Raw genomic sequence first — 143,259 nt, 5'->3', positions numbered from 1 at the left:
AATAACCACATGCGGTTATTACATTACCCAAAACAAATGCTCAATGATTCATATTCTTTGGATTCGCTAAACATCTTATTTTGTCATTTCTCATCCTCTAACCTCCTTTTACTGTGAGTTTTCAGCTGATAATTTGGTTTTTGTACTGAACAGTAAAACCCATGTCTCCAGACTACAATTTTTTTTTAGACTATGTAGACATTTTTTGTAAATTCTAGTGTGTAGCTTCCTTTAAAATATGGGCTTCTTGTAGATAGTTGGCCTTCAAATTTAGCCTTTTTCTTTGCATGAATGTGCCCCCCAGTTTCTCTCTCAGTATCTGCATTCGTCTTGGTCTTTTTATATGAGACAGCACCTCTCTGGTGCCGCTGGCCCTTGTGTGGCAGCCGTTGGCACTACTGGGCTGTCACATCACACCCTCGCCCCTCTGGTGCATGTCCCCCACCTCCTCCTCCCTATTTCCTTTTCCCTGTCTTCTGCATCCCGTCTTCCACTCTCCATGTGTCTTGTCAGTTGTGTTTGGCAATGGTGTCATTATTGGGCAGCCCATATCACACTTCTCCAATGAGCTGTCTGTCTGCTCCTTCTCTGTTTCTCGCTATACTTATACTCTCTTTCAATGCCCCCCGCCTGTGACTAACCCATGGTGGATGTGTGTCACCTTTTTACCCTGTCCCTCATAGACGTTACCCACAATGCCTAGCACAACTGCCACTTAATCTTCATCCACTGTGGCTTGTCCCCATCTCTAATTAAACTATGTAAAAAGAGTAAGTGTTTACATCATATCATACAAAACAAAAATACAAATCAGAAGGGTTTTAGAAAAAAAATTTCTTGAGAGAATTTTCCTCTTTTTCCCCTCAGTCCTTGTTGACCTTGTCTTAGCTTTAGTGAGATTAACGAAGGTTCATGATGGTTCATATTATGTTTCTGCATGTGCTGCTGTGTATATAACAGCCTCACACACATGCTAACATGTTGTTACCATGGAAGTTTACTGTAACACAAACATTGCATTTCTTCTCTGTTTTGATTTGTTGATTCAAAAGTCGTTAAACACCGACAGCTTCACAGCAGAACTACCGTTCTACCCAAAGGCACATTCTTCAAACTTCTCTGATCAATAACTCGTTAGCAAAACATTGCTTAAACCCTACAAACACCTCTTTCCTACTTTAGGTAAGCAAACACAAGCTTCAGTCTTATTTTCATCAAATCAATTCATCCTGTGAAGTGAGCAGTTGACATTGGTTTCTGTGGAGTGCTGAAGAGAGCAGGAGTCTGTTTGGTTTGCCACATTATTAGAATATTTCAGTTCAATACTGGAAATCAGGAAAATTACTACTCTGTAATTTTTGTCTTTGTATTATCAAGCAAGGTACAGACTTTATTGCCATAAGTACAGTTTGTAACAAATAAAGCTCTATAATAAGTATCACTGATGCTCTAAACTGAAAATCAGAAACTTTAGGATCACCACTTAAATCATTTGGAAATTTGTCATGATTTGCATTGATTTACCAAATTAGGTTTGAACTGAACATTTACAGAAATTAACAATTTTTTGTTTTTCGTAACACAAAAAACAAATAAATAAATTCCTACTATATAATTTTTCTTTTAAATTAAAACAGCTCTTCTGTTTGCTAAATATGCTCATTATCAAAACCTGTATTAGTTATTCAGCCAAGATGCAAAAACGGTTTAAAAAAAGAATGTTTTGAATTACACATTGACTTAAATGAATTGTTTCTGAGTCAGATATTTGCTTATTACTAATACATGTGACCCATGAAGGCAGTGATTGGCTGATTCCACGTGGTCACATGTTCCTGCTGTTGTTGCAGTTTAGAGTTTAATATTAAGTCTGTGGTTGAGTCCTTTATAAGTATTTATTCAGGTACCTTCAGCTCCAGTTTTACCATGACCAGTACAACTGCTCTTAGTTCAGGAATGTTTTTGTTGCTACTAATGATGGCACCACCTGAACCTGTTTGACGGAAGATTACCAATCAAATAAAAGGAGGCGTCATCCACTCGCCACGCCCACAGCTTCTCAAAAAACACAATGTCAAACAAATGTATGATTAACTAAGATCATGTAGGAAGTGTAAGTGCGTTCTTATTGTAGCCAAGTGCTTGTAGAAACACATTTATGCACACAATGCAGGTGTGTTCATCCCTGCTGATGAAAACTGTTTTGTGTGCCTATTGTTCCTTGTGATGAAAGTTTTCCACTCTCAAACACTGTTCTACAGTCATATCACATTGTTTTCATGTTTGATGACTTTCTTTTTAGTTTTGAAACTAATTATGCCGTTTAATTTACACCCAGAGGAATTACAGACTTTTAAGTTAAGTATTTTTATTACATGATTGTTTTGAGACAGACATTTATCTGTCATTATAATGGATGGGCTTCCAAAACTTTTGTCCCAGTTGGAGCTTGGCAGGTAAAAAAATTCAGACCAGTAAACAACTTTTTATTCTTGATCTGTACCAGTGTGTCTAACCAGCACATGGAGCTTCAATCCTTAACAAAGGTCTATGTACCCCTCAACTCTGGATTCAACCAGACTTTGACCCCAGCCTCATTCAGGGTCATTACTCTGTGATTTCCTTTTCTATGTCTGTATGTGTGTGAGAGTGTGTGTTTGCTGTGGCCTTGTCGTTCAGCTGGGAGCTTCTGATTGTGTGACACTCGTGTGTGGCTGATGAGATGGCCTGTCACTCAGCTCTGGTCTGGCTGCCCTTTGAAGGCCAGGCCAGGGGGCGAAGAGGTGCCGCAAATGGCCTGTGAAGTTTACATACACTGCCCACTGCTAAACAGATTAGCTCTAATGAAGTGTCTAATGTCGGGGCCGCCGGCTGACATAATCCTGCCTGGCAGCTCGGCCCCTTGGCTGCCAGAAACGCCGCCCTCCCTCCAGCCCTCTCTTCCGCCCTCTCTTCCGCCCTCGCATGGCCTCTGCTGCCACCCAGGGCGACTCCACACGGGGAGGTGCCCACTGTTAATCATGCTGGACAGTGTGCGAGCTGACATGCAAATGTAGGTCATTGCATATGTAAATGTGTGATTACGAAGCTGAAATGCCAAGACACATTAGCAAGACTGTGCTCTCAGCAGGCGGTTGTCAGAGCGCTTTAGAGGCTCATGCTAACATTTGTCAAGCTACCACACAGCGAATGAAAGCAATGCCCTCTTGTCCTCTGTCTTGCTGTTGCTTTTTATCTTTTCTTTAAATGTATAAACCTTGATCTATCCATCTGCAAAAAGGGTTTCTTCGAATTATGAAAACAGACTGTATAGCCAAATATTGCTTCACTTTTTGGTGTGACACGCTTGTTGTAGATTTTAATTTTAAGCAATTTTAGTTAACAAATAACCTTCAGTGGAACAATTTGTTTTGATAAAGTATTTTGTAGTAACAATTAGTGAGGCATTATGATCGTTATGCAGATGTAACGTTGAGTCGAACAGGGTGTTGTGGAGCAGAGTCTGATGCTGGCTGTCAGTGATTCTTACACAGCTTCGGATGATGGTGGTGTCATGCTGAAAAATGCACACACCTCAGTGGTGTTAATTGGACGGGGCATCTGATTGGTTCACGCCTACTGCTTTGGCTGTCAACTTAAAAAAATAAAAAAACAAGTAAATGCTTGAACGTATGCCCCCTCCACCCCCTCCTCCAGTCTTCTAGACCAGGATGAACTATTCTGCCTCCTCTCACTGTCACTGTGTGCCTCTTTGCATATTTTACTCTAGTTATAGGCTTAAAAAAAGAAACTTTTAGTTTTGTCGATTTACAGAAAATAAAATGCTGTGCCTAGACGTTTTTAGTGTTAAAATAAAAGACTTTGCTGTCTTAAATATTTAGCAAACAATGATCCGATAGTTGACCACTAATCCAGAATTTTTAAATAATTGTTTTTCAAAAAGAAATAAGACCTTTGCTGGTCATAAATGACTTTGAGCTACAGTACATTATTTGTTGTGTAATTATTGTGTTTTTCCTCTAAACTAAAACCTAATTGCTGTGATGATAGTGTGCCAGTTAAGAGTTCAGTCTCTTCTTGTGGTAACTTTGTCAAAATGCGAAACACCAGTGATGAGAACCGATGTGGTGACACTTCTCTTGTACGTCTTTCTATGTAGGAGATTAATTTTTGACCTTCTTCCTTCTTCATCCTCACTTCTAAGTTTCCTGCCCCCCCCGAGCTGCTCCCACAGCCACGCTGGCAGAAGTACTGGTGACATGTGGCATTCTGATATCTGTCACCTTTTGTTTGCTTTCACCAACGCCTTTTACGAGTTAACCAGTAGGCTGGAAAGGTCACAAAGTCTGCTCTGTGAATTTTTCACACATCATGTCTACAGGGCTAATTCTAGTTTATTTTTGAGTGTATTTTTTTATTTATTACCGGCGGAAGGTGAGTGTCTCTGTGGAGCGAGGCAAATTAAGGAGTCTTGATCTGTGGACCAGGGCCAGATTTGTGGTGATATTTCTTGGCAGACAAAAGCAGTCAGCTGTGCGTGCATGTAAAAATAAAACCTTGTTTTTTATTATTTAAAGTCTAAATTTAAATATACAAAAAAAAATTCTCTGTTTCTTTGAAAACTAGGTGTTTCACCTTTGCTCCAGTGAATTAAATAGAAAACGGCACACATGAAAGCCAAGAAAAATGGATTAGCTTGCTTCTGCAAACTTTAAATTGATAAATAAAAAAAACAACATAAAATAAAGATTGTTAGTGCTGGAATTAAAAGTGAATGTCTGGTACCAGCAGAACAGTCACTGGTTAAATAAGTTTACCATTATACTTTACCTGTACAAAGTTAGATGTATTGACCGATAAAATAATCTGGCTTTAGTGTTATTCTGGAGTTAAGTGTATGCACATTCCTGAAACACATCAGCCTAATGGCAGTCAAATCAGCAGCAGCCTAAAGCAGCCTCTCAGCAAAACAGACCAGAGAAACCAGGCCTCAGCACTGTTTCACCCATATTCTCTAACCCTCATCCTTTTCTCTTTCAGAAATGTTCAGCTGCCTGCACTTTAAAACAAATCTATGGTTTTTTGCAAAATGTATGTAAATATTTTAACAGACTTTTCCTTGTGCAAAGATGGCGTACATGGATGCGCCTGTTTACTTTTTGACTGTAAAGATGCATGTGTTTGCATGTAAATGTTAAGAGTGGTTCTCGCCTTTCATTCAGAAACAGTTGCAGCCGGATATGGGCTATAATTCACTGGCTAACTTCCAGATCGAGAAGAAGATTGGACGTGGCCAGTTCAGTGAGGTGTACAGAGCACGGTACCTGTTAGACAACACGCCAGTGGCCTTGAAGAAAATTCAGGTAAGGTGCAATAAATAGTTTTATTTTCAGGCTGAGAGAATATATTTAGCCAAAGTTCAATTTGTCAAAAGGTCAGCATGAACTTATTGCTAATTTGCTCTGTCAACACCTGCACACAAGGCAACACACAGTAGCTTAGTGTATCGAATCCACTTGCTGCGATTATTTTAGCTTATAAAATTCTGTATATTAGCAATATTTGTAGTATTATGGTCAAGGCCGGATTTATTTTGTCAACATTCATTTTAAATTACAGAAAGCTGTGCATGTGAAGCACATAACGGTGTGAACTAATTTTACAGTAAGAGTCTGTAGTGAATTTGCAGTTACACACACAGATTCATGCACTTTCTTGCTTTGCTGTATGTGCTGACTTGTACATATACATGCTGACAAGAAAGTGTGCTGCTCTGATTGAGCTGGTATCCAGACACAAACCTCAAATACACCTTTTCACAGGGATATGTGTATGTTACTCAGACGTGAACACCTGTAGTCACTCCAGTGCCACCCTCCAGATAACAGCAACCATGTTCTGTTTTGTGTTTTTTCTCCCCTCTAGTTTCTCTGCTTCTCTCAATCTTACTTTTTTGTGAATATGTCAAAACACCCTTCTGTCCTCTCTTACTTTCTCCCCTTTTGATCTCTTGATAGATATTCGACTTGATGGATGCCAAAGCTCGGCAAGATTGCATCAAAGAGATAGATCTCCTTAAGGTAAAGAACCAGAGAAGAGGGAGACGGCGCCATGCGCTGTGCTCTGTTCTCTCAAGGTGCCTCAGCTGAGACCCACCACCACAGGAAAACAATTGATCTGCACCAGACGGCATGGATCTGTGTGTTCTGTGTGTTCAGTGTGTGTGTGCATTTTCTTAGATTGATACAAATGCACGGGGCTGTTGTGCACACAAATGAGAATATGAATGAGTATGCATGTGTGACTATACAGTGTGTGTGTATTTCTGCCTCTGTGTGTGTCTGTGTGTGAATACAGCAGTGTTACATCCCTCCAGGCTCCCATTGGCTCCTTTTAAATGCCTGAAGTATGGTTTCTTTTTTTCTCTCTCAAGTCTTTTTAAAATGTTTAAAACCAAGCAACAGTGCACCAGCATGGAAATTTAGAAGCATCTCTCGTGTGCCTCTTCCTTTCTTCATTCTTGCTTCGCTTTTTTCCTCCCATTGAAGTAGTTTTTTTTTGTTAAACTACATTTAACATGTGTCAACTAGGCTGCTTAAATGCTAATGAACAAACCAATGACAGTTTCAATATTTCTACCTGTCTGAAAGATCCTAGATTTATGTCAGAGCTCTGTGTTTGTTGTTCAGGTAGTATTCTTCTCCATGCAGCATTTCTGTGTGTGAGCGCGTGCACTGCAGCCACTTTGTGTGTATGTGCACACTCGCGCTTACACATTACAGGTAAAAAGAAAAACAAAACCAATTAGTGTGTGTCACTCAGACACTTCATTGGAGCTCCTGGGGTTCTGTGGACCAATCAAAGACAAAGATACTCTGACGATACCCTGTGGAGAGCGTTAATTTGAGCAGTCGATCACTGACGTGAAGACATGGAGCAGGAGGGTTGCCACGTCTGTGAATCTGACCTCCTGAAGGGGTTCAGGGCAGGGTTAAATGTCACTGCCAGTTTAGTGCTTTTCATTCCTGCTACATTTGTTTTATTCCCAGTCAGTATATGGATCTTTTTCCTTTTACCCCATTTTCTACAACTTCTTTTCCCCTTCTATTTCTATTTTCTCTCGGTATGCCTTTTTGGCTAGTTGCTATGTTTTTATATCATCTCTTCTCTGTCTTCAACCCTTTCCCTCATTTATCCTGTTCAGAGCTTTTCATTTCTTTTTTTTCCCCCTGCAAGCTGATTGCTAGTGAACATAGAAGCTATCCCTGGCACTGGGCTGCCCAGCCAGCCTGATAATAAACGACTGAACGTGAGAGAGACAGTCCTTCTGCCTTATCCGCCACTAGACAGGCCAACAGGAGACACAGCAAAATCAGAATAATGAGACGCACACTGGCATGGGACGACTGGAATGACACACATAGTCGTCTGTGATCAGAGACACACACACACAGGCATACTCAGTCATGGCCATTCAACAGTATGCCTATTTGTTTGTTTGTCTGCCTGTGTTTATGTCTGTTCATTCATCTGTATTTTCTTGCCTTGGCATGATGATTTCAAATTGAGAATTTCTCTTCTCACTTTCTCCTTTTGTCTAAATTCATGTTGATAGGGATGTTTCTTGCAGAAATGGCTTCCCACGTGCCAATCTGCCAAATTTCCCATTTTGAAATCCCACAGTATTCCTCTTACTTGTTTTTAATGCTGCCCGGATTGTTTTCTGACTAATGATTTCCCCTAATCAATAGTGAAAAGCCGTAATGATATTGTTTCTGTATGCTGTGTGATACGTGTGTGTGTGTTTGTGCATCTCTCTGTCTATGTTTACATGCATGTCTGGGTTTTGCAGCTGATTAGATTATAGCTGTGGTTTACTGGAAAGACAGAAAACTGACATTAACCAGCTTCATTTAACCTGATACACACGCAGCATATTCAGAGGCTTGATCTTTGTATGTACGAGGCATTCATTCTGTATTCAGATTTACAACACAGAATTGTTTTTGCTCCTAATTTCATTTGAAAAATATGTCACGCAGCACAAAGAATTAATTTCTGCAGGGCAGTGACTTTAAAGGCTGCGTTTTGCTTCATTCTTCTGACCTCACAGAATTCAGATTTTCACAGGAAATCTTTCCAACTATATTAGTTCTTACTTTTACTGGATGCTTTCATTTTGCCACAATAAACAGTGTGTAATTTCACTATACTTTAATTTTCTAGCATGCATAAGTTTGTGCCATCAGATTGCATGAGTCTGTGTCTTCTTCTGCTTTGAAACACATCACCAGCTAAACAAATGTATCACATAGTCTTGCATGATTAAGTAATTACACACGCTGTTGGGTCTCAGCCAGCATGTGTAATTACATAATCATGCAAGACTCTATGCAATATTTCCCTATGAATGATTGTTGTATTGCAGCAGGGACCCATCTATCATTTACATAAACATCTGCATGTTAACATATCTCTTCATTCCTCCGAATCTTTCGCCTAAGGTCTAAGTTGTGGAAGAGCAGTGGGTTGCGGCGAGGGGGGGGGGTACTTGTCATCACTCTTTGGCTGTGCTACCGTGTGGAGCTGTGCAGAACTGCCACTCTGAGCCAAAAATACATCTGGCAAGAAAGGACAAGGGAGGGAGAAGGAAAGATGGAGACATGAGGAAGATACACAGAGAGCGAATGAGGAAGAGGATTGCAGAAGGATGCAGACATGGAGTGGAGAGTGTAGTGTAGCGTAGTATACTCCACTGTGCTCTCCTTTCCCCCTCTTCTCGGCATCATCCAGAGCATGAACATTTCTTTAATCACAGCAGAGAAGGCATAGCAGTGCCGAGCGGAGGACGCGTGTCACACCCCTCCGTCTGCTCGCATCACGGCTCCAACTATCCACATATCACCATCTCTCCTCTTTCCCTTCCCCCTTTTCTAGCTCAGCTTACCTTATCCTTCTCCCGTTCTGTTTTCTATCCTCGCCTTTGTTCTCTTTCCCTACCTCCTTCACTTTGTCCTGTCTCCATTCCTTTTCCATGTCACTGTGTCATTTGTTTCTTTTCCTTCATAATTCCCCTCTCCCCCGTCTCTTCCTCTGGATGGAAAGAAACTTTTTGTTTACTACAAGGATCACTGTTCCTGCCTTATTGACCAACCAATAGGAAGGAATCTCCACTAGAGATGAGCCTGGAATGCTTGTTTTTTTGACTGCCAGCCATGTCAGCCTGTCACACGTGTGTGTGTGTGTGCGTGTGTGTGTGTGTGTCGCACACATGTGCTGTTGTCATCTCAGACAGGGATTTGTTGTGACATGTCACCCTTGAGGACAAAACCGTCTCATTAGGTCCACGTGTACCAAAATATATGTTGCATGTATGGTTTCAAACATTTTATTTTACTTGATGGTGAAATTACAGTTAATTGCACTTGACTTAAACTTCTGATTTTCTTGATAATAGTAAATCTGGGGAGTTTAACCAAGGATGTCCATATAACAAGTGTCACCTACATTTATTCTGTTTGCTGTATATTATTTTCCTTCAATGACATGCCTTTTTTCTTTTTAACAGCAACTGAACCACCCCAATGTGATAAAGTACCACGCATCTTTTATTGAGGACAACGAGCTCAACATAGTTCTAGAGTTGGCGGATGCCGGGGACCTCTCTCGTATGATCAAGGTAATGAATTCAGCCGAGTAGTTGCGCTTCTGTCTCACATGCTTGATGAAAAAACACAATAAACAAGCAAAAAACAAACAGCTGATTGGTGGTAAAATACTTTGAACACTCAGTCCAGATGCCTTAAAGGATTCAAAAGTGATTCAGACTATAACGAAGAATAAATGATTAAGAGTGATTGTGTTTTGGTATTAGGTTTTATTGTTTTAAATGCTGCTTCACTTTAATCTGGGATAAAAATATTAAAGGAATGTGTCATCAATTATCAAAGCAAGACATTTTTTTTTCATTTATAATGTATTTTCTCAAAGAATATGTTGTTTAAATACAACCCTAGGCCTCGGAGGCTTATATCACACAAAAATCTTAGCTAAATCAAGTCGTCATTAATTGTTGTTCAGTTGTTTTGGGCACACAAGCATCAAACTGCCAACAAGGCCTTCGAGACATTGAGCCATGGCTGCAGGAGGTCTGTGGTTTTTGGTTGTTATAGGCTTTCGACTACCTGGTCACTGAATCAGTCTTAATCATCCCTTTCATCCTGAAACCAAAAACCAACTATTGTCAGGCCTCCTGCACATTCCTTCAAGTATTATGTGTTTCTTTCTGCCAAGACTGGAAAAAAGACATTGTTAAAAATCATGATGTGATTAATGATCATAAAGTTCCAGCTTTTGTGGCGTGTAGTGGTATGTTTAAACCTGAAGTCATTTTAAAATGAGTATTTGCAACTAAGATATAAGTTGTGTGTTCTGCTGAAAAAGGTTGACATTTTTGTCCTTTTATTACGTATAGTGATGATATTTCCTCATTACTTATGACATAGTCAAAAACCGGCTGATACTTTGATTTTGACCAGGTCTTTCATTGGTTTTAAACCGCAAAATCAAATTAATGTAAAATGTAATCCAATGTTTAATATATAATGCATTGCTTTAAGCCACCTAGATGTGTCAAGTTGACCATTGCGTTTTTATTTCAGGAATTTTCCTCAATTTGGATCAAAAGAAGAAATCAAAGTTTTTAACAGCAGTAGCAGTTTTTACCCGTGGCTCACGCTGTTTTTCGTCTATTAGTTACACCGACACCCTACTTATTATAAAAAACCTGCCAGTATAGCAAATTAGGTGTGTGCATGTAAAAAGCCTGGTCTTCTCCCATGCATAAATGATGCCGCAGCAATGTATCAGCACAGCTCGACAAGCTGTTTGCAGTCATACTCAGCAGCTCCACATCTGCACAGTTCAACGCAGCAAATTAGGAGAGGCGAGGATTAGTGGTACAAGAGAGTGAACATGGCAGGCTTGGCACACACACACACATACACCTTACACATAGATATAGTGTACTGTGTAAGCAGAGAATGTGCAGACACAACCATTGAAACACACATTCAAGCAAATGTTCTGGGTTGCATTTTACAAAGATGTAACATGGCAGGTAACATGGAGGGAGGATAACAAACCACTGAGTGTCACTACTAACTTAGCTAAGTTAACAAACATGCTAGGAGTGTTCAGATTGGGTCATATTCTTAGAAATGCTGACACACACCTGTATACATGTTTCATCTTTTCACATTTGTTTTCTGCAGCATTGTAAATGGTATTTATCAGTACAATCAATGACAAACCAGGTGTTTGCCAGGATTCAATCACACATTTATGAGCTGTAGTTTGCTGTATATCCATTTGTACAGTTTATGCTTCTGTCTTAACATTTTTTATTCTTTTTGCTTTCTCATCCTCCGTACCCCGCCTTCTTCTACTCCCTCTCTTTTCCACACTTTTCTGTCCTGACCATTTCAGAATTCAGATGAAATCAGATGGTCCTTGATTTGCATGCACTTACAGAATATTGCATGTGCAGTGTTTGCTGTTAAAGGCATAGAAAAGAGGGTGTTGGTGGGTGTCTATGTGCTCCCCCATTGACATCAAACAGTCCTCTGATATGGAAATGGGAGGGCAAAGAAAGAATGGCTCCACACTGAGGCTTTGTTTGGATGTAGGCCAAGGTCTATTCCTCCTTTTCTTCATCTCTGTTTATCTCTATCCCTTTCTTTCTCTCACATGTTACTCCAGTTTTGGTATCTCTCACCCTCACCTTTTATAATTTCCTTTAGTGCTTCCACAGTTTCACTATTTGCTGTCTCTCCATCTGTCTGTCTTTTTCTGTTCTCTTGTTTTTGCACTCACTCATATTAAACACTGCTTGGCTAAGAAAAATGAAGTTATTTCTTGGGTTTATGTAAGCAGGGTTGCAATGAGACCTTTCTTAAGAAAATCAATAATTATAATGTTTATACTCAACCTTAACTAACGTAATGAGTAGCTTCACAGCCCATTTAACAAAGGATCTCAATTCCAGGATTTCTTGGGCTCAATTTGTGAGACATAGTTTTTCCACTTGGATTGGCAATCATAGTTTCCAGACCAAGAATATTTGGGATGTTCTAGAGAAATCTTTATGGAGCACTCTGACTCTCCCATCATCAATATGAAATAATGACAGAAGCTTTAATAAACTTCTGGATGGAAATAAATGTGATGTGGACTGTAGTTGGATTGAAACAATGCTTAAAGTGGTTTGATTTAATATTAGAATATGTAACCTTACATGACCAAGCACTGCATAAACCAGATATTTTTTTACCTTTAACCTCTCTGGAGATGACAGTTTTTTTGTTTGTTTGTTTTTATTTAAAAAATGTCTTACTACCTAGTGGATATTGATCTCAGTCATGTCTCAGGCTGTGATTGTTGCTTTGTCGACACTGATGGCAAAAACATCCTTGTGACTGCATTCTTATTTTGCTTATGTGAGGTTTGTGTTTGAGGCAGATGTCCTGCAATTTGGTAATTTGTAACTGATGCATCAGCTGCACATGCTGGTCCCCCCCCCCAATTCTCTAATCAATTCATACATTTGAACAGGTGTAATGCATATTATCTGTTTATGCAGTGCAAGCATAGTGTGTATCACAGTAATACACTGAATATATCACAAGTTGCTTTAGAAATAAATCTTCCCTTAATGCCAAGAAGAAAAAAAACTTAGAGAAGCAACTTTTCTGCCTGTGATTGATTATGGTGTGATATATTGTGCATGCATGCAGCCACCTTATATGGAGCCTTGATTTAGTGTATGGTGCATTCTACATTTCATTACAAATGCAAACTCTCACCAGCTATTGCATTATATATGACTTGGTGAGTTGGACATCATTGAACACTCAGGCAAAACCTGTGGTATAATTTTGTCTATAAAGCAATACTGAGTAAACTTCCAGCTTACCTCTATTTCCCTCCACTGTATCAGTGCTGATATTTACCAGTCACTCCTCTCCCAGTGGGTGCTTCTGTTAAATTTTCTTCAGATTTTAAATTATCTCTCTTTATGCCGTTTTTCCATACTATGCATCCAAATCATGTAATAGTTTTTAAGAAGGCCTTAAATTAGACACATTGATATATTTTAATTAATTTAGGGGGAGCAGCATTAATAATGGTGTTAGACACATTTATTTTCTAAAAGCTCATTAAGTTTTTAAATGTTTTTTTTATATGTTTTTTTGTACAGCATTCTGTTTCATTTGTTCAGTTTCTATGTTGTTAGTTTGTGATGCTGCAGCTTTAAGCCTTTGTTGTAAAAGACTTCCCTGTAAAGTGTCAGGAATGTTAAATAGTCAGACTGTAATTTTTTTATGTGCGCAGCTCTCATCCAACCTGGCTTTCATCCAGGCTTTTCTTCCCTGAAACTGGAGCCTGAAGGACACCCTATAAAAGTGTGTTGATAGCAGCACTTGATACATTTCCACAGTCCGCACTGCTGCTTGAGATGAAGTTTCTATCATCAGCTTTCATCACTTTTAATCGATAAACTTTTATCCCTAAATTGAAGCTTTGTCATCACTGTGGCCTTTTTTTTTGAAGAAGGCTCACAATTTGGATGATTAAGAACAACTCACTCAGCTCTCCAAATAATAATAATAAAAGTATTACTTTAAAATGTGGAACCACTGTGCCACTGTAAGCTGTATAACAAGAGTCCTGCGTGCCAGATGGGGAACTTTTAAAAGGACCACAAATTTTTTCTCTCTGTTCCTGAGAATGCATGTGCTTTCCATTGTCGGCAGTAGAGAAAATGAGACTGAACTTGGTTAGACGAGAGTGTGGGTCTGGGTTGCATTAGGAGTGTGGAGAAGAATCCTGTACAGACACGCATATACTGTATATACAGTAAAATCTTGTTTCTCTCATCCTAAAACTGTATACTTTGGGCTTTTCCCAGCTGTACTAAAATATTATATGTGTACATTCTTTCCGCTGCATTTTATAGCAACCAGGATTTCACAATTTGCTGTTTGTGTGTTTCTGTGTGTGCATCTGTATTTACTTACTGCAGCACTTTAAGAAGCAGAGGAGGCTTATCCCAGAGAGAACCGTGTGGAAGTACTTTGTCCAGCTCTGCAGTGCACTTGAACATATGCACTCCCGGAGAGTCATGCATAGAGGTAGGCTTACATGCATACTGTATACCTGCACACAAATTATTAATTAAATGATTGTAACTGTATGTAAATTATTCGGACTACAGGGATTCTTTAAAGATAGATGAGTAACAAGTAACTTGTGTATTAATTGGGCTTTATTACACATCAGGAGTATTTTTTTTAATTAAATAGACCATTTTAAAATCAGTGAGTTAGTTAATCTAAATATGTTAAAAATGTATATACAATATTTAGGGATTTTTTTATATGGTTCAGTTTATGAATCCTTAAAACAGAAAAGAATAAAACAAAACATAAAGCCCTTAAATTTTTTTTTGATTGTTATTATTTCTGATAGGAGGGTAAAATGTAGTCGTTAAACAATTCAAAGTCCAGAAAACTCGGTGTTTATGGGCCTTCATGCTTTCAATGGAGCCTTACCAATTAAAGTCCAGGATTTATTAGGTCAAACTGCTGCTTATTCAGAGACTCACTTTGCTACAGGTGATGTTCTTCTGCTTGTACAGACTTTGATTAGGATACAGGGACACTAATGAACCCGGTGCTCTGAGCTTTAACAACCACTTCAGAGAAAAGGCCCATTTAAAAGCCACTTACAATTATACAGGAACTGTAAATTTCAAAGAATTACACAGGTCACATTAGCATTACTTAAGGAAACAGCTTGCTGGAGTCCACATTAGCTGGAATTATATTTTAATGTATTTTGAGTAGTGACTAAAAACTAACCCTTTGCCAAATCAAATTGGGAGAATTCTTTGAGCAAGCTGTCCCTTTTTTCTTTTCCTTTCTCTTCTTTTTTTTAGATATAAAGCCAGCCAATGTATTCATCACAGCTACTGGAGTAGTGAAACTGGGAGACTTGGGCCTGGGACGATTCTTCAGCTCCAAAACAACTGCTGCTCACTCTCTAGGTAACTTATATCTATATGTCGATCTGACACAGCACCTCCTAGTAATCTTTACTTTAAATAGATGGATACTTTATTGATCCTTTGCAGGCAATTACAGTAGATTTAGTTGTTTGGTGGCCTCCTCATTCCTTATTGCAGACCACTTAACCACTTCTTAGCCTTGACCTTTGACCCTATCACAAATGAAGACTGACTGTGAAGTCACGCAGCTCTAAGTGTGACTGTATTTATCCCTTGAAGGAAATGAAATCATCTAGCACATTATTTTATTCAAACAAGTGAGAGATGTTGCAAAAAAATTGCCACATCAGTCCAAGACTTGACATTCTGTAAAAACCATCTGCTTTGAACCAAACACAAAAAATGGAACAAAGCTATAAAATGCATTCGCTAGTCAATTTATTTACTGAGAGTCTTGTGCAATTTTTAAACCAATTCTAAGAAGGGTGTGAAACTTTTTGTTTGATTTTGAAATAAATTTTCCATTATTTTAATCACACAAATAGATGACTTAGTTTTTTCCAGTGTTTTTACCTTCACAATCTTTCTATTTGTTAGTGTAATAGCATAAGCTAGGGGTGTTCCAGTATTCATGAATTAATGAAAACTGTTATACTCAGAAAAAGAAGAACATTGCAGTTGCTTTATTGGAATAATAAAAACAGCATTGGCAGATTCCAATAAAATTAGAACCAGTTTCTCAAGTTTATTGAAACATTCGAGTGTGCAGAGTTTTACAGTGAAATGTGGCAGATATCTGTTGAGATGCTTTTAGTTTGGCCCACTAAAGTGCATAAAGCTGTTAACCAACTCCACTATGGCCTTTTCAGCTTCACCATAGATTGGAAAATTTAGTAAAACTTTATCTGCAGACAAATGGAAACAACGCCGTTCACACTGTGTCTGTTCTTTATGTCAGGCTGTTATTACCACAAACTATTCTCAGCCTCCTGTGCAGCAGCAGCAGCTCAGACTCTCAGAAAGTGTTAGTCACATGATCAGCTCAACAGAAACCCTATCAGCTAAACATCCTGCAGCTCCAGCAGAGCAGAGAAAAGGTGTCTGTGATTGCTCATTAAAATCTGAGTCCACAGCACCCTCTTTAGGCTGAGGAAGGACAGGCAGCTCCACATACCTAATGGTCAACATAATCACAATCTGAATCAATCAAAATGTGGGATTTACAATTTAGTAGGTCAGTGCAGAGTCATGCACCATACTGTGTCAAAGTTGATGTTTTCTAAATCATTGCCATGGGTGCTAATATGTCCAGTAAACTGAAACACCATGCATTAAAGAAAAGCTATTTATTACATCAAAACTGGGTGGAACTGCACTTGTCCTTTAAATCTGCAGTTTAAAACAGTTATTCAGAAATATGTCTAGATTTGTTTTTATATAGAAGGATATTTTAAGTATCTTGGAGAACTTGCCACCATTGTTCAAAATCCTGTCAATTTATTTACCATATCCAGATAATTGTGACGGTTCCTTTACTTAAAAAGCAGATAATGTCTGTGGGTTATCATGACCTATGGAGACGTAGGACTTTGGGCACTTCATGCTTTCCCCCTCTCCCCCTGGGTTTCCCCTTGACATTTCTTGCTGTGTGTTTCAAATAGCAGATCTTCTGTCTTTCTCTGTCACCTCACCTTCTCTCCTGCTGCTGTTTCTGTGCCTTACTTGTTGTCACTTCTCCTTCCCGCTGTCCCTCCCTCTGGTGCTTTGACTTTTACTCGGGGAAAGATGACGGCGGAGGTGAAGGAGAGAGATGGAGAAGGTGCAAAAACAACTAGAATGGGAGAATGAAAGAGAGTGAAAAGAAAGAGTGAAGTGAGGAGGATAGGAGAAAGCAGTATGTCACAGAAAGAAAGGAGCATAAGAAGCAGAAGAATGGGTGACAAATTTACTGGGAGAGAAACGTGTAATGTCTAGGATGGAAGAAATGAGCATTAAAGAGGGGACAAAAAGGGGGAGAAAAAGATGGAAAGAATCACCTTAGTTGAAACAAAGTAAGATGAGACAATGACCGTGTCAAACAAATGGAGAAGACAAAGAAGGAATGTAAAACCTGGAGGGGGAGCAGTGAAAGTGTGTGTTTAAACATTTATCTGACCATGACTTTCTTTCTTCTCCTCCAATATTGAAAAGATTAGGACATATCATCTATTCGTTCTCCTATAAAACCTCTTCAAATTACTTTTTAATAGATCAGATTTGGTTTTAGTGTTAAGGTTAGAATAAATATTTAGGTAGAGGTAGACATTTTCCTCTGGTTTCAGATGAGGATCAGCAGCAATGACCTCACATAGTTAGACAATGGAAACAATGTGAGTAATGTGCTTGTGTGTGTGTGTGTGTTAATGCCTTTGCAATGCTTGGGTAAGTAATGAGCCCAGCCACCCAGCTGAACAGAGGAGTTGGGTGGTGGAGCTGAGATGGAGGTCCTGTCAGCTCCAAGGCTTTCAACTCAGCTACTCCACAGTCCACACACCAACACACACACAGCACACACTTGGAGAGATGATCCTTTTGTCTTATGTACAAATGCACCTTTGCACAGAGACTCAAATGGGTTTGAACGTGCACACAAAAGCATACTCGGATAGTTACTATTCATAAAAAACAACACAATGGAAAACTGCAGAATGTTAACATTGGTCGTGTTAAGGCAAGAACAAACCTAAAATTCATTACTGCCAATTAGCTGTAGTAAGTTATGTAATATATGTGCAATTAAAATATCTAATGTTGAGAACAATAATGATGTTTTATGCATAAATTGTAAGTTATAAAGAGCAAGTGATTTAGAAAAAAGAGGTGGGTAGAGAGGCAAATCTGAGGTAAGGGTTCAGATATCTTAAAAAACACAAGTATTGGGGTAAATACAGCAAACATCTAATGACTTTTTTACAGTTCATTCTGACTCTGGTACTTTCCTAGACTTCTGCATCAGTAGAGGTTTCTAAACTCCAGCTGTGGGTCTGAATAAGAAACCCAGTAATAGCCTTTGAGTGGTGTTCAAAGTAATGCAGTCTAAAATTGGTAATAGAGCACAGATGAGAGACTGTTTATTAATAAAACCTCCCTCTGAAACCTTTAAGTATTCCTGTAAGAGCTTTAGGTTTAAAGTTAGTAAGGAAGCTGCATCAAATCAATGAGCGTAGTTCAGACGAGACAAGGTTTTGTTCATTTTGCCGTACGCTCAGCAGGGGTTTAGTAGTGTTGAGTTCTTTATAGATGATGGCATCTCACCTCCCGTTCAACAACGCTTATGCCATTGTGCAGAGAAAACATTGTTGTCATTGCTATTCACAATAATGGAAATCAATCCCTACATGGCTTTCAATTTATTTGCATGAATAAATAATGTGCCCTTAATTCAGCTCACTAAAGGAGCTGTAGTCGAGCACTGCTGCCTTTTTATGCAACTATTAGCATAAGAGAGGCTGATTCTTTTAATCAACTAATAATGAATGTTAAGGGAGCCTGTTCAAACCGCACCATGAGACCTTGCATCGCTCTTACTCACACACACACACACACACACACACACACACACACACACATATATATATAAGATATACATACAGACAGACCTACTGACAGAGACAAGAATGCTCATAAACCACGACACCAGCCTCATAACCAATTAAAACAGCAATCCCAGCACCCTGCATTCTTCTACTTGCTCTTTTGCTTCCAGTGCTGATTATTTTTGGATGGCAGGTAATGCTTCATTATTCAAAATCACACATTTAAGTTAAAAGCATGTTTTCTTCAAACAAATTAGATTGTCACCCAAATTTTAAGCACTATAGCTTTAATTTCAGACCCAGTAATCTTCAAATCTAATATCCCCCACCCCTCCCTCTTAATTTTTATGAATGGCAGTTACAATATTTGTGCAGAATGGCTCTGGAGTTTGTCAGTGTGTGCACATGTCAGTACTGTGACTGTGCAGTTCTGGCTTTTCCCAAACGTTTTTCTACAAGCTGACTTTTCTCCAGAGTTCTTCCCACTTGAGATCTGTTCTCACATACCCAGCTCTCTTCTAGCTGTTTGTGCAAATTGTAAACTCAATGGAAACCAGTTACTGTTGCCCTGTTTTTCCTAATGCAAAATTTAAGTACTGTGCATTGAATAGACGTAACTGATTGGTAAAGTTTAATTTTTTTTTTATAAAAATCTTGTTAAAGTGGTGTCTTTTTATGAATAGGATATACTAGACAGGAAGTGAAGATTCTGCCTTTCAAATTAAGGTGCTATAAGCAAAACAAAGGGAACGTAAAAGTAATTAAGTAGCTCTGATAAAGGCTAAATGGTGATGCTTGATGGCTGGATTATAGCACATACACCACTGTGCCTCCTGCAGGATGTCCTCTATTTACAGTCTTCAGGACATATGCATGTAGGGACCAAAAGTTGGCCATGATTAAGTAAAAGAATAGTGACCTGAATTACTGAATGTGTCTGTGTTGATTATTGTGACTTTTCTTTTAGAAATGGAGGCAATAGCCTTCTAGAGTAGGATAAGGAACTCTGCCTCTCAGTGAAAAGTTTTAGAAATGAGGTTGAGGTGTTGACTTGATCTCTAAAATCTCCTCCAGATCTAAATCTAATCAACTATCTGAGAGATATGTTGGAAAGATGAGTCACAAATTACAGGTTGTTCTGGAGGTTGTTCTGGTGGCTTGGTGGTGGAGACTTTTAGAAGTCTTGTGAAGTCTATGGTTTGTCATGTCAGGGCTGCTTTGTCAGCAGAAGAAGAGGTAAAAGTGGTCATAATGTTGTGTCTAATCAATGTTTATGCTTGGAAGGAAAATTTTAATTACCAGAAGAGGATCCTAGCCTTTATTTTCTCCCCTTAATTGCACATTCAGTTGAATTTAGTTCATTTATATTGCATCATTTCCCAACAAAAGTCACCACAGAGCGCTGTACAGACTAAGTAAGAGGTTCAAATCAAATCCAATTACATACAGTTCAATTCATGCACTTCTGAAATGGGAGAAGGTCCTTGTAGCTTTTGCTAATAGTCAGTGGTGTCTATTTAAGATTTAGTTTTACCACATTTCACATTAGCACACAAGATGAGTTAATAACAGAAGAGGGTGTCATGTTTGATTAGACTAAAAGCCTGGAAACATTTTCATGTTGAGAAACTAAATTCTAGCTTAGAAAAAAAGCAGGTCACACTGCATTTCTACCAAACAGATATCAGACTTTAAGAAATAAATGGTGAAAAGTCAAACATATTTAGTGTATGTATGATGTGAGGGAAAGGGATGAAAGATGACTATTTTAATATCTGAAGCAGAAGCACTGTTCTGAGGTATGCACACAGTCCTTTCAGGGATGTTGCTGTGAAGTTGTTACCCTTTTACTTAAGTAAGCCTCCGCTCATATGGCTGCTTGAGAGGATATGGAATAAGTACAGTCAGAGAGCTTCTCTGCACAGGTTAGACTGCTGCTAAAATTTCCATCCTTTAACCATATGTGATCAATAAAAAGCCTCTGCTGGATTTGCTTGAAAGACTTTTACATGGAAAATCACAATAAACAGAAAGCAGATGATAAAAGCAGCCAGTCAAACTCAGCTAAGAAAACAACAGATCTCCCCAGCTTCCTGCAGTGTGTCATGAATGCAACGCTGAGCTGAGGCTCCTCTTTGCATCCAGTTGGGTGACGCTCTGATTTTCTGGAGCTCTGCCATTTGGCAGTTTTGGATTCTTGAGTTTCAAAACCAGAACCAGGAATGAACCAGGTTTTAAGGCTCCACTGCTGCTCCCTGGATATATTCCTTGACTACTGTTTCAGATCATTATGAAGCCACACTAATCAGAACTGATTTATGTGTATTTTGTGTGTGTGGAAATGATTTTTCTGTACATATGTATTTAACTTTGTAATGCTGGTGCAATTGCATGTGTGGTTTGGGTATGTATGATGATATCTAACTTAATCATGCATCATCTTATTTCAATTTATTTATAATTGATTAAGGTAATGCACTTTAAAGCACCCTTTCTCAAGCTATCCCACTAAATCATTGAAAATCTTCTATAAACATGCACCCTTTGTAGAGAAAATGGGAGAAATGTGAGTTTTTATTGCAAAATGTTAATCCTCTCTCTTTTTGTCCTTATTGCCTTTTCTGCTTCTATTTCTTTCTATTTGTTTCCCCTCCTTTCCCTCCTTCCTGCCTGCCTTTGTGTTCCAGTGGGTACTCCTTACTACATGTCACCAGAGAGGATACATGAAAACGGCTACAACTTCAAATCTGACATCTGGTCGCTAGGATGCCTCCTCTACGAGGTAAGCTTTCCGAATATCTGCACACTCTGTCACCTCGCACTTCAAGGTGGGAGTGACATGAGAACACGAGTGCAGACACACACAAACAAATAAGCCATTCTCAATCACACACATAATAGCTTCCTGTGAATATATACAATGAGATGTGGACTTCTCTGCATTTTTATTAATGTTTTTAACCAGAAATGATGCAAAGTGTTAAAAATGTACACTTTGATTGTTACTACATGTCCTGACGATCTTTGTAAATGATGTTCTGTCTGAGCTGAGGCCTGAAGACTCTTGGACTTAACGATGTTTAAACTGGGAACCTGTTAAGCATTGAAAAGCTGAGGAGTGAAGAGAACTGACATGGCCATGTGTTTTAGATAAGGCTGCCCTGTGACACTGACTAGTTTGATTAGTCAAGAGCAAAACACTGCAGGGCCCTTTGTAAACCCCAGTGAGTGGAGACCACACAGCAGAGGGAACAAAGAGGAAAGAAGCAGAACATTGATAGACACTGATGACAACCGTCACTCTTTTGTTGCTCCTTGTCAACTTTTACATTCCCTCAATGAAACACTCTGTCAGCTAAGGAAATGCCCACCTTTTCCTTTGATTATTTCTTACTTTTATGAGTTGCTGATCATTTGAGCTGCATTTCAATGCACCACTGGCTACACTTTCTCTACAGTGCTTCGGGCGTAGAGGTGGAGAAGAAGTTTGAGCTCAGCCTGCAGGTCATGGTCTGTCAGACACCACAGTCCTTCATGCTAGTTAGTTAACCACAATGCATTGCTGAAAATGGTGGATGATGTGGTTCGCTATTTGTTATGTGCATGGAATGAAAATTGTTACTTTTCACTGTATTTACTCGTGCAAATATCATCATTTAATAATTACAGCAGTCCTGACAGCTTTTGATTTATGATGAACTTATTTAAATATTTATCAGGTGGGTTCTGGTTTCAGGATTTTGATCAGTAGTGATATAAATTCAAACATCTGGACCCAATTTTTACTTTTTTCACATCTTATATAATAGTTGTGTTACACTTTATTTCACTGTGATTAAGGATTATGTTCCTCGTCATGTTTTCATTGACAGGTATTCAATTTGGACCTTCAATTTTTTTATAGTGCATCCCAATTTCACTTGGCGATCTTTTACATATTTTCTCATCACAGTCTGGACTAAGTGGTATGAAAGTAAAATGGAGACTAGAGGCAAGAGGGGAAAGTAGAGAAACAAAAGTGATAAAAATACATGAGAGTTGTTGCTCCCAGTGGAGGTCAAAGGCAAACAATAAAGATTCAGGGTGAACAGGTTTTGGAATCTATATAGAAAACTAGAAAAGGGTTACGGCATAAGGAGAACAAGTCACATGAGAGTGAAGTGAAGGGAAAGAAAAGGGCTGGAGAGGGGAAAGAGGGGGTAAAGCTGAAAGTGAGAATAACAAACAGCAAGAGTAAGGTTATAGTTTGCTGTAGCAAAGAGAAAGATGGGGGGTGTTCTTTCAGAGAAAGATTGTTACAGGTACAAGAGCAAAGACAGAACTCCAGCCATCAGGTCAAGGTGAGTCATGCAAGAAGCCTGTGGAGATAAAGATTTTACAACCATATTGTTACCAGAGCGATACTCGCCACACCCCATGCATATTCTCTTTGAAGAACACGCTCATGTTTTCCTCTCTTCTTGGTAAGAGGGCTCCATTGTACATTCAGTGTCAGAAAACCTTTTTCTTTCTCACAACTTTCTTCTCCATTCCTCTCTGTTCTACTCTGCTAACTTCTGCAATGTTCCCTTTTCTATATGCCTTCCTTTTCCTCGCTTAACCTTCAGGCAAATGGAATTCACATAGAAATCCACGTCTGATCCCTTTGTTTCGCATTGATTTCACTCCGAAAATACAGTAGGGGATGAGGATTGTGCTGGATTTTTTTTGTGGTGTGTTTTCTCATCTATGAGCGTGTACGTTTGTATCTCAGGGAGTTTCGTTCCTTATGTATGAAGCGGCTCCATTTGAGAGAGCCTGCATTTTTCATTCTTATGCCCGGGGGTTGAGTTAAGGTCCGAAGGGTCTGCCAGTCAATACCTGGTCATTGTATCTGCGTCCATCTTCATCTCCCATTCTGTTTGATCCCCTTTTCTTCATGTCCAACCTCATTACATTCCCTGACCCTGTGCTCTGCCCTTCACCCAAACCTACTATGGCGTGGTAAACAGGGATGCTGGCCGGGTTGTCTCCCATAGAGAGCAGGACAGAAAATCACAGGTTTGGTCACATGCCAGTGAGACTGCAGTCTCATAGTTCTCTCTCTCTCTCCCTCTGCTCACAATCAAAACCACCCTGTATTTGAATTTTACGCACAGCAATGTGTGTGTAAAATGCACACATCTTGTCTGCTTGTAGAGACATGTTGTGGTTGCTGTGTTTGGTATAAGCTTAGAGGAGGATTATATCGTGAATAGCTTTACGGGAACGTGTCTCCTTCCTGTATGGAGCCCAGCCATCCATACCTCTGACTGTGTTTATGCCTCCCGCCTAATTCCATTCATCCCGTCTTGTTTTTGCTCTTGGTTTTATGAGACCCCAAAAAGCTGGGTTCCCAGCATCTGGTGTTTGCATGTGATGAGCTGCCCCCTTGGCTATTTCTTTGTATAGTTCTTAAAGGATTTTTTTTTTTTTTACAACTTGCAGAATGAATAACTATTGTCGGTTTAATTTCTATCCAGCTATTAACATCTTTGGTATTCAGTGTTTCAAACCTTTTTGCAGTGATTTATACATCTGTCATATCTTAACATGCATTACTTTATTTATTAAAATACATTTTTATTTTTACACCTAAGTCAATATAAGTGCTGATCTGTTCTTTTGTTGAAGTCATAACCAGAGATTATAGGCTGTGTTAAAGTTTTCTTATTCTACAAAAAGTTCATTTCAAAAGATGTTTTTTTTTTCTCTAATTTTCAAACATTTCCTCTCAGCTGCAGTGAGATTGGCACATGAGAACATATTCTTAAAAAAAAAAAAAAATCTTCAAAGGTTCCTCCCACTAACAATTTGATGGTTTCAACTCACTCATCCATGTCTTTCTTCCTTTCTTTTTCTCTTTTTAGTGTGTTGAACTAAGGCAGTGATGACTCCACTGGGTGTAGGTTTATGTCTAATGACTGTCCCTTCATTGTGACTTATTACTTTGATTAATATATCATCATAAAGACTCATGAAGGACCAGTCGGCACATAAAAACCACACCGTCTACACTTGTACAATTGAATGTGTCTATGTATTTGTGGGAAAAGACACATATATAAATATATACTGTATCCATTTTGCATCTATTCATGTTAACATGTAGGTGTTTATTTTGATGTGTCATTAATTTAATATGTGTGTTTTTAAATGAGAAGTTGTGAGAAGCCCTTCAGTCCCAGGATGTAGAGGCTCCAGGGACGACGGGGGCTGGGGGGAGGATGGTTGCCTCTCGTAGCTCCTTCTAATTGGCGTACAGGGAGAGAAACCGGAGTCAGAAACTGGGATCAATGTTAATTAAAATGGAAGGCCCCATCCAGACATTTAAAACGTGCAGCAATGCTAGCTTTACATGCATGAGCTGGGGCGAGCTTGGCCAGTCAGACTAAGGGAAAAAAAAACAAGACAAGAGAGTGTCTTTTTATTTTTGTTTATGAGAAAAAGAAATAAAAACATTTTTGAAAGGTGAGGCAATTTTTTTAATGCTCACTTTTGGTCAGACCGAATGCATGTGCTGGGTTTTAAATTCGCCTTAAACATGCTTGCCATGTTTGTGTAGGCAAACCATAATTTCCTGGTGCACACAAACACTCACAAATGCACTTTCTGGATCAGCTTTACGTCAGTATTCCACTCAGTCTATTAGGTGGCGGTAATGCGCTGGTTTGGTAACCTTCTGTTCAAAAGAGAAGAAGAGGAAAAGAAGTTGGAGGGATTTTCCACCAGGAATTTAAAGCAGTTTTTATGTATTTGTGTCCCTGAGTGAATCACAAAAATCTGGACTGTACGTGCTCGCCTGCTGAGGGACGTTGTAGAGCCAGAAATGACGAAATTTATACAGGCTTTTAATGTGGAGGAAGCACAGAGTCATGTTTTTTGACCTAAATTATCCCTTACAAGTGACAAAGGCTGGTTTTTATAAGCTGTGTTTTTGGTGTTTGCTGTAATGTTGGTTGTTGCTTTCTGCCACAGCAAACACATGCAAACTTTTTGTGCAGAGCAGTATTGATTTTTCACACTGATTTTCATATTCTCTTGACAGTGAAACAGATCACTGTTTGCACTCTGATTTACTCCAACATCGGATCTTATTCTGTAAGCCGTAGTGATTACTGACATTGTTCTTCATCTGACTACATGGCCTGCTCATATGAGCTTCATTTTTGCTGCATTAAGGTGGTATTAATTTCATTTTACTGCAGTGGTAAAGATGAGCTCAGCTTTGTACAAATAACCTGTATTGGTATCTTGTTGCATGGCTGCTACAAGGAGGTTCTCTGAGGGTTCAGACTTGGTTTTAGGGCTCAGATTAGAGATACGTGTTCAGGTTTAGGTGATGGTTTATGGATTAGGTTTTAGTTGTGATGCATTAGATTAGTGAGGACCCTCAGAAGTGCAGGAGTGAAAACATGTCTGTGTGTGTGTGTGTGTGTGTGTGTGTGTGTGTGTTCTGCCACCAGCAGCTCACACCCCTCAGACAGACAGCAGGCATGCGTGTGCAGTGTGTGTCTCTCGAATATCAATGAACCATACACACACACTCACCAACAGAGAGGCGCGCACACACACACGCACACTCACACACTGAGGCCTCAGAGGTCAGAGAGTGAGTCAATCATCTAAACCGCTGCGACGACACAAGCTGAAGAAAGGAGCAAGTGTGTATTTTTCTGTATGTGTGTATTTGTGTGTGTGTGTGGATATGCATCTTTAAGCTTGTGTGTGTGTGTGTGTACACACTGAGAGCAGGGGGCCGGCAGCTGTCAGGGGCTAGGAGCAGCAGGCACTAATGAAGCAGATGAATAGTGCAAAAACTCGCAAATACAAACAGGACAGTTGACATTTTTCATCTGTCAAAAGCAGAAGATGCATGAAAATACGAGGGGGTCTTGTTTAACCCTTTGCCTCCTGGTGTCTGCAGTTGCCTGTGTTTTTTTTTTTTTCTTCTCTCTCTGTCTGTTTTTGTCTCACTCTTTCTTCCCCCCCTTATGGCTTCCTAAAAAAATTGGTGCTTTTCAGAGCACAGTCGCACTTAGACACCTCAAAACATACACGGTGTGTTGGTTTGTTACAAAGCAATTAGGAGCATTTTTCCACACGGTCCTCTCCAAGATGCTGAAACACACTTTTATAGCTATAAACCTTTTCTTCAAAGGAAGTGAGCTGAGGAAGAGTCCAATTGGTCGTCTGCTATTTTCTACATGTTAGAGCTGTCGTTGCGGTTGTTGGAAAGTGATATTATTCGGAAATAAAAGCACAAGATGTCTTTGTCTAATTACTCATGAGAAACACCTGAGCTTTCCATTTTTGCTGTGCTGGTTTACAGGCTGCAGTGAATGGCTCAATTACCCGACTAGTTAATTGCAGGAGATGCAGCATTGTTTCTGCTGCTACGTCTCCTATGAAAGGGATTGATACAAATATGCCAATGAAAAGGTTGTAAATGGATTTTGTTAATGAAGGTCAGTCATTATTTGTGATGTGACGGGTCGTTAACGTGAATCGAGAACAGCCTTCTTCTATCCTCATGAGGTATTGATGGCTTTAGAACTGAGTAATGTACATTGTGTGTGTCTTATGTTTGATAGAAAATGAATCTTGTGATTTATCAAAGCCCATTCCTTTTTTTTCTTTTAGTTTTTATATAAAAGCATTGAGTGGATCATTTGCACTCAGTTTAAAAATATCCATAATATACGAAACAATTATTTTTAGTTTCTGAAACAAATCAGCCTTTTTTTTTAAAAAACTTTGAAAATGTCAGAATCAATTATGAAATTAGGGCTTAATGTCATTTCACTCCCTCCCCTTACATTTTAGACTGACCCTTAAGTTCTGCACATTCACACCAGAGGGAGGATGTCTGTCCTTCTGTGATGTAAGGTAAAAAGGACTTTCTCACCCTGAAAATATAGATGTTTTTAGGAGTTTTCTTCAAAACAAAGGGGTATGAGCTAAACTTGCAAAAAAAACAACAACTCACAAATGTTAAAAATATATACAAAAGCATTAGAACGTCTAGTTTTGCTGCATTCGGATGCACTGAATTTGGTGTCATTGTCAGCTGCCTTAACAACCAAAGAAAAGCAACAAAGAAAAAGTTTAACTTTGGTAAAAGAAACTTTGTCTCAATCGCTTTAATGTCTAGTTGATTGTTTTCCAATATATTATGTTATAGCCAATATATTATATTTGGTTTTACTGTCATTCTTCTCCAGTAAATATAAAAAAATAACAGTTTGCCAAAGTCTGTTGCAGGATTGATAACTACTTTACATGCAACGTATGGATAAACTGACTTCAGATGTTTGTGGTAAAAGAATAGGTGAAAACTGATGACTTGTTGTTGAAGTGGAATATTTTACCCGCTACTCTTTGATTTTGAATTAACGGCCACGGGTTAGATGTATTTGGCCTGAGTGTAACGCTGCACGTGTCTAAAAATGACTGCAGTCAGTCAGTGTGCGTTTTGATTAATATGCAACGCTCCTGTTTTCAAGCATTACCGTAGTGAAAATGACCATATGTCATCTTAAACACTGCGGAGTCAGGTTTGATATCTGAGGCCACAGATATGATGCTTCTTGACTAATGTTTGTGTCAACAATAATACAATTACAGGAAATTCACATTTCCAAACATATCTCATCACTGTCAAACACCCACTGTTCCACCCTCAGTTGAGGGTAATTCATTTTCCTAATCTTGTTGTGTGTTCGTGAGGATGCAGAGCATTAATGTGTCTGTTTGATGCAGAGTATTGATGGAGACATGATGGTTAATTGTGTCCAGACGAGAGATGGCTCACTGAGATTCTGCTGTCGTCATCTTGACCTCCCGCTGGAACTTCTGACAGAGACTCTGTCACAATCTGCTCAATAGGAAAGAGTATTTTAGTCTCTGCAGCATCACTGTTTGACACATCCGTCGATGCAAAGTGAAATAATAAAGCTGCGTTCATATTAGTGATGTTGTGGAGACTTTAGGACGTGTCAGTAGATTGGCCTTGTAGATACTTCCAGCAAGGTGAAAAAGTTTACTCTCTGCATGATGAGTTTCATCTTACACTGGATCTAGATTGTCCAGGGAAGCTGATGAAGTGATCAGTTGGTACTCTGCATAAAAGTTGGAAAAAACATATTTTTAAAATGTAGACAACCATTTGGAAAGAATTAAAAATAATCCCAAATCCAGGTAAAAGCCTCAGATTCTCCATTTCGCAGCCAGATTATCTTATTGGTCCTACAATTGCATAAATATTTTCTCTTTACAGTTGAAATGGCAAAATGTGGCACTTATTTATCTAAGCTGCTTTATTTAAAAAATCCATTTGGATTCTTATGTGGAGACTTTGGTTTCGTCTGTTTTCACACTACCAATTAGCAGGTTGTCAAACACATGCTGTAGTCCCTCCAAAACAATACTGGGACAGCTGAAAAATAGTTGAGGAAATAATGTGTTAAACCTCATCTGCCCACTGATAAACCTGTGATTAGTTTTTTCTTATTATAGCTTCTCTTTCCAGTTTGTCGCCCCCTCAATTATCAAAACATCCAAAGTTCAGGAACACTCATCGAGATCAAATTGAAACTTGAATATTTTTTTTCAAAGTTTACATTTTAAAGAATTAGGAAAGCATAGTCAACCTGCAGATGAAAGTAGAGAAGCAAATAAAGAAAAGGTTATAACTTCTCCTAATTTTATTTTTTCACATTAAAGTTTGTTTCTGTTGTACAGAAGAAACCTTTGGCCCTGTGTTGTAAACCAGAGCAACACATGGACTTATGTGGATTTACATCTATACATTTGTAATTGTATAATAAAAACTGAAGAGATGCTGTGTTGTAATTGGTCCAAATTGGGTCTAAATGCTGTTAGTGAATAAAAGTCTCGGCCTCCTCTTCTTTGTTGATGAGTGAAACTACGTCCCTTTTTATGAGAAATAGATTTAGCAGCTCTGTGTGTCTTTGAGGACTTTTAATATTGTCTGTGATGATAACCAGTATTTATTCTGAAAGCACTGAATTTTAAAAAACACGAAAAATCTTAGTCTGCTGCATGTTTCCTTTTAAATTACTGTAACTAAATCAGAGAGAAGTCTTTAAAAGAAGTTATTCAGGTTTTCTATTTTTACAATCGCAGACAGGATCCTTGACCTGTTTTCACTCACAAGCAAACGTTGCTCACATTTTCCTCTTTTTTTTAATCTTTCCTTTTGTTCCCTTTGTTTTCTTTGCGTTTGCTGTCTGGAAAATAGTTGGTGTGCTGCTCCAGCAGGCCAAACCACCGCTGCTGTCCTTCACCCCTCTGATCTCACACTTTCTGTTTTCAGCTGTTATCCTGCTTTAATTTAGAGTTTTACAAACTAGGTTTGGAGAAAAGGAAAATTAATGGATTTTTTTTGTTTCGTTTTGATGCACCTGAAAGGTGATAGTGTACCAATATGCTTGTTGTGTTTCACACATCCTGCTTTTAGTCTTCCACCTCAGGAGCAGTTAGCTGAGCAGACACACACTGCAGCGTCTTCTGTGAACCACCTGTTGAGAGTTTGAGTGTTTTACTTCCTTGTTGTCTTTGTAGTCTCTCACCATCTCCTCTTGTCTTTATCCCCTTTCTCTCTATATGTCTCTGCCTTGTTTCTTTACATGTCTGCACTTCAGATGGCAGCCTTACAGAGTCCCTTCTATGGGGATAAGATGAACCTCTACTCCCTTTGCAAGAAGATAGAGCAGTGCGACTACCCCCCTCTTCCATCAGATCACTACTCAGAAGAGGTAAGTACTAGTTCTGATATCTGTTGCCGTTTGCTGCTGTGGCACAAAACAGTGGACTTGATTTGTGTTTGTAACAGAAGCCACCAGTATTGATTTCTGAACACTTTGAAACAAGCAGAAACTAACCGAACTGCTGTTAAAAGCGGAGAGACTTGGTTTCTCTTTCTTTATTCCATTTAGCTATTTTTTTTTTTCTTTTTTCGTCGTGATATCCACCCATCTGTCTGCCCTACAGTACTGTATGATTTTACCCTGATTAAAAGACTGGATATGATTTTCACCATTTGAAAATTAAAAGCACAAATCAAAAGCATGCGGTCATGCTTGTCAAGTGGGCTGGAGTGTCATGTTTCCCTCAATTAATCATCTCCAGTGATTCTGTGAAGACTTACCCTTACACAACAATGTAATTTAGTCAGAGTTTGGTTAAATATATTCTTATTGCTGATTAGCGGTGACATGTGTCTGAATGTGCGTGGCTTTGTGTTTGCATGCCGGCTTTGTGTGGGTGGCTTTTTTCTGTCTTTTTCTCCTAAATGTATTTAGAAAAGTGCCCGTGCACTAAAAACCTCTGACACTGATTAGACATTCACACAGATGTACTGCAGAGGTCTTTGCATGAATCCTGTCTCTTATTATAGGCACATTAAAGCCTTTTGAATCCTTGGATTTGTTTGATTGTTTGGTTTTCCTCAACAAACATTCATTTTTTCATTCCCAACTGAAACATGTAATACCTCTTTGCCCAAGCGATGACGTGTTTACCCAGGAAGAGTCTTTTTATGTCAGGAGATGTTGTTTTTTATTCTTTTATTCAATAACAAACATCATTATTAATAAATTTACTTTTTTACAAACCTGGCAAATATTTCTGCACCGATATCAATCAGTTCAAAATTAACTTTCTGTGAATTAACACGAAATTAGTTATAATTTTTTTGATTGTTTTTTGTAAAAAAAATATTAGTTTTTAATTGTTTTAGATAAAAAAATGTACAGAAGCTCACATTTTATCTTTCTACAAAACAATAATATAAAAACTTGGATGATTTCTGCATATTTTTTCCTTTTTAATAAGTCCTTTTAGAGGATTTATTTGTAGTTTATTTAAACCGGCTACATTTATAATTCTGCTTTAGATCCACCCAGGTTTTTTTGTGTATTTTATTTCTCTAGAAGTTCTGATCCATGCATTTAGTTTTATGTTGTTAACTTGCAGTGTTTCTTTGACATATTAACTCATAAATGAACTTTGTGTTCCTGTAAAGCCAAACTATGATCATGTTTAAATCAGGTCTGTGAACACAACAATCAGTTTTGTTTTTGTAGATTTAGGAAGTTTAGGTTTGTATGACTTCTGCATATCCAAAGGTCACGTTCTACCTTTGCAATAAATATTAGAGGAGAGGAAAATGTTCTTTATTTTCACAGAACAGTACGTTTAATTTACTATAGTTTGAAGCTTGACTTGCGAGCTGTCCAGGGTGTCCTCCGCCTCTCACACAGTGACGCTGGAGAAGGGTTAGGAGAAAGGAGAAACATGTTAGGAAAATGGAAGGCTGGATGGATGGGTATCTATAAGTTGTCGGGAATAAAACAAATAAGTATTTAGAACTTATAAAACAGTTTCTGTCTGTATTTTCATGGCCTCCACTCATCATACTAACTCCAGCTCACTGTGGCACTTGCTGTGCTTATTCATGTTCCTGTTGTTCTAAAGTAAATCCTGCAGAGAAAGGCTTTCGTTATACCATGGGCTGTACTTCATTAGGCTGAAGGAGGCTAATTCTGAGGCCCTTCAAGACTCTGTGGTGTCTAGATGAGTGCTTTGGTGCTTGCAAGAGAAATTGTGCAAGTGTATATTTGTAACATGGGCTCTATTTCCATACACACGCACACACACACACACACACACACACCACGCTGAGCTTCAGCGTTACCCCACATGTCACCCCCATCCTGGAGAAAGGAAGACAAAGCGAAGAGAGCAGGAATGATAGAGCGAGAGACAGGGCGATGGAGAGATGGAGATGAGGGGGGTGCCTGCAGCGCCTGTCTGGATGTAAACAATGCTCCTGAAGGATCGGCAGCAAACTGTCAGCTGCTCATCTTTGTTGTGTCATTTAACCATCTCCGTCTATGCACCCCCTCCCCGCCCCTCCACTTTCCTTCGCTAGCTCCCACCCTCCTCCACCTGACACTCCCCCCACCCCACTCGCCATGCAAAGAAGCGCATGAATATTTTACATATCTGCATCTCTGCACGCCCTCCGTCTCCATTCTGTGCGACTAATTCTCAGACCGTCTGAATTTGCATCTTTCTCTCACTTTCTTTCTCACTCGCGCACGCACATATGCACATCTACACGCAACGGCAGCCAGGAAGTCAGCAGACGGTTACCATGGTAACCTCGTATAGATGTTTTTTTTTCTTCTTCTTTCCTTTCCATCTTTTATAATCTTTCTTTTTTTTTTTTTTAATGAAGGCAGTGGCTGTTCGCCTGCATGCCTATCTGTCTGCTCCAATCAGCCGCTCTGCTTGGCTTCAGGTGTAAGTGATGCCTCTGGATGGCTGTGGAGAGGCAGGGAGTGCGTTCACATGTGTGGGCTCAGTACACGAATAAGTGATTAGTCCATCCTGATTACCTCTTGTTGTGTTTGTATGAGGTCACTTACGTTCATTTATCAGAAGCTGCTCACAGGTCATTGTCGTTAACAGTGTTATTTCTCTGTTCCCGTCTCGATCATCACTTTGAGCAGCTGAGGAACCTGGTAGACATGTGCATCAACCCCGACCCAGAGAAGAGGCCGGACATCACCTATGTGTATGGCGTGGCCAAACACATGCAGAACGTGACACAGGGCTGATTAAAAAAACGCAGAGTTCCTCACGCTAGCCCCTGCGGAACGCCTCCTCACCTCCCCTTCCTGCTTCCCATGCTGGACTCAAAACACAGTTTTCACCTTTTCCATAAAAACATATTCAGAGTTTCGCTCCTTGTGATAACTGGTACATGATACAGATGTTTACTGTCGAGGGAAAGTCTATGAAATGACTGACACTCGAGTTCAGCTATCCAAATATTTCTTTTTGTTGGGCAGGTTTTCAGTTTTAGCATTTAGCATTAGCTTTTTTAAAAAGAGTAAATTTTGACAGCATCTCAGACTTCTCAGACCCATTTTAACATGATTTATTTAAACAACTGGTGACTTTTTAAACTCAGCAGTATTGTACCATAAAATCAAAGTAATGTTCTCCTACATGGGCGATACTTCTGACTAAATTTTTGCATCATAGAAAAATTGTTTGAGGAAAAACCTGACTGTATCACAAATCCCCGATCCTTTAACTTTAATAATGACCTTCCTCTGAATATTGCTGTATTCTAGCTCACTAATGTGTTGCTGTGGCTTTAAGACATGTTTAAGACGTGTTTTCCTCACCAGCTGACACTCCCAGAAGCTATTTAAAGCACATATACTGCTTTACGGGGTGCCTATCAATTCAAAAATCAATAAACAGAAATGTTGGGGAATTTTTGCCCTGATGGCTTTTCTCGCATCAAAAGTTGGCAAAAAAAGAAAGAGAACTTTTAGCTAAAATTTAAATGGAAATTTTATTCATTGTCAACAACAAATCTGAGACAAAACAGAGTAATTGATGGTTGAAATGTTGTCATGTTGCAGGTTTTTTTTTCCCTGGTACTAGAAGCCTGGCAGGGTTATGTCAAATGAATGTTTTAGAACAGGAAAGATCATTTAAGAGATAGACTGGAGACATGCTCAAGGGGAACATGGGCAAATGTCTCCATAACTCTTTGAATGTTAGTCAAGTTGACACCTTTGTGTTGTCTGAAAACTTCAGAATGTCTGTTTTGACAGCCTCGTAGTTGCTGATGCTGTAACAAAAGCAGTTTTACGTTCCTGTTTACCCTACTTATGACTCCATATTTCCCTCCTCACTCAGCTCAAGCAAGGTAATCCACTTCAACAAAGTGGAAGGTTTCACAGGGTCTGTAAAGTCACAAAGTAGGCGTTAAAAACAAAATTATTGCTGTTTCTCTTTTAAATAACAAATGAGGGATGATAAATGTTTGCCGTCCACATCCGGAGTTCACCACAGTGTCTCCCTGATGTCCTCCGTCAAGAGCAGATAAGAGAAAGTCACTCACTTTCAGCAGTATATATATACAGTATCTATGTAAGACTATATTTTATGAGAAGTATATAAAGACTTGTGAAAATGAAAATAAAGCATCAATGGGATTCTTCCTCTTTTACTGTAAATGACAAACATCCCACGGGATAAAACTTCGGTTCGTTGGGATGGATTGCTTCACGAATGAGCAGCACTGACTCTCCAGTTTGTTCTGATAAAGACATTTTATTGAAGGCAGTAACACTATTTAAGTGTCCTTATCTCTTTTAACATCAAATAGCCTGTTAACCCTTCATGAATCTTTACATTTGCTGACTTGTTTTTCTTTTGTTTCTGGTAACGTCTGATCGTATAAACATGTAAAAAGATTCAAAAATAATTGAGCAAAAAATGTAAACTCTTGTCTAACAGAATGTTTTGAATATGTGTTGATAGTTGCAGATATAAAAGGGTTTACAGATGATGCAGTGTTTGCTGTTTTTGTTTGCAAGTATATACATTTCCCATGATTTTGTCCCGTTTTTAATGTTTTTTTCTTTTTTCTCATGAAGCTAAAACATCCTGGTGTAATTCATCTTCTCAGCTCCCATCTTCAGGGACAGTCCTGATCATGTTCTGTTAATGTTCTTGAAACAAACCAAAGAAAACATCTGGATGACACCAAAACATTTCAGTATTCTGTAGTATTTGTCTGGGAGCCGTAGATTTTAAAGCACTTTTTAGAGCTTTTTAGTTTTGGTGTTTAGATTTCCCCTCATTGGTACAGCCGTCCTGACGGCTTCAGGACGCAGCCGCTAATTATTTTCTTTTAGCGTATTTACCAGAAGCACCAGAGGCATTTATAACCAAAGCAAAACATTATAAGAAAAAATGTATCTGTGCTGAAATAATTTGTTTACATACAAAAATGGAGTTGAAATTTTTCTTTTCCTATTTTATCCTTACAGATGGGATATTAATCCACACAGAGCTAAGTCACTTTAAGGATTTTGGCTATAACTTGATGTTTTTTGTCTGCATGTAATGTGTGACGTTGCTTCTTTGAGCTTTACTCGGTTTACTTCTGCATGCCCACTGAAGTTGGTAATGAGTCCAGAAAGGAAAAGAATTTTGACAATATTTATTGTCTTGGTAGTTTTACTTGCTTTTTGAACCTTTCATGTCAAATGAAATGTCCATATTACAAATGCTATGTATGCAAACTGAATTTAATAAAGCTTTAAACTTTAATGTTTTTTTCTGCTCTTTACCGGGTTTATAGTGTCTCTTCTTTAACTCATTACGAATCTTAACAGGTTTAGTCTCCTCTAACCCCTTCAAAAATATTTTAATAAGAAACAATCGGGTGCAAAAAAATGTATCCTTTGAGATTATTGTTCATCTACAGATCTATGCTTCCTGTCCAGTTCAGGAGGTTCTGAATCCTCCAAACTATTATTAGAAAAGGTGCATATCTTTCCATCTAAATTAAATTATAATGGATACTACCAGCACAGTGGTAAGTATAGTTTGCTCAAAGCTGAGAAAAATTCTTGGCCAAATTATGTCCATAATTCAGTTTTAGCTGCTAAGTTATCTTTTTTTTGTCTAATGTCCAATACTTTTGCAGCAAGTTTTGTTGACTTTGACTGCACTTTTTCTTGTTATTAATCCTTGAATTAAAGTCCCATTATGAGGAAAGTAGAAATCCACAAACCGTTCCTTTGTGCTGTACTTTTATGCAATGTTTATGTACCTAATATGGAGGATTCTTCTTCTCACTTCTGACATCCGGTTTCATGTTAAAGTGCTGAGCATGAAGCTAAAAATGCAATCATGATCGTCTTAACAGGAACTGGTTTAAACCTCATGTTAGATGTTATCACTCTGTGCATGTAGGCACTCATTCCTCCGTCACTGTTTTTGGACGTTTCCATCCATCTTCAGCATTTAGTCTGGGGTCAAATGGAGACTAGAAATGCTCCAGGTTCTGAAAGTTTAGGTTTTTTTTGTGAATATCAAATTTAGAAAATCTCCCTCTGATCATGGGACATATTAGTGACATTATCATTTAGAAGAATCAAGACTTCCTGTAACAATTTGGTTTTCAGAGGCGTGACTGCAGACATTTCGACAGACTTTGATCCAGCACCACTTCTGTATTCATGAATTAGCTTTTATTTTTATAAGAATGAAACACTTCAAAGCAAAAATTCAGCTTCTAGCACACATCAAACTGTTGACGAAATAACTAAATTACAAAAAGGTAAATGCAAACAGAGTTATTTAAATGAAACATATTGCAGCTATAAGCTCAAAAACACATTCATTTAATTTCATTTGTTCTTATAAGCTCTGGACTGCAGCTCCATCAGGCCTTTTTTCCATCAACAAATCACTTCATGATGTTATTTAGCAGGTTGTGTCTCAGCATTAACTACAACAATAAACAGGAAATATCTCATCAGAGAAACAGTATTTAATGAATATTAACTGTTGAAGTCACTAATAAATGGTAACTATTTAGACATGAATGATTTCTGATTTGATAAGAAGTTTACTCACTTGAGTCAAGCAGGGTTTCTTCATTTTCAGCACTGTGGACAAAAAACAAGATCAGCTTAGGAAAATGTCCCGGAATCAAATAAAAAGGTTTAAATTCATTCAGCAGAAAAGCTGCACAGGTTTTACTTTCAGATTTGTTTGAGCTTTCTGTTGAGGATGCAGATGGCCACACCGGGCAGCACGGCGGAGAAGGGGACGACAATCAGCCTGACGTAATAGCTGATGTGGTCTGGAAATGATGGTTAAAACAGAGTTAAATTTAGATTTAAGTTACACAGCAATGACGAGGAGGAGGAAGATCTTAAAGCCACTAAGGGCTTCGGCACTGTCTGTGAAAGATGGTTAGGACAAACATAGATAGTTGAAGATGTTTATGGTTCATGTGAACAGTACATACAGCTGGTTTTAAACTTTCTTATGGTGGGCTCGCTCTGTAAGACTCCGTTGTCAGCAACCACCTATAAAAACAGACCGCCTCTTTTTTAGAAATCAGACGTAAAAAAAAACAAAAAAAAAAACAAGCAAAGGATAAATTTAATTTTTTCTAGTGAAAACAAAACAAAACTAAACGTACAAACCTTCACTTCGTAGGCTGTTAGGTAGTCCAGGTCATTGAAATAAAAATCACATGATGTGTTGTTTACTCGTTCTGTTTTGTTGTGACTATTAAGACTTGCTCTGAAGATCTTCTCAGGTCCTTTAAAATTAAAATTAACTTCGCTTGGCTCACAGTAGACCATGATCTCATTGCTTTCAGGAGCAACAAGCCCCAGATATTCAATCTTATCCGGTACTGCATGAAGAAAAGAGAAGAGGCCATTTTAAAACACATGCAGATTAAATTCAGCTTTATTTGCTGCTTGGACTGTGGGTCTTAGAGGACAACATTTAAAGCATCTTCTGGATTTAAACTGAAATATTAAGCAGAGATTCTTCATATTGTTTTTATTTATTTACTTTGATATAGACTTTATAAAAACAGAACTAACTGGAAAATCTGAGGATTATTTTAATGTTTAGTTTTATTTAACTAAAGGTAATAAATTGTTCTTTGTTAAACATCCTTTTCTTAAACAGCTGCTCTAAAAGGCGTCACTCTTTGGATTAATAAGTTCAGTAAGACAAATAACTGGGTCGGAACTGATGGTCATTTTAAACCAAAGTGACAAAATAACACAGAATTTACATTTATAGTTTGTAGAACTGATTTAAAAGTTACTAAAGAATTTAAACCAAGTGAGTAAATCTGGTTCAAATAATGAAAAGTTTAAATGTTGTGAAGTTTTAGGTGTTTATGAACGTAAACCTTCCTGTTACTGAAATTATACACTTGTACAAATATAACACACACACTATCAAATAAATCTGCATTTTAATCATTTATATTGGTGGTATTTATACAATCAGTTTCCTTAAAGGATAGTTTTGGTCTCTTACCTCCAGGTTTTGTCTTCAGTTGAATCGTTTTTTTACCAGAAACCTTAAAGTTCTTGTAGGTCGGTTGGACTTCACAGGTGTAATCAGTGAACGGTTCAAGTTTATCAAATTTACATGATCCTTCATCTGGAGATGGATTGTTGCTTTCCTTTGGGTGTTTTAGATCTGTTTTAATGATAATAATAATAAGAACAGGTGAAGATACAGACTTTAAATGACTGAATCTAAAAGTAAAGCAGCAGAAATGTTCATCAGGAGTTTGGTTTGTTGCTCAGATTTTACATTAAATCAGGAAAACTTTTCCCTTGAAATCCTTCATGTGTCTCTGTTGTTGAAGAACAGTGGATCTTAGTTAAGAGTCAGTGTTTTAATGTTCATTAACATGTCTGTTTTAATCTTAATTTCTTCTGTTTACAAAGGATTACATCAAACATTTTATAATAATGTTGGCAGTAAAATCATAAAAATGTTTTGCTGTAAAAACATCTGAGAAGAGCAACTCTGAAAATGTTGACTTACTTCTTTTATTGTCTTCACAGCTGCAGGTATAAGAAAGCTCCTTCAGTTTTAGAAGAACAGCACCACAGTTCTTACTGGTTGTTTCCCACTTCAGCTCAATGGAAGTGTTGGTTACAGTTTGTTTGTTTTCAATCTTCAGCTCTGTTGGAACACAGTAAACATGAACAATGAACCCAGAACCTGTTGTTGTTCTTCACTTTAAACAGTTTTAGGATAAAACCTTTATCTTTCCACTGACATGAAGTGAATCTCAACATACCACAGTCAATGTTAAACTCAACAGGTGGAAGTGTTTTCAGTGTGGAACCATCAGAGTTCTTGATCAGACCAGTACAGCTGTAGTTTGTGAACGGCTCCAGATCAGACAGGGAGAGGTCGACACTTCCAGGTCCTGAAGAGACAAAGATGGAGCAACAAGAACATAAAGAAACAGGCGGTGACTCTAACACTGGACTATAATTTAAGTCTCTTGAATTAGGATCATGTGATTATTGACAATTGTACTGTTTTCATACAAATCTCATATTTGCCTTAATTTTCATTCTGTTCTCTCACCTGAACAGGTGTACTGAACACTGACATCTTTACAGTCTGAAGGTAACTCAGGTTTTATCTCTGCAGGAAGTCCGGTGGGTTTAGGTTGATTTATGTTGCTCGGATCTATGACACCTGATAAAAGAACAGACTTAATAAAAACCTGTTGATGAATTAGATTTAAAATGAACTAAATCCTTTTTTCATGTAACATCAGTGATATATTTTGTGTTGGTGATGAAGGAGTGGTGTTTTCAGAGGTACTCACACTTTTGAGCTTCTGTAGGTATAGGGTCTAGTTTAAGAAGATAAAAAACATTTTAAATGCACAAGAAGAACTATATACATATTCAAATCCTAAAGCCAATGCAGTTTTTTTACTTTTTTACTGTTTGATTTGAATTTTTTTCTATATTTGTATCATCTATGATAAAAATAGTTGCTGCCGAGGTGCGTGGAGGTGAGGTGGTGGTGGGAGACCCAGAAACTGGGCCACTGAGTGAAGATGAGGCGATGGTGGGAGGCTCAGAAACTGGGCCTTTGCGTGGAGGTGAGGGGGCTAAAAAATAAAAAAGTCAACTCATCTCAATTTCATCTCATCTCATTTCTGTAATATTAAAATAATTCATGCAGCTGGAAAAACAAACAAAACCTCTGGTTTATTCAAGCTGTTGTGTTCTGAGGTTAGAAAAAGTTGCTCCAGCTTCACTTTATATGGTGGCCCAGAGGGGTCATCAAAATGCAAAAGCCACCACAAAGTTATTATTATTATTTTTTATTTTATTTTATTTTATCTTTATTAAACAGTTTAACAGTTTACAACACAAAAAGGTACCGATTCTTTGCAGTAGAGAATTATAAAAGGTGAAGCCAGTTGATGGCAGCAGTAACGCACCACATCGAAGAAGAAGAGGAAGGACTACAATCAAGGGGTTTTCTGCATTGAAAAAGTAAAACATTGAGATTGTTTAGCTAAAGTAGGTTGGTGCTATTATAAAGATGAATGCTTTTATCCGCTGTGGTCAAGTCAGCCGACATTAGTTCTCCTTTTAAGATTATCTTAAAGCTAACAAAGTTACCCCGACAGCATACCTCCCAGGATCATTCAGGCACATAAACCCCTCCACCATGATAAGGCAGGGATTCAGAGAAAAAAACAACAACTTATCAAAGCAAATTTAACAGAGAAAAGGTTTCCGTCTGAATGAAACTTGTGCTCATTGCTGAAACAGTAAAAGTGAAGCAGCTCAGCAGAAGGATTTGGAACAACATTTTGATGTGCAAGAATAATATTAAGTTATTAAAAATCATCACTCACTTGTTCCGGTACTTTGACCTGAAAACACAGAAGTGGGAAAAAATGTCAGCTTTTAAAATAAAATCACATTTGATAATAAGACAATTTAATAAATAAAAGATGTTTCTCCTCAAACACCCTCCATGCCCTCTCTGTCAGGCTAAAAGAGGAAAATGGCCGCCGTATCTGGATGAGGCTGCGCTCTAAAACCTGGTTGCCGTGACAACACGACAGAGCCACACTCACCATTTCAGTGACCAAACCACGACTTCCTGCCTTGCACTGAAATGTTGAGCCGCCCAAAACTTACAAGTTTTTGTGTTTAACTCTAAATCAGCAGATAAAACCCAATAAATGACGAATGAGGCGTTCATCATCATTTAATATTTAAGTTTAATAAACTAAGAATTTAGTAAATATTTGTTTAAACAGAACTTGTCTCGTTATCACGATGTCTGTTTCTTCTTCAGTGGGGATGACCCTGACTGACAAACAAATTAAAGGTTATTTCCTAATTTTTAGAAACAAAAAAGTTCACAAGAAACTTGTTATTTTTTATGATGAACCTAATCTAAAGTGAGTTCAGCATCTCAACCTTAATCGCTTAAAAAGAAGAAAAGTTTAGAATGAAAACATTTTATTTTCCTTATTATAAATCGTTCGTGAGTTTCTATAAATGTAAAAGAAAAAGTCTAACGTTTAAGTACAGGACAAACATTAATGAATATTTAAAACAGCGACAGATCAGTGAAGAATAAAGTCACTCTTTAGTCATTCCTCAGTTTAATTATTTGAGTTGTAAACTATTAGAAATTATTTTTGAAGTAATAAATAATGAGTAAAAAGAAGTTACCAGGAGAATCCTCCACAGAGGAAACTAATCAGTGTAGTTTATAATATATAAATAGATTATTATCAAGTTATTGGTAAAGATATTTTGTTTTCTTATCTTTTATCTTTTTCCTCTTTATAATAAAATCCTTCAAGTGTAAAAATGGAGTAAATATTTACAAATGACAACAAAAAACGTTTTTGTGATTATTTGTGTACATTCTTTACTTTCTTTTTCACAGCCCTCCCTAAAATTAAAATACTTCTATACAATTTGAACACAATAGTTTCTGTAGAACACCTCACATTGTGATCTGATGTCTATCTTTTGGTTTTATTATCCTTTAAAATCTCCCCAGAAGCTGCTGCGGTCTGTGATCAGTACTTTCATCGTACGCCTGTTACGAACCACAACCTGTATTTATTTTTGCTGCATGCAGGAAAATCAAATCTTCATAATAAAAAAATGACATTATTTTGCATCAGAATGAAAGAAGAAATAATTTACTTACAGTGAGCTGAATAGATCATCCCAGCCCAGAGCAGCAGGAGCTGGAAACTCTGCAGGCCTGCCATACCTAAGAGTTTCGATGTGGGTGTAGAAGTGATGGTGCAGAGCAGATATTAATGTGTTTGAAGACTTCCTCTCACAATTAAAGGAAGTACTTTTTTATATATACTTCAATTGAGCTGTGAGAAAGAAATGTGGCTTGTATTTATCAAATAAAGGTAATTTGTTTTTTCATAGATTTTGTTTTTTGTTCAATGGATTTAGGTTTTAACAACAAAACTTCACAGTTTTCACTTTTCTTCTTCCAAACAAAAAGCATCCGTCCCACTGTTCTGTAGCGTAACACCTTTTTATATAAAGTGGGGTTTTGTGGAGTAGATATAAGTAGTAAATATTGTACCTACAGTAGGAAGCAGTGAGTAGGATTTGTTTGGAAATACAGGGAAAGGTTTTCATCTAAAAGCTACTCAAGAAAAACATTCTGACGTCAAAACTGAAGCTTTTCCTGCAGTTTGAATAAATAAAGGAATAAATAAAGGTATTTTTTGTTGTGCTTGTCTGTCTTACAAAACTAGGAAGTATTTTTGGTTTATATATTAAAAGTTATATTTGTTTATTGATTTTAGTAAAAAAAAAAAAATCGCAACTTTTCATCTCAACTTTTAGGAAAATGCCTCGCAAAATCAGGCATTTTAGCCCACAACAATCTCAAAAAGTGCCTGTGAAATCCTGGAGGGATTGATTTATATTTTTATCGCAGACAAATGCAGAAGAATTGGTTCAACCTCTCAGACAGAAACTCAAAGTTGAAAACTGAAAGCTCTGCTTTGCATTCTACTTTTAGAAACTCCAGGATGCTAACTCTTGTAGCTTGTTGCAAAGTTTTCTTTATAAAACATTGCTACGTTAAAGAGTGATGGTTGTCACTTGTCTTGTAGTCAAGCCATCACTGGGTGAGTTTGTTGCTGCAGAAACACCTGATGAGTTTTAGTGTCTTTATCTCGATAAGCCATCGTTGACATCTAACGGCTCACACCAGTAGGTTGGGGGAGAAGTGGTGTTACTTTGAGGTAAGTAGTCTCAGAACATCGTATCTCTCGCATATTTGTAAAAGAAACTCGGACCACAGGAAATATATAGTGGTTTTGACACTAAAACCTCTTGAGACTTGAAAGTCGATGCTAGGCTAGTTCTGAGTTTGAGATGTTACAGTTCTTCTAAATTTACTCTTGAAATGTTTGAGTTTTAAATAGCAGCTATAGCTATAGCTATCTTGATTGCAGCAGGAACACGGAGATCGGTCTAATCGCCGTCAACTTTACTTCCCTGTCAACACTTCAAAACTATCCCTAAAAATAACACAAGGCAAATAAAATGTTCTGCCTTTTCCTCTGTAGTTAGTGTGCAGGAGCAGGGAGTTTCTTCATTTGTGCCGTTTGCTTAATTACTGTTGTGTTGTTAGTGTGTTTCAGGTCATTATCTCAGTGTTTACAGTCATCCTCCTTGGGCAGCCCCCCCCCCTCTGGCCTCCCCCTTCGCCCCACCCAACAAGCTAACCCCATCCCTCTGGGTCCTCCAATTCCCTCTTGACCAGCGAGCAGAGGGGGTGGGCGCTCGCTTTTTCACTGTAATGAACTCCACAGAGACTGCTGTTCAGATTCATCACGGAAAAAAAATTGCTCCCATGGAGCCCCGAACACAGTGAAAACAAACAAAAGTAAATATCTGGAATTAATACTCAAGTTGTTTGGTCTTTCCCAGCATGTGTGACCCCCCACCCTCACAGAATCTGTTGCTTAAAACTAACAATACATTTCGAATTTAATGATAAATACATTTTTCTTTTGTTTATAAGCAGAGGTCACACAGAATCCCAGGTAGTTTTTGTTTTTTTATTTATTTTGTTTGCCATACATCCCATATCCGAGCATCCTTCAGTCCATCTTGTGGTGAACGTTCCTCACTGCACGGCTGGGGAACGACGGTAAGATGCTCAGCTGGGTAATAACAAAGAAAAAAGCCAGAATAAAGGAGTGAAGGACCACACTGAGTGCGCCTGATTGATTAAATAAAACATAAAAACGCCAATCAGGATCAATACAGTGTAAATTTAAAAAGAATAAATTCTCTGAAATAATGTTCTTCATTGTCACACTTAAGACTGGACTTCTTAGTACAGAAACTTTTGTTCTGCATTTTAGTTTCCTGAAAACACATCAGTTGTGTCAGATGTAGGATGATGTTCACACGTCAGAGCAATAAAAGGGAAGAGGAGTGCATGCACCCAGTGCATTTTTCCCGTTTATTGGTGTATTATGTCATTGACCATATTTTTGCCAATTTTTTTGTTTTGCAGCACTTTGGTGCAACTTTTATTTATTTATATATATAGTGCTTCGTTAAAACGGAGGGTGGAGCAGTTGCCTCAATGCAAGAAAGTCACGAGCCAAAAACATGCATGTTAGGTTAATTGGTAACTGTAAATTGTCCCAGGGTGTGAGTGAGAGAGTGAATGGTTAGTTTATCTCGTTTGTCTCTATGTGTCCCTTTGATGGACTTGCGACCTGTCCCAGGGTGTCCCCTGTCTCTCACACAGTGATGGATGGATGGATGGATGGATGGATGGATGGATGGACTTGCAGCAGGTGAGCTGAAGCTGATCTGGTCGTGCATTAAGGCCTGTCTATATGTCTCTGGATATTTGTTAAATGGATGTTTTTTCTTCATTTATATAAAAGAAGTCTGATCAAATGATTCTAACAGACATGCTGAAACATTAGGCCAAGTCATAATGAGAACATTCACATTAACATATTAAAAAAAAGAGAAAGAACATTCTTAGCTCGGCTGATGATTTTCCCCAAACAAATATAGCTTATTTCTTTTTCCTTGATATTATTTACATTTTCCCCTCAGTTATTAACAAGTTTTAATGATATGATCAGGATAAAACTGATTCCAGTGTGTGGAATAAGCTGCCATGTCATCGTTTCTCAATAGCTCCATACTTCAAATCCACACGGATGAACCCAAAATGAAATTTTTAAAAATCTAAATTTTTCAAATTGTTACTTAAAAATTGTTGTTCTTACAAAAATAATCCAACTCAGTTAAACCAGAGATGCAAACGCAGCTATAAAGTAACCATTTTTTTAAATATTCAAAGTAGCATTAAATGTTTTCTTTAATTTGTTTCCTTCCTTCTGCAGATAAGTTTCAGCTTTGTAATCAGTGAACAACTCAGAATCTGGAAAGAGGTGTAGGCTATACCTACTGCTTTAAATAGAGTGTGAGCTCATTTTAAGGCATGCTATAAGCAGTGTTGTGTATCTGTTGTGTATGTGTGTGCATTTAAAGAAAGAGAAGTTCATCATTTGTCCCAGGTGATCTCCGAGCGTTCTGAGGGAGAAAAATGAGGCTGTTCCAGGGGACATTGACTTGAATTTTTTTTTTTGTTTCTTCCCTCCGTTTGTTTTGTTTTTAGAAGCCAGGAATATCAATATGTTTTGCACATTTGAAATAGCTCGTGGCGCATGCTTGGCAGTGGCAGCTCCAGCTTCAAACATATTAGTTTGCTGGGAGATAAGATCCACCAGGGACGGTCTCCGAACACATGCGGGAACAGCAGCGCAGTCCCGCTCATCATTTGAAGGCAGCTATTGTTTGAACTTCAGTAACTTTAAGCAGGTTAAAGTCATATTTAGAATGAAACACTTGTCTTGTAGGCCCGCTCGGTTTTCAGGTTAGAATATTTGTCAGTGGCTTCTCTCCAGGGAGAATGTTGTGAGGTTCAGGCAAAGAAAGACGGTCCCTGCAGTCATTTATCTGTAGGAAGCTACACCCAGCAGGCCGCAGCCGGCGTCACTCATCACCAGCGCTGCTGCTGACACACTAACATATGTGAAGGCAGGCGCACGTCCAATAAACACCGCACATAACAAGCACGTGCGCACGCACAAACCCCGCTGTAATGAGTGACTCTGGCTCTGCACGTCCTTAATCTGCAACCACTAGGCCAGCACGGAGGGGGCACAATAAAGAACAAGAAGCCTGTAGTGAGCAGAGCCAAAATAAAAAGCCAAGTGGCTCAGTAAACCCGTCAGGGGCTTTTAAAAGCCACGCACTGCTTCTCTCTTGTCCACGCTGCAGGCCTAGAGGAGGTTTATAAAACGCCGGCCTGCAAAACTTGACTCGGAAGCATCAGCTCAGCCTTCTGGAGTGGGGCTTCTCCAAAACTGTAAACTATTGGAAACAAATGTCGTTTTAAACATGTTCAAAAGAAACCTGATCCTCACAGAGACGTTTTACAGGTGGCCAGGGGTGTGTGAGAACGGAGGGTCCTACTCAACACACTCACACCAAAACACACAACTGCTGCTTTTTCACTTCCTATGTGAGACTGGGTGTCTCCATCTCTTCCCCTCTGTGTTAAGTTAACAACCGCAAACAGAAAAAAAAAATGCTTTATGAGATCAAGCACACAATCTATACATGGTTTACTCTTCAAGCTGTTCTGTGAAATGTTACAAAGTATAAACAGCTGACTTGTGTTCTCAGAAACAAAGTTCTGTATTTGTTTGTGGGTGTGCGTGAATGTACAGAACTACATATAAAGTGTTGTCACAAGAGTGACTGTACAGAGTAGAAACCTCTCTGTGAGTGACGTTATTTTAAAAGTTCTGTCCTTGAAAGAAAACAACAGATTATTCATCATGTGTGCGTGGAAAAGTTTCATATTTTTCCATAAGATGGGGATCTGGATAGCTGTCGAAATGTGTTGCAGAAAGGGGAAGCATCAAGAATGTGTGAGTTTATGTGACTCTGCACACCCAAATTAAGAATATTATAATAAGAAATGCATGCTGTTTTATCTAAACATGAACAATAATAAACACGGTTTATTTTGCACAGACAGTATTTTCTTCTTTGTCTTTTTCTTTTAGCTGTTCCCTTTTCAGGGGTCGCCACAGCGAGTCATCCTCCATCTGACTGTCCTCAGTCCAACTCCCTCCATGTCCTCTCTAACTGCATCCATATGTCTCCTCTTTGTCTCTAACATACTTCCACCAATATCCCCACTGTCCCTTCTCTGCTCATGTCCAAACCGTCTCAGTCTGTCTCTAACTTTATCTCCCAGTCCTTCAACCTGTGCTACACCTCTGATGACCTCATTCCTAATTCTGATCCTCTCTTTACTTCTCCATCAGCATCCTCAAAGCAAAGATGGCGTCTGTGGTGCTCTTTCTTGGCATCAAACCATCCTGCTGCTCACAAATAGTCACTTCCTGTCTAAGTCTAGCTTCCACAACTCTCTCCCAGCGCCATCCAAACCCCTACTTCCTGCAGCCTTAAGGGTCTAATCAGGCATTTCGGTTCCATTCAGTAGATTTATGTTTCAGTGATTTTACAACAAGAATAATTTGAGTTTGTTTATATTCATCTGATATAAAGATCAGTAAAATAAATTGTGATAAAATATGCGAAAACCTTTTTTTATGTTTGGAAAAATTGCTTTTGTAGCTTGAAATGTTATCAGGTCTACACTAAAAGAGAAGAGAATTTACAATAAATTTAAGAACAAATCACAAAGCAAATCAGTCATTATTGTAAATTAAAACCAGTTTTTACTTTTATTTTACTTTTACTGTAAAAAAAATGTTGTTTTCTGTATTTGGATGAAACAAAACCCTTTTCCCTTTTTGTTTAATATAACTTTTATAAGGTTTTGTGTTTTTCTCAATCTTGTATTTTAGCCACATGCCAGACTTTCTCAAACACATGTGCTCTGCTGCAGTAAAAAAAGCACTGTGGTCATAAAGGTGCCATTTGAACTGCCCCAAAAAACCACCTCTGTCAGCACAAGTGAACCAACCACTAAAGATCTGCTTAAAGGAGGAAACCTGTCTGTTGAAAGAAAGTGTTCAATGCTCTGCTAAATGAGTAACTGTTGGTTAAATGCTCTTCAGTTTCAGTTTGAGCTGGATGCTACATTTCATTAAGCTCCAGTTCTTGTCTTGACTTTTTATTACCAGCAAAGTTGAGTTTTAATGTCACACACTTGAGTTTAGAGTGAGTTTTGCATCCCACCTTGTAAAAGAAAAGCTTTGTGTCGCAGCGCCCCTGTTTCCTACCTCGCCTCCTGCTTCTTGTTCACAGCCTCTCATGAAACAGTAACTTTCCACAGTCTCATGCCACGCCCCGCTTCCACGCCACAGGCTCGCTGTCCCGTCCCAGTAGTTTTCCAAAGCCTTGCCACGCCCCCGACTTCCACGCCTCTACAATCACTGCCATCAGCTTCACCTGTTCCAGTCACCACATAAGCTCACCTCTCTCAGCAACTCATTAGCAGATTATTGAACGGGTTACACCTAGTAAACGTCCAGCGTTTCTCTCCTGTTCAAGCCTGCCTTCTCCACTGTGACTTGTCTGGAACCCCCACGGACTTGCTTCCTCCTTCTGGACTCCGTTCTTTGGTGCGTACTCTTCTGACCTCTGACCCCTCGCCCGTCTCAGGACTCTCTCTCTGACTCTCGCCCTTCAGTGAAAGCTGCAGCCTTTTACCCCTCGTGTTACTCGGTAGCCTTACCTGCTCTGAGACTCCCTCTGTGTCATCCCGAGGGTTCCTACTAGCCTAACAGCTCAAATAAACATCTTAAAACTTTGCCGTTGTTTGCCTGTTCTAAGTTTCACCGAGCCCTGACACTTTGAGCAGTAAACTGACTTCTGTTTGCATCTCAGGAGTGATCCAAACGCAGATGAACATCTGCTGTTTCCATGTCAAGTTTGTGTTTTCCCCGGGCCTGCTAACTGCACCCCCCCCCCGAATGTAGAAAAACAAAATGTCCCACTGAAAGTCTGGTTTGATAAAAGAGCACCCAGGAGAGAGGCGGTTTCTGTCAGCACACCTTAATAAAAGTTTAAGATGTCAACTTTAAGGAGAAATAAGAGAATGAGATTTAAGACAAGGAATTGTCTGATAAAGTAATGTAAGGGAGCATCGTGAGCTGCACCTGAAAGCCAGACAGGCAAAGAGCCAGACACATTTTTATGGTTAAAAAAGAAAGAGGATAAAATAAAAACTTGGATCATGGTGAAATGCCGTCTGTTCTGGATATAATCAATAGCTAAAGAAGAATCAAGTTCAGGGTTGTCTCTCGTATTTCAATCCCTGCTCTTGTGTGATCAATAAAAGTGAGCTGAAATCAAAGCGAGCCCTCTTTACTATTGTCTATTCAACGTTAGCAGACAAAGACTGAGGAGCCTTTGATCGCCCTGTCTGCAGGGCCCACAGCTAAACACAGACCCCATCCTCCCACTCCCACCCACCACCTCCAGGTGAGCAGTGTGTCTGCGTGTCAGTGTGTGTTTGCAGCCTCAACAAAAAATCTCTCTGTACACACACAAACAACAAAAGCACTTTTTTTATAGAAATCACAGAGAGGTGATGTGCTGTCAGCTGGCAGGTCATCACACGAGATGCTGCTCGCTGTCTTAATCTGTCTTAATCTGTCTCAAAACAGTCCTCTGTTGTGTTCAGTGGACAGTTATGTCTTCTTTGTTGTCTACCTTCTGTTTTTTCTCCTTTTGGTTTTATTTTGCTTCTGTCCTTTTTATTGTCAGTTTATTTGCTGCTGGTCGTATCATTTCTGACCTCTGTTCATCTTTTCTTTGTCTCTTTGTATTGTCCTCTTCTGTCCACATATTGTCTCCCTTTGTCTTGTTGTATTCTGTCAGTTTTTTTCCTTCTGTCTTTCTTGTCTTTTGCTGTCTATAATAATCTCTTTGTATTGTCTTCTCTGTGTCTTTCCATCTTTTTTCTGTCCCCTCATGTCTTTTCTGTCCAGATTTTGTTCATTAATCTTTTGGTTGTAAAGATTAATTTCCAGTTTCACTGTCCTACATTTTACCTTTTTTATTTGATATGTCTTCATCTTTCCTTTTCTAGTTTTCTCAGGTTTGTTTTCTCATTTTTAAAACTTTTTTTATTAATATTATGTTTTCTTCCTTGCCTCGTCTTCTTTTATCTTTAAAATTGATTCCTGTGTATTATGTCTCCCATCAAGTTTTTTTTTTTTTTTTTTGGACTTGTCTTGCGTATATTTTGTTAATTTCTGTTTTATTTATCACCTTTTTTCTGTTCTATTGGCCTCTGTTCTACCCTCCTTTATTAATTCTCTTTCTTTCTGACCTTCTTTTCATTTCATTATTTATCTTTCATTTCATTTCAGGCCTTTAAGTCCATCCTGTCCAATCTTTTGTCTTCTCCTGATCTTTCATGTTTTTTCCTCTCTTCCCTATTCCTTACAATAGACACTTTTAGAGATCTTTTAAACCCAAATATTTTTTGCCTAACAATTAGTTGTCTTTGCTTCTGAATTTTTTCAGTCAGTTTGTCTTGTCCTCTTCTTCATTTGTCCTCTTCTGTCTTCCTTTCTGTTTTGCCTCCCCGTGTGTTTCCTCTCCTCAGACGTCTGCTTCTGCCTTGTCCTCTTCCATCTTTCCTTGTCCTTTTCTTTTCTCTGCCGCTCTGCCGTGTTGCATGTTCTCTGACAGCAGACAGGAGACACCAAAGCAGCAGGACCCTCCGACTCTCAACATGCACCTTGTTTACGAGTCCTAAACGACAGACAGCCCCGCTGGAGCCTCCTGTGTCAGAGGAGGGGAGCCGAGGATCTGCTCTCTTTGAACACAGACACAATCTTACAATGACAGCCCGCACGAAGACGCTGAAGACAGCTTATTATATCAAGGTGCACCAACGCACGCAGGTGCAGATTAAAACTGATGCTCTCTCCATCTGGCCACGAGTGCATCACTGCAGCAAGGAGGCATCCAGTGCATGGAGACATCAACTCAGGGTGATTAAAATCCTGCTGTTCATTTAGAGAATTGTTAAATGTTCTGGATTCTAATGAAGGTAAAAGACAGAATTATTATCCCCCAAAGGTCCCCACAGTTTTAGTAGAATCCACAAGAAGATTCTGAAGAACGCTGATATCTGTTCTGTATTATAATACATGACTTCAGATTAATACTGATCCCAGAAAATTAAAGTGCAGCTACTTCAAACTAACAGGTCAGGCTCCTCCAAAGGACCACTGTCAAATTATTCAGGATTCAAGGAAAAAAAGCACTGATAATGTGGTTAAAAATGCCTTTTTTATGTTCCATATGTTTGAAATAAACTTCAGAATACCAACAACCTTCAGATACGTCCACATTTTAACTTTTTTAGGGTCTTTTTACTGCAGAAAACTTAAAACTGTCCTTTTCAGCTTTTTTATAATGCTAGTTAAATGACTTAGATTTATGGTTTTTGTAAGGTTTTATTTATGTTCTCTGGTTTCTGTCTGTATTTGTTTTACATGCATTGTGAGTTTATCTGCCACGGGGACTACAGTTGGAGACGAGCCAGTTGCTAAATTTGGTGCAAAACATATTTTCTCCTGTGAGAATAATGTTCTTAGTACGTGGTCTCCATAGATAAATAAACCCAACTTGAAGCTTGTATGTGCTTCTATTCATCCATTTATTTTCCTTTACCTGCTTTTCGGTGCAGGGTTGTGGGACACAGCCTGGACAGATCACCAGTCCATCATAGAGTCAGAGACAAACAAGACAGATGATAGTTCAAGCTCTAAATTAACACCTAGTGACAGTTTAGTGTTGCCAATTAACCTAATGTGGATATTTAAGACACTGAAAGACCTGGAGAAAACCCAAACATGCACAGGGAGAACATGCAAACCCCATAAAAGTTACAACCTGCAACCTTATCACCGTGCTGCCTTTCATTTTGAACTGCTTAATGAAATATACTTTAAATGTTTATTTTTTTGTTTTATTCACTGAAACTGTTTGTTTTTGTTTGGGGGTGCAGTAAGTCTATTATTCATTAGTATGTATGTCACCATCTTGAATCAGGAAATGTTATATCTCAGTGCAATCGTTAAAAAAGCCCAAACAGCAAGCTAAGTTAAAGAGAGAGAAGCACAAACATTATCAGCCCTGGACGGTTTTACTCCTCTTTAATACTTCTGTTTTACTTCACCACAGAGCAGCTCTATGTCCACTGTGGTTTCTGTCTTTTACACGACAGAAAAAAAAGACTGCAGGAGCACTGAGAGCCACAACACAAGCAGTGTCGACAACAAGTCACTTTGTTCCACATGGTTTTAAGGCTGCCACCAAGTGGAAGTTAAAAATGCAACAGGTGAATCTGCAAAGCTGTAAATGTCACCAACTCAGAGCAAACAAACCCTCAGTTTCTGTGAAACATATACTGTAAATAAGGAGGACATGCCTCTGTGGACCAGGGCTAAAAGTCAGTTTATAGCTCTTAATGCAAAATGCAAATGTGAATTCAAAAGCAGTCATCAGCCACATAAAAGGTAAATTTCTACATCCGAAATATATTTTTTTATTTAAATAGTTTTATTTAGCCTATATTTAACCAACCTCTGTTTCAAGTGAGCCTTGAACAAGAAGACAACGGCACTTATTAAAGTAGAAAGATGGAGCGGTTTGTGATGGAAACAAGCACATTCAGTCAAACTCCTGAGTGTTAAAACGTCAACGTCCCATTTTTAAGTTAAAAAACAATTTAATAACAAGATCAGGATTTGTTGAAAACTTGAATGAAATCTCCTGTTTTACATTTCCATCTTCTCCACCGAGTTTCAGCAAAATCAACTTTAGATTTTTACATGAAATCCTTTTGAAAAACCAACAACTTATAGTCTCTCTGAGGAGCTGTTCTGTAACAATCAGAGGTGTTTGTGTGAGTGAGTGAGGGGAAATTAAAATATGGTAGGATGTATTTGCACCAAGACATGAAAAAGACATTTTATGACAATAAAATGACAAAATATTTTAATATTAAACAAAACAGCATAAAGAGTCGTCCCATCAGTCGGCAGGTGATTTATTAAAGTAGAAGTCGTTTTAAAAGGCAGATATTTGAAACTCTGATAAAATGATCCAGAATGTGAGGATTTATTTAATTTATTTTTGTTTGTTTTAGAAAAAATGTAGATCATTATCCAAACTATATTAAATTGCAGAATTTAATTGCAATTGTAAAATTCTAATTAATTTCACACACTTTATGATCAAATACATTTAAAACAGATCCTTGGTCAATAAAGATATTAAATAACTGAAATAATAAATTCTAACAAACCTTTTTGTGTTAATCTGTTGTTGTGTTGCTCCAGATTTGAGGCCGTTTTCTGTATCCTACAGTCCAAACCAGAACAGCTTCCTCTGAAACTCACTGAGCAGAAATCTGGTGTTCGGTGAGTTTTTTTTATTAAAAATGTAAAACTTTACATGAAAACTGAACAATGATTGATCATTACCTGGTTTAATGAGCTTGTTAGTATTAGATTTGAATAGGATTTATGGTTTTAACTTGTTTTTCTTTAGTATTTTGCCCTGAGATGACTTTTGTTGTGAATTGTTGCAAATAAACTGAACTGAATTAACCTGGAAACTGTCTGTGGAGACTGAAGAAGTAGATTAGATGTACGTAAATTACATTATAATAGAGTAAAATGCACCTATAGTGATTTATTAGAAAATATTAGTTCCTCTCATGCAGAAACGCCACATTTAAAACAGAACCAGCGTGAACACTTAAGAAAACTTTTCTATTTTAGAAGATAAAGCTCCTAATAATGAGCGTAATTAAATTTTCTATTCTTTGACATTTACTTCCATGAGCGTAGTTTGTACTCTCATATAAATTTCAAAACAAACCCAACAGATTTTTCTTGTGACTGTAACTGAGTCTGTTTTGCACAGCTGCAGATGTACTCAGAATATTTTTAAATACACACGACCGCTGATGGTGGTGACAGATCTGCCAGAAACTGCTTTTTGCATCCCTTTCCATCCCTGCGCTTCCACAAAACTCTTAATTAATACTTTTGTATCTGCTCTGTCTCCATGACCAGAAAAAAGGGAAGTCTCCCACTTCTCATTTGCTTTTCTCACCAGTCATCCTGCTTGTTTGCTGCTTGCTTTCTGTCTTGCTAATGTGCCACATTTCAGTGCGACTGTGTGTTCTTTCAGACTCGCTTGTTAAATGCTGCTGAGACGAGAACATGGATGGACAGAAAGCCAAATTGAGCAGAAAAGGTTGAACTGTGAGAAATTGTGCCAAAGAAAGTCATAAACATTTTTTTTGGAAAGTTAACAAAATAACAACAACAAAAAAACTGCAGCCAGGTCTAATAAACACTGAGATGTTATTCAGATGCCTCAAAATTAATAGACATTGTGAACTTTTTAACACTGTGTTGTCGTGTTGCAGTGTAAGTCAGTAGATGTTCAGCGCAGAATAAGAATCATATGCATTTATGCAACTGAACAAACATGAGGCTTGAAGTGTGTTTTGCGAATTTGTTTAAAGGCCAGTATTTGCATACAGCGACAGGCAGGCGGAGGCCTGACTTCAGTTCAGAATCCCCAGGCCGCAGCTGGCTCTCCGGAGCCAGTCAATCACCACACACCTCTGAAATGAACCAAAGCAGACATGAAGTGGACCTTTCAAGCCTGGGTGAAAGGTTGCAACCTTTCTGCTGCAAACTCTCTCTGTATTGTTGCAACTGAGCTTAAAAACAGGCAAACAAGAAGATGAAAAGTTGAGTTTAGATTCAGAGCAAGTTTTCTTTCCTCAGTATGCCTAACCTTTAAGCTGAGTGTCCCCCCGTGACTCCAGGATTCCTGATTAGTTTACAGTATACTCCCAAATCAGCATAATAAAGCGTGTGATGAGGCTGATAAGATCTAACAGGCTGCTCTTGTTTACCCTGCTGCAGCACCAGCTCTTTCTCTGCGTGTGTGTGTGTCTGACCCCGAGGCACCGAGTCACTTGTGTTGCATCTCTGTCTAACACACACTCACGTGCACACACGCATGCACACACCCACACAACCCCCCCCCCCCCACTGGCAGAAATCCTGGTTCTGCTGCCGTATCTCAGCGGAGGCCGGGAATCCACATCCCCTTTAGGCTACTCCTGGGGTGCAGTTCTTCCACGCACAGCAAACACGAGCCCACATGCATGTGCAAATGCACACTCAGACACACACTATGTCTTAATGAGAGAAGGAGATGGCTCTAAGACGGCGACAGCAGAATGAAACCTACTCACCAAGGACTGACCTGTGGTTCAGGGGCGGCAGCAGCTCGGCGGGGAGCTCATCTCCCAGCACTGATCAGAGGGCTGCACCGCCGAGGCTGCTCACGCTGACGGCGCTGCAAAAACCAACTGATTAAACGCCACTGTCGCCTCAGCTCTGCTGCTATATGGAAAGAAAGCTTCCTCTCTTTTATAGTTTTTTTTTCACTCACTGTTTGTTTGTCAGTCTCCTTTGTTTTCTTTGTCCTCTGCTGAGACAGCAGTGCCGGTGGATTGGAACGGTGAGCGTGAGGGATTTGCACGTAATTAGCTGAAACGCTCACCCAAGCAAACACAAAAAGTTAAATTTTAAACTTTTTGAACTGTACTCCCTGTTTTTATGCTGTTTCACTGACACTCTGCTTCACTTCCAAGATCAAAACCTTCCTTCGCGGTGGAAATATATTTTATATGAGTCTTTGGAGTATGTGGACGCAAAACAGTGCTGCCAACTTGCAAGTCCTATTAACAAGTTGTGCAAAGTTCAAACTAGCTGTGTGCAAGAGGAAACTGTAATGACTGTGAAAATACATGAATACAGAGATGAAATGTTAACAGAGTGACAGACAGTGATAGGATGCACTGACCACTGAATTGAACTTGTGCAATGACACACTTCTTATTATCTACTGCTTTGAAGGCTGATTTTTTTATTTTTTTTATTTCAGCAATATGTTTAAACGAGTTGTGAAACCATGTAAAGGCGACAGTGAGATATTTGCAGCCAAACACTGAACAACAATAGCAGCGGTAACCTTTTGTTTTGTTTGCTTTATTTAGACTTAATTTAAAATTATGCACAAATGCATAAAAAGGTTCAAATGATGGGCTATTTTGATTTTTATTTACACAGTAAAAACTGGCATATTAAAAACAACCCAGTTAGTAACTCAGCACTGAGTCAAATTTGGACTGAGCCAACCCAGGGTAGTTTTAACTCATCAGGGTTGGGTTATCAGTTTGACCCAGTTTGTTCAATTACAGCTATTAAAAAGTTAAGTTAAAAGAACCCAGCAGCTTTTAGTGTGGACATATTATTCACTTTTTATTCTGTGGTTGATTATTTGGATTACTCAGACTTAGTTAACTTTCTTTATTAATTTTGCTTCAGGTAATTTGGCAAATTTCCTTAAATTTATTTTACTCTGATTTCACAGTTCATTAGAAGTTGTTGTTGTCCAATTGATCAATTACCACCGGGGAGGGTTTGGGTTTTAGTTTGTTTTGTTTTTTGGTTCTTAGACCAGGCATTATGTAGTTTATTTTTCAAAGGTTTCTACATATTTTCTCATTGTCATCAATGATTTTCTTGTTAGTTTGTTTTTCTCCAATCTTAGTTGGCCAGATCAGCCACTACATGAGTTTTTTCTCATGTCTGCATGTTAGGTCCGTTAACGTAGATAGTTCTTTCAACAACTTCCGTTTGTAAAATAATTAAATTTTAGTTCTGACCTGGCTGACGAGCTTAAAGACTAATCCAAACATCTCCAAATGTCCGTTGCAGCCTGAGGGCATCTCTAACAGGAGTATCATATTCTTATAACATTTCTGCTGGGATAACCATGTAATGTAAAACTGATGATGGTGTAAAGGTTTATAAAAAATTCTGAGACTAAAGTTGTATTGAGACGGCAGTAAACTACTTTCATTTTGGCCCCACTCAGATTAGCTATTAGTTTGTAATTTCAATGAGAATTAGACTCCTTCATAAAACTGAGGCGATTGAAAGCACTTTCTATAACAGGTAAGATATTAATTGTTCACAATTTTTCGACAAAATGCCACTTCAAAAGATCTGAACTATTGCTTTAGGTTCCTGTTTTGGTGTCTGACTTAAAGTTGGTTAAGTTTTATCGGCTCACAGGTAGAATATTTATCCCCAGAAGCCAAACGGTGAATGTGGAGCGATAATGTTTTTTCTCTTGTCTGTGTGTGCACGTGTTCATGTATTTTGATATGGTAGTAGCTGAGAGTCATTCACAACACACATCCTGTGTGTGTAAATTTAATGATCTTAGTTTAAAATTCGAGCTTGAATGGCGACGAGTGATTTGCATCCCTTCAAGTGATGCTAGGCCTTTAATTTTTTTTAATATTTTGTGCTTTTTGTACATTAAGTCAGACAGTCTACTTGCTGTGCCTTTCTGGTTGGTCTGATCCCTGATGTAAAGAGTACAAGTCCAACTTTTTATTTTAAACGCTGCTACTTGAAAGGGACTGACCTTATTGGGGTTGGAGATTAAACCACGGAGATGAAAAAGTCATTAGAGATGACAGTTGGTCCACAGATGATAATACAGCTCAGGTCAGAGTGTGAGGATGGTGTGATCCGGCCTGTTGACCGCAACCCTCCACCAGCAGCCAATTCCTGGACTAAAGAGCTGGCTCTCTGTCTGTCTGACCTTATGAGGTGCGGATGTGAATGTGAACACGTTTTGGCAAAAGTATAGGTTTAGAAGGCTTTGCCCATTATCTGTGCCCTCTGGCCTTGTTGGGCAAGTCATCCAAGGGATGGACAATCACTCTGCCAGACTTCACTTACTGCCAGGCCTCTCTTGCCACATGGTTTCAGCAAAGCTTTGCTGGTTGTTCTCAACAACAGCACTGTGTGCAGAGCTTTTTCTGCAATGGATACATCAAATTATATCATTAATTTATTAAAGGAAAATATTTTATTTATGGAATACTGCAGTAAAGTTGAGTAAAACTGTGTGCTGAGGCCAGAGTTTACTCAGCTGCCCTCCACCTGACGGCCACAGTTTGGCCAGGGGTCGTCTCTGGCCAGAGTCAACAGATCGTGGAAGGGCAGGAGGAGACATAGGACGAGGGCAAACAAAGAAGTAAATTCAGTGCCATGCCCTTGAATAAATGTGAGATCGAGTAACATACAATAGCCACCTTACAAATCTAGCCAAGTCAACTTTTTTTTTCCATTTATGTCCTCCAGTTGTGTCTGCTTTTTTTATAATTTGAAAGTTATGCTTTCTCATTTCGCAGTCGGTGTCCACCCTTTGGCCCCACAGTGACAATCAGGAGCGAAGTGAATAACTCTAGGGTAGAGAAAGACAGAAACTGAGCTTTGTCTCATGTTGGCTCACCTGCAGCAGAAGGAAGAAAAAGGGAGGAAAAGGCCAGGTAAGAAAAAGGGGGGACCGGGCAGGGGCAGCTTCAGTGGCGTAAAGAGGAAATGGCTGGCAGCACAAAGGATGCTTCTCCTTCTGTTTTCCAGCTACATTAATATCTGAGCTGCAGCCTGCATATATTCTCATTCATTATTCATGAACCGGCCAGGAGAGGAGGAAAGCAGGAAGGAAGGAGGGAAAGCAAAGGCCAGAGAAAGTTCCAATCAGTCCTGGTGTAAATGACACTGAGTGACAGAGCCTGGGGTTTTACGGCTCGCTCCTCCAATGAGACACCGCCTCGTGCTAAAACATCCATACTGGCCCCCCGTTAACGACCAGCAGGACATATTAGAGGCTACAACACTTGTGAAAGCTAACTACCACACTGCGAGGCAAATTTCCCCTAAACTAACTTATCATGGTCCGACACAGACTCTGCCACATATGGTGGTAACCTGCACCTGACCCGATCCAACAAACAACCAGATCCGTTCAGAAGACCTGCAGAGAGCGCCAAATGTTGCAGATCTTTGTTTATCAAACCATTCAGCTGTGCAAGACTGTCATCGCATGTGTGTTTGGTTTTTTATCACATTTAGCAAACATTTTATCACACCGATGCACTTTAAGGTTAGTAAACAGTGATCCTTGTGAGAATTATGGAGCTGAATCTAAAAAAGCTAAACCTCCTTTTAAAAACTGGTACTAACCCTGTTCTTCCTCACAATTCTGCAAACATAATTAGGCAAAGTTATTTTATTAGGGTTATGAGTAGATCGTAGTCTGGCCTTAAATACAGCTTTTCCAGATTACACAAAGCATTAATTGTTATTGTGAGCTGGAATTTAAAATAATCTCAGGAATATTTGTGTGTTCATGCTCAGGTTTTCTGCCTCAGACCAAAGTTTACATTTATTTATGGTTCACTTTGGCACTAAAATTAGCTTTTTTTTTTCTTCAAACTAACAAATAATTGAGTAAAGGTGGGAATTTCATTAGACATCTTCTTTATTTACATAAATAAATGTCCTTGTTGAGTTGTAAAAGCGTTTGTACTGTTTGGATGTATTTTTACCAACAGAGATGCCACCAAGATGTTTTGCATTTATATTTAAAATGTACAATATGTTTTAAATTTTATCTTTAGCTGCAAGGACACATATTCTTTGAATTAAAAATGACAAAGACCGTTTATAGGCATAAAGTTGCATTTTTGCACCAACAGGGTGATTCCCAATCAATTATTGCTCCGGAAAATTTGTAAAAATTCAACTAAATTTAGCTCTTTCCAAACCAAATCTGAAGAAATGAGGAACGGTTTAAGATACTGTGAAGCATTCAGACAACCTGTAGTTTACACAAAGCATGTTTGAGCTTCTATTTATAGCCAGATCATAAAAATCAGCAGTTTTCTGTTTCAACCCTGCTATCTTTTTAACAATTATGTCTTCCCTGCAGTTAATATTAATATAATTCCCCTCTGCGTCTTTGTGCTTGAACAGTCTCGAGCTGAACTGGATCTGGTGCTTAGATCAGTGATACCACTGTCCCTCAGGCACTGATGTCACTTTAAAAATGGCACACGCCCTCCATGATCATTGTTCTGAGATTTGTGAACAAAACTGAAAACAAGCCTTCAATGAGTATGTTACAGTAAAAGGGAATTTTTAAGCAGGATGTACAGTAAGCATTTTGCAAAAGACTCGAAAATATTTTATCATCTCATGGGGTATCTGGTGAGTATGCTTTCACGATGTGTGTGTGTGTGTCTGTGTTGTGTGTGTGTTTTCCTGAAGTCTCAGAAATGGTAATGCCCCTAACCCCAATGCAGAGGAGACTTAGCAGTCGGTATTGACTTTGTGAACATTTACCATCGAGGATTCAGACTATTCAATTCTTTTTCAGCTGAGGGTTGCAGACGGAGAGGGAGGAAGTCCCTCGGCTCCATGTTGCTCACACGCAAACACACAACCTGTACACACACTCAGACTGCACACAGTATGTGCTATTCTCCAGTGATATCGACTCAATCGGATTTAACCCCTCTGCCATACAGAGACAAATGCTCTCAACATAACAAAGGCTGTGTTTGTGTTTCTGCGTGCACATGTGTGCTTTTCAGATTGTTGTCTAATATGTTCAGATCTTTGAATAGTTTTCACACTGGGGAGATAAATGACATCTCCATTCACATAAATCAAAATAAAACTATGTCTCACACTTTGAAATAAACTCTTAATGGAATAAAGTCATAGTTAAAAGAGTGAACTCAGGCCCTGATTACACTTCTTTAGGTATTGTTAAAGGAATATTTTTCCTCCTTTGTTTGAACAAAACAGGAATTCAAATGAAAATGTTAAAATTTCCAACCCGCACCACTAGGTGGCAGTGATGCCCACATCAATGACACAATTCATTCAAAGGAAAGCACATCTTTAAGATGAGTAAAAAAGAAATCAAAACAACGTTAACTCAATTTCTTTTAACATTAGTTATGATTTTCTCTTATTACGAAACTTTTTCAGACAAACTTTAATGACAACAGGGTCGGAACAAATCAGGCAACACGTGGAATAGATGGTAAAAACAGCTCCATGGTTGTTGTGGTCACTGTGAATCACACAAAGAATAGGTGGACATATCGCTGAGATAAAGTATATTAGAACTAGAGACAGGGCTGGAAGCTGGAAGTTGAAGCCACAAAGGATGAGCACCCCTACTATCTGGCTGAAGTACAATTTTTAAGCCCCGCCCCTTCATGTAAACAAATGGATCATTTTCCTGACTAAAAAATAAAAACATACTTAAGAATTTTTTTTCTTAAAGTGTTGATTTTTGTTGATTTGTGTAGCTCCTAGCAAGCTGCTCTATGTTCATTTATGCATTTTGAAATACATTTAGTTTAACAGACAGAAAATACAACATGGCAGCTCTGTGAACCAGACATTTCTATTTCAGTTTTGGACAATGGACATCAATGGAGTTGCTTCATTTATCTTCATTTATGTCAATAGGTTATACGTTTCAAACCCTGTTTATGCTCTTTGGCATTTTTGCATGGTTTACAGACCTGGGTTGTGTTATATATTTGTAGCTGTTTGTGTCTTACGTAAATTAAGTTATGTGGGTTAAACTGCTTGGGCTTAATGCAGTCTACATTTAGCCAGAGGTACTGAATAAAATTTTCCTAAAGCTGATGCCATCTGATATCATTCTAACTCCTACAACTACTATCCCCTAAAATAACCTAACACTGTTATTGTTTTAGATTATTAATGTAGAGCTGCACTGATACTCTATAAACTCTGCAAATCATCTGGAACATATGACATGCAAAAATGAAACATGTGAATCTGATCCTCTCACAAGAAAACAAATAAAAAAATGAATAAATAAAAGGGTTTCCTAAAATGTACCACAGCACTCATTTAGCTACGCTATCGACCTGCAGGAATGCACCAAGAAAGTCCAGGGTTCAAAACTCGGCTGGAATCCTTTCTGTGTGGAGTTTATATGTTCTCTCTGTGCATACATAGATTTTCTCCAGGCAATTCTGTTTTCTCCCACAGTCCAGAAAAGATGCTTGTTTAGTTAATTGGCAAAATTGATGTTCGGTGGAAGTGTTTGGTGGTTCGTCTCAAGTATGTGGCTTTGTGATCCAAGGTGTGCTGTGCCTCTCGCTCGTTGACTGTTGAAGTAAAGCACCATGTAGGATTATTTTCACTTTCCAATTGTACTTTTATTATGAAACAGAGCCCTTTTATAATGTTCTGCTTCTTTGAGTGGTATGAGTAGTTTTCTGCTGTTTGTCAGTTCCTGGCCTGTTACCAAATGCCACCCATGCTCTCAGAGGATCATTTCCACCTAGACACACTGCACCCCCTTCAGCCACCCACATCATTTATACATGTGAGCATTAGGACTTGTCACAGCCTCTCAGTCAGGCTCTTTATCAGTCAAGGTCATAGATTCTCATTAAACGAGTGAATCCACAGTCCCTGACACTCGGGCTATCAAATGCCCACCCTGCCATCTCTCAGCCACTGACCACTTATCCAATTGAACTTGACAGAATTAATAGACTGAGCTGTTGTTTGTGCTTGTATTGGCAAATATGTTTAAAGCTACTGCATAAAAAATACCTCAAATTGCACAATTTGTATAAAAAATTGTATTTCTGCTTACTGTAACTTGAGTGGATGACAGGCTAATCAGTTTGAGCAGTGGTCAAACCCGGTCAGGAGATGGCCAGCTCTGCGTGTTCACCAGATAAGAGGCGCTACTCCTCAAAGGCCGGGATCACTGCCTTGTTAGTCCTGGGTCAGTGAACTGCCGTGCAGATTTCTAAATGGCCACTCAAAGCTCAAAACTAGATCTGCATGCGTGTTTGTGTACAGAGATGGTAATACCACCGTCTCTCTGGACTTTTTCACTGAAGGGAGCTCTGTTTACTGCAGTTTTCCAAATCCCTTCAGCGTTTCTTCACAGGGGAGAAGTGTTTAATAGGGATGTTTGTATACCTGTTTTGTTGGAGCCAAACTGTGGAGTTTTTTCACCTCCTGCTGCTGGGGGTGTACGCACACCATCCTGAGGTACTGAAGCAGGCAAATTTCAGCAAACATACAGTATTTAATGGACCTGAATATAGAGGAATCCTCACATTTGTCCAGTTCCTTGACCCCATGTTTTTCTCTGTGCAGGCGCACGTTCACACAAATATCTCCAGCCCCTGACCCCCGCAACGGTGAGGCAGTGAGGTCTGTACTGAGCTGCTGCTGCCGGATTGACAGGCAGTTCATGTGCCCACAGAGAGAGACAGCCAGCTGGAGTGTAAAGTATTTGGATATGTGTGTGTGTGTGTGTGTGTGTGTTTGTGTGCGCTATGCAGGCTCGGTTTGGTAGCAGAAAGCAGGATCTCCTGGGAGGACCGGATGTTGGGTCAGCACGAGAGGAAAACAAGAGCGGAGAAAGAGAAAGGGGGGGAGGAAAGGGAGTGATACACATGGAAGACCTGAATCTGCTAGTGTGTGTGCGTGTGTGTGTTTGTAAAGTAAAAAATAGATACATCCAGCACCTCCTGCTGCATCAGGTATTTGTTTGGCATGCGGGAATCTCTCCTGCAAACACATAGCGTATGTATGTGGGGGGAATCTGCTGTGGATTCTTATTGTTGGTGTAAATAATTTTTTGATAATATACATCAACATTTAATGGCAGCAGGAGGATGGGAGCCTTCCTATTTTTCTCCTCCCTTTCAATGCACCAGATCTGTCACCTCACGGGGGGTGGCGAGAATGTCATGGAGCGGTATGTCTTTCTTCATCGTATCCATCCACATAGTATTTTAATTGGGTTTTCTTTGCTTCACAGAAAAAAAGAGAGGTAACAGAGGTGAGAGGAGGGATGAATCATAGGGGGGTGGGGGGTGAGGGGGTGCTGCTCTGGGTTTCTATCTTCACCTTCCCAGCTATGCCATCTCATCATTGTGGCCCTCACACACATTCATACACCTCATCTGGGCTTTTGTGGTATTATGTGATCCTGCAACATGTTTGTGTTCATTCTTTAGGAACAATGGTGCAGCTGACATTCTTTCTGTGTCGGTTAGGGCTACTTCATGGAAACATAATAATCCTGCGACACCTGAATGTCTCCTAGTGACGGTCAAACATTTCCTCAGCAATGGACCGAGTGATCAAGCCTTGGAGATGGGACGGAGAATGTCTGCAGAAGAGGAGAGCGAATGAGTGTGTGGACGGTTTGTGTGTGTATAAATATGGTAGTGAGCGTGCATGTGCGTGAGTGCGTGCGTTGTATGTTGATGGTTGATGTACAGGCCTGGAGGGCAAACGCTCGAGGCTGCTCTCGTTAAGAACCTGTCAGTCATCGGCAGAGAGGAACCAAAAGGAGTCCAAATCGCAACACTGAGCGTGTGTGTGTGTGTGTGTGTGTGTACACGTGTTTGTGTGTGTATAAAACACATTCAGCTGCTTGGCTATTCCCAATAACAAAATAGAAAGGGTTTATATATGGAAAGGGGAACAGCTGTTGTGCAACATGAAGCCACACTGCCCTCCAGTGGTTTTTCAGTTGCTTCACCACCAGAAGACAAATGTGTTGTGAAGCTCTGAAGGTGGAGGCTGACTTTGTTGGTTAAATAACACAACATGAGGCCCACTAGTGCACTGTGGAGATTTGAAAACTTGAAGAACTGTAAAATATTCCTCTTAAGTTTGATAGGCACTGCTTCATGGGTGGTATACAAAATAGGAGGGGTGCAGAAAGAAAACTCGACAGTTCTCCAGTGTGCAAAGACACTGTAGCACTAAAGAGAGCAGACAGGAAGAAGAAAGGGGAAGTGTAGAAGGGGTTGTTCTGAAGTTGATCTAACACTCTACACAGTTCTTCTAAAGGCTCGTTCTTTAACTCCAAACTAAAGAGAAGCTTACTCAAAGTGATTCTCTGGATCCATGTTATAGTGAACAATTTTATTCATCATGTGTCTTAGAAGAAGTTTGTTTTAAATGTTCAAGCACAGCATTTTTTGTGATTTTTTTGATGCATCTTGTTCATTTCATGTGACACAGGGGATTTTCAGAGTGAGATAATCATTACTTATAGCTAGAATGGCTGTCTGAAAAAAATGCAACCTCAAATCACTTCAGTAGAATCCGATCAGTTTTAATATTTTTAAATGTTAATTTACCCATAACAGCTTTTAGTACTCATTTTGAAGCATTTCCCCCAAACCTTAAGAGCTTTATCTGCTCAAGATGCACGATTAAAACATCCAACTGCTGCTTTGCCATGAATTTATTTGTTACATTTTTTTTATTTTACAAAAATGTCCCACTAACATAATTTCAGCATCATAGTTGTGACACAATTCTTACAGATTCAGCACATACTGAAACGCCACATAATGCAAGATGCAACACATGATCTGCAAGAATTCGCAGCAAAATATGAATCTATAAATAAATGACAATAATTTTTTTTTAAATCTAAGCTTTACTGAAACAGCTTTACAGTCAGTACCATCCAAGCCCAGTTAAATCATCTTCTAGGTGACATTTCAAGTGTTAAAACCAGCAGGCAGAAGACGGAAAGCATGAATTCTGTTTTTGACGATGCCTGAAACTTTTAACCCACTTACAACGTGTAGGTGCACCTTGCAAGAGTAGAGGAAAGACTGTGTGCATCAGGGTGTAGCACGTACATGCATCGCCTGCAATCCATTTTTATCTCACCACCCTGTGGTCACAGCTGTGACTGCAGAGAGGAACTAACTAAGCAAATTTCAGTAGGCAATCTCTGGCCTTCTTCTTCCCCTGTCTTTACTACTGTTTTATGGCATCCAAGAAATTTAATTAGTAGATGACACAAGAAAACAAACAAAAAGGGGATGAAAGATGATTTAAGGATACGCAAAATTGATATATGAGAGGAAGCTGAATTAAAAAACCTTTCAGCAACAACATGTTACACACTAAAGTTAAAAAAAGAAATTGGGGAAGCTGTGACACAGTTTCTCATCTAGACCACGCCTTCTTCCTCAGCACCTACATAAAGATCCAGGGCTGAGAATAGAAGCTAAAACATATTTTACTGTTAACACCAACAATTATGTTAATTTGCATTGCACAGTTTCTGGAAATCAGTGAAACCCAGCGAAGCACTTTTGGTTTATCTTCATGTGACATTTACTTCTTGACAAAAGAGAAAGTTTCAGTTGTACTTTTTTCATGAAACTCCCATTAAGTGTGTTTTTAGTACAATCAGGAATGATCTGATCTTTGGTAATGTCGGTGTTTCCCCTGAAATCTTATAATACAAAGGATGTTCTTCTGTGTGGGAGGAAAAAGCGAATCTTGTTTCCCTTCATTTTGCAGCTTTGCAGGTTTCTCTCTGATGGATGTGAAGCAAAGAGCTGCTGAAGTTCAATGAGCCTAACTGGGGATTAGTAAAATTTAATCAAAATTGTATATATATATATATATATATATATATATATATATATATATATATATATATATATATATATATATTATTGGTATACAGTGGTTACTACAAACAAAAACATATCTCTTGTGTTTTAGTTTTAAGACTTATAAACAAGACTTGCTAAATTATTACAATTCAATGAGTTACAAAATTTACATGCAACATTTTTAATGATTTCTATCAAAATAGGAACATCTTAATTTCTATTTACAACATAAAAGATGTTTTTTCTTTATGTCAAAGACCAGATTGAGCCGCAACAATAAACTGGAGACTGAACACAATGTTAAGCTATTTAACATTTTTATTAATAAAAAGCTATTCAAGTTAAAAATCGTCAGCAGCAGCATCATTTCTGTGCAGACTCAGATCTTTACATGTCTGGAGCACCATTTTGATGTTTTATAAGAAAGCAGTGGTCAGTGGTCACTGGGGGCCAGCATGAAAGTGGCTCAGACTGATCCAACAGGCTGGTGCTGTGGCTGGGGTAGAATCCCCTGATCTGAGAAGGTTGTCCAGGCTTCAGTCCATCATTATTAAAGCTGATCACCCCCTTCACAGAACTGTGGACAATAAAAGCACTTGTAGCCACAGACTGATTAGTATAAAAAACCCCAATGAACGTCACAGGAAATCCTCTTTCCCCACAACTCCTCCCCCTATCACCCACCCACTTTATAAAACTGTCTCGTGTAGCAACTGAAAAAAAGCACAGTAACTAATGTTAGTGCTGCTTGAAGTGCAATGCTACTGCTTTTCTGTGCATTACACAGCGTAAGGGCAATTATCTCTGACAGCGAGCCACCTGCTCGCTGAAATCACTCTACAGGCCTCAACGGGCACGTTTTAAATCCCCATCTCACAGGTGCAGCCCATTAATACAGTCATGCAGAGCCAGACTGCTGCGATACCACTGCTCGACCAGTGGGGATGCAGAGGGGCGTCAAACCTCGTCTGATATGTGCTGTTTATTGGCTGGAGTCATCTGAATGATAAGACTCATTACGCAAGAGCAGCTACAGCTGAATGGTCAAATCATTGATGAAGCATTCTGTTAGATGTTACTGTTCTGAATGAGTTACAGGTTTTTAATGAAACTGTCGCCTTGTCTCTGTAAATTTCATTTACCATTCACACACAAGAGTGGAGTTTAATTTAGTTAATTTTTTGTAAAAAAGAAGCCATTTTAAAGACAATTTAAACACTAGAATAGCCCCATGGTTACCCTGGTATACTGTGCAGCAGAGGTGATAAACTCCAGTTGTTGGGGTCCACTGATTTGGATGTTTTACTTGATTTAAATGAATGGAATAATAACAGTCTTTTGCAGAACATGTTGACTCTCTGACAAGGTAATTCAACCATTTGAATCAGGTGTGTTGAAGCAGAAAAACAGCTAAAACTTGTAGAAGAGTGGACCCCGAGGAGTTGAGTTTGACACGCTTGTTATACAGAATAAGTTAACAAAGCTACTTATGCACCAAAAGTAGAACAACAAGCTAAACTGGGGTGTTTTTTTTTTTTTTTTGTAAAACCTCACAATATGGTGACCTATGATTCACCTTGGGTTTTTTTTCTTCATGCACTTGTGTTTGGACTGAAAATGTCACTGCATAAAGACAAAGTAAGTGCAACGTTTAAAGTTAGTTTGGTGTTAAAATGGTTTAAAACATGCATCGCTTTTAAGATCTAAGTTGTTTTGGAAGTAGGACTCACTTGTCAGCTGTAGGAGGCAGAAATGATGTAATATGTTGCTGAATGTTTTTATTTGTCAATTTTTTAGTTTAATTTTGAATTAAGACAACAGGTCTCGTAGCAGTGAGGCGAGTGAGCAAGAAAACGAACAGGCAAGAGAAAACAGTTGGAGATGATGAGAAGATGATAATAAAAATAATGTTTCTCTTATCAAGGAACATTATAGTGAGTTCTGATTAACAAAAATCTCTAAAGGGACGCAAGCATTTTGCAAACCTAAACCTGAAAAATGGCGGGACGTGTTGCTAACTCAACATTTGACCACAATGTTCATGTAGGATACCCAATTTTTAATTTTTTGGGAAAAGGATATTTTTAAAAAATGCTGTAAATAAATCTGTTTTTAAAAGGTTTCATTGTTGGGACAAAATACGACAAAACTAAGGAGGATGGAGGTATTGCTATTTCAGATTTTCACATAGTTCCACATTACCAAACATGCATACAGTTTGCTGAGTTTTACCTTTTAGAGGAAGTTGATCGAGAGACCTACAGTAAAACAGCACATCATTGTTTCTTTTTGCTCATTTTATTTAAAAACAAATAGCATTCCTTGGAGAAATGCATATCGCTCACTGTCATGCACGGCAGAGTTTTAAACAAAGATTTTATGTGATTTATTAGAGTCAGGAGCATGTGTTGAGAATGACTCTACCAAATGAAACCTTAGCTCAGTATCTGTAAAAATGACTGAGTTGTAGCCTTTTTGTGGTGGCTAGGGTTGAATAGCTGTGGTGGCCATCTTGAATGGTATTAACTACAAAAGGTAATCAGTTATGGTGATTATTTTCTGAAAGTTGCATTAAAATCCAACCAGTGGTTCACACAACTAGAACACGCAAATTCAAACACAATCTAAGATAGCAAATACATTATCACCTCCTGTCACGAAAGGCGGGTGATAAGCATTGCTCATTTGACTTTTTGTGACCGTCTCAGATTTAAACTCAAACCAAAAGCAGCGGTTTGCTGAATCTGTCTAATCGAGTATTTTTAAGGCTATGCTAAGTCTATTTAAAAACTCCACTTCCACATGTTCGTGTGATCCCACGAGGTATTCCGGATTCATTCACATGTGAAAAACATGGTAAATTCATGTTTTTTTTGTTTTTTTTTCTGTAGAGGAATTTACAGCCTAAAACATGCAGACAAAGTCGAGCTGGCTGTCCTTAGAGGACATTGTGATTGCGACACAGTGAAACGCTTTCATGTTCTGTACTCAGAGCTCAAGATACCAAAAGTGTGACAATGGGTCGTGAAACCTCTTTCGCTTTAAATGCAATAAGCAGTAAGTTAATGTAGTGTTTTAGTGGTTTCACCTTAATTAAGTGTGTGTGCTGATCCAAGGGGCTGGTCTGTTTGCAGAGGAAAATATCAGCGCTTCTGCACAGTTACTGAGAACTGTGAGTTCTCAGTATTCACAGACAAACTCACTAAACAACCAGCAAACTCTGACAACAGCTTCGTTTTGGTTGCAAGAGCACAGCGCTGTTTGCTTAAGAACCACTTCCTGATTATGAGACTCTGTACTTTCAAAGTGGAAAGAACCAAACATCATGTGTTTTAGTCTTCTCAGAGGAAATTCATATTTAAACCTTTGTCCTAAAAATATAATAATAACTTTGACAGAAACAAGACACCTTCCTATATGCTTTGAGCTCAAACTTATTTCACACAGAATTTCAGCCATGAAAGAAAAGGAAACCTTTCTCTTGTTCAGAATAAATAAAATGTTTATTAAAAGTATAACAAGATGTGCCCTGTTGATTCACATCTTCCTGCCACCATGCAGAGTCAAATGTCTAACTATGGCAGGATCGAGTGAACCTCTGTCAGTTCAACACCAATTATCTAAATCTGCTCACTCCCATGTATTATTCCATTAAACTGCATGAAAAAAGCTGTATTTTATCTGGATTCACATCAGCTCACTACCCGGTGTGAGAGCCTCACCCCCTGGAGAGTTTTTTACTCCTCTTCTTCCTCTTTCATCCCTTATTTTCTTGTGTATGTAAACAGAATTAAAGCATTTTGGGCTTCAAGGCAGAGCGTGCTGATCAAACACCATGCACGATCAATGACTTGGAGAAGATCTAACAACGCTCATACATGTAGCCGTTTCACACTGGATGAGCAGCAGAAATGGAGCCGGTGGCCGCATGTTTTCTCTCGTTGGAAAGAGAGTGGGAAATCACAACCCTGGAGGAAAATGTCAGCGCAGAAAGGCCATGGCTCGTACACTGAACTGTTGACTTCTTGTGGACGAGCAGCGTTGGGCCTGAAAGCTCTCCTGCAGGGGGGAGTCGGTGAAAAACAAGAGTTGGTGTAAGACGTTTCCTTACTGCAGGTTCTGTGAGGAGTTCGACTCAAAGAAAATGCAACTTGAAGTTAGTCAGAGAGCCGACCTGAACCTAAAGACTCGCATCGCTTCATTATTTTCTCAGCTTTAAAATAGAGAAAATCTATCTTATAAGTTTGAATACTTGAAGTGAAAGGCTGCTGCTTAAAGACGAATTTCACCTCTTTTTCATAAGTCTGATGGTTTTTTCACACTTGAGCAAAAGCATGTGAAGATCAGACAAGCGATGGCTTCCTGTTCTTGGTGGCGTAGCTGAAATGAAACTTCCTGTCACTAACGTGAAGGAAGGCTCTTTTGGTTTGTGTGACATCACTCGCACTTGCTTAAGTTGAAACCAGAAGACAGGTTTACGGAACAAGTCCAGGAAGCTGCGTCTATTGATAACTTATGTAGTTTGAAAAAAGTCAACGTTTAGGCGTTCGGTTTAGTGTTCCAAATTGAGCTTCAGTTTGGTGTTGCTCATCTCCAGGACTTTAAGGTCCAGTGTGTGTTCACACACACCCTAACTCCCAGATATGGCGGGTCTCTGTGGTCTGAAGACCGTGCTGCTCTGGGTGGTGATCGTCGGCTTGGCCAGCTGTAAGTAAACGTTAAAACTGAAGCTTTTTTTAATAGGAAAACTGTAATGAAAGAAGTAGTGTTTTTTATGTCTGCTTGTGTCTGTCATCTGACAGAAAAATCTAAAAAGAATAGTTTTAATTTATGCAAAACTCTGAGGTGATGATGTCTAACCCTCTAACTTAAGTTTTTGAAGCTTTGGCAGCTGCTTGTTAAGTGTGTGATTGTGTTTATGAGCAGCACAATCGCAACTTTTTTGTGTGTGAGATGGAAATATAAATCTGTCAGCAGACAAGCTTGACAATACCTTTTTTTATGTGAAAAACGAAAATGTAATCATTTAAACTGAGGGCAGAAATTACAAGCTACAGTATCTCGAGCCTTTGAGTTGCTCCTGCGTTTGTGCCGTTTCTTAAACTTTACGGAGCGAAGAATGGCAGACAGTACGACGGCACGCCTGTGATGTGAGAAGCTGAAAAGTGACAGGTTTTATGAGCCCCTTTGGCAAAAGAATCAACTCTTATGTTGAATCAAAGAACGCCGTTAATAAGAACAACGCTGTTTAAAACACCACCTTTCATTCGCTACAAAGTGAAGGGAGTTTTTGGAGTCATGTTTCTGTTCTGCTTTGACACGGTGCATGTGTGTGACGGCGGGAGTACTGTACTGTATGTGTGTGTGTGTGTGTGTAGGTGGAGGATGTGTGCATGTGGAGTTATGTCTATCAAAGATGAGAGGATTTTCTGGGGTGTGTCTCTGCATGCTCTTTGCTAACTCCAGTCACTGTGGGTGTTGTATTAAGATAAACATCTGAGTGTGTGTGTGTGGGTGTGGGTGTGGGTGCAGTAGGTGTGCAGACTCACCTCATCGTCACTCAGTTCTGCTGCTGTTTGAAACATTTTCTTCCTGTTTTCACTGAAATGTAAAAGCGCCACACTTATAAAGCACCTTTTTAACCTCCATTTTCCAAAGATATATACTCTTTTCAAAGAGTGTATATAATTCACACACACACACACTGTAAAGAGTATACTTGCTCCTCCACACTCATGCAATAAGCATATCAGGGCTGGGGAGGGTTAGTGACACCCACAGACACGTCGACACACTGCAGGGGCTGGGGATCGAACCCCCGACCCTCTGATTCTTAGACAACCTTCCTCCTACTGATCCAGGCCTCGTTACATGTCTATACATGCATCCTCATCCCATTTTATTTCACTCTGTCGTCCTCATCATCAGCCCTCATCACTGTTTGTCGTTTGTTTCTAACTCTACATTACTTTAACAGCAGATATTTGTTATTTAGATGCATTTTCCCTTTTTCTAATCCCTCGTTTTACTAATGAAAACCGTTGCCATTGTTCCAAAGTGGGTCTGAATTTACTTTTACATTTTATTGTACTTTAGCTACCTCAGCTGAAGCCAAAGGAGCAGACTGAAATGATAAAAGTGTTTAAATTGAAATTAAAACTTTGCTCCGGTTGTTCCTGTTCTGCTTTTTTTCCCCTCTGACTCTGTCTTCAGCTTTGTAAAAAACTTTGAACGACTTTAAGGGTTTTATTTGACATGTCTTTAACATCACCCAGCAAAAGTGCGCCATTTGTGGTTCGTCTTGCTGTAGCTGCAGCAGGACAGAGTTGTGACCACTTCCGTGTACCATTCTGAGCTGCTTTTTGTTTCCTGGCACAGCCGAGCCGAGCAGCGCGAGCAAAGACGCAGAGTACAAAGTAAATGACTTTAGATTTCGTGACACGAAAGGGGAACTGCCTAAAAATGAAGAACTGAGGTCAGAGAGCATAATTAATGCAGTTTCTGAGGGGGGTGGGCTCGTCGGAGGGAAAGGGGAGGCTTTGTGGTGAACATTAAACATGACAAGATTAAAAAGCACACATACAGATACTGAACACTGATATTTGAGATAAAGATGTGAGAAACACATCCGCACATTTCATCAGTGTTTAAGCAAAACGAACAAAAAGTAATCAAAGAATTCAGTGTTTGAGTTTTCATTAAAATATAGTTGCTGCTAACTTTTGGAGTTTTTCCTCTTCGTTTGGCCTTCATCTTCCTCAAGTTCTGCTGCTTTCTCTGCTTCGTTTGAGGAAAACTCGAACTGGCTGATGCAAGAGTGAAAATAACACCTCCATGTCACACTTTGCCCTGCTGACCGTGAAAAAGAAAGCAAAGAAAGTGCCCAAATAATCACAAAAACTTCAAACTGCTTTCTTTAACACAGCTGAAACTTATGGGCCTTTGTAAATAAAAAAGAAAACAGGAAGACATGCATTAAAAAAGCTTTTTTTTATTTTCATTCATGAGTAAAGGTCATGAAACTGAATTATTGTTGATACGTCATTTGCAATTGTTCACCCTAATTTTCCATTTGAAGGTTTTATTGTCAACCAGAACAAGATAAACGATAAGAAAACAAAATATATTTACCAGTAACTTGATAATAATCTGCTTATGAACATAAAAATGGTTACTTTTGTCTGTTGAGGTTTTAACATTAATTTTAATAGTGTACAACTCAAATAATTAAACTGAGGAATGACTAAAGAGTGACTTTATTCTTCACTGATCTCTTTCTGTTTTAAAGTAAAGTGATGCATCATATATTCATTAATGTTTGTCCTGCAGTTAAATGTTAGACTTTTTCTTTTACATTTATAGAAACTCCTAAATGATTTATAATAAGGGACACAAAATGTTTTCATTCCTAACTTGTCATCCTTTTAAGCTTTTAAGGTTGAGATGCTGAACTCACTTTAGATTAAGTTCATCATGAAAGATAACAAGTTTCTTGTGAACTTTTTTAACCTATAATAACCTTTAATTTGTTTGTCGGTCAGGATCATCCCCACTCAAGAAGAAACAGACACATCGTGATAACGAGACAAGATCTGTTCAAATAAATATTTACTAAATCCTTAGTTTATTAAACTTAAATATTAAATGATGATGAACGCCTCATTAGTCATTTAATGGGTTTTATCTGCTGATTTAGAGTTAAACACAGGTGAAGAAGGTGACCAGTTTGATCCTTAAATATAAATTATTGAACTACATCATCACCTAATGATAGTTTAGGAGCTCTGAGGCTCTGTTCTCTGTAATTCATTAAGATCTGTTTGTCTAAAAGGAATATTTAAAATCTCTGTTTGTATTAATTTCTCACCTGTTTTGATGAACTAATCATAAACTGATCATTAGCTGCTTCAAACCTGGTTAAGACGGAGCTCTTATTTAAAGGCTGTTTGTTCCTCTTTTGCTTTCTGGTGACTTTTCAACAGTTTTTTGTTCGTTTGAGCAGAGAGTTACCAAGTTTTCACACAGTTGCCCCTCTGAATCAGCTCACAGCAGTTTCTAATACCAGACACAATGAGTTTGAAGTGTCAGAGCAGAGAGCGTGCATCTCTGCTCCATGCTGCCAAACAACAACGAGCCAAACCACATCCTGCCTCCTTTCTGTCTCACTGTCCCTGATCCGCTCCGTTCATTTCTCCTGACTTCTCTCAACAGGAGCTAATGAAGGAATGTGTTTGTGTGGAGTGACACGCCGCAAAAAGGAGTTTTAACTCTTTTTATTTTGTTTTACTCGAGTAATCAAATTAAAACTCAAACGTTAACAGCAACAAAACATCTGAAACACACTTTAAATATGATTTAAAGCAATGTTTGTATTTGTTTTGTCTGTTTAAAGTCTTTAAACGTGAGCCGGTGGAGTGACCAACACTTTCTGTAAGTTTTGGGCGGCTCGACATTTCAGTGCAAGGCAGGAAGTCGTGGTTTGCTTACTGAAATAGCGAGTGTGGCTCTGTCGTGTTGTCACGGCAACCAGGTTTTACAGCGCCGCCTCATCCAGATACGGCGGCCATTTTCCTCCTTCAGCCTGACAGTGGTTTGACCTGAACAGAGAGGGCATGGAGGGTGTTTGAGGAGAAAATTAAAACACAGAACATTTGGAACATGTGGTCTTTTATTTATTAAATTGTCTTATTATCAAATGTGATTTTATTTAAAAAGCTGACATTTTTTCCCATTTCTGTGTTTTCAGGTCAAAGTACCGGAACAAGTGAGTGATGATTTTTAATAACTTAATATTATTCTTGCACATCAAAATGTTGTTCCAAATCCTTCTGCTGAGCTGCTTCACTTTTACTGTTTCAGCTTTATTCCAATGAGCACATTTCATTCAGACGGAAACCTTTTCCTTGTTAAATTTACTTTGATAAAAATAAGTTTTTATTTGCAGTTTGATGAGTTACGCTTTGATTGGCTCAACAAAGTTTTACTTGCAACAAAAGCAGCAAAAGTAAATCACTCGGGTCGTCGCTCACAAAATGAAATAAAAAAATATCAACAGTTGTACTGACTGACTTTTACACACAGTGAGTTTTAACGTCTCACAGTTATCAACAAAAACACGTACAGTAAACTTCACTCCTGGGCTCATTTCATAAAATGTTGCTGCTGATGTAAGAAGCATTTAAAATTACACAACGTGCTTCTTTTTTTCATTAAGGCTTAATTAAGGAAGTAGTTACAGAAAGTATGAGGAAGAAAATCTCTTCTCTGTAAGGTACGGTCGGCTCACTCTTTAACCTGCTGCTTTTCTGCTGTGACATCATGACTCGAGCGTCTAAATTAAACCTACAAGTTGTTTATTTTTTGTTATATTTATAGTTAGGCACAATGGAGCTCATTTATGAAAAGCTTTATTTGACAAAGTCTCCGATTTTTGACAAAACTTCTGGATTGTTGTGAACATTTAGATAAGGATCATCAACTTTTTCTAACCTCAGAACACAAACGATCTTATTTATGGAGTCGGTGAAACAAAAACCTGTTTTCTGACAGGGATCACCTCAGTCCTTCAGGATGGGTTTGGATAAAGTACCATCTGTGTTAAATTTTATTTGACCCACTGACCTGTAGAAACTTAGCAATGAAACATTTGCAACAAAACCAATATTCATGGAAATAAACTCAGCTGAGTGTGAGGCATGTTGTTCTTGGATGTTATGGTGGTTGATTCTTACTTTCTTTGGACTCTTTGATTGTTTAGTTTCTGGACTGACTGTGAACTTAACTCTAATGAATCCAAACACAGATAGATCTGAAAAAGAAAAATGTCAATAAAAGAAGGCTTGAAAGTGTTGTATAAGTATTTACGTTTGCAGGGATTGCTCTCTCTGGTTTATTCCATCATCTGTTTGCTTAATGAACTTATCATTTACTGTATTTACTTATATAAATATGAAATACTCTTTAACTAATAACCTTTAGTTTTTAAACAAAGTGTTAAAATATAAAGGATTCAGAGTAAAGACCACCTGCAACAGCTTGAGTAAACCAGATGTTTTGTTTGTTTTTCCAGCTGCATGAATTATTTTAATATTACAGAAATGAGCTTTGAGATGAGTTGACTTTTTTATTTTTTAGCCCCCTCACCTCCACGCAAAGGCCCAGTTTCTGAGCCTCCCACCATCGCCTCATCTTCACTCAGTGGCCCAGTTTCTGGGTCTCCCACCACCACCTCACCTCCACGCACCTCGGCAGCAACTACTGCCACAACCTCCCTCAAAACTACACTCAACTCTACATCCACCGTCTCAACCTCCTCAGTTCAATCATCCTCTTTAACCACCACATCTGGTAATGGTTTCTAAGTTTGTAGTTTTATATAAGGTGCATTAGTGCCACTTCTGGTAAGATAAACCCTGAAGTGTTTTATTGAAGCTTCATACAAGGTAAGATTTTAGGCAGTGGAGTATTTCAGCCTGAAGGTGACCTCCATCATGCTCTCTAACCTGCAGTCGCTCCTCCTGCAAACATCTCAAACGAGACCTCTTCAGCACTCAATTCATCCAGCACACAATCACCTCCTCCAACAAGCAATCAGACCACCATCTCACCTCCAGACACCCAGAACACCACAATCATCCCTCCTGCCACAGGTTGGAACTTCCTTCTTTATTTTATGGGATTCTGATAAAACTGTTTTACTAATATGAGTCTAAATGACCGACATCAGCATTAAAGAGATCTGTGGTGTGAACAGATCACAGTGTGAGGTGTTCTATAAACTATTGTCTTCAAGTTGTTTAAAAGTGTTTTAATTTATTATTTTGCTCCTCCAGCTGCCACCCCACCTCCACCTCCATCGTGTGAGTATCAGCTTAAACAGAATCCTGTTTCTTCACTTATTAATGTTGTTCTTTGTTATTTTTTTTCTTCACAATGACTTTTCTAGTGTACTGATTTTATTTATTCTGTCCAGAAATAAATAAATGAATAAATGTTGGTTCTGTTACAGGTAATTACACTGTTGCAAAGATCTCATCTGGCTTCCAGATTACCGTGAAAAACATTCCCACTGATTACAACATCATAAGTATTGCTGAAACAGGACGACCAGAGAACGAAGTTAAAGATTCCAACGTTTCATTTTCCAAACAAAGCTCAACACATCAATTCATCAATCTGAAGCCCTGCACTGATTATCAGCTGAATGTCACATTTATTGACATTAACAGCAGCAAAACAATCTGCAGCAGCACTGAAAATAAAAAGACATCTAAACCGAGTGAGTAAAATACATCAGACTGTCGTGTTGGACACTTTACTTTTTAACTGAAGAAAATAAGTTGGCTGTAAAACTGAGAGACATTTGTTCTTCTGTTAAATGTTTCAGGAGAACAAGACATAACATACAGCAACTGTGATCCTGGATACATCTGTTACCGAAGTGATTGGAACATCAGCTCTTCACAGTTAAAACACAACAATGATTCAGCCAAATGGAAAAATGGAGGATTTAATTTTGAACTTAAGAATGACGACTTTTGCTCTAATTTTACTGTAAACTTCACTCCAGAAAACTGCAAGAACTCCTCATTTACCTTCACCAAATACATTCCTTTTGGTGAGTACATAAGATCCAACTTTGTTTTACAAAAACTTTCATTCAGACCTGATTTTAATACATTTTTTGCCTTTTTGTTTTTTTCAGAGTTCATAAATCCAAATGAAATAAATCAGTGTAAACCTACTGGACTTCCTGCAGAGATAGAAACAGAGTTACCTCCAAACTGTCAGAATCTCAGTGTGGAGTACACCTGTTCAGGTGAGAGGACAGACAGTCAGCAGTAAAAGAAACAGATTTACAGGAGATTATTATTATTATTACTATTATTATTATTATTATTATTATTATTATTATTATTATTGAATGAACACCACTTTCTGAAGGAATGATCTCATCTTTGTCTCTTCAGGACCTGGAAGTGTCAACCTCTCCCTGTCTGATCTGGAGCCGTTCACAAACTACAGCTGTACTGGTCTGATCAAGAACTCTGATGGTTCCACACTGAAAACACTTCCACCTGTTGAGTTTAACATTGACTGTGGTATGTTGAGATTCACTTCATGTCAGTGGAAAGATAAAGGTTTTATCCTAAAACTGTTTAAAGTGAAGAACAACAACAGGTTCTGGGTTCATTGTTCATGTTTACTGTGTTCCAACAGAGCTGAAGATTGAAAACAAACAAACTGTAACCAACACTTCCATTGAGCTGAAGTGGGAAACAACCAGTAAGAACTGTGGTGCTGTTCTTCTAAAACTGAAGGAGCTTTCTTATACCTGCAGCTGTGAAGACAATAAAAGAAGTAAGTCAACATTTTCAGAGTTGCTCTTCTCAGATGTTTTTACAGCAAAACATTTTTATGATTTTACTGCCAACATTATTATAAAATGTTTGATGTAATCCTTTGTAAACAGAAGAAATTAAGATTAAAACAGACATGTTAATGAACATTAAAACACTGACTCTTAACTAAGATCCACTGTTCTTCAACAACAGAGACACATGAAGGATTTCAAGGGAAAAGTTTTCCTGATTTAATGTAAAATCTGAGCAACAAACCAAACTCCTGATGAACATTTCTGCTGCTTTACTTTTAGATTCAGTCATTTAAAGTCTGTATCTTCACCTGTTCTTATTATTATTATCATTAAAACAGATCTAAAACACCCAAAGGAAAGCAACAATCCATCTCCAGATGAAGGATCATGTAAATTTGATAAACTTGAACCGTTCACTGATTACACCTGTGAAGTCCAACCGACCTACAAGAACTTTAAGGTTTCTGGTAAAAAAACGATTCAACTGAAGACAAAACCTGGAGGTAAGAGACCAAAACTATCCTTTAAGGAAACTGATTGTATAAATACCACCAATATAAATGATTAAAATGCAGATTTATTTGATAGTGTGTGTGTTATATTTGTACAAGTGTATAATTTCAGTAACAGGAAGGTTTACGTTCATAAACACCTAAAACTTCACAACATTTAAACTTTTCATTATTTGAACCAGATTTACTCACTTGGTTTAAATTCTTTAGTAAATAAGTATAATTGAGAAAGCAAACTAAATCACATTTTATTATCAAAATTACACATTTTTCAAATATCTGTGATTTTAACCCAAATAAAATAAATCCTGACCATGTCTGATACCGACATAGAAATCAGTTTAAAGGTTAAACTCTGTTTGTTTTATGTCCAACATTAGAGTTTATTCTGTGTTATTTTGTCTCTGGTTTAAAATGACCATCAGTTCTGACCCAGTTATTTGTCTTACTGTACTTATTAATCTAAAGAGTGACGCCTTTTAGAGCAGCTGTTTAAGAAAAGGATGTTTAACAAAGAACAATTTATGACCTTTAGTTAAAATTAACTAAACATTAAAATAATCCTCAGATTTTCCAGTTAGTTCTGTTTTTATAAAGTCCTTAATAAAATAAATAAATAAAACAACATGAAGAAACTCTGCTTGTTATTTTAGTTTAAATCCAGAAGATGCTTCCAGTCAAAGTTTGTGATAAATAATTCAAATAATTGGAAAATATCCTTCTTTGTTTTTTACATTTTAACTGTTGTTATCAATCAGCAGATAAAGCTGAAGTTTTTCTCTGCATCTTTGCTTTTTAACGGCCTCCTCTCTGCTCCTCATGCAGTGCCGGACCCTGTTGATGGTCTGACTCTGACTATTATTGAAAACAATGGGATCAGAGTCATCTGTAAGAAGCCAAATCATTTTAAAGGACCTGATAAGGTCCTCATAGCACGTCTTGATGGTGGAAAAGACGTGCGCAACCATACGTGTGAATTTGAATTCAAAGATCTGAGCTACTTAACATCCTACAAAGTGGAGGTATGTTTGTTTGTTTTTTTTAATTTTACAAGAAAATACCAATTTTATTCCTTGCTTTTCTTTAAAATCTGATTTCTAATAAAGAGATGTTCTGTTTTTATAGGTGGTTGCCGACAACGGAGACTTAAGGAGCGAGCCCAAAACAGAACGCATTAAAACAAGCTGTATGATCTAAATTTATTTCATGACACAATTTATTCTCTTTATCCTTTTCACTCCCCCTCTTCAGACATGTTTCCACATATTTTGTCTTTGTCTGAAATATTTGGGTTTTGGTTGTTTTTCAGATAACGACAAAGCTCTCATTGGGTTCCTGGCCTTCCTCATCATCCTCACCTCCCTGGCTCTGCTTCTGGTTCTTTATAAGATCTACGTTTTGAAACGCAGAAAGTCCCAGTAAGGACTTAATTATAGTTTTATTTCCTATTTACAAGATAAGATAGAATAATGTTGTGCTTTTTACTGTAGAGATGTGTTTTTTTTGCAGAGCTAACTTTATTTTAGGTGGATTATTGCTGTTATAATTTGTGTTAAACTTTTTATTTTTTCCCCTGTGTTACATCAATGAGATGCTTTTTTTTCTCTTTGCAGTAATTTGAGTGAGAACATGAGGCTGATCCCAACAAGTGAGTACGTTTGATAGTATTTATTTGTTGTTGTTTTTACATTTTGTATCACAATATTAGGATCGCATATAGAAGCAGTAAAGTCCACATGCACCTCACACATGGATTTTAACATTTTATTACTATTATCACTTCCTACACACTGATGTTACTCAGAATCTCAGTGTTTTCATCAAGACTTTATTGACATTAATGTAATCTGAATTATTAGTGTGATATTAACACAACCAGAAGTGGGAGTTTGTATAATTTAGAGATTAAAAAATGACTGATAAATCCTGCAGCCAGTGTTGAAGGCTGTTATGAAGATGCAGAAAACACAAAAATAGCAAAACAGGTTTTATTTTCTGGTCATGTGACGCCCAAAAACAATTCAAAGAACAGACTGAGGTAACACAAATTTATATAAAACCTGAAAAACAGAGAAAGGAAAAAGTCTAAATAGACTTGAATTCAATTAAATCCAATATAACTGTATAATTTTCTAGTAGTTTTGTTTTGTCATAAATCATAACTTTATCAAAATTCTGTTGTTTGTTTTATACAATAAAATAAATACTTTTAACACCGACTTTAAAATGAATATTTCCTTAAACACTTTTTAACAAAGCAGAGGATTTTTTTGCAGAGAGATAACCAAAAAGAGCCTAAAACACTGGATTACATTGGGTTTTAAATCAGCGAAGAGCCCGGCCTGTTGTGTAGAAACATTTAGAAACTAAACAGGATGAGAATCGAGAAGAAGTTAGAGATTTTCTGTCTGAACCTCCTCCTGTTTTCTGTCGTAGATGAAGAAGAAAGCCTGATGCCGGTTGAGCCAATCGCTGGAGAACTCCTGCTGGAAACCTACAAACGGAAGCTCGCTGATGAAGGGCGGCTCTTCCTGGCCGAGTTTCAGGTACCAGATTGAGTTAATGGGTCTTATTTTTATCAGCAGTATTATTTATCATATGACTTAGAACAAACGTTCAGTTAGGTATGAACACAAATGTTAGTAACCATCTTTGTTTGTTTGTTTGTTTCAGAGCATACCCAGAATTTTCTCAAGGTACACGGTGAAAGAGGCTAAACAATCCTGCAACTCCCCCAAGAACCGCTACGTGGACATCCTGCCATGTGAGTATGACCGGCAGACATTACAATTATTATTTAAACCAACCTGCAAACTGTCAATATCATGATTAATTAGTGTATTTTTGCTGCCATAAGTACTTATTTACTACATTTCTTCATTATTCACATCAGATAGAGAAGATTACAGCAGGGCTTTGACATTTTATGTGAATTATTATAACATATATATTACATATATCTACATTATATATATATTATAACATCTTTGTGGGGCTTTTTTCTTAACTAGATGATTATAACCGTGTTCAGCTGAGCACAGGAAATGGATCGGCAGGATGTGACTACATCAACGCCAGCTTCATTGACGTATGTTAATATTTCTTTTTTTATATAAACATAAAAATTTAAAGGTTTTTATGTTTGTGATTTCTTCTCGAGTGAACATCTCTTTTCTTCTTCTCCTCAGGGGTACAAGGAACCAAAAAAGTACATTGCAGCTCAAGGTAAAGTCGTGTTTTTAGCTGTTTGACACACTTATTGCGGCTGTAGAAAGTATTATTTCATGTTATATCTGTGTGTTTGTTGTAGGGCCAAAGGAAGAAACTTTGAGTGATTTCTGGAGGATGGTCTGGGAGCAGCAGTCATCTATTATCGTCATGGTAACCCGCTGCGAAGAAGGAAACAGGGTAAAAACTCAATGTTGATCCAGATTTCCCTGCTGCTCCTCAAGCATTATTATAATGCAAATGATGGGCTTGGTCCTGTCTTTTATTAAAAACACAGTATGCTAAAGCAACCTTGCCTCTGTAGTGAGAATAGGGAGCAGATGGAAGAGATTCTGGAGGAGTTTAATGTTAAATCCTTACTATAAATGTGTTACATTTTGTTTTAATTTTCCTTGAACGTGTTGTTTTGCAGGCGAAGTGTGCTCAGTACTGGCCATCTCCAGAACGTGAGACTGAGATCTACGAGGAGTTTATAGTGAAGATGATCGCAGAGGACCACTGTCCGGATTACACCATCCGCCATCTGAGTCTGATTAACGTGAGTCTTTAACAGACAGAAGAAGGATGCATGTTTTCCCTTTGGTCCACATTCAGAGGGTTAATATTTATAGCTCTGCTGAGGTGTTTCAATGCGTTTGTGTGATTTCCTGCAGAAGAGGGAGAAGAACACAGAGAGGGAAGTGACTCACATCCAGTTCATAAGCTGGCCCGACCACGGCGTCCCAGGAGAGCCCCACCTCCTCCTCAAACTCAGGCGACGCGTCAACGCTTTCAAGAATTTCTTCAGCGGTCCCATCGTGGTTCACTGCAGGCAAGTAAAACATCTCATCTGAAGCCTCAGTTCATTCCACGTCTTTTACTATAATGATCATTGCTCAATATGTGCTCTTATTAGTTAATAAATGTATCATTAGCCTGTAATTGTGTAACTCTTTAAACTAGTAAACATTTGGACCAATCAGTCTGCCTCTCTCTCTCTCTCTCTCTATATATATATATATATATATATATATATATATGTATGTATGATAAATGATAGAAAAATCAAATGTACCCCTCTGTTTTTGTGCAGCGCTGGAGTCGGCAGGACCGGTACCTACATCGGTATCGATGCCATGATGGAGGGTCTGGAAGCAGAAGGCAGGGTGGACATCTACGGTTACGTCGTCAGACTCCGCAGACAAAGATGTCTCATGGTTCAAGTGGAGGTAAAAACTACGCACACACACGTAAACACAGAGATTTTACCAACATTCACATCAAACCCAATTTACTTTATTTATGAAGGGCTTTGAAAACAACCAGAGTTGACCAAAAGACTGTAAAGCACAAAAGTAATCATTAACAGAACATTAAAATCTAATTAAAGCAGATATAATATAATAAAGAATCAACCTACACAAATATTGGGACAATTAAAACAATTAATTTAAAAGTCAGGGAGTATATATTATATATAGAAGCAAAGCAGACAAAAATACAGACATACTAACAAGCTTACACCACTTTCTACATGGACATAAAAGACTTTGATTGTATAAATAAATTGTACAGATGATTTGTCTTTAATAAGAATGTCACCTTTTTATATAATTGAATATATTTGACATAAGCTGCTCCATATTTCACTGATAAATTTACTATATTTAAAAGAAAATAAACTGATTGAGCCTGAAAAGGAAGGAGCTAAAACATCTGTTCATTCAGTTATTTTAATGTTTTATTTATTTGGGAACATAAAAAATAAGCACACAATATCTTAACAAACTTTTTTTATTTCTTTGAGCTGAATGTGGCGCTAAGTTCAGTCCAATCAAAACGCAGACATGAGATAAATGTAGCACACAAACCCGTGGCTCTTTGTGCAGATTGTCTGTTGTTTGTGCGTTAATAAAAGTGCACGTGTCGCCACGCAGGCGCAGTACATCCTGATCCACCAGGCCCTGCTGGAGCACAACCAGTTCGGAGAGACGGAGATCTCCCTGTCGGAGCTGCACGGCACGCTGAGCACGCTCCAACAGAAAAACTCCGACAGCGAGCCCACGTTAATGGAGGACGAGTTTGAGGTTCGGGAACTTTTTTTTCTTACTTTATTGATTGATTAATTTCTTCATGCAATTACATAATAACAGAAAGGACAAAACTGTGTGGGAAATTATTTTGCTTTGACAAATTCATGCAATAAATCTTCAGTCTGCATCTTTTTGTAAGAATTATAAGTCATCTTTAGTCTCTGTACCACTTTTATTTTTAAATAATACATAACCTCGTGTTGCAGAGACTCCCCACCTTTAAAAACTGGAGGACGTGCAACACAGGACTCACAGAGGAAAACAAGAAGAAGAACCGCTCTTCGTCTGTCATCCCATGTGAGCACATCTGCCCCGGTGTCCACGCATCATGTTTACATCCAATAATTACTCCATGTCGGGTTAATTAGAACCTGTTTCTCTCTTTAACCTGGATCGAACCTCAGACGATTACAACCGAGTGATGCTGAAGGTGGATGAAGGACGCAGTCAGGACAGCAACCCTGAAGACGAGGAAGAGGAGGATTCATCAGATGAAGAAGACGATGAAGACTCAGCAAGATACATCAATGCCTCCCACATTCATGTATGTTATCCTACTCACACTTTAAGCTTTTGTTTGATAAATTGTCTCGAGGATTTCAATTATATATAGTCTAAATAAAATCCCTCATATAACTTTAAATGTGTCAGTTTTCATTTCTCTGTGCTGTACAGAACAATAGATAAATGTGTTTATCTCCCACGCAGGGTTACTGGGGTCCGAATGCCCTGATCACAGCGCAGAATCCACTGCCAGACACCTTTGCTGATTTCTGGGCGATGGTTTACCAGAAGAAAGTACAAACTGTAGTCATGGTCTCTGAGAACAAAGAGGTACTACAGCACAATCCACTTCTGATAATGCGTGCTAACAAACGCTTCTGGGACGTTTAGAGTTTGTTTTCTTGTGTCTCTTCTGACAGGACAGTGAACCTGACTACTGGAGTAAAGAAAAGGAGACATTTGGGGACTTTGAAGTGGAGGTGACAAGTACAGAGATCTCTCCCATTTTCATCTCCCGCAAGATGCAGCTCCATCACGTTAAGGTAAAGCATTCAGCCCGTCCCGAGTTCCCATCGTGCCACATTGGAAGTTTTATGTTAAGAGCTGTCTGAAGCCAACGCCACGTCTGTCTACAGAGAAAAGAGAGTCGTCTGGTGAAACACTTCCAGTTCCTGAATTGGGAGGGCACAGAGCTGCCGGAGAAACCTCAGGACCTCATAGATATGATCAAAGACATCAGGAAAAACTGCGTCTGTGGCAAATCACAGAGAGGCGTCCCCATTGTGGTCCACTGCAAGTAAGGAAACCTCCCAGAAACTGTCCAGGGAGGAGATTTGAACCCTCCTGAAGCCCTCGTAACTAAAGAGAGGAAGAGAAACCTGCGTACTTTCAGGTCCAGGGGAGGATTAAAGGAACAGCGTGTATTCAGACCGAACAGATGCATTTATCAAAAGAATTATGCATTTGTGTTTTTATAATAAATAATCAGTTCTGCCACTCCATATCTTCAGCTGCCTTTAAGTTTGACAGAAAACGTTAAGAAAATTGAGGGTGTTGGATCAATATTGACCTTTTAACAATAATTAATGCTGACAAATTTTAACTCCGAGCAGCATTCAGTCAAACTTGATTTATTATAAATTGAACATTTGACTCCTGTCAGGCTTTCCATCAAGTTAAAAGTAACTTTTAGGAGGGTGATACAGTAAATACTACTAGAGATACAGACCCAATAAAAGAGATAACTGGCTGTGTCCTTATTGTAACTCTTTTATCTCCTCAGCGATGGCTCGTCCCGTTCAGGGGTTTTCTGTGCTCTGTGGAACCTGATGGACAGCGCTGAGACTGAGAAACTGGTGGACGTTTTCCAAGTGGTCAAAACGCTACGCAAAGAGAGACGGGGGATGATCCCCAGCCTGGTAAGAAAAAGGAACCGACACCTGTCAAACCTCGCACTTTCACTACATTAGGTTGGAGCTGCAAAGCCACAAAGAAAAAATACTTTGTTTTCCTTCCTGCATCCATTTATGTCTTATATGGTAATTTGTACCAGAAGATCATGACTTCTCATGAATGACACTTGTTGTCTTATTTATCACATAATTTTAAATGAAAAGGAAAGAAAAACTTGATGAAACGCCAACACTGTTTCTCTCAGTACTCTGACTTCTTATCACTGTTTTCAGACTAAAGTTTTTTAATTGCAGATGTTTTCTTAGTTTTCTTTAAAAATGTTTTTACAACAAAATGATCAATAAAAGATAACGAACAGTAACCATGCTCACTGTAACAAGTAAAGATATAAGCAAGAGAAATACTGTAACTAGAATATGTCCTTTAAACCTTTTAACAAGTAGAGGCCTAAAAATGAAGCTGCTAGTTTTTCTACATTTCAGATTTCTCAGATCTCCTCAGTTCCTTCAAAAATATAGTTCCTCTTGGCTCTTTTAGCCAGCCTTTTGCAATTTTAGCTTTTGGCTCGATTTGCTGCATTTAGATTCTAACCTAGCTGTTTGATAGTTTTACAAAACTTTTAGCTACTTTTGACCTTTTGCTACACCTATGCTACTTTAGCTTTTAGCCAGCCTGTTGCTATTTTTAGTCTTTAGTTATCATTTCGCTGCTTTATCTTTGAGTTAGACTCTTGGTACTTTCAGCTCTACTGTTTTCTACTGCTCTGCCTCTTTCAGCCTTAATAACTCACACCTTTTTTGCAGAAAACATCCTTTTTATTTGTAAATTAAATTGTGCAGATGTGACCACTGGTGAAGTTTATTCTATAAAAGCCTGAGCAGCATTATAATGTCCCCCATTTCCCGTCCAATCTCTCTCCCAGGAGCAGTATCAGTTCATTTACAACGCTCTGGGGGGCGCCTTTCCTGTGCAGAACGGGGAAGTGAAGCCAGTGAAGGCTGCTGCAGCCGACTGCCTTCAGATTGTGGATGAAACCAAAGCTGCAGAGAAGCCGGCTGAGGCCGAGCAGCCCGCCGGCACTCCCAGCGGCGACCAGCAGGAGGCAGCAGAGAGCGCCCCTCTGGTGGCTCAAGGTGAGAAAGAAACCAAAACAGAGGAGCCTGCAAAGGAGACCAGCCCCCCCACAGAGTCCTCCCCCCTGGAGGAGACCAGCAATGGTCCCACTGCCACTGTGGAGGTCTGAGAGGAGGGGAGGGGGGCCTCGTCATGCATTTTATATCTGGGAAGAAACGCTTCACTTCAACGCTTTTTTTAAAAAGAAAAGAATATACAGTATTTTGAATGTACAAACATTGTAAAGCTATCATGTTGCTTCGATGGAAAGTTGCCTAAGAAATTGATAAAATAGCCTATTTTCTGTTTATTTCCAAAAGTATAGTTTCAACTGCTGTAACTTATAAATTATTTGTGAAAGAAAAATGAGAAGTTTACCAAATCTGCTGTTTTCAAACTAGGAACCTTAGATTTACTGTATTGTAAGAAACACCAATAAGATGCCATTTAAATATAAAATAAGTCCTTCTGTATTTTTTCCTCACTTTCTGCTATTGTTCACTTATATCTGATGTACTTTCTAAATTTGGTTCAGAATTTATCATGCAGCCTTGTACCTTCTTGGTAAAAATAAAACTACTCAAGTGTTGTACTAATACAGTGTATTATTTGTGGCTGAATTTCCCAGAGAGACACTCTGAAGTCTCACACCGGCTCAATGAAAGTTTAATACCATCACAAAAAGTGTAGAAAAAGAAAAACACAAGTTTGCTAAAATATAAAATTCACAACTTTGTTTTAAATAATACTTTGAAAATCATCAGTTTTGACCGTTGAAGGCAAACAGTAACAAAATATAAGACACACAACGTATAAAATGGACAGTTTCCTTCAGTTCAGGACAATCATATTCAGTCAAGGGATTTTCTCTGATTAAACTCGCATCCTTTTTCGTCTAAACTCTGAAAGAAACTGAAGTGCAAAAAGTATTTTCTACATGCAAAAACATCAAACTTTAAACGAGCGACCCCTCTGATCGTCCTCACGTTCAGCAGCTCATCGGTTTTCTGTCGAAGAGCCTGAAGAGGTACAAAACCTGAAAAAGTGCAGGAAAATGAACAGGAGTGCAATCATAAATGATCAAACAACAGGTGAAGTTCAGTTTAGGAGCTGCTGCAAGGATAATTCACAATAAACTTCAAAATAAAATAAATCTGAGTGAGGAGAAAAAACAAAAAAACATCCAAAAATAAGAAAATGGTTTTGCAAACAAGTTCATTTTTTTCTTTAAATGTGCTAATTTTATCACATTAAATGTAAACAAAAAATATATCATTTATAAAAGTTGCCAGTTGAACTCTTTTGTTTTCATTTGTGCAAGTTGTTTAGTATTATTTGATGCATGTCTTTGAAATGAATGCAGTATATCTTAGATTAAACATGATTTCACAATGTCAAACAAAGAAAATATACTGGAAATGTTTAATCTAGACTTTTAAAACCAAAAATTGAGGTTTTACTTTCAGTTTCCCAGAAATGCTACACCCACATAACTTCCCCTAATGACGTTTTGTCATTTTAAAAAAGAAATGTGATATTTTTACACTTTTTTTTAGCTTAAGAACAGTTTTAGTTTTATTGTGTGAAATGATCACAACACTGGTATGTTCCAGATGCATCAAAGTTTTAAGACCTGAGTTTAAAATGTAAAATGTAGGGGAGGTTCGGAGTCATTGATGAGCTTTAACTAAATTTGGTAATGCATGCTTGACTGAGCATCATTTAAGGAAGCATCAGATTTACTTTCACTTCTGTCCTGAGCAGCACTTATTCAGTATTTTTCTTTTTTAGCTTGATGAATCACAACATTCATCCTGTTCTGAAGAACACCAGGTGACACTTGGATCCATGTCACTTTAACATACAAGAACGACAGCTTTTCTTTTGGTAAATTCCTGGTGCACAGTGTAAAAATCATGCTCATCTGTAGGACAAACTGAGATATAAAAAGTTCAAATGTTCATTATTTTAAATCACACACATTCTACTGTTTGCTTTACTCTCATCAAAGTCTATATTGTGTGAAAATGAGTGTTATCTTGAAACCCCACGTTTACAAAAAGTGAGAAAAGTCCAGCTATAGAACACACCCCAGCATCCAAACAGTTTGTCACAGTTTCATGATAAAAAATGCTAAAAACAAGAGGCTAATTTACTCCCAGTTTCATGCCAAAGTTCATCTCTTTCACCACTTGGTGGATTTTTCACCATCGTTCCTGTGGCTGAGTTATTTTTTCCCACTTCAAGGCACAACCACATCATCCTCTGCTGATTGTTTGAGACACCTGTGAGCTGAAAACTGAACCATCTTTTGTGTTTCAGTCAGTAACCAAACTCTCCGGAGTGTTTCCACCTCCAATGAACCGACTTTTTGTTCTGCAGTTCAAACCCGCTCAGTTTCTCAGGAAGTGCCTGAGCTGTGATTAACTGTGATCTGAGTCAGCTTTGACCTTCAGTTATCTTCACTCGGCCTCAGTTCGGTTACGTTTGCTTGGCAGACGCGGGCCGGACCTTGGTGCAGTCAGATGTGGCCCGGGCATTTTCAGTTTGAGCTTTGGCGGTTTCTGGACGGGTTTTGGGCTCTTTTTTCGGTGGCGGTTGGGTGGCTGGTTCCCAGAGGAAGAACTCGTGCAGGAGTGTGTTGACAGCCTCGGGACACTCCAACATGACCATGTGACTGCCGTCCTCCAGGACCTTCAGAAACGCCATGAGAAGAATCTGACAAGGAAGATAAATAATACCAAAAAGTTACACTTTCATTTTGCTTACATTCAGCTTAAACTGCAAAATACTGATTTAATTATAACAAGAATGGAAGCAGGTGACATGCATTTCTTCAAGGAAAACAAAGTCTTTAATATTAATGCAAGAAATTGATTGTTTTAGGTAAATATGAAGCCTCAGATTAATAATAATCTTATCATTTTTTTGCATATAAAACTGATCCATGTGGAATAATATGTTTTTTTGCAACCATCACAATACTCTTCTCCATTCCTGCATAAATCAGTTTATTTAGTCTTATTTTACTCCAAACACTTGCCACACTTCAGTAGATTTTACCAAGATAATTTTCTCTGTTTGGACTCAGAGTTTTGGCCTTGGAGGCCTCACCTCTGCCATTCGCTGATCCTCCTCAACAGGGACAAACTTGTCGTGCATGCCGTGAACGAGCAGGACGGGCACCGTGAGCTCAGCGTGGTAAACCTCGTCCCCCTCGGGCCAGTACTGTCCGCTCATCATGGCACGCAACACGAATGACGACACATTGAAGGCATTGTTCTCTTTCAGCAGCTGCTTCTCCTTGGATCCCTGCCGAGCAAAGCCGGCCCTGCAGAGACAGAGATTTATCTGAGCCTGGAGGTCAGCTGAAACAGCCTGATAGCTTATGGACCTCAGATCTGAATGGGCTTCCAGAAATGTGAATATTTGAATCTCTTACTTCAGGAAACTCCAGGCCAGCAGGGGGGAGAGGCAGTGAAGCACACAGGTGGGCAGGTTGAAGATGGAGCAGATGCTGGGCTCCAGAGCTGTGGGACCACCACCGTTGATCATCACCATCTTGTGGATCTGGTCCGGAAACTCGTGGGCCAGAAATGTGCAGAACGACACACTGAAGAATTAGAACAACCAGCTGGTTATAATATACAACCCTAATTCTGAACAAGTTCAATACTGTGTAAATTTAAAATAAAACAAAATGCAATGATTTGCAAATCTCATAAACCCACATTTTATCAGCAGTAGAACATAAAAAACAACTATTGTACCATTTTTTAGGAGAAAACAATCTGATGGCAGCAAAACATTTATATAACGTTCTAACATCTTAATCAAAATGTGTTCTCTTTCACTCTCCTTCATTCAAAAAGTTTGAATCTTTAATTTACCCATAAGAATGTCCTATGAGGATATTTCTCTTCTTTGCATATCTCTTGAATATTAGTCTCATATCTTCAGCCAGGGCGTAGAAAGTGTAGGCAGCAGCGATATGTGGAGCTGAGCTGGCCCCGTGGCCCGCCAGGTCCGGGATGATCACCTCGTAACCAAGTTGGGAAAAGAAGTCCAGCTGGCTTCCCCAGATGTCCAGCGAGCCCCCCACCCCGTGGATGAAGAACAGAGCCACGTCTGAATGTGTCCCCTTGCAGGAGGATATCCTCCTGTCGCAGTCGATCACCACGGTGCGTTTGGGTTTCCTCCTTCGTTTGCGGGGTTGCTGGGCCAGCTCATTCTGTCCTGCAGCTGGTGCTTCTCCTGCTGCTCCTGTCTCAGGAGTCGCCACGTTGTTTCCAGCTGTGACTGAGTCTGACCGGACCTCAGGTATGTTGACGGGCGGCGAGGAGTTCCGGCAGTCTGTCAGTTCCACTTCCACGGTGCTGTTGGGTTCTGTGTCTCCGTTCTGGCAGGTTTTCAGCTCTGCGCTCGCCCTCTCACCCAAGTTCTCAATGAACAGCTGTCCACTGCGGTAGACTGTGATCTTTCTCTTGCAGCTCACGATCCCACCCTGCGTGGGTTCCTCCACCACCGGCCGGTCAGGGATGATGTGTCGAACCCGCAGGACCCGGCCCGGTTTCACCTCCACAAACTCGTAGCCATCTGCAGGTTCGGAGGTCTCCACAGGAACCACGGTGTTGGTTGACTTGGAGGTGAGGCAGCAGAGGAGGCCTTCAATAAAGCTGGTCAGCATGGCTGCCAGTCTGGAAAACAGTCACAAACAAACAAAACACATTTAGATCAGCAAACAATGAGAAAACACAAACAAACAAACCTCCTGTGTTCATAAGAGGCCATGCTACAGGAATCATCAGAACAATGAGTCAAAGTGAGCCCATTAAATACGATTTAAAGATCATCTCAAGATATAGAATAAAAATAAAATGTTATACTGCAGTAGAAACATGTCAGTGGAGTCATTTTTGAGCAGAGGTTTAAATGTAACATTATGAGGATAACACATAAAGTAGTTTTTATATAAGTTTCCACAATAAACATAAGGTTGGATTATTACAAACACTCAAAAAGGAAATAAAAGTCAAGTCTAGAAACTAAAGCACAACTTTATTTATCTAAGGATAGAAGTAATCTTGATGGTTGTTGATACAGTATATGGTAACATTATGCTCCTGTTTAATTGACTTTAATACTTCAGTGGAAAACACTTTGGGTCGTCAGTCTCTGCCACGGCCATTTTATGGGTCATATGTTGACCTGAGACCTGATTGGATGGGATGTCTCTGATTTCTCCTTTAGGCAGAAGGCTTAGACAGAAAATTTGACATTTGCTGTTTCCGTTTCATTAGACTGAGGCTTAGATTTTATGTTGGTGTCGTTCATTTACTCTGCAACTAATTGAAAGTGTTTGTTAAAAATGATCTGAACTTCTCCTGCTTCTTCATTATTCATCTATTGGCTCCGCTGGTAAAACAGTCCCAGACTCTGATCCTACAGGGATAACAGTGTTTTTGTTCTTCACTTGTCTCTTTGATCAAAGTGGCCTCATGTGTAATCAGCTGAACACATTGTTTAATGTGCTGATTGTGGAGCAGAAACTTTGTTCAAGGCAAAGGTGAACAATAATGTTTTTGCTCTTGTTGGTGTGTATGTCTGTTACCAGACTCTCTCATGGAGCACTAAACAGATTTTAATGAAACTTTCAGGAAATAACCATTCGATGTTCATCTACAGGCGAATAACTTTTAGGACCAATCCACATCAAGCTGAGTGACCTCAGAAAACACAAACCTGGGTATAATTCAGTCAGTTTTAAAGATATCGTGCTACACTTTGGTGTAGTTATTGCTGAGAGTCATTCACAATACATCCTCCAAGTGTTAACTGTTTGAGTCTGTCTGTTAGTAAAATATCTCATAAACTATTGAATGTATTTTAATGAAACTTTCAGAAACTTATCATTGGATGGACATCTACAGCTGATAGAATAACTTTTAGCAGATAATTGCAGTGGTTTAAGTTTTCACATCACTGTAGTTAAAAAGTCTTGTTGTGTCTTCACAGTTTGGCATCTATTTACAACTCAAACCATTGTGATTTTCAGAGCATCATACCTTACCACAGCCTTTAGGGATATTAATAGCAACAGACAGTAATAGCTCCCTGCATTAAAGCTGTCCGCTCTGTGAACCCTGCAGCAGCACACACTGTACAACCACAGGGCAAAAAGACAAACAGTTCTTTGTGCTTGTAAGTGTAATATGAGAATAATGTAGAATGTACATTAAAGCCCATGTAGAAAACATCTGAAGCAATATTCAAATGATGAATGTTTAGAAACTGTGAAAAACCTCGGTACAGATTGAGCAATCACACTAATAGCAACATTAAAGTAAGCCAGTGTAGTTTTCATACAGACACAGGTAGCTGAAGGTAAAGCTTTGGTTGTTTACTACAGTAGTCAGGTTTGGACTGAAAGTCTCTCTGCTGGCAGCATTATCTTACCTTCCTGTTGCTCCCCTCCTCCCCACTCAGGGAGGGGATTAAACTCTCTCTAAGTCCACACAACAAAGCTGTCTATCTGCTGTCTTGATGAAAAAAACAGTGACACAGTGCTGCATGTTGTGTCCTCTGTGAGAGATGTTGCACCATTTTCTGATTGGCTGCTGCTTTCATTTGGTATACAATGTAAACTGTCAGCACCCCTGCATCGCTTTCACACTCTTTCTGCTTACAGCTGCACATCCTCTGTCTTCGCAGCTTTGTTGTGCTGGCGGGAGGCTGGTGTGATATCTGTGAGGTCCACTCGTTCACCTCTAACAGCAGGGTGACATCAAGAGGCAACTTTTTATCCGACTCAGTGTGGGAGAGGTGTTATACACAACTCTTTCTTTCTGGTAATCAGAGTCTTATGTTGACAGTGTGGGGCTTAATGGGCACTTTTAAAGTATGACACACTCACCATCACCACTGTTTTTAACATTGTTTGTTCTGCAGTCACTTGTATTGCATGGCAGGAATCGTTTTCTGTGACGGGTCACGTCATTTTCTTCAAACACTCCTGTATTACAGTAATTAGGCTCCACGATAACAACCTCATGGATACAGGCCACGCCATAAACACTGGCTTTGTGCATTCTTATGTTTTTGCCTGTGTCTGTTTGTCTGCACTGTTAGCAAAACATCTCATGAACCAGAGAATAGATTTTAATAAAACTCTCAGAAAATAGTCATTGGACGTACATCTACAACTGATTAACTTTTGCAGTCGACACTATTCAAGATGGCTGCCACAGCTAAGCAACCTTAGTAAACACATAAATGGCTATAACTAAGCTGGTTTTACGGAAATTTGGTGTGGTAGTAGCTGAGAGTCATTATCCATAATAAATGTTTTGAATGCCATACATGACACAATACTTTTGCTTAAACACTGTTGGCATCAACCCAAGCAAAATATGAACCACAAAACAAATTCTAGGAAAAAAGAAAGTAATCACAAGTTATACATTTAAAACTGATTAACTTCTGGGTCAATCCAACTCAAGATGGTCACCAGATCTAATAAATATTACCCCCCAAAAAATAATATAACTCAGTCAACTTTACAAAGATTGAGATAGAATTTGGAGTGGTAGTAGCTGAGAGTTATTGACAGCACATACTCTGAGCACTAACACATCTCCCAAGTTTCTCTTTAGAGTATCTTAGTTAAAGGTATTACACTTAATTTGAGGATGGGAAAAGAGATCATTTTTATTATAATTTATCATGTCAGTCTAGGAACCAACCAATCCATGTCCATAAGTCCAACATAATAATGTAACCTAAGAAACTGAAAATAAAAATATAAACAGGATAGTTTTACCTTCCAGATCTATTTAAGAGATTTGTTTTGTAACTGTGGGGTTTCATCTCCTTTATAATGCTGAACATGTTGTAAAAAGGCTGTGGTTTTTATCTGTTTTTTTGTTTCAGTGTTTCTCTTATCATTGGCTGCAGCAGCTTATTAGATAACAACATAACACAGATATCACATCACAGCAGGTACAAGTGTCAGAAAAAGAGCCATGACTGCAATGAGACTTTTAAACAACTGGAAAAGTTCATTTTTTATGTAGATCCGGGTTTGCAAAATGTATTCCTTATGGTGTTTTTAAACAGACCATTGATTCAATGCATTTGTAATAACAAACTGTGCTATCAGTTATCTGTGCTGCAAATTAAACAAAAAGAGTGTGGTTCTTCTTATCTCCCTGGAAACTTTCCATCAAACGAGAGAAACCAACAGAGGAGGAGGTCTCAGATTTCAGCTTTCAAAAACCTTCCATGGAGCGTTAAGTCTGATCCCCAGTCAGTTTCACTCCAGTCAACACCTTCATTCATGTGACCAAAGCAGCCCATTTGTGAGACAAGCAAACAAAGACCCTAATGAGCCTCTATTGTGAGGAGAGTGAGTGTAATCTGAAGGTGACTCTACTTTACATAACATCTCAGCTTTAAAGCTTGAACTCCACACTCTCTGCTTTTTGAATTGACAATCAGATGAGAAGCAAATCATCTTCAGCTACAGAACAGAAGTCCAATAGTTTTAGTTTTTTTACCTTTATTGGATTTATCATGTCCTAGATGACTGAGAATCTGCAGCAGATACATGTTTTATTTCATTCAGAAAGTATGAAAAAATTAAGCAGTTGTTTTTATTTAAATATTTGAATGGAATTGTTTTATTTTTATTTAAAATGTACCATATTTTGTTTCACTTAAAATACTTCAAACTGCACGTTTAATGTCCATTCACTAAAGTAAAAACACATAATAAATAATCTGGCACCATTTTAAGCAAACTATTTGTTCTTACCATTAAAAAGGAGCATTTTAAAGTCAGCTCCGGTGTTTGTTTGTTTCAACAGGTCACATTTAATCACTTAAACAGACAGGTCATTATTATAGCTGATAATACCAGAATGTTTTCCTATTTTAGTTTAGAAACAAATGGGCAAATAAAGTTTGAGATTATACTTTTACATGAAATAATAAATAATCTATTTGTCTTCATGGCCACCGCTCTGCTAAGTGTATTGACCTCCCTATTGTGTCTTGTCATAATCTTTAAATTATCTAATCAAAAGAATAAATGTCCAGTCAAAGAAAATATACAAAGCAGCAGAATGCTTACCTTTATCAAGGCAAAATCTCTCAAAACCACCTTGGATCAAATCAGTGCTGTTTTCTTATGAAGCATTGAAGGAGAGCTATAATCTGCAGCAGCCAATCCAATAATCTAATTTATCAGGATTTTGTTGTCCTGTCGGGAGCCACCACATGGCGGCCTGCCGGCACCAGCAGGGGATTCTGTGGGCCACAGGTAGATCCAGATATCTGAGTGGAGCTCCGGACCTTTTTTGTTGGAATTTGACCTCTGTGACCCTCCGGAGCTCTCCGGCTGTGTGTTTTTATTCCATGAGTGTTGGTGTGACTGAACCACCTGCAGCCTCCTGTCAGTGCAGAGCTGCCCCCTGCTGCTGGGAGCAGAGAGACGCAATTAGTTAAAAATAGATCTGAGGACATTTTAATATAAGTCATAATTATAGGTAAAATGATGCTTTGGTGCAACTTGTGCTCAGTTCAGAACACAGCTGTGCAAAAGTCATTCCACCTTTCTTCATGTTTAGTTTCCATCTGAGAGCTGGACTTTCTTGTAATGTTATAAAAGGTGTCATACTCTGGTTTCCTCCCACAGACCAAAAACATGCATGATAGGTCAAATGGTAACTCTGAAAAAGGTGCGAGTGAGTTTGAATGGTGTTTGTCCCAGTTGTCTCTATGTGTCCCTATGATGGTCTTGCGACCTGTCCAGGGTGTCCCCCGCCTCTCACACAGTGATGGCTGGAAATAAACACCTGCTCCCCTGCCACCTGGAAAGGAGAAGCGAGTAAAGAAAATAGATGGATGGATGGATTATGACATGAGAAAGTCTGTGTAATCAAGGTGTCAGCTGATGGATGAGTGTATGAATGCTGTTTATAAAGTGTAAAACAAAAACAACGGGGCTCCAGTTGAGCCAAAAGGGCCCAAACATATATGAACCCACAGGCAGCTGTCATCATCAGTAGGTAGCAGAGAGGACTTGTACTACAAGTCACTCCTGATGATCAGGACCTGCACAGAAGCAGAAACATACAGAAACACAGAAACAGGCCCTAGCAAACAAGAGAGGGCCATCACATCGTCCGGTACCTACCTGACCACTTTTAGAGGTTTGGTTCTTCCTGTTGTTGTTGTTGTTTGCAAAGCCACTTAACTTTGACCTATATATGAATCATTCAAGCATAAAGGCTTCTAAGCACAATAAATGGACCTGTATTGTGCTGATACGTAACACACAATTAACAATTAACTTGACTTACTGTAGATGAGGAATTTCTCTGTTTCTGTCAGCTCTGTTGGATTTTTCTTAAAGACATGACTTTCAGAGACTGTTTGTCTTTTAGGTCTGACAATTCTTCTTTTGTCCTCCACTTGTCCACTTTCCTCAGTTTGGAGCACACACTGTCACGGTCAGGCACAAGATCTAGACAGGAAGTAAAAATAAGCGACATGACCAGAAACTTTACAAATATAAGCTAAATGCCACAATTACTTCTAAAATAATAAAATTGTCTTTCAAGTGAAATAGGCTATTTAACAATTTGTCTTTTGAGTTTCTCAAGAAGAATTGTTTTCTAAACTTTTTATAACCTCAGAAGGCATTTTGTAAAAAGAGTTAAAGAAAAAAGAAGAATGAAAAAACAGTAAAGACAGAGAGACATTGAATTATTTATATGAAAATGTACATCACAAATCTGGATATGTATGTATTGCCTTGAAGGGTGTTACATTTGTGAAATGTCCAGGGTGGCAGGTTCAAGACCAAAGAACCCCTGAGCTGTTCCCTCCCTGAAACCAAGATTTACTACTGTTAAAAAACAACAATTTAGTCAACAAATCGCCTGTTTTATTACTGAACCACTTTTAAAAACCCTGAAACCCCTGGAATACAAAGAAAGCTTGGCTAAATGGTGTTTTGTTCCTGGCTGATTCATCTTCATTTTCATTAACTGCTCCCTCTTGTTGTCGCTTCTATACTGCTGGCTTTTAAAATCATTTTATTAACTACCTCTGGAACCAAAACATTAACACGTTTTGTTTTTAAAAATGTGCATAATTAACCAATTTCCCATTGCCTCCGGCGTTTTGCTATGCGTGTTTTTTATAGTGTAGCCCATCATGTGGTAAAGAGGGGCCAAATTGTGTTCTGATTTGTGATTGGCTGGCTAGTCGAGATAGCGTCACGTGATTGCAAGGCTGAGCCAATGGCTGCATTCAGGGCGTGGCCAAGGAACCGTCTCTGCCATCATGCTAACCGAAGAAGTCGTATGTAAATAGCTTTACGAGCTCACGGAATGACAACTAGGAATGATTTTTAATAAGGAAGCGTAGTGGCGTTTATATCAGAGACTCGGATATATAATGGAAACAAAAGCTCGTGTGTAAAATCCGCCGTTTTCTTTGCCAAGAAAGATTTGTTAGTTTAGCTGCCTCCGTGAAGTAGCTTGAAAGCTATCGCGGCCATCACGAGCAGCACAGCAAGAAAAGCCCTCAAGTCGACATTTGAATTTTCTGCCATCATCATGGAGAAGGTACTTCTCTCACGTCTCGCCCGTGACATTAGCTTCAGCCGAACTACAGTGGGTACATGAGGGAGGGGATATTGATCCAGATAACTGTAGCTAATCGTTAGCTTGCTGCTTGCCACACCTGCTCCACCTGTTCAGGCCGAACCGGCATCAGTTTGTGTGGCTATGAAGGTCCAGCTCTGTCCGGATAATTTCCAAACACTTGGTGTATGCTTTCACCCACACAGCTGCCAGGTTACAGAGGAACTTCTCGTAACAGGAGCGTGGCTCTTTTTGTGTTTCTGGGGCGCTAAAATGAGGTGACGCCCAGCTTTGGCATCTATAGATGTCAAGCAGTAATTTAGACTCCTTGACTTCATGTAAATAAAACAGTCAGTTTGCTAAATGTACACTATTTAGGAAGAACAGATGCACATGTCGTAAGGCTTGAAGTGTTTGGGGTTTAGATTCTTATTAATCAAAAGGATAAATTAGAGCTGATGTTTTTTTAATCACATTTTCCTTTTCTTTTCCTCAGGCTGATTTCTTGAAAGGACTTCCAGTTTACAATAAGAGCAACTTCAGCAGGTTCCACGCAGACTCAGTTTGTAAAGCATCTGTAAGTTTTTATTTTTGTAATAAATAGGTTGATCACCACATTAAGACAAAGGCTAGACAGAGTTTGTGTTGGGCTTTTTAAATAAATCACATAGTCGACTTGAGCTTCTGTCCCATGACCACGCGTGAACGTTTCTTTCATTTTTAAACAAGTTATAGCTAGAGCTATTTCAGCCAAATTGGCTCTCAGGGGAAGTAAAACAGTTTAGGTTTTCCAAAAGAACAGAACTTGTGAAAATTATCAAACCTCTTGATCCCACAGACGTCACTATTGCTGACCTATTTTCAGTCACTTTGCCTGTTTTCGTTGGTAAACAAACACGTGTGGTAGTTGGCAACCGTTCAGAATTTTCTGTTTCCATATTTTTAATTTAGAGATACAATTACCATCAATGTGAGAAAGAAACGGTGCTGGTTTTGTTGTTTAGTGTAAGACTTTTTTCTTTGTCTTTGTTTCTTACAATACAACAAAGTACTAATTGCCTGTTTGGGCCTTTGTGTACGATAGCAGGAGTCGGTGTTTACAGGAGCATTTGTGTGACAAAGATACATTTTTTTCACAATATCCAGTTATGTTAAGAATGTTCTCCAGGCCTTTTGGTATATTGTTATCTGTTTAGATTCCTTAAGACAAAAACAAGGAATTCACTTCAAACTGCAAATTGTTCACAAGCCTTAGGTCTTTAAAAACCAGAGCCATTCTGGAATTGCTATTTTTCAGGCATGAAAAAGGAAAATGAGATTGTATAAGAACAAAAACGATTGAAAAATTGTTCATTTGGAAGCCTAAAAGCTCATCTGTGTGTGTTTATAAAGACTGACACGTCATGATGTTATCACGTGGATGGGTTGCAGTGGCACTGCTTCACTTGTCTTTATTATTATGTAACAGGAAACCAAAACAATATGATGTTACATTGGGACGTACTGCATGCTTGAAAGCAACACGGTCGATTTAAAAGATAAAGAATTAGAATAGTCTGTGATGGATTGATCATTGAACTGATTGTGCTTCAGCTCCTCTGTTGAAAACAAAACTAAATAAAGAACTGAAGACAGCTGCAAAGATTTAAAAGCAGAAAATGTTTGTTTGATTCTGTCCTCGGGTTTCAGACTGCAGGATTATATGCAAGTATTTTATTTAAGACCCTGGAAAGAGTGTTTCACTTTTTGTAGCTGCATTTCCCTAATCTGTTCTTCATGTTTGATATGCGTAAACCTGAAACTTTACTTTCATATTTAATACATGTAAAATACCCTGTAATGTACAAGAGTAACATTTTTGTAAAAAGCCAGATTTGTCAGTCTTTTAAACTTGCATTAATATTTTAAATGAAGACTCAGCTACAATTTCTGACCTCTTTCTGATTTGTTGTCCAGAACCGGAGGCCCTCTGTTTACCTTCCTACACGTGAATATCCCTCTGAACAGAGTGAGTACAGCAAAACGTGGATTTGCACTGTTTATTTTTATCAGCCTTCACTTCAATTGACAAGTTCTTTCTAAATACTTATTGCATAAATGAGGATCACATTATTATTTATAGAGCCCTCGTATAGACCAGAAGGGAGAGGCAGGGGAGAAACAAAGAGTAGAAAACGTGTATATAGAACAGGTGTGCAGGTCAGGTGGATATTTACTGACTTTCAGGTGTTCTATTCTTGAATCTTATCTAACAGTGTCATAACTATTTACTTAAGGCTGAACTATCTCTGACTGATCAACCGTAAGCATGAATTGTTGCTAAGAAGTTGTCTGTTTTGTTTACAGTTATTGTTACAGAGAAAACAAACATCCTCCTGCGTTATCTGCATCAGCAGTGGGACAAAAAGGTGAGTTTTGTTTTCTGTTCGGTGTCACATACTGACAGCAATTCATTAATCAGTCTAGATTAGGTCTTAAGTGAAAAATCTTAGTTTTGATGCATAGTATAATAAATTGTGACTGTGTTGGGAAATCTTTTGTTTTATGCAGAATGCAGCAAAGAAAAGGGAACAGGAACAAGGTGAAGGTGACAGCCCAGCACCCCCGAGGAAGATCGCAAGGACAGACAGCCAAGAGATGAATGAGGATTCATAAAAGTGTGTGTGTGTGTGTGTGTGTATGAGAGAGAGAGAGAGAGAGAATACACGTGTATTTGCTCATACAGGGTGTAGTCATTATAAAGTTAACAAAAACAAAGGTAATCCCTCCTGAATAAAACCTTGTGCCTGTTCTGAACAAAGGCAGGATGAATTTTCTGGCATGAAATGAAATTTCCCACAGAGATCATCAATCAACAGTTCGGGCTCTTATGGTATAAAGATTGAGTGAGAACCCAGTTTTAACGTCTGTTTTATTAGTTCTTGTTGACCGTTCCCTGTGTGGGTCAGTATACCTGTGCGGATGTGTTCGTGTGCATGCTGAGCTGTGAACGTGTGGTGGTGGTCTGTACGTTTGAGGTGAGAGAGGACTCAAAGTGTAGATTAAGGGGAGAAACAGACTTAACAGAAAAGGTCAGACGCTACTTAAAAAAAACTCTAACTTGTGTAGTTTTCTGTCTTCTGGAGAGTCTGCTCTAGTCAATGTGAACATTTTGTTACTGGTTTAATTTTATTATACCTGCTGTTGTTGTTTATGTATGGCAATGAGCTTCCTGCCAGCCACAGTGCCCACTCTGTTTCACTGCCCACTTTTTAACCACATGGGGGCATTGCAACATTTTAGAAAGCTGTCTGAAACCACAGAATCATGGATGCACTGTGACGAAGAGCACAAAGTTAAGCCAACTCTTCCAGAATCCCTCCTCCGATGGATGATTATTGAAGGTGAATACTCGTACTTACGTTTTGCTTTGTGACTTGTGCTCGTAGGATGTGTGTTGTTTGTATGACTGAGCTGGATTTTTACATTTGGCACCACATTCTGGCTGATTAGGACTTAAGAAAAGTAAAGTGGGATTTTCTCAAAGCAAAGTAAGAACCAAATTTGCCTAAATTTGAAAATCTAAAGAGCACACATTCAGTTGCACAACCTGCTAACAGCGCAGATGGTGGGGGAGAATAGTGAGTGATATGAAGAAATAAATGTAAATAATTAGTTTATCCAATTGAGAGTCCTTGTTTCCCCTTTTGTTAAGCAGAACATACCCATTGGTACAATAGAAGCCCTGTATGAAGATAACGAGAAGTGCCCTGAAGCCCAGTGGATGTAATCTGGTTTTGCATGTTTTCACTGCTGAGTGTTTTGTTCCAGGACCACTTCTTACATTTAAAGGATCTCTGGGGTTGAGATGTTGTCTGATGTGACTTGGAAAGGTCACAGCCAAGAGGCCTTACAACTTGTCATTATAGTTTGGATCCATTTGCGCCCCGGCTTTAGCAGCACAGTTCACCTCATCCGTGCAATCGTGCACACTGAGCATGCACAGCGATGTTCAGGAGCCCAACCCACCTCCATCCACACATTTGGTTTGTTCTGGTGTCATAAACTGCAACACTAAATAAAGCTCGTCGTCCTCATCGCTGCCTGCAGATTCACATGGAAGCGTCCCGTTCTTTAATCAGTCGATGGTGCAGTGTGGGTTAACAGTGTGGTTCCTACCTACCGTTTGTTTTTAAGCATAAGATCATGTTATGCTTCTGCTCTGGTAGACTGTTCGGCTACACCCTGAGCCTTGTGTGTTTAATCAGATGTTCTTTTAAGCTTTGCTTAAATAAAAAAAAAGTGGACTAAAACTGGGTTATTTTGGTCATGTATTTATAACGTTTCCTTTCATCAAAACAATATTGTGCTAAGGCTACCAAAATGTGAGGAAACTTCATAAAGTAATGAAAAACGGACAAAAAAACAAGTCATTTTTGATCTACTGTATTTTTTAAATAGTTTTTAACCTTATTTAGATTTACAGGTTTGTAAGTCAACTTTACGTTTTCTCATTTTTTTCAATCAGACACAGTTGAAGGTACAGGAACACTGGGAGATCGCTGTTTTGCCCAAGGACAATTAACAAAAGTTGGCATCAGAATTAAATCACCGATCTTCAGGCTGAATAATTCATTAACCTTCATAAACTACTCCAACTGTCTTTCATCAGAATATCACCTGATATTCCTATAGAAGTCAATTCAATATGGCCACCACAGCTAATTAACATCAGTCAACACAAAATGACTCTAACAGTTAATTTTATAGATATTGAGCCAAAATTTGATGTGGTAGTAGCTGAGAGTCATCCACAGCACACACTCTGAACACATGAGGTTGTATCTAACGTTATCCTCATGGCTACAACTCTTATTTCTCAACATAAGATGATCTTGGTCTAAAACTATAATTAAAGTCATGCTAGGCTGTTAATTTTATCTGTAAATGTCAATCATTCTATTATTTTTGAGGGAAAAAACAAACTGCACAAAATGCATTTGAAAAGAGATTTATTAACTATTTTTCAGATTTTACAAAAATATGACAAAATAAAAGAAATAAATAATCCCATTTCCCAGTATTTTTCTTTTAAAAGTTTTTTTTGTACATTGGAAGAGCGTTTGATGTTCTTTGATGTCAGCGAGGCTTCCATGAAAACGTCTAAATTTTTGAGGTTGGGGTGAGAGTTTATTGTAGCCAAGGAGTTCGAACCTCACCGGCTCAAAATCCACAACAAGAAACATTTACCAGACACATCCAGTCCTCCTGCAATCATTTTTCCAGACTGATAGTTCAGATAAGACGGGGTGTTTGAGGAACCACAGGTGCTTTGAAGGAGAATTAGAAATTCAGACGAGTCTCAGCTGTCTGCTCTTTGTTTAAGGGGATGCCTGTGCTCGGCCTGATAATACTAATGCTGCTGATTCAGAGAAAAGATTGAAGTTTTTCATGAAACCCAAAGCTGTTCAAGATCTGATCCACCACGCACGGCTCGATAAAAGACCTTTTGTATTCTAGATTTTTTTGCAGCTGCCTTGAGTAGAAAGACAAGTTACATTTATTAATTTTTCCATTTCAAATGTTAAAGAATGGAACTGCACATAAAGGTATGAGCATTGCTCGACTTTACAGATGATGATAAGTGGACTCTTCTGCATCTTGATGTCCTTCATCCCTGAAATGCTGCAAACATAAAGGTTTAAATAAGACTGAGCTCAGCTACGTTGGAACATGTTATGCTGTTTTTAGTTCCCTTTAACGATGCCTGCGCCCGCCTGTGATGGATTTACACGCACAAGACACCAACATAGTTCCCTCAGACCTGGAATTCTCTTTTTTACATTTAGTGTCCAAAAATAAAAGATCACATTGTACACTGACAGGAAAATTGGTTTTAACATTACTATCCTTCTGTTTTTTCTCTATTGCATTCAATTATTATTATTATTTTTTTGCCTGTTTGGTAAATCACCTTTATTGTATTCTTTGACTGGAAACTGAACATAAAAGGCTCACGCAAGAAAGAGGCGACAGAATACACAAAATCTGTTTCAAGCTGGTAAATTCTTTTGACAGCGACATGGAATAAATTACTTGCATTACAGGTAAGTTTAAATTCTTCACATGAAAAATGAGATTTGGGGGTTTAACGGTGAAGTTTAATGCACAGAAACAGGCTGGGGAGGATGCAGCTGGAGCAGTCTGAACTTACTGTGTTATTGCCAAAGTCCTTGTCAGAGGTGAACGTGTGTAAATGCATAGTTGATGTTCCTGTCTCGTACCACAGTACAGCGCAGCGGCCTTGGAAACATTTACTGATGTGTGTGTGTGTGTCGTTGAAAGGATTTCCTCTTTAAGTGCGCCTGACCTGCATGCTGCCTCTGCTGTACTCTGATGACCAGATGTTAAGGGTTGAAAGTCAGGAAGAGAAAGAAGGCACCACCTTCTGAAGACTGCAGCAATTAAATCTGGGTTTATGACTAATGATGGGCTTAATTCAGAAAGAAAATAAAGAAATAATAGAGTTTTAACAGACAACAGACGATGCAAACCATACAGTACTGTACAAAAGCTTTTAGCACTTTTAGATTTTTTTAAAATTTATTAAAAATTGTCTTTAACGTTCAGACCTTGCACTAACCTGTCTTGTGTAATCTGATCGTGGACAGCTCTGACCAAAGTGTTCACATCTTACCGTTTAAATCCTTGCACCAAAATGTTTTTGCTACTGATTGTTAGTTTGTTGTTAGCTGATTGTTAGCCACGTCACACAGTGAGCAACAAGGTGTGCTGATGTTTCTGTAAAAACTACAAAACATTTAGATATCTGAGCTATATTATTACTTTGACAAGATTCAGAACCATTTGAGGTACATTTATGTGGAGTTATTTCGTACACAACTCCTAATAAGCTGAATTGCCTAATAGGTGTGATATGGGAGAAATTACGGCAACTAAAATGATTACAGAATAAATACTGTGGTGTAAGAATCAACCAGTTTAGACGTCTTTACTGTAAACGTAAAGTCAGCGCTGTGTTTAATTTGGTAAATATGACATATTGCACTGAGGTCGTTAACACCTGTATTGACTGCTATTCAATTACAATTCGATTGCTCAGGATGGATAATCAGGTGTGAACAGGGCCTTGGAGACTGATTTCATGTTTCAGGTTTGATTTCAGGTTGTTGTGAGATTACGTGCACAAAGACACAAGCTGAACCCACAGATAAAATGTAGTAATTACTTTGAGATACTTGAAGAACCTCACTGATAAAAGTTGTGACTTTAGGAAACTTTTGTATTCTTCTGAGATTAAATTATCGCTCTCTTTTAGTGCTTAAATCTTTTGTAGAATACTGTAAATCTCAGTCTTACAGTATTATCTGACAAATACTAATTTGCTTAATGATCTGAAGAAGATGCATATGATGAAACAACCATTATAAAAATTAAAAAAAGATAAGCCCATCTGAATATTCTACAATCAAACAGCTGCTGTGAAAGGAGATACTAATATATATATAAAAAAGCAATTTTTTTGCATAACTAATGAATCAGGCTGGTGTCTGGTTTTTCTCCTAAAAGGAGAGATGTGTCTCCACGCAGGTCGTCAGGTTTCTCTTCCTGAACTCATTTGCCAAGTCTGTCTGCAGTGAGTGAGATGAAGCACCATCTGTGTTTACAGGCGCTCTACAGGCTTGGATGGAGAACAGCACGCAACAGGCATCCATGCTCCACTTTCTCAAAATCACCTTATCTACTGCTTGTTCTGTGTGTTTATGTGTTCGCGGGTCTTCCATTTTCTCTCAGGAAAAATACTGGCACTGGCAGCTTGACTTACTAAGCTCTTTGTTTTCAAATAAATCTGGTCAGGAAAGCAGAAAGCTCAGGCGTCCCCTCTGCTTTCGGAGCTGAAGCTGGTGATCTTTCAGGGATGAGGATTAATGGAGGGCTTTTTGGGATGATTGACTGGAATTATCAAAACACTAACTGATATTGCTTTTCAATTTTTTCCACTTCAAGATAAAAAGGCCAAGAATTTCTCACAATATAAAGAGATAAAAATGACCACTTGTGATGTAATAGCTTGAAAAAATTTTTTTTTAGATTAATTGGTTATTCTTTCACACCACTATTATTTATTTTAACGCATGTTTTCCACAACTGACTGTTTTTTTTATCCTGTGAGGCCACCAAGATGCTTACAATTTCTGACTAAAGGAAATCAAGAAACAGCTTTCTGTTTTAAAGGCTTAAAATAGTAGAAACGCAGCTCATGCATTTCTTTATGTATTGCAGACAAGGAAGGATTTCAGAGCGTGTGTGTGTGTGTGTGTGTGTTTACTCGATCATGGTAGAACGGTTTATGTTTGTCTTATGAAGCCTGTTTCTTTTGTTTTTCTGCAAAAATAAATAAAACCCAAAACCAACTCAACAGTTATCTCTCGTCTGCCTCGTCATCTTCTCTCTGCTTCATCATGGCTTATGACAGCACAGAAGGTACATCGGACCTTTTCTCACAGTAAGCTCATCAACACTGCGGTCGATTCTTGACAGCAGACATGTCAGATTTTCGAACTGGCCGGGTCCAGATCTGCTGAATGTCCGTTTTCTGACCCTTCTCTCGGAGGAGAAGGGATCTCATCGGGAACACCGTTCAGGTCAGACCGGGAGGGTTGTCTTTCTGACGTCTGTGATGATGATGATGATGATCCTTCTCCAGGTCTGGGCCCCGGAGCTCCGTTCACACACGCTCCTCCTTCAGATTTCCCAAAGTTAAACAGTTTCCCGGGATTGAAGGCTTTGCTGGGTGACTGAGAACGCTCCTGAGAGCTGCTACCTGATAGTGAAGATGAAGATGATGGCAATGAAGCTGCCGCTGTGGCGTTACTGACCGCAGCCGCAGCAGAGGAGGCTGCAGCTCCTTCCTTTTTGTTCTCCGGTGATTTGAGGAACTTGAAGCTCAAAAATCCGGGCAGTTTAGGCTCACTGCCGGTGGGCGACTGAGGGGAGCGAGCGCCACCCGAGGAGAACTTGCTCTGCAGTGGGATGATCTGTTTCAGCTTCATCACGTTGTTATTTGCCAGCAGGGAGCTGGGTCTCTTGGGTTTGTCTGAGCCGCTGGCCCCTCCGCCACCCCCACCTCCAGAACGAGACTTGCTCCCGTGGTTTTTGTCGTGGTGGTGATCCCCGGCGGAGTCACCTTTGCTGTCGTCTCGCTCCCTCTCTCTGCGGGCCATGTGCTCGGCCTGCCTCTGCCTCTCTTCCTCCTCCCTCTTCCTCCTCTGCAGCTGCTGGTAATGCTGCTGCGCCTGCCGCTCGTGCTTCTGCAGAGGAGGGGGGAAATTCAGAGATAGTGTTTACTAGAATCAGCACTGACCCCCGCTTACTATACCAGTATTGCACCAATCTAACGTATCTGTAACGTTTCTTCAAGCTTTTCTCTTTATAGACAGTCATATAAAGAAAATTATTTTATAAAAACAGGAGTGCTGCTGCAAAACATTTCTGTGGATGAAAGTTAAATAGGTGGTCCTTTGAGTTTCCATAACCAATTTAAATTCTCTCACACAGGCTCGTGCTTTACCTTAAAAGCCTCCCTGCGCTGATAATCCAGTTTAGCCATCTCCTCTTTGACCCACGTAGGAATGTCAGGAATAGCAACATGAATGATGTACTTCAGGAGGATCGCAAAGTGCTGAAACAGACAGGTGGGGAAAAAAATATTTACCAGAAATCATAAAGTCAAATCCCGTGATTCATGTTCCAGTATACATCAGAAAAAGACAGCAATGTTTTGAAATATGAAACATCACTTAAAGTAATCCCTGCACAAAACCATGGAGCTGAAAAATTGTCCTTCTGATCTGCCTGACTTCTTTATTAGGCCAAGACAGAGCTGGAAGCAGTTTACCTCTTACAGATACCGACAGCAACAGAGTGCAGAGCACATTATAAGTTTTACATGTAAAAAAAGTCATAAAGAAGAACAGGAGTGTGCCGTCCCACATCACGGCATATTTTCTGATTAGGATACATTCTGTGCTGGGTTACAGGAAAATCTTTATTTTTAATTTTAAAACAGCACTGGCCTAACCACTTAAGACTGCGGTACCTCGAGGATGACTATAGAGATGATGGCCATCTCTGGACTGAGCCACGGAAAGAGGCGCTGCAGCTGACCGCACTGACCAATCAGGTAGCAGTTCACTATGATGGCAATAAGGCCCATGGCTTCCATCGCAGTCTGAGAAGGAGAGATAAAGAGATTTGTGTGCTTTATTTAGAACAAGAAATCCTTATTTAAATTAAAGTTTCTGCACAGTTTACTTCAGCCAGATTTTAATGGGTAAATTAAAGGGCATTAGTACGTGTCACAGCAAATGTTAACAGTCTTTACATAATTATAAGATGCTTCTGATTTCACACCTACACTTCATACAGAAGCAACATCTGAATATTTTATCTGTTCTTTTTCGTTGGTGAATGAGTTTACAAAGAAATGAAAAAGCCTTTTCAGAGAGCATCTCCCACCTGCCACTGGCCGATGCTCTCCACTCTGACTCCAAATGGCCTCTGCAGCCCAGTGCACAGCTTAAAGGCGTCGCTGCGGATCTCAATGATGTTGTTGATGAGCGCACACATGGCGGCCAGAGGAAAGGCAGAGGAGAAGAGTACCACGTAGCCAAACTGGACAAACATCTCCTGATAGTCCTGGAAGGTGTCCTAACAGGGACGAGATGGTGCATTAAAGCAAACTCTAACACGCTGGGTACATGATGGTATTTGGTGGTAGTCGAAAGCACATTTGGGGAAAACTCAAAGATGTCAGAGCTTCATGTTGCATCAAACACGATCACAGCAGGAGAGGAACTGATCACCAGGACCTTTATGCCTCACAAGCTCTGCAATACACCCTGTTATAAAAGCCTGATTCTCAGAAATCAAGAAAAAAAATATTATATTAATAGTTCAGGACTTGCATAAACATTTCTTAGGCAGGAGGGCCAGAAGTGACTTAAAATGATCAAATACATTTTTGACACAAACCATAATTATAACTTGCTGCTGAAGACGAAAAGATGATAATGTTTTTGCCTCTGTGTGTGTTCTGTGTTAGCAAAATATTTGATAAACCACTGGATGGATTTTAATGAAACTCTTAGAAAGAAATCCCTGGATGTTTCTACAACTGATAACGTTTGGAGTCACACTGTTTCAAGATGAACAACTAATCAACATTAACAAACACAAAAGTTGTTCTAACTCAGTCAGTTTTACAGATAATGAGCTAACATTAGGCGGCAGAGAAGCAGCAGTGAATGCGAAATGACAATTTGCATTTTTTAATTGCAAAAATCCAATATAATATAATAATAATAATTATCCATTTTTTGTTCTGGCATCATATAATAAGTAGGAGCTAAATTTGTCAATCTGCTTCACAAGCTCAATGAGAGGTTTTTAGGGAAGCGTTACACTCTCTTAACCAACTGACTCAGCTTTTATGAGCCTTGGGGACAATAAACCATAAGTTAATGGTTTTTATTGCACCTAAAAGCAGATAATTCTTCTTACAGCATATGTCTGCATGCAGCTCTCCATCTCAGCCTGAGTGAGTGTGGTGCTCTCCGTCTCTTCAGGCGGATCCATCCACGAGTCCCTCTTCGTTTTAGCCTCGGCCCTCTCTGCGCTCTGTCCTCTTCTTCTGTGTCGCAGTGATGTGCTGCTCTCAGAGCCAGAGGGCAGCGAGGCAGCGCTGCCAGCAGCAGCAGCAGCGGCAGCAGCGTTAATTCCCTCAGACCCGCCTCCTCCTGAGTCTTTTACATCATGGATTCCATTATCGTCTTCGTCATCGCACATTTCAAACACAGAGGCGGGGTCCATTCCTTTCTCCACCATAGTGGGGCTCCCTTCTTCCAGGAAACTGTTTTCCATGGGGGCTCCTACACAAACCGGCCTTCTGTCCACCTTGACAACAGCACAAACAATCCCCAACAGCTGGTGTTACTATTTTTACTCCCACAACATATTCAGAAAGTTCACTGAGGCTCAGTGCTGTACCTTCTCTATGAAGCTGACTTTCCTCAGCTTCAAGCCGCAGTCGATCAGACTCTCCTCCTCCGTTTCTCCTTCACTGAACCTCCCGCTGTCGGCCTCGTCCCTCTCGCCTCCCTCCTCCTCATCAGGCACTCCACAGCCACCATTCAAACACTTCTTTTCCCTGCGAGGAGTTAAAGAGAGGGCTAGACATCAGACAAAGTGAGTGTGTAAACCACTGAGGGTTTATTCACTACATGTCTGACAGGCATGAATCATAACAGCATGCAAACAATGGCAGAGGAAGATAAAGTGGTGTTCTGATTGAACCCAGGCAGTTGTGTTTGTAGTGACTAACACTGCAAATGTAAATGATCTGTGTCAGTTTCTCTCCATGCACCGTTCCACCTTTTCTGCAGCAACAAGCAGATTTAGACTTGAAATAATGTGACCTTCGATCTGTCGGTCCTGCTCCGGGCCTGGAGCCCCTCAGTCCAGGTCCTGGCATGGTCTGGTCAGTGGGCGAGGCCTGGGCCTTTCCGGCTGCCAGCCGGGCGTACTTCAGCAGCACTGAGAGCAGCAGGTCCCACACAGCTCTCAGCGTGAGCTCCCCCAGCTTGTGGCGCTCATACAGGTAAGGCTGCAGCACCTCCTTCACGTTTTGAAGGAACTGACGGATGATGAGAAGAGTGGCCAGCATCTGACAAGAACAGGAGACAGAATAAGGAACACACAGACTAAAAAGAGCATAAACACACCCCAGGAAGGTGTTAGACAAAGGCTAAAGACACACAGAACAAATAGCAGGACACAGATTCATCAAATCAATAAAAAGATCATTAATTATGCTGATTCTATCCTAAAGTAAATCACATGAAGGAGAGAGGTGCAGCAGGTCAGTTCCATGGGAAAAAGTCTGATGTCTGAGATAAAGTTGTTTGTTTAATATTAATATTAAAACAACTAAAATCACTTTTCAGTATTAAAGGCCAAGCATTCCTTGTGTCAGCCTCCTCTCAGGCCAGAGTTTTAAAGTGAAATCATCTCATGCCGAGAAGCGAGTTGTAAACGTCAAAACTTGAAGATTCTCAGCTACTACCACATCAAACTTTATCTCATTATCTGTAAATTTGACTGAGGTATAGCCGTTTTTGTGTTGGTTTAGTATAGCTATATTTTGTTGACAAACAGAGTTGATGCCAGTAGTTAATACCAAAGTTTTAAGCAAAATATCACTCAATGTGTTATGTTTAGAGTATGTGTTGCTCAGCTACTACCACAACAAATTATAGTTCAATATCTGTAAAACTGGCTGAGGTATAGCCATTTTTGGGTTTGTTGAGGTCAATTAGCTACAGCAGCCATATTGAAATGGGTTTGACTCCAAAAGTTAATCAGCTGTTTTACATCCAGAGATGACTTGATGAGAGTTTCAGTAAAATCGGTCCAGTGGTTCATGACATATTTTGCTAACATTAGAGACAAACAAATGCGCACGTCTTCATCTTTGGAAGGTGATAAATAATTAATTTTTGATTAACATTTACATTACACACTTCAGTCAACAACTTCTCTGCAGAGAAAGATCAATCTGACAGAGTAAGAAATATTTGCAGGCTGAGTTTCACATTCTGAGTTCCAGGGGAAAAAAAGACCAATTTTCCTCCAACTTTCCGCTGTAAATATCTTCCAATTAGCTTCAGCACTGACATAAATACTCACTTTTATTCTTTGCAATGAGAGATTATTTCGACCAGCTAAAGAGAAGCTTGTTTTATTCAGCTGTGATGTTTAAAATCTGCATGACCTGACAATTGTGACTTCCATTTCCCATGACATGTTGCACAGATGATCTTGCTTTGTTTCCTGATCTAAGCTATAAACTTCATAAATAAAATATATAACAAAGCTGTTTTATACAAGAAAATAAAGAGTTGCACTAAATTCTGCAGTAATATGTTTGTTTAATATCTCTGAACACATAGGGAACTTTAAAGAACTGTGAAGCTCCAGCTCTGTTATTGGCTTTTACCTGTAAGCAATAGTTTCCAGTTTAAACATTGCTGATGCACAGTGTGTTTTATACAGTAGCTGAAAGCTGTAGCACAAAACACAAACACAAAGATGTAATAGATTCCCGACAGGACTTGTACACAATGTTATTTTCTGTTTCTAAAAATCTGAAAAATAAGAATATTTGTTCTTGTGATTGGCTGGATTGGTCAGAATAAACACAACTGAGTCACACTTTTACAATCAGTCACTGATACAGAGATGGATAAAGATTTACTGAAGATCTTGGCAGGCCTTTGATATATTTTTAAAATAAATTAGTCAAGGTTGTTTCCTTTATGCATTGTAGCTCTGCTATACAGACTGTCAAACTAAATCTAATTTAGTTTTTTGACAAATGACAAATATTTGAAGGATCTGGGCTGTAGCAGTTGGATGGAAGAAAACCACAAAGTCAGGAGATTTTAAGAGACAAACTCAGCAAAATGCCACTGCAGCTGGAAGTGCAAGAGAAACTGACGGACTGAAAACTTCAGAGTGCTGAGAAGAGCATTGGAAAAAGTATTCACACAAACAACACGGAAAGAAAAGACCAGAAATCCCCAATGATGCCACACACAAACAAAAAAGGAATAAATATGGCTAAATGGCTTTTATAAAACTCAGTTTAGGCTTGATACAGTGAAATAGTGGTATAGCCATCACCAGAGCAGGAAGAAGGCAAACCAGAACAAACAAAGCCACGCAGTTGGACCGGCTGCACAGGAATCATACTTTGGACCTGAGAAAAGCCCTGAAGAACCTGGGAACAGAGACCATAATCATCTGGATCTCGACGAGGAGGTAAGGCAGCAAATTGTCCCGGACCTGCCGCTGCAGACTCCGTAACAGAGACAACACCAACAGCATCTTTCACAAATGGACAAACATGGACGCATGTGTGGATGAGCGGGTACACAAATCAATGGAAGAAAACAGATACAGCAAAGCATTTGAGGACGAACGACTGTTAGCACACATTCTGTGAGACAGGGCTGAATCTGAAGCAAACATCATTTCATACCTCCTTCAGGCGCTCCATGTCTTTGAGGTAGAATCCAATGTAAAAAAGGCTGAGATAAGAATTTACAAACTGAAACTGTAAGAAAAAGAAATACAAGGTGACACAAAGAAGTCAACAGTGTGAAAATGATGTACATATAATCCAATCTACATTGCAAAAATCCACTTACAAGAACCATTTTGATGATGAGATTTTTCTCATAGGCACTCTGGAGTCTGTAGTTTTCTATGGAAACATAAAATCGACTTCAACATTAGAAAGAAAAGATACTGCAAAGTACACAAAATATGAACTGATCTTAATATAGGATGGCCAAAGATTCATAAATTTTGATTATTTTCAATAAAAGCTTTTCAGCTCTGAGAGCAGATTTGTGGTGCAGAAGCTCGACTCTCACCCATGTCATTGAGCCAGCAGGCGATCTTCCTGTACACCTCGTCACACGCAGTCACAGTGATAGCCAGCATGATTTTAGGGATGAAGCGAGCGAGCCGAGGCATTTCCTTGATCCCCATCACAAACTCCTGCAAGGACACAGAAGTTGCTTTTTTAATTCACTGACCCCACAAATAAGAATTCATTTATTTTAAATGTGTGGTTGAATAATACAGATGTTCAAAGGCTTGTTGCACCCCCATATATATTAAAATATTAAACTAAATAATTTCAGAATAATACAAATTATTGCTGTGATCAAGACACCAAAAGATACGAAAACAGTTGAGGATGACAGCTGACTGACCTGCAGCTCGAAGCAGATGAGCATGACCAGGAAGACAAAGCAGAGACACAGGATGCAGATGGGCAGGCTGACCAGCCACCTGAACACACGCCTTCGCCACGGAGGGTAGTAGAACTCCTCGCGTCCTGTTATCGGACTGCAGCGCTTGATTCCCTGCAGGAGGAAAGCACGAAGCTACATAAAAAAGGAAATAGATGGGTAGAGATTTGAGAGGAATCGAGAGTTTTAGCTGCTCTCACCCGGAACTGAGGCCGTGGCTCCTCCAGGGACTCGGCGGGCGTGTCCAGTGTCCCCCACTTGTATGCCAGCTCAGCTCCCCTCCTCTTCCAGCGCTCCAGGAAAAGAGTGGCCCAAACCACGTTGAACAGTGCAAACACCACGCAGCAGATGTCACGGCTCGTCTGAGACACCCCAAACACAAACAGGAAGGAGTTTATCACTGCGATCACTCAGTGGAGAGGCATTCAGTTTGGCTTTAAAGGGATCTCTCCTCACCTGATCTGACTCAGTGAGCATCCAGAGCACAAAGCCGATCACAGCAGGATACAACATAGAAGTGGTGTAGAAACCCAGCCAGGCAAAGTACATGGCAATCTTCACCCCAAAATAGTCACAGATATCATCTGTAAATACCATCAACAGAACAAACTGCAGCATTAGTATTTTACCATAATAGCTGCTGAAAAACAGAGATCAAAAATATAAACACAAACCTAAAGGCTGCTTCTCACAAACAGCCTGGACCCACGACTTCATCAGCTGACCGAGGATCCTCTGCTCATGAAGAGGAAATATCTGCTGGATCACCCCTCTGGCTTTCAACTCTGAAACTGAAAAGCATAAAATATGATGAATTTGTTAGAGAGAGAGCGATAAACACAAAAAGAGAAAGAGGAAAACTATGGACAGCATTAAACAATCCCATTCATCACAGCCTGAATGAAAGAAGAGATTATTGTAATTCTATATTATCTAGATGTCCAATAAAGCCTCTAAAAATTCCTCAGTTGATTCAAAATACTGCTGACAGAGTTTTGATGAGTGTTAGAGGTAGTGATCAGATTTCTCCAGTTTTAGCTTCTCTCCATCGGCTCCCTGTCTAATTGGTAAATGGCTTGCACTTCTGTAGCGCTTTATCAAGTCCAAGGACCCCAAAGCAGAATAGAATTTTAAATGTTGCTCTAACATACAAAACTCTCAAACTCTCAACAAACAAGTTCTTATACTGAAACTGCAGGTTTACTTGTGGTTCCTAGAGTTTTTAAAATGGGAGCTTTCAGCTATCAGGCTTCTCTCCTGTGGAACCATCTTCCAGTTTTTGTCCATTAGGCTGACACTGTCTACTTTGAAGACTCGGCTTAAGACTTTCCTTTTGGATCAATCCTATAGTTAGGGTTGGGTTTCCTGAGGTATCCCTTAGTTATGCTGCTATAAGCTCAGACTGCTGGAGGACAATCTGATCACATTTCCTCACTCTGCTGCCATCTTTACTTGCACTAATCTAATCAAATACAATCTGCTGGCTTCCTTCATGATGTGCTGTACTGTATGCAAATCTATTGTATTATAAAATAAATTGAACAGTTTGTAATTGGATTTAAATCTGGATCAGAATTTGGACTTGTTTGTACAATGCTCTGAGATGACTTATTGTGATTTTGCTCCATATAAATAAACTAAATTACACTGAGTTATTTAAAAAACTTGTTAAAGTTGTGCATTTGGTTTAATCAACAGATATCTAAGAATGTTAAGCTACACTGTGCTGAAGCTGCTTACTGATTGGTTGGCCTTCCAGGAAGCAGATGTTATGAAGAACCTCCCCCTGTTTGGCACGTAGATTGTCCAGCCAGTATTTGATGATGCTCTGCCTCTCCTGCAACACAAAGAAGTAACATCAGAAACCCTTAAACAATCAGCTTCTGTGTGTGTTTGTGTGTGTGAGACGGAAACTGACCTGCGAAGTGAAGAAGCACAGCTCACTCTCGATGTTCTCGTAGATGTAGTCCTCCTCACAGGAGAAGCTTCGTGTTCCTCCACCAAACTCGGGCTTCACCGCCTTCCTCAGTCCCATTTCCTCTGCTCCTCGCAGCAAACTGCATCAACATCAGCACAGACTTTACTCCTTTCATGATCTGAAGTATGAACATCATTTACAGCGCAACTGAATAATTCTTTGGAGTCAATCAATATCAAGATGGCCACCACAGCCATTTGAACAGAAAACACAAAACTGCCTTTAACTCAGCCATTTTCACAGTTCCTGAGCTAAAACTTGATCTGGTAGTAGCTGAGACTACAAACTGCACAACATCTTCGTTTTAAACTATGCCATTGGCTGCTGGCATTAAAATTTTTGGGGGGTCAGCCCAATTCAAGAAGGTCACCGCAGTTAATTGATCTTAGGCAACAGGAAAAATGGCTCCACTGAGTGATATGCATTCCTTATAAGAATGCTAGGCCTTTAATTTCCTCTAACATCTTCACCTTCACTCTCATCTCATCTCATCTCAACCCATCCCCCTGTGTCCTTCCCTTTTCAAGTCACACTGTCTCCTCTCTGCTCTGTTGAGTCTTCATCTCTCTATCTATAGAAATTTTACCTCTTTTGTGCCTCTCCATCCTCCTGCATCCCATCATATCTTTCTGTTCTTCCCAGCAGCTACACACATATGAGCTTACTCTCATTTGTGCATGAATATATAGCCTAGGTGTTACACCCATCCATCATGCAGCTGCATGCACATGAAGGGAAAGTACAGTAAAGTATGAATAAGCCCGTGATGGATGACAACAGAAATGTGACACGTCACCACAGAACAAATACTACTCGGTGCACAACACAATCCTTAAACCAAGTCTTTATTTCACTTTCACGCCTATCCAGGAGTGTCTAGCCCTTTGCTGTGGCCAAGAATCCTAATGAGACACTTCCTTCTCCTTTTTTAATTAAAAAGTTTTACCCCCTATCCCCAAATACAAACAGTGTTGGGTTAAGTCGAAGGCAATGTGTGGACAAAGCTAACCTTGTAAAGGAGCAGAACACTGCTGAGAAAGGACATTGCTTCTAAGGTTTATGTTAATTTAGCAGACATAATGTGTAATACTGAATCTCAGCAGAACAGGGCAGCACCCTGTAAAGTGCACAGTCAGAGTGAAGGAATGAGTAATAGATGTGTCGGGTAAGGAAAAAACAGGAGCTGAACATTTGTGTAGTGTAAAGTAATTTAAAAAAAAGCTACATCTGTGTTTTCTACTGAAGCTGTTTTAAAGCAGTTGATATGTTTCGTTGGGGGGGAAGCATAAAACAGCCCAGAAGCTACATTCTTTGCTATCTAGATACTAATCTTATATCAATGATCACTACTTTCTCTACCATCCATCTATCCATTTTCTGCTGTTTATTCCACATCAGGTCACAGAGACCAAAGTCTGAGCAGAGATCTGCAGACCTCCCTGTCCTCAGTTTCCTCTGCCAGCTTCTCTGTGGCGACACTGATGGGTTACACCGCCAGCTGGGAGATTATTATCTTCCCACTAAGTTCTGGGTCTTCCCCAGAGACTTCCCATAGTGGGACATGACTGAAAAACTCCCCTGGGAGGTGTCTAGAAGGCATCATTACCAAACGGTTGTACCACTTTGAGTGTCTGCCTTAGATGCAAAGTGGAATATCTAAAGTCTTTCTAGTAGATTGAACTTCTAATATTATCCCTGTTGCACCAATTAGCATGTCAATTTTCTACTAAGTTCTACCCCTACTCATGAGCAGGACCTGAAAATCCCTTCAAACTACAAGATACTCAACAACCTGAGGCAGCAATTCATTTTCAGTCAAGACTGAGCATTTCACCCTTTAACAACTGGGGACAAAGACCCTGGACTTAGAGGGGTTAATTCTCACCCAGACTGCTTTAAATTGAATTGCTGTCCCTGTTGACAGGTACCACATGTTCTGCAAAAAAAAACAAAAAATGTAATCTAAAGCTGAGTGAATTGTAAAACCATGGTCCCTTTTGCTGATGACATGGGAGCCCCTGGCAAAGCCCAATATTCCCTAGAAACTGATCTGATTTAATGTTGCTAAGGCAAACCAAGCTTTTCCTTTAGATGAACTAAATGTTCAGCAGAGGGCCTGGTGCCCCATATTTCTGAAGAACCACCTCTCCATATACTTCACAAACTCCTTGTGAGGATTAAGGTTCTGATTCTATAACCAGGATGAAAACTACAATGCTCTTCCTGAATTTGGGATTCAATTATTTGCGATATTCTTCTCTTCCTCCATAAGCCTCCTTACGAGGCTCTACTCCATTTCCAGCTCCAGGATGAAGGACCTGCATACTAATCTGGGCAGGGTGTCTGGTTGCCTTATTGGACTTATTGTACTGGTTTAGGATCATGCCTTGTCTGGCCTCTCACTCAGAACCAATTTGCTTTTTCAGATCAAATAAATGGCAAACTGCTCCTGATGCCATAACTCTGACTTCCTCACACCTAAAGCCTTCTAACGTGATAAAGAAGTCATTCAAAGAGTCTCAAACCACAACAAGAGATAGTCCTTTACTACCATATTTATATTAGCTCAAAAATCATCCACAGGAGAAATGTCAGTAAAGATAAAACTAATAAAACAAACTGTACATTTTAACAAAATTAATCAGATAGAGACAGACAGGGAAACTCAGGATGACCTTCCAAGGAGAAGATGAAAAAAATGGGATATTTTCTGGGTTACTGTTTCAGTCTCATAAGATGTAGGCCAACCTACCTAAGAGCATATTATTATCTGTTTGTTCTGACAGTGACTGGGTCAGACAGCAATCATTTTTTTGAGCATTTTAACCAAAACCTAGTGGCATACGTTCAGAAGCCTCCAGTCTTCTTGACAATATCGCCTTATTTTACCTGCTTTGTCTTTCTTTATCACCCTCATTTATTTTCTTTTTTGTAAATCTCATCTTGATTTTGTTTTTGTTGTAAATAAACTTTTATAACCAGTAAAGTTTCTAGCTGAAAGGAAAAATGTGAAATGTGCAGTCAGCAAACACAGCTTAACATTTGTCAAGAAGGGAAGTGATGAACAGAGCAGCTACCTTTCTGTGTTTGTGCACCACATTCAGTGGTGAGATTAAAATCACCCTGGGCTCATCTCCAGTCCTCTTGATTCTTTGTTTCAAAACAAGAGGCTGCACTGGGCAGCAAAATAAGAGCAGATACCGTCCAAACAACCTGGCTGGACTTTTAAAACAAATCTTTAATTAAATCTGCAGCCCTGCAGCAAGAAGCAGAGGAATGTATGAGGTAGCTTAGGCTGTTTCACTAATGATTCATCCTGTATGAGTTAAACTGCTGCACCTACTGCAGCAACAGCTAAAAACAAAACCACAACAAGGAATGTTAATATTTAACAGCATATATATTCATGCCATTTACATCCCAAATCTGATAGCAGCATTTAAAAATAACTACAAGTCCAAATACTCAAAAAAGACATGACATGTTGTTTTATTCATAAGCTCATTTTTGCTCATTTAAGACTCTGTAAAGGAAAGTTGCAGCCGCAGCTTCTTGCCTAGATTTTGCTGGAGGTGATGAGGTGATTATTTCATACAGACAGAGTTTAAACAGCACTTCCTGTACTGTCATGACAGCCAATCTGACAGTCTATATAGAAAGTCTGGAGTTCTGTTCAGCTGAAAAGTGCAGCTATAACTGATCAAAAGATTTATTTTGAGTTTATATCAGTGCTAAACAATATTGAGAAAACATGCAATATCCCTGTTGAATATTGGAATGACGATATGACTCACAATAAACTAACAAACACCACATTTAGCCTGTTTTGATTGCATATGCAGATTTTAGAAAAACATATGCCATATCCCATCCAGATAATGTCTTTTTCAGAAAAGGTTTTAAATATTTCAGCAAGACAATGCTAAACTGGATTTATTACAGCAAACAAAGTAAACATCAAATTCAACATTTGATGTTTACTTAGTTCCACTATGAATAAATAATTGTCAGGATTTGGGTTTTTCTTTGTGTTTTTCTTGGTTTTTGTTAGTTATCTTTGTTGTTTCCAGTATTTTTCCATTCACTTCTCCTCAGTCTATCTCTTGTCCACCTCCCACGCCCATCCACACCTGCCCCAAGCCTTGCAATCATCTCACCTGTGCCCACTTCCCCTAATTGCTTCCTGTCTTTAAAACCCGGTCATCTCCTCCACTTACTTGCTGGTTCATTGTCTATTGCCTCTTGGTCTGTTTTTCCCTGATGTCTGGTTCTACTTGTCTCCCGCCCATATCCATTCAGTTTTTGTATTTAGTTTGTTTGGGATCTAGTCTTCTTGCTGCCACGTCAGCTTTTGTTTTTGTTTTTCTTTTATTTTAATAAATCAAGTTTATTTTTCATCATGAGTCTGCACTCTGGGTTCGCCTCCTTCACCCCAAACCCTGATAAATATAGATTTATGAGATTTGCAGCTCATTGTAGTCTGTTTTTATTTACATCTTACACAACGTTTCCAAGTTTCTTGAAGTTGGGATTGTATCTTTAAAACACCAGTAATACTTTACATGTGCTTTAGCATCACAGCCACTTTTACCTACATGAAGTGTGTAAATATAGGGCAGTCAAAGTGCATTTGACTAGGCAAATATATTACTGGCATGCATGGCACTTGCAAAGGAAAATACCAAGCAGCCCTTTGCAAGACCATTACTACATTTGTTGATGTTGGAACAACTTTTGATTTACTGAGCAGGCCCAGCTTATAAATGTATATTTTAAAAGTGAGTAAGGTGTTGTTGTTGTTGTAAGGATCAATGCTGTTATAAGGAAAGGTTTTCTTTCTCTTTTTTGGGTTTAGTTTAACTGAATGCAAGTTTTTGACCAAAAAAGAATGACGGAGAGATTTTGATAAAGATAATAACCTCTGGGGAAATCAAAATGTTGTGCTAATTAACAGAAAAACCAGTAAAAAAACCAGCCAATGATAATAGCTACAGCCATCCAAACAAAACAATTTTAGTTGTTTGGTAGATTTTTTTACTGATATATTTAATTTTATCAGTTTTAATTCTTATTTTATGTTTTTATTTTACCTTGTGTTAGGTACTTTTTTTATACTTAAAAATCTCTTTTATTGATCAATACCTGCTGATGCAACAATGTGAATTTCCCTGCAGCAGGGACGAATAAAGGTTTATTGTATTGTATTTTTATTCTGCTGAAGAATAAAAGACAAATCAATTACAGATAATCTCTTTCAAAGCTTCCTTCTGCTCAGGTTTCTTACTTTTCATACGTAGCTGTGACGAAGAACGCGTAGACTCCAGTGTGCTTATGATGTCGGATTTGGATAATGAGCTCTGGGATTCCCAGCCGGATGTGGTTCAGTAGCCATAGTAACGTGTGGTCATCCGTAGTGTCTGTAACAAAAAAAAGGAAACATAAAAATAAATATTTTTCCCATCATTACACATTAATGCATGCAGGATCCGCAGGGTACTCCCACAGCCGATGACTATTTATTCCTGAACAGCAGCTGTAGGTTCAGAATAACTTTTTATTTATTTCTTTGTCTTCAAGAATAAACCACTATTGCCTTAACCTAAGTTCAAGCTTTACATGAAACCAAAAATAAATAAATCAAAGGGGATGATATTGTATTTTTACAGAGACCAGACTGACACGCAGCCCATGAACTGAATCCTTTTTGTTGCAGGTCAGAGTTTATTTCTAACCCCAGGACATTTACTGAATGTCACTCTCACTTTTATGTTTACGCTTGACTGAACACATCGAATAAAGACAACAAAATCTTAAAAAAATAAAATAAAATGTAGAGTTGAAGTCTCTGATTGGCTTACTTTATAGCACTGCAGGCTACTCTTTCCTCTTATAACAGACCATTTGTTTTAAATTAATATAACAATCAAATTAAAGAACAATAACTAGCTATAGTCAAAGATCAAAGCCTTACTTCAGCTGTTTTTTATGAAAGTTCAAGTTTCACGCACTGAGTGTTCTCAGGCATACATTGTGGACATAATGACATCTGTGGGTGTCTTTGTGTGCCTGACCTGCAAATGTCATGAGGACATCACAGTTCTCTGTGGGTACCGTTTTCATCCAAGACTTATGAGACATGAAGTGTCTCCCAGCCTGCAGCAGCCGCTTTCCGAACAGCTTATCTGAAAGACAGACAGACAGAGAAGGAGAGGAAGAGTCACTTTCTCAGAGACAACCAGCGTAAGGACCAATGACGTGTCTACCATCGCTGTCAAACCTCTTTAAAAACTCTTAAACGTGCTGTTTCAGCACACAAAGAGACACAAGAAACACAAATAAAATTGTCCTTTTCGACAGGATTGATTTAAATATGATGATCTTCTGCTTCATGACACAAGATGGACAGAATAATTCTGGCCTTCAAAAACTACAAGCTGCAAACTGTCTGCAGTGTTTGAACCGTCTCCTTCTCACACAGACACAAAAGGGTTCAGCTCAATCAAAACACAGCAAACTGTTATTATACATGTCCAAATGTAAATCACAGTGGAGCATAGTAAACAAATCAAATGTTTGAGAAAAATAAGGTCTTTTCGAATTTTATGGCAGCAACACATCTTGAAAAAGTTGGAACCTGGACAACAACAGGCTGTAAAGGTAAGTAGTACGAGTAAGAAACAGCTGGAGGACCGTTTTACATCTAATTAGATTAACTGGCAGCAGGTCGGTAAGACGACTGGGTGTAAAGAGCATTTTAAAGGCTGAATCTCTCAGAAGTAAAGATGGTTTACACCTGTCTGCATCTAAAAACAGTGAAACTATTTCAGAATAATGAAATGAGGCTAAATGGAAAACTGTTCTGTGGTCAGACGAATTTAAGTTTGAAATTCTTTTTGGAAACCACACATGCCATGTTCTCCCTACTAAAGCCTGCCTCCCTGATGGTATGGGGGTGCATTAGTGCCTATGGCATGGCCAGCTTAAACATCTGGATAGGCACCATCAATGCAGAACAGTATATACAGGTTTTAGAACAACATATCCAGCAAAAATCCAATATAGAAGACCCAGGACTGGAATGGGACAACATTCCCTCCAAAACCTCCAGCAGCTGCTCTCCTCACATCTCAGATGCTTACAGACTGTTGATAAAAGTCGAGGAGATGCTTCACAGAGGGAAACATGATCATCTCCCAACTACTGTGAGGTGTGTTGCTGCCATCAAATTCAAAATTACCTTTTAATGGTACAATTTTTTGGTTGAAGCATTTGATACGTTTTCAATGTTCCACTGAGAATAAAATATGGATTTATGAGATCTGCAAAATTTGGCATTTTGTTTTCATGTATATTTTACACAACATCTCAACTATTTCAATATTGGGGTTGTCCACAAACACATGTAAATAATATGATAATTATCATTAAAGTTTAAAGCAGGATAGATACTTCAAAGTGAACTTATTCAGCAGACTCAGTATTTTCTTAGGCTTGAATACTGCAACGTCACAGAGAAAAACCCTTTTAAAGTTTTGTCTTCACGCTGACACTTCCTTCATCAGTCCCTGATCCTGCAGAGCTCAGGTTCATGCTGATGCATCAGTTCAAATAGTTTAAATGTTATCATGTAATCTGGAAACGCTGTGGACCCAGACCACGCTCAGCTGTGGGAGGCCAGCTTATGAAAACTGTTTCCCGGCTGCTGAATAAAAATGACAGAAGCCTGGAGAGATTTTCCATCCCTCAACAGCTCTGTAATCACTAAGACGAAGGCTGTCAGATGAGCCCAAAGGGGGGCAGTTTTCCAAAGATCCCACACAGGCATGTTCAGTATCATCAGCATTCATCGTATCAAATGTTTCTCTATTTGAGCAGGAGATGTGTGTCCAGATTAAAACAGAGATTCAAGGCACAAATACACGCAGAGGTCAAAGCCATAAATATGACCATGACATCATTACTATTACAGTGGTGCTGTAACTCCCGCGATGCATCAGGGCAGACCCAACAAACAGCTGTCACATAAAAGAGTCTTTGCGCTGCTGCTCGGTGTCTACTTCCTGGAAATAAGGCGCTTCGGAGGGGAAAACAAAATAGCAGCAGGCTTTTTTCAGAATTCAAATGTTTAAGTTGCGTACATGCAAAATCCCCAACAAGGAACAAAAACACACCGGACTGAACAAAGCCATATGTTTCCTCTGGCACTGAACTTTGGCTTGTTTCCGGAAAATTAGGTCTGCTGATTTAATCTCATCTTTATCCTTTACAGATCACTGAAAATTATCATCCTCAATTTCAATACTACCATTCCAGCTTCCTGTCCAGCAAGAAAAACAAAAACTGTACTTTGAATGGATAGGATCATTTAAAGACTTTATTAAAGGTTTATCATGAGACAGCTAAACAGAAAAGGAAGTAAAGACCTAAAAACAACAGAAATAAAGCTGATCTAAAGCTGCTAGATTAGATAAAAAGTAGGAAAAATATTTCTAACTCCTCAAATATATTTTGTTACCTGATAATGCCAATGTTGTGTTAAAGCTGGTCAATTTGCTAAAATAGGAGCTTAATAGAGCTTTAAATCTGGTCTCAAAACTTCCACGTACAGTAGCAATATTACTATTTAAATGTTTCCAGTACTTACTCTGAAACTGTAACAACGTCACCTTCTTCCACACTGCTTCTCCCACCTGAAGAACATTTTCTAACATCACAAAAGCTCTGGACAGGACACAGAGCCAAGTGTTTCTGACTATTTAATCTTCTGTGGTTCTCTTGGTTCAGAAACACGACGGGTCGCTCAGCTGTCTTCAGATAAAGTGCTGCAGGCGCTGCTGTGACATGATAGAAATTCTAATAAGTCCCGCATTCATCACCGAGGGGAACACACTCGCAAACACACACTCCAAGAACAGCCAGAGGATTGGATTCAACACTTCTACAAAGCTTCAGTGTGTGCATCCCAGTGGTGAGCAGCTGCTCAGAGTATTTGCATGCATTCATACAATTATTACATGGTTTAACATTAACAGCATTTCATTACCATGGATGAGGGTTTATTTGCACAGATGAGGACAGGTTGGTTTCTGTCTTTAATATACATCTAACTTTCCAGGAAACACTGTCCCATATTGAAGCACAACACTTGATTGAATGACTGTATTTTTTGGACTGAATACCATTATTTTCACGTCATGCTATTGGAGAAAACATCAGATAATTTCCACATTTGAAAGCGCCTTTGGTCCTGTAACAGAAAGCAGGTCACTTCACAGTAGCTTACACCAGAACCAGCAGCGATACAGATAAATCCTGAATTACTCACAGCCTTCAAAGTCAGATGACTGTTTCAGGGCTAATGCTTATCAGTCTGCAGCCAGGCAGGAGCAGCACACAGGATGTCTGTCTGTGATCTGAGCCACTTCTGAACACATTTCTCTGCGTTGTTTGTGTGTGAAGTGAGTGTGTCTGCAAGGGCATCTCTATAAGTGCCTGTGTGTGTGTGAGAGAGAGGGAACCTGTGATTTAAAATAGCAGATTAATTGAGTGTAAGTCAAATTTCATTGGAAGTGCAAAAATGAAACTCATGTTAAAGAAAAGTTAAAGATGCTTTTATTGTCTTCAGTGGCTGTTAGCGTCGATAACAAGCTGGACTTTCTGCTCGGCTGAAGCTTTCGGTCAACTTTTATTATGAGCTACTTTATCATGACTTTTCACTCTGCAGGTGGAAGTTTTTGCCTGTTTACTTTTATATTCAGACTCTTTTGAGTGTCTTTGTTCACAGCACCATACATTCAGTACATTAAATATTTATATATTGCCAGATAAAAGCCGTTTCGTGGGTCTCCACATAAAGAAATTAATGATGAAGCAGCACTTGGTGATAGAGGAGAAAAAAGCTTCTAACAGAGAGAAACTTCCAGTAAAGGAGGATTGTCATCTTACTCAACTTTTTAGGAATAAAATACAGATGTTGTGAAAACAAAAACTTAATGTCTTTATACTGTAAATCTAAATCAATCTACCTACCTATCTATCTATCTATCTATCTATCTATCTATCTATCTATCTATCTACCTACCTACCTACCTATCTATCTATCTATCTATCTATCTATCTATCTATCTATCTATCTATCTATCTATCTATCTATCTATCTATCTATCTATCTATCTATCTATCTATCTATCTATCTATCTATCTATCTATCTATCTATCTATCTATCTATCTATCTATCTATCTATCTATCTACTAAATGAATGCACATCAATCACTATTAAAAGTGTACTGCATAATTTGTAATAAATGAGTAAAATCAGCAGAGTCAACTTTTGTTGCCAACAATTACGAATTGTAAACAAAGGCGAGGAATATTTGCTGTTTTCTAAAGCAAATTTTACAAAAACCCTGATGAGTTTAGGTTACATTGACCCCCAAAACAATCATTTATTGATGTAGAAATTGTGTTAAAAGCAAAAAAAAAACTAAAAACCATTGAAAAATCATGTATTTTCACAGCTATTATGACTAACTAGTTTTAATTTGGGGTAATAAACAAAACAATTGCAGCAGCATTTTGATGCATTTATGTACTTATATCATAAAAGACAAGGTGATAGCCTTCCTGAGGTTGAGTGAAGAGAAAAATCTCTAGAAAAAGGTCTGGAGCAGAGCATAATTTAGACATTTCAATGAATATACAGAGACAGAAATGGTGTAATAAAGGTAAATAGATGGACAGAGCCTCCAATAAATGTTTTGGATGGATGGGAGTGTTCTGTCTACTACCACATCCACTAAGTGTGTGAAAAGGAAGAAATGACCCTAATAGAATAAAATGAATATTTTAGTGAGTGTAATCAAATTCAAACGCCCAACAATTTTCTTCATTAGAACCATTTCCTTTTCCTGACATCATGTGCAGACAAGCCCACACACAAACCAACAGCTGGTCAGATCTGCTGGGAGTCTCCAACTGTCTCCACAAACTCCCAAACACACACACACACACACATACAGAGACATGGCTGGGGTGAAAACCTGCATGTTGAGCTGGTTCTAAACAGATGCAACAATTTTATTCCAACTTATCGAATCTAGTCATGCAGCTGAAACGTTTGACATAAATCAGACACTTCTGAGGGGCATCAAGCCAAGGATTCTGTAACTTCTGCCTGAATGACCTGAGGGAAGAAACTCAAACAATAAACCACCTTCTCCTTCTCCCTCCCTTCTGCTCTCTCTTACTTAGAAACACTGACTCACTTTGTTGCTCGAGGCTACTGCCACTTCACTATCCACCCTCGATGGAAGGTGAATGCATGGGCTGCATACATTTAAAGAGATAACACATCCACAAGCCAATTCAACGCTGTGACCTGCTTTTTACTGGCAGCTGTAAACAAAGATGTGTTTTAGTGAATATGCAGCAGAGCACTCCTCACTTTCTTTCAGCCTGCTCTCCTCCAACACGCCGGAGCCCTGTTGATCTCTCTCCTCTTAACTTGTTTATTCCACCATCCCTGCCTCCTTCTCTCTCAGAAATCCTCTCACTTTGCTTCCTCCGAGCAAAATCAGTCTGTCCTTCTCTTCTTCTTTTCATGCCTGTCTCAGCTCTCCTGCCTTCACACTCAGTCAGGAGGCATTTGTCATCACTCTATATGTTGAGCTTCCATGGATGAAGCCTTCAAATCTGAAAACAGGAAGACAGGGATACTTGATATGACACAAATAAACCTGGTTTAATACACTCAGTTGTTTCAGTGGTAAAGTACGTTGCAGTTCAATGCAGAGTACATAGTGTCTTCCATTAGCAGATGCATTAACCTAAAACACTTTCACATTGCTGCAGAGGGTTGTGTTGTATTTTTATGTAGGAAAATTACAGCCCGGCGGGTTCAACATTAGTTGATATAAAAAGCTTTTATTCAAAACCAGTTTCCTAATTGTTTCAATATGGTGTCTCCAGAAATCAGACCTGTAGCTGATTAATGCATCTCTTTCGCCAAACTCTGCATAAAAGATGAAAAAAAAAACTGTTTTTATTATTGAAATTTGTATTTTCAGGTACAAAAACAACAATGTTGTTCAACAATATAAAACTAAACTTTTCTCAACATAATAGAGAGGGTTTAAAGACATACCAGCAGATATTGCTGATATTTCTAATAATCCATGATGGGTTTTACAGAGGCCCGTAATTCAACTAATGACTGTCCTGAATGTTTCAGATGTTTCCCTGCTTCAGCACACATTCATAAATTAAATACCTGTCTAAAATGTAGGAAAATATTACCGGTAAACTGTTTCTCTTGTGTTTTAATGTAAATTTAGCAGCATTGTTGGCTGAGCAGAAGCTGTACATTCTGGTTGTTCTCGATTCAACGGAGTGATATCTTCTTCCTGTTGTCAGGAGATTAAAGGACACATTGCTTGTCACACATCTCCTGAGGCCCAGGCGGCAGAGGAGCTTAGAGCTTTAAACAATCTGTGTGGCTTTTTGGTCTGTAATGTCTTCACACAAGCCTGCAGTGTGGCCTTTATTGTTGCTGAACTGGTCTCTGGCTGTGCATTGTTGTGCACAGAGATGATGCAGATCCAAGACATTCAGGTTATGCAGCAAAGCTCTTCATAAATAATACATCTAATTTTCCAGGGAACTGCAATAGTCAAGACAAGGCAGTTGTATAGTTTGTTTGAGCAAGTTTGCTTTAAGTTGTTTTTGGCTAAAGGCTCTTGTGCCCTGTTTTCATTTCAGATGGTTTGCTGTACAGCTCCTTCTCCACAACAGAAAGTCTACAATCTTTCACAGACTGCATTTAAAGCAACAACTTTTGATCATATCTTAGCAGTTGTAGGCAAAAACTTCTATTTTTTCTGGAGAAAGAGTGGCCATTGCATCTTTGCACAACTCAAATGACTGAGTTTCGTCCTTATCAAGTCAACCAGTTCATCAGAAGCTTGTTACTGATCTATTTATTGAAATCAGGTGTATTAAAGCAGAGAAACATGGAAACCAGGAAGACCATTAAAGGATGAATAATGTCCAAAAAAATCAAGAAAAATGGAATTAAGTGTGATAATTACAAGAGTTAAAAGATTGCTGAAAGTAAATTGGTGCATTTACATTCCAAGGTTTTTGTGTAAGTACATCTGCAGTACACTTATTTTACATATATACAGTATTTACTGACTAAATGGATTATCTCCAAACAGCTGAAGACATTTGTTCCCAGCACCCACACTGGTACAGCTGCCTACCTGCAGATGTGTCTTTGGTTTATTTTTATTTTGTTTACCATCCTCATAAATAAACATTTGGTGCAAATTATCTTATTTCCCAAAAATATTGGGCAGAATAAATTGCCAGCTGATAAATTACTAGTTTGTTGCATGTTTAATGTTCATCATCTTAATCATCTGCTAGAATCCACAGCTGTTCATTAACACTAATAAGGCTTTCATTTAACTTCTGGAAAACAGGAAGAAAAAAATATATATGTTAATCTGACCTGTAGAAACAAAGCAGGGTTGTATTTTCCCATCAAAATTAATTTAGTTTGTGGTAAAAACACTATTCAGGAAGTCAGTTTCATTTAAAACAAGGAAGTTTATTTTAATCTTATGAATTTAGCTTAATGCCAATTCAAGCTCTCACTCTCTCTCTGAGAATAAATAACCTATAGTTAAGATCAGGATTTTCTTTCTATGACAGAAAGATGTGAGCTGTCTGTCCAATCTTTGTGACAAAGTGAATAAAGATGTCCCTGTTTGTGGATGTCAGGACTCTGGTTTCCTCATTAACAGTCCATAATAAGGACTCGTCCTTGGCTTCTGAATAACAATGATTGCATGTGACCCTGGAGGCCCCCATGGCTGAGAGCCAAGCAAAGGACGAAGCACGAGGATGAGGGGGGAGACCAGCCGTAGTGCCACCACATCTCTTTTCTCCCTTGCATCCTCTTTCTCTGCTTTGCATCACTTTTTCCAAGTGGTCCCAACCTAGAGTTTATAAATCTGCCTCCTTCATTTCCCGGTGTGCCCAGAAGGAAAACTACTGGTTCATCCTTGGTTAGCTGGTAAATTTAACTGATCTACTTCAGTGAAAGAGCAAAGAAGCACAAACAAGGCAGCTGGATGTTATAAAACTGGGGTTAAGTGAGGAAAATAATGTTGTGTGTCATTCTTTCAGGAAATAATGGTGAAAGGTGGACAGTTTTCAGGCCTCATTAGCACAAAGTACTGATTCACACACAGCCACCGACTGCTTCTCTAACCGGCTGAATCGAACATTGTTAAACTGGGGATTACAAATTATGAATAAGTGAGTGGTGATGATGAATTTAAAGTAATGAATAGCAGCCTTTGTGGAGCAAACAGACCTCCTTGTTGAGGAGTGGGCAACAAGTAGAAGAAGAGTTTTTTGATAAAGACAGAACAAAAGGATGAAGATTAGTCGAACTAAAGTTCCTACAGGAAATGTGTTCTTGTCCTGTCTAACATTTCTGTCTGGATAATTGATAAAGAGCGGCTAAATATGTTAAATATAAATGTGCATGTTCTCTAAATGATCAAACCAACCAAATCTCAGTCAGATCACCATGAAGCGGGAACCGGAAGCAAAAAAATATTTTAAATGAATCAAATTTAATTTGAATCTGCTGATGTCTGAATTTTATGGCTTTCAGTAAATCCAAAGTTAGCTACTCTTGGTGAATCCTGTCTACATGCAAAGAACATCAACTGCTGGTTTTAGCTTCATGTACAAGCAGCCCAAAGAGAAGCTCGCTGAGAAATATATTTATCTCCAAATGACACATACACATAAATATTACATCTAGAAGTATTGTGCAATGGCAATAAGCACAGCAAATGTGAAAAAAGCAAAAATATAAAAAAGACAAATATGACATATAAAATACTGAAAAAAGTTGAACAATTATTAAATGTGGGATAAGAAAAAGCAAAAAGTAGCTAAATGTAGAACTAAATATAACATAAAATGACCATAAAGTGATATAAAGTGGCTGTAAAAAAAGTAAAACAGTGAAAATGAAACAGAAAACAACCAGAATGAACTGCAACAAAGGGGTGCAAAAAGATTGATTTTCTGTGTCGAAGGTCTCTTGTTTCATTATTTATTCATGTTCACAGTAAACAAAAATGCAGAAAAAACATGAGGGAATATTCTTGCTCGACAATACAAATGATAAACATTTTTTAAATCCTAGAAGATCTGGTTGAGTTTTACCACAAACCGTTAGTCTAATGTTGGCCCGTTACTGTATTTCTTCCTCGCTGCAAAAAAAGCTCAAACTAATCCTTCTTTGTGAAGGAAAGCTGTGCACGCCGCTACTTTGTCTAGGTTAATTGAATTATTGCAGGGAAAAATGTCCATCATCCAAACTGAGATGATCCAGATTGTGTTGAAGTCCCAAGAGGTTGTTTTATAATTATAATTATCATGTGAGAATCATGAGCTCCAACAGTCCAGTAAACATGAGGCAAAGTGGGTATTATATGAGAAATGATCATACATATTACAATAAAGCAGGAAGTTAACAGAGGAGTGCATGTGGAGACAAGCTGCAGCAGTGAGTGACGACCTGATCTGTATGATGTTTTCTATTCCTGGACAGGAAACATGCAGGAGGCTCCGAGTCAGATCAATACACCAGAGGAACCAGTGGTTATTCTACACTACGACACCAATCCTCCCATTTCCTCTCCCACTCAGTGACAACCAGAAGAGGATGTTATTAATGACTAAATAGCCTCTGATTTTTCATTGCCTTAAAAAAAAGAGAGAGACAAGAATCTGGAAAAATGTTTTCAACAGTTCATCCTGATTTATTCAGCTCGGCAGTTTTCAAATGGTTGGTAACAAGAACATGTGTCACAGAATTAAAAGCTAATCAAAGATAGGAAAGCATCCAAGCAAACTAGAAAAACTGAATGCAGACAGCTGAATGGCTTTGATGAAATCTGCTGAAGAAAATGAAACTGAGTTGTTAAAGCTAAAAGAGGCAGAATGCAAGCTAAAACCCAGAAGTAGTAAAATGCCAGCAAAACACTAACTCAAAGTTAGAAGCAGCAAAAGGATAACTAAAAGCTAAAGTCAGAAAGAAGTAGCTAAAAGCTTCTTCTTTTTCTTTCTGCTGTTTCCTTTTCAGGAGTCTCCACAGCGAGTCATCCTCCCTCTTACTCTGTCCTCAGTCCAACTCCCTCCATGTCCTCTCTAACTGTGTCCATATGTCTCCTCTTTGTCTCTAACATCTTCTACCAGTATACCCACTGTCCCTCCTCTGCACATGTCCAAACCGTCTCAGTCTGTCCTCTCTAACTTTATCTCCCAGTCCTTCAACCTGACCTCATTCCTAATCCATCCTCATCAGCTAAAAACTAAAAGTAGCAACACAGCAACTCAAATCAGCAAATGGTTAACCAAAAGCTTGTGGTGATTTGGCTTTTTCTGGGTTTTGTTTTAGTTTTCTGGTTTGTGTTTTGGTTTTGTTTTCTATTTTTAGTTATCTGGTTTTTGTTTTCTTCTTGATTCTGTCCTCCTTGTGTTTGTGTTCTCATTTCCACTCTTCCCCAGTCATTCATTTGTCTGTTAGCCACGCCCATCTTCACCTGTCCCGAATAAGTAATCATTCCACCTGTTCCCACTCACCTCGTTATCTGCAGTCTTAAAAACCCGGTCACTCTTCCCATACCTGGCTGGTCCATTGTCTAAGGTTTGTTTGATGTTTGTCTCTCTTGTTCGCTTCGCTCTGTGTTCCTGGTTTTCTGAGTTCTGTTCCATTTATGTATTTTTATTTAGTTCTTATGTGTTTGCTGCCACGTCAGCTTTTTGTTTTTGTTCGTTTTCTTAGTTTAATAAATTAGTTTTTCTTTCTTTAAAATGAGTCTGCATTCTGGGTTCGCCTCTGTCATCTCCACCGTTCCTGACAAAGCTAAACTTAGCAAAAGGCCACATTAGCTGAAAGTGACAGAATAGCAGCTAAAAGTAGCAAAAGCTAGTTTAAAGCTAAAAGTAGCAACAAGGTAGCTAAAAACTGTGAGTAACATAAGAGGACAAAAGTAGAGAAAATATGCTGAAGCAGATTAAAAAACAACAATTCTTTTGGGAAGGAATTGAGATCTGAATGATTCATATGGGAAAGTATTTGTAAATAAAGTTAAGCATTTAAAAGTTAGAAAAAAAATTAAGTCATAGCGCTCATCTCCTGAATGAGCTGAACGTTTTGATATATGAATGGTTGAAATAGAGCAAATATGCAGAAGTAGTTAGACTGTATGGAAAAATAAAAAACAGGAAAAGTTAAAAGTCCTGAACACAGACACCACCCAGCTAACGCTGAGGTTTTACTGACACTAATCTGACAAGAAGTGAGAAATCACGTCTCCTCAGTTTATTAAACTTTTTAAGCATCTTTAGAAAACACTCAATTACATCCTCAACACTTTACCAGCAAAAGTCAAGAAAAGGCATAAAGAAATTTAGACTTTTCTGATTAAATTAGTAATATTAATAAACATTTATGCAGACGAGTACGAGTTCTTTAACAATAAAAAACTAAACAAAACATTAAACTAAAATACATGGGGAAACAGAAAAATAGCAGACATGTCCCTGTAAAAATCTCAAACAAAATATTGCTGTTGAGCCTTTCCCAAGTTTGAACCACATTCAAATTTTTCTTAAAAGGGTGGAGAGACAAGGAAGTAGGGATGTAAATGAAAACCAGAGGAAACACATCTCTCATAGGAGCACTGGAGTGCATGGGGAAGCACTGATCATTCCTAAAAAAAACACTCCTAAACCTGTGGAAAGCCTTCCCAGAAGAGCTGAAGCTGTTATAGCTGCAAACGGTGGGCCAACATCAGACAACATCCTTTATTTAAACAAATCCCACTTTCTTTTACTATGTTCAGTAAAAAAAGTATATATTTTATTATTATAATAATTGTATTATTTTAATAAAATCTTTTTTATCTTTCAGTACTGATCCTAAAAGGTATATTGTTGTCTTTGATTGACTATTTGCATATACTTTAAGATGCTTCATGGCTTTTATGCATTTTCTAAACATTTTATTTATACAGATTTTTCTACTGCAAAAAGCACATTATTCTTTACATGAACGGTGAAGTTGATCCTTTGCCCCTTGGATGGTTGTTGAAGGTTAAATGTGCTAAAATAATGGAGACCAACAAGGACAGAGCCATAAAATACTTCAGTGTCCTCGTGACTTGATGTTGCATCCGGGAAGGATAAAAATGAATACCGTAAGAGACGTGATTCTCCTACATTTATTTTATATAACAAGAAAAACTCATTTCCTCAAATAGGACATTTTAGTCAGGCAAAATCTCAAAGGACACACGGCCAATCTGTCACCTACAGCTGTGGGTTTTGTGTAAAATACAAGCAGAAAGGGTTGCTTTCCCATGACAAAACTAGATAAATGTTACTCTGATTTTGCAGCAAAATAGAGATTGATGAACACTGATTTCTCTTCTTTGTAGGCACTGAACACTTACAAAACACAAGGTTAAAAAAATGTTCGAAACTCAGGGTGAAAAATAGCAACAAGACAAAAGCAACCGAGCATTCTGCAGATATGAAGTCATAATCACAGGAAGGCAGCAAACAAACATGTCTCTGCTTGAGACTGAGGTCTAACTTTGACCTCAGAGGGTAATAAGGAGAAGATAGTGAGGATTGAGTGCAGCTCCGCTCGACAAATCCAAAGAAGTGGCCCACCAAAATGAGTCACAGGAGGGTGTTAGAAGAGAACAAAGAATGATAGAGGACAAAGACCTATATTGCAGAAACAATGTGATTTAAAACCTCTCTGTGTCTCACTGACGGTCCCTGAGCCTACCTTAATATGTCCCTTTATGAGCTGCAGAGTCCTGAGCCTTCCTGGCCTTTTAGCCACTTTTTTAGGAACAGCTAATGTGGAACAGATCCGCCAGGCCTAAAAACGGCATTCTTCACCATGGTCATTGTATTTCTCCAGGGTGTGCTTAGCAACTAAGAGAAAAAAAAAGGGTAACAAATCCAAACCTAGTCAGTGCAGCTGCAGAAATTAAAGGACAGGGTGACCGAACACACTTTAATCCCACTTTTTCCTTTTAGTAATGTAGGATAAAAGTGGTCACTGACTGCTCTGGTGAAAGAAAAAGGAGAAAAAAACTAACTGATAAGGTTGACAGGGCGACACCAGCAGCTCTTCTCTGTGTGCTTTAAAACACTTTAAGCTTTGGGGTGTGTACTATCAATTTCTGAGAAAAGTTAGATAATCTTCATGGCTATAAATGGAAAAGTGTAAACTTCCAGAGGGCATAAACAGGGATTTAGAAGTCTGAGGGCTAGAGAGGCAAAGAGGCATTACGAGCGATGTGATAAAGCCATTAAAAACTTGAGAATTTAGGGCGGGTGAATCACCACTGGCAGGACAAAATGTTTATCACAACTCGGGGAAATTGTCTGCAACTTCCTGAAACATATCTGCATATTTTGTGCTCTAGTTTTGGGCATATGCATAAGTGAAAAGGTTCAAAGAATGCAGTTCTTTTAAAAGTTCCTCTTAGTACTGAGCAGGAGAAGAGCCAAATATGTAAAATTCTTATTGAAAACTGGGGCAGAAGGGAAGCAGGGATGTAAATGAAAAGCGGAGGACTGAATATTAGTTCTCATTATTGCTACTCACTAACCTTTTCAGCATGCAGCTAGACGAGTCCTCGTGTTGTAACCGTGTCTGTGCCCTGAAACAGCACTTTAGATCCCACCAAAGTCTTAAATTTGGCAACGTGCATTAAAAAAGCCACATTCCTTCTGTGTCAGCTGAGGTCACATAGGTTGTAGGCGACACACTGAAAAACCCTCCCAATATGGAACTCATTCAAACAAACGATGCTTGTCGTGGCACTAAAAATTGAGCTGACAGCCGACTGTGACGGTACAACTGTAAGTGATAACAGAAACACTGGACTTTGACAGCGATGATGAGTTTGTAATTAATGTGAATCTCTCAGGCCACAGCCAGAACAAGATACGCCTAATAAGGTCCAATAAGCATCGATTCTGATCAGGCGTATTAAATCTGATCATCACTTCTCCTCTCAGCAACATAAGCTGATGAACGCTGTATTTATGGGATCAGAAGAGTTGGTTTTAGGAGGAAACAGAGACGTGTGTGAGTTTTCATCACACAGACTTTAAAATCAATGGATGAATTAATAAATATTGTTTCTTATCAAACATTAAATCACTAGCAATGTGTTTGACCCCTTCCGCTAAAGGGTAATAAAAATAAAATATCACCAGCAGCAAGGTGACCTCAGAGATGATTTTCCTTGACTTCAAGTGCAGCTCAGTGGTTACTCCAGAAGAGGAGGAGAGAGGAAGAGCAGACACTGTATCTGTTGTTCGTACACTACATATAGGCAAAGAGGCAGCTGTAAGGAGAGGCATTAAGCTCGGAGTCATTAGACATAACAACACGCTGCTGGCATTTTTATCATCCAGCACCACATTCCTCAGCCTCTTCACTTATGAAGCTGTGGGAGGGCAGAAACCAGCGGCTCGTTCTGTCTGCTGCTGTGAAAAACAGCTTTTTCTTTTTTTTCTTAAAGTTCAGAGTGACGCTTTTTCCTCCCAACGCCACCCTCACGCTGCTGTATTTAAGGAAACCTGTGTGACACTGAACCTGACTAAATCTGTCAGAGGCAAAGCTGAGGTTTCAACCTGCTTAAGAGGCAAAGAACAGGAAGGTACAGAGGGAGCTGGATACCGGCTGAAAAGTGCAGCTTCCTGCTTTAATACGTTCTCCTCATGCATTTTGCAGATTGTAAAGAGCATTTATTAATGCCAGGCTTCAAGTATGGAGTTAAATAGGTTTACATGGAGGGAAATAGACCCTTAAATCAGAAAAGCCCTGCACTCTCAGTTCGGAACAGGGGTGAAAAACGTTTTTTATCCGCAGCTTTTAATGCAAACCCTTCCTACGTTTTAACACTTTATAATGGCTGGCATAAAGCTGAACGCAGGCAAAATGCTAACATTAGTCAATGGTGCAAATGGAAAACAATGACCTGAACTTAAAACTAGAAGGTAGAATAAAAATAAAATTTAAGGAGACAGAAATGCATTTTTTGTGAAAAGGCTGAAATGTGATGAAGAAGCTGAAACTGAGTTGAAGTTAAAACAAGCAGAACCCAAACTACACTGAGCAGAACCATTGAAAAACGCTTAAACAAGCAAACCAGTGGCTACAAACTATAATTAGAAAAATAGTAGGTAACATCTAAAAGCAGCAAAAAAAATTGCTAAATGCTAAAAGTATCAAAATGGTCACTAAAAGCTAACAGCTGCAAAAAATGAACTAAAATGATCTTAAGACAAAAATAAAGTTCAATGGGAAATTTTACTTTAACTAAAGTTAAATATTTTGAAAAGTACAAAAAATACAAAAAAATACAAAAGTCATAAACTATTCCTGATCGAGCTAAATGTTCTGATATATGAATAGTTAAAATACCACAAAGTATGACGTAGTTTGACAGAAGAAGCTGTAAACAGGTAAAAAGAGCATACAAAGAGCATAAACGTTTATAAACTTTCACACATAAGCACAAAAAATCTGTTCTTGTTTGTGATAATCTGTCCAGAGACTTTCTGACAGCAATCTGTTGACGTTGCATGTTCTACCAAAATAAGACTGACTCTCATATTGTGTTTCAAACAACTGTAGTGACCGATTGAGCAACCAGAAAATACATGACTTCATTTCTATAAAACACAACCTTATCAGCGCTGCTCTTGGAGGGAACACGGTCTAAGTGACTTTTACGTTGCATTTTCTAATGACAAGCACTTAATTAATCCTTAAAACGAAGGACTGTGAGTGTTTGAGCTACAGAGGAAGGTGGAACAAAGGATCAAAGTCACTTCGGTCTACTGTGAAGGGATTAGGAAAATATAGAAGAGCCATGGAGACCAATGAGCTTCTAAGGTTCCAGCAAAGAAAATCCTTCCAGGCTGCCACCAAAGTCTCAGCTGAATGGAGAAATCACCCTGCCTGTTCTGCTGCTGTGCAAGAGCGTATGATAATGTAGAAACCTTTTGCATCCAGGAGGTTTTTTTACGGTCTTATATGGATAGATCAGACTTTCAGCCGTATATTTTCATTTCTTTTCTTCTTCTTCTTTTGGCTGTAACCTTTTCAGGGGTCGCCACAGCAAGTCATCCTCCTCAACATCTTCAGCTCTGACACTTCCTGTTCTGTCTCCTGTCTTTTTGTCTCCAAACCAAACAACACAGCTGCTCTCACCGCTGTCTTATAAACCGTTCCTTTGACCTTTGCTGGCGTCCTTTTATCACATAACACTCCTGACACTTTTCTCCATCCGCTCCATCCTGCCTGGACTCTCTTCTTCACCTCCTCTTCACCACACTCCCCGTCCTCCTGGACAGTCGACTCTAAGTCCTTGAAGTCCTGCACCTTTGTGACCTCTGACCTTGTAGCCTCACTGCTCCACCTGCCTCCCTCTCATTCACACACAGGTGCTCTGTCTTCCTACGGCTGACTTTCATCCCTCGTCTTTCAGGTGCACACCTCCACCTCTGCAGGTTCTCTTCCACCTGTTCCCTGTTCTCACCACAGATCATGATGTCATCTGCAGACATCAGAGTCCTGCCTGACCTCATCTGTTAGTCTGTCCATCACCAGAGCAAACAAGAAGGGACTCAGAGCCGATCCTTGACGCACTCCCACCTCCATATTGAAGCTATCTGTCCCTCCTACAGCACGCCTCACCACTGTCCTGCTGTCCTGATACATGTCCTGCTGTCCTCATACATGTCCTGGACCAGTCTAACATACTTCTCTGCCACTCCAGATGTCCTCATAGAACACCACAGCTCCTCCCTCGGCACCCTGTAGTATGAAGTTCTTTCTGATTATCTCTGTACTTTTTCACAATCAGGGCAAAATGTAAATATATGTATATATATAAATTTCTAAAATCTGATGCTATTAATTTTTTAAAAACAGGTAAGTGGCATTCAAAAAATGACCACATAATAAAAACTTGTGATAAACACAGATTTATGGAGCCAAACAACATCATTTCCAGGGAACACTTTGCTTGTTTCAGTAAGAGAAAACACATTTTGCTCCTCTTACAGCAGCAGAGCTCTACAGTAAAACAGTACAAGCATTAACCTGAATATACTGCTGTAAATACTTGTTACTTCCTGAAAACATTTGGAAAGTCATTGAATAATAACAACAAAACAACATGTTTACCAGCTGTAGTAAAGCAGCACCAACACAGTGGTAAACATTTAAAAAATGTTTCTAAAAACCTAGTTTTCAAGTTTTTAAAATTTAATGTGCTGTTTTTTTTCAATGACATGCAATTAAGTTTGGAAAAGTGGTTGTTTGTTTTTTACTGAGACAGTGTTTTCTAATTCAACTTTTTTGTACCAAGAACCAATTTTATACAAGATATTATTCCCTAAACTAATTTGTTTTTTAATCATTTTTGCTACGGTTATCTAGTAGGTTTGGTAATACATGAAAACTAGCTGTGGCTGACTTAAGTGCAGGAAAGCGGTCCAAACTGAAGCGGTCATTTTTCAAAATAAAAGACCCCACAGACCAGTGTATATAAACATATTTCTATAAATTGTTTTAAACCTCCTGAAGCCCTTGGAGCTGAAGAGAGGAAGAGAAGCCCTTGTAACTTTGGATCCATTTGACCCGAAGGCCACGGGAGGGTTAAGATACGTTTTTATTATTTTTGTGAAACTCAGTACCAAACAATAAATGGACCAGTATCGGTCCCTTGGCCCAGTAGTTGGAGAACCCTGCTCTAAATGGTTAGAAGTTGTTGCTGGACTCACTTTATTAAAAACAGCATGAAAGCAGAACTGTGGAGGTTAGATTTTTAGTCTTCTTTTCATGCCTCAACTGCAGAAAACCTAAAGAAATTTGCTGAATCTATTCATTTTTCTGTCCTTGATTGCTGCTCTTTGTATTTTCTGTTTTAGAGAATCACCAAAGAGTTTTGACTTTTGATGTTTAACAACAGAAACACAAACAAAATGAATACTGACTTATTTACCAAACTCCAGCAAACATTTTGATTGTTCATCTATAATATTTGATCAAATAATGAGACAAGCTCAGATGACTGAATCAGAACCAATCAGGACTTCACAGCATCTGTTTCCAACATAGAAAATGTACTGAGAACTGCTCTGCATTTCAGAGCGCCAGCTCTTGTTTGCTAAAACGTTTGTACTTGTGATCTCATGTTAAATTATTATTTGTATTTTGTCTCAATCCTCCCAAGTTCAAACTGGAAGTCCTTCACTTCGCTCCTCTGCTGCCTCCAGCAAATCAAGCCGCTCTATAATTGAACTCATTTTCAGCCCGCTGACCCTGGAGAGTGTCCGTGACCCATTCAAACACCCGGAGGATGACATCAGTCTGCTGTTCCAGTCAGCCGCCGCCGCCTGCTCAGGTTACCTCCACCAAGTGTGGAAAGGAGCTCCTGTGCTGACAGCCCCCTGCTCCACTGCATCACTCTGCAGCAGAGCTCCCAGGGAGCACAGGCGCTGCTCTGCACCCTGCATGCAGGAAAATAATCCACACTGGAGCTAATATTGTGATCTGATCCCCAAAATAGCCCTAACATTGAAATCTTTAGGTCATATCATGGCTGTAAAGTCAAAAACACTTGTCACAAACAGAGGGCTTTGGCAGAATTTAAAGCAGGGATGGCACTCAGATATTATAATAATAAAGAGGTATTTAACAGTCCACATGCAAACACTAGCAAATTACAGGCATCTATGGTTTATTAAACTAACAAAACCTGCACTGGCTGCCCTGTAGCCTATCAAATGGCCTAGAAACTGATCTCTAGTCAGATAGTTTAGAAATCCTTATGTGACTGAAACATTTTGTTTACCATAAAGCCTGACTGGCATAAGGAAATCCTGGTCAAAATAAACAACTACCAGTCAATTCTAACACATTAGCAGCCTTTAGGAATGCCATACAGCAGAAATAGGAACAGTGTGTCCATGGTTGGGACAGTTTGGAGACAGGAGCTTATATAGGCTCCTCATTACTCAACAATAAGGTCAAAACAAGCTTCTGGGATGTCTATAATGAAGCCATTTCCTTGAGCAGAGCATAAAAGGGAGATGTTTTTGAAAAGCAGCTGCCAAATAATAAATAAAGCCCATATTTACAGGCCTGTAATGTTACAATTTCATGGTTTTTGGACGCCCTGGTGGAGACAAAAGGAGTGTGATGCTGCTCGTCTCGAACATCACCTGTCCTCCTCCTCCTCCTCCTCATCCTCAGAAAACCCAAAGCTAACAGAGGCGCCCCGACTCACCCAGGACCCCAGAGGAGCTCTGCTGCGGGGCAGCGCCCGGGTCTGGCCTCTCCGCCTCTCCCTGCTGCGGTCGGTGTCGGTGCCGGGAGCTCTCGGAGCCGTCGCCGGAGGAGGAGGTGGAGGTGGCCGCCGCCGCCGCCGCCGCCGCCGCCGTCCCCGCGTCGGGCATGCTGCTCTCTATCAGCGAGGAGGAGCGACACAAGATGAAGGTGTTCTCCGGGAAACCGTGCCGCGGTGTCGCATCTCAGAGGGAGGGCAAAGCATGGGCGTCTCAAGGCGGAAGGGTTACATGAGAATGAAAGTGAAGTGAAGGTTGGATCATCCTGGCGGAGCTCCTGAGCAGGACGCACGGCTGGATGGAGAGAGCTCCTCCGACGGCTGGCGGAGGGACAAAGACCGGGGGGAGGAGGGGAGGGAAGGGGGAGGGATGAGACACACACACACACACACTGCACATGCATTCACCTTACAGTGATTCACACAAGGAGCCTGATAATTGACTCCAATAAAACAGAACTGCAGAGCAAGAATT

At 39.0% G+C, this 143,259-nt stretch overlaps 6 protein-coding genes across 12 annotated transcripts in view; 3 read left to right on the top strand and 3 right to left on the bottom strand.

Annotated features, from left to right (window-relative positions):
• The window catches only part of nek7 (NIMA-related kinase 7), a 55,399-nt gene extending 19,570 nt beyond the window's left edge, over window positions 1–35,829 (top strand). Inside the window, exons 3-10 of one of the 2 annotated variants that reach the window (XM_017413547.3) lie at window positions 5,223–5,363; window positions 6,018–6,080; window positions 9,569–9,679; window positions 14,084–14,192; window positions 14,999–15,106; window positions 21,330–21,424; window positions 30,327–30,440; window positions 33,201–35,829. In XM_017413547.3, coding sequence (XP_017269036.1) covers window positions 5,223–5,363; window positions 6,018–6,080; window positions 9,569–9,679; window positions 14,084–14,192; window positions 14,999–15,106; window positions 21,330–21,424; window positions 30,327–30,440; window positions 33,201–33,308 — 849 coding nt within the window. In that variant the 3' untranslated portion in view covers window positions 33,309–35,829. Of the gene's footprint in view, window positions 1–5,222; window positions 5,364–6,017; window positions 6,081–9,568; window positions 9,680–14,083; window positions 14,193–14,998; window positions 15,107–21,329; window positions 21,425–30,326; window positions 30,441–33,159 lie in introns of both variants that reach the window. The other variant, XM_017413549.3, reaches the window with a different exon arrangement.
• A 907-nt stretch (window positions 35,830–36,736) lies between these two features.
• Window positions 36,737–42,354, bottom strand: LOC108234307. Of its 2 annotated transcripts, none has more exons than XM_017413388.3 (12): window positions 42,274–42,354; window positions 40,952–40,969; window positions 39,902–39,928; window positions 39,655–39,768; window positions 39,359–39,490; window positions 39,100–39,240; window positions 38,581–38,745; window positions 37,722–37,936; window positions 37,541–37,601; window positions 37,270–37,372; window positions 37,144–37,175; window positions 36,737–37,015 (listed from the first exon to the last, which is right to left on the bottom strand). In XM_017413388.3, exons 1-10 carry the CDS (start codon window positions 42,335–42,337, stop codon window positions 37,272–37,274), a joined length of 1,038 nt encoding a protein of 345 aa, XP_017268877.1. In that variant the 5' UTR covers window positions 42,338–42,354; the 3' UTR covers window positions 36,737–37,015; window positions 37,144–37,175; window positions 37,270–37,271. The 2 variants fall into 2 exon arrangements, with proteins under 2 accessions (XP_017268877.1, XP_017268878.1); XM_017413389.3 differs by having other exon boundaries at window positions 38,581–38,706; window positions 42,274–42,352.
• A 28,650-nt stretch (window positions 42,355–71,004) lies between these two features.
• On the top strand, window positions 71,005–88,384 carry ptprc (protein tyrosine phosphatase receptor type C). Of its 4 annotated transcripts, none has more exons than XM_017413565.3 (31): window positions 71,005–71,277; window positions 75,317–75,334; window positions 76,705–76,917; window positions 77,079–77,219; window positions 77,403–77,429; window positions 77,579–77,848; window positions 77,957–78,187; window positions 78,275–78,388; window positions 78,540–78,671; window positions 78,790–78,930; window positions 79,285–79,449; window positions 80,284–80,480; window positions 80,584–80,644; window positions 80,768–80,876; window positions 81,072–81,106; window positions 81,895–82,004; window positions 82,132–82,222; window positions 82,470–82,546; window positions 82,647–82,683; window positions 82,769–82,866; window positions 83,099–83,224; window positions 83,340–83,497; window positions 83,759–83,894; window positions 84,603–84,752; window positions 84,965–85,055; window positions 85,163–85,302; window positions 85,467–85,592; window positions 85,682–85,804; window positions 85,898–86,058; window positions 86,545–86,680; window positions 87,598–88,384. In XM_017413565.3, the coding sequence occupies exons 1-31, from the start codon at window positions 71,214–71,216 to the stop codon at window positions 87,916–87,918; spliced, it is 3,999 nt and encodes a 1,332-aa protein (XP_017269054.1). In that variant the 5' UTR covers window positions 71,005–71,213; the 3' UTR covers window positions 87,919–88,384. The 4 variants fall into 4 exon arrangements, with proteins under 4 accessions (XP_017269054.1, XP_017269055.1, XP_017269056.1 ...); XM_017413566.3 differs by having other exon boundaries at window positions 71,006–71,277; window positions 79,324–79,449; XM_017413567.3 differs by lacking the exon at window positions 76,705–76,917 and having other exon boundaries at window positions 71,006–71,277.
• A 619-nt stretch (window positions 88,385–89,003) lies between these two features.
• On the bottom strand, window positions 89,004–97,116 carry abhd8b (abhydrolase domain containing 8b). 2 transcript variants are annotated; one of them, XM_017413381.3, is made up of 5 exons: window positions 96,919–97,116; window positions 91,679–92,485; window positions 91,231–91,401; window positions 90,903–91,119; window positions 89,004–90,506 (listed from the first exon to the last, which is right to left on the bottom strand). In XM_017413381.3, exons 2-5 carry the CDS (start codon window positions 92,473–92,475, stop codon window positions 90,270–90,272), a joined length of 1,422 nt encoding a protein of 473 aa, XP_017268870.1. In that variant the 5' UTR covers window positions 92,476–92,485; window positions 96,919–97,116; the 3' UTR covers window positions 89,004–90,269. The 2 variants fall into 2 exon arrangements, with proteins under 2 accessions (XP_017268870.1, XP_024861087.1); XM_025005319.2 differs by lacking the exon at window positions 96,919–97,116 and having other exon boundaries at window positions 91,679–92,584.
• Window positions 97,117–99,109: 1,993 nt separating this feature from the next.
• Window positions 99,110–103,735, top strand: dda1 (DET1 and DDB1 associated 1). Its single transcript, XM_017413478.3, has 5 exons — window positions 99,110–99,421; window positions 99,936–100,016; window positions 101,396–101,447; window positions 101,786–101,847; window positions 101,990–103,735. The coding sequence occupies exons 1-5, from the start codon at window positions 99,413–99,415 to the stop codon at window positions 102,092–102,094; spliced, it is 309 nt and encodes a 102-aa protein (XP_017268967.1). The 5' UTR covers window positions 99,110–99,412; the 3' UTR covers window positions 102,095–103,735.
• A 678-nt stretch (window positions 103,736–104,413) lies between these two features.
• On the bottom strand, window positions 104,414–142,896 carry ano8b (anoctamin 8b). The gene is made up of 19 exons (XM_017413477.3): window positions 142,728–142,896; window positions 123,370–123,480; window positions 122,583–122,715; window positions 117,239–117,377; window positions 117,061–117,157; window positions 115,995–116,111; window positions 115,777–115,904; window positions 115,521–115,682; window positions 115,282–115,434; window positions 114,937–115,063; window positions 114,709–114,764; window positions 114,540–114,614; window positions 111,916–112,163; window positions 111,488–111,647; window positions 111,002–111,394; window positions 109,958–110,149; window positions 109,539–109,670; window positions 109,011–109,121; window positions 104,414–108,750 (listed from the first exon to the last, which is right to left on the bottom strand). The coding sequence occupies exons 1-19, from the start codon at window positions 142,894–142,896 to the stop codon at window positions 107,989–107,991; spliced, it is 3,465 nt and encodes a 1,154-aa protein (XP_017268966.1). The 3' UTR covers window positions 104,414–107,988.
• Between the last annotated feature and the right edge of the window lie 363 nt (window positions 142,897–143,259).

The sequence above is a fragment of the Kryptolebias marmoratus genome, linkage group LG24 (genome assembly GCF_001649575.2).
Source record: "Kryptolebias marmoratus isolate JLee-2015 linkage group LG24, ASM164957v2, whole genome shotgun sequence".
Lineage (NCBI taxonomy): Eukaryota > Metazoa > Chordata > Actinopteri > Cyprinodontiformes > Rivulidae > Kryptolebias > Kryptolebias marmoratus.
Note: the sequence above shows the minus strand (reverse complement) of the source record. Positions and strands in the feature narration are given on the sequence as shown.

Excerpts from the sequence above, each read along its gene's own strand:
- LOC108234307 (XM_017413388.3), bottom strand. The coding sequence starts at position 42,337 with ATGGCAGGCCTGCAGAGTTTCCAGCTCCTGCTGCTCTGGGCTGGGATG. Across the intron at positions 39,491-39,654 it reads TGTTCAGTACACCTGTTCAG|GACCTGGAAGTGTCGACCTC; the intron begins GTGAGAGAACAG and ends TTGTCTCTTCAG. Across the intron at positions 37,937-38,580 it reads ACTGAAGACAAAACCTGGAG|TACCGGATAAGATTGAATAT; the intron begins GTAAGAGACCAA and ends TTCTTCATGCAG.
- ptprc (XM_017413565.3), top strand. The coding sequence starts at position 71,214 with ATGGCGGGTCTCTGTGGTCTGAAGACCGTGCTGCTCTGGGTGGTGATC. Across the intron at positions 80,481-80,583 it reads TAACATCCTACAAAGTGGAG|GTGGTTGCCGACAACGGAGA; the intron begins GTATGTTTGTTT and ends CTGTTTTTATAG. Across the intron at positions 81,107-81,894 it reads CATGAGGCTGATCCCAACAA|ATGAAGAAGAAAGCCTGATG; the intron begins GTGAGTACGTTT and ends TTTCTGTCGTAG.
- abhd8b (XM_017413381.3), bottom strand. The coding sequence starts at position 92,475 with ATGCTGACCAGCTTTATTGAAGGCCTCCTCTGCTGCCTCACCTCCAAG. Across the intron at positions 91,120-91,230 it reads CTGGCCTGGAGTTTCCTGAA|GGCCGGCTTTGCTCGGCAGG; the intron begins GTAAGAGATTCA and ends CTGTCTCTGCAG. Across the intron at positions 90,507-90,902 it reads AGGATCAGCGAATGGCAGAG|ATTCTTCTCATGGCGTTTCT; the intron begins GTGAGGCCTCCA and ends CTTCCTTGTCAG.
- dda1 (XM_017413478.3), top strand. Across the intron at positions 101,448-101,785 it reads TGAATATCCCTCTGAACAGA|TTATTGTTACAGAGAAAACA; the intron begins GTGAGTACAGCA and ends TTTTGTTTACAG. Across the intron at positions 101,848-101,989 it reads ATCAGCAGTGGGACAAAAAG|AATGCAGCAAAGAAAAGGGA; the intron begins GTGAGTTTTGTT and ends TGTTTTATGCAG.
- ano8b (XM_017413477.3), bottom strand. The coding sequence starts at position 142,896 with ATGCCCGACGCGGGGACGGCGGCGGCGGCGGCGGCGGCGGCGGCCACC. Across the intron at positions 110,150-111,001 it reads GCTGCATGCAGACATATGCT|GACACCTTCCAGGACTATCA; the intron begins GTAAGAAGAATT and ends CGTCCCTGTTAG. Across the intron at positions 109,671-109,957 it reads AGAGCATCGGCCAGTGGCAG|ACTGCGATGGAAGCCATGGG; the intron begins GTGGGAGATGCT and ends TCTCCTTCTCAG.